This window comes from Moschus berezovskii, chromosome 11 (genome assembly GCF_049115385.1).
Source record: "Moschus berezovskii isolate FMDL1 chromosome 11, NW_MosBer_1.0, whole genome shotgun sequence".
NCBI classification, from domain to species: Eukaryota; Metazoa; Chordata; class Mammalia; order Artiodactyla; family Moschidae; genus Moschus; species Moschus berezovskii.
In genome coordinates, this window is record NC_142470.1 from 87,049,922 (window position 1) to 87,194,100 (window position 144,179).

The 144,179-nt window shown below is 39.0% G+C and overlaps 4 protein-coding genes and 1 pseudogene across 9 annotated transcripts in view; 2 read left to right on the top strand and 3 right to left on the bottom strand.

The window, feature by feature from the left end:
- Positions 1-17,369: 17,369 nt before the first annotated feature.
- MORN2 (MORN repeat containing 2) lies at positions 17,370-29,491 on the bottom strand. The gene is made up of 8 exons (XM_088841791.1): positions 29,448-29,491; positions 25,285-25,462; positions 25,079-25,192; positions 24,896-25,025; positions 20,597-20,647; positions 20,051-20,157; positions 19,186-19,322; positions 17,370-17,597 (listed from the first exon to the last, which is right to left on the bottom strand). The coding sequence occupies exons 1-8, from the start codon at positions 29,489-29,491 to the stop codon at positions 17,495-17,497; spliced, it is 864 nt and encodes a 287-aa protein (XP_088697917.1). The 3' UTR covers positions 17,370-17,494.
- Positions 25,071-88,484, top strand: DHX57 (DExH-box helicase 57). 3 transcript variants are annotated; one of them, XM_055399324.2, is made up of 24 exons: positions 25,071-25,111; positions 31,543-31,760; positions 37,972-38,130; positions 38,636-38,821; positions 39,507-40,345; positions 41,914-42,092; positions 43,541-43,662; positions 44,739-44,934; positions 45,484-45,608; positions 56,678-56,811; positions 57,689-57,743; positions 58,877-59,082; positions 62,636-62,752; positions 66,174-66,270; positions 67,299-67,472; positions 68,085-68,285; positions 69,422-69,698; positions 73,594-73,689; positions 73,775-73,858; positions 76,120-76,257; positions 76,874-76,948; positions 78,911-79,045; positions 82,453-82,653; positions 84,245-88,484. In XM_055399324.2, exons 2-24 carry the CDS (start codon positions 31,549-31,551, stop codon positions 84,386-84,388), a joined length of 4,152 nt encoding a protein of 1,383 aa, XP_055255299.1. In that variant the 5' UTR covers positions 25,071-25,111; positions 31,543-31,548; the 3' UTR covers positions 84,389-88,484. The 3 variants fall into 3 exon arrangements, with proteins under 3 accessions (XP_055255299.1, XP_055255297.1, XP_055255300.1); XM_055399322.2 differs by lacking the exon at positions 25,071-25,111 and adding an exon at positions 25,118-25,431; XM_055399325.2 differs by lacking the exon at positions 25,071-25,111 and adding an exon at positions 25,118-25,431 and having other exon boundaries at positions 38,639-38,821.
- A 5,715-nt stretch (positions 88,485-94,199) lies between these two features.
- Positions 94,200-103,606, bottom strand: GEMIN6 (gem nuclear organelle associated protein 6). 2 transcript variants are annotated; one of them, XM_055399326.2, is made up of 3 exons: positions 103,187-103,606; positions 102,829-102,972; positions 94,200-100,418 (listed from the first exon to the last, which is right to left on the bottom strand). In XM_055399326.2, the coding sequence occupies exons 2-3, from the start codon at positions 102,951-102,953 to the stop codon at positions 100,043-100,045; spliced, it is 501 nt and encodes a 166-aa protein (XP_055255301.1). In that variant the 5' UTR covers positions 102,954-102,972; positions 103,187-103,606; the 3' UTR covers positions 94,200-100,042. The 2 variants fall into 2 exon arrangements, with proteins under 2 accessions (XP_055255301.1, XP_088697656.1); XM_088841530.1 differs by having other exon boundaries at positions 94,200-100,463.
- A 16,597-nt stretch (positions 103,607-120,203) lies between these two features.
- On the bottom strand, positions 120,204-121,970 carry LOC129540064 (tetratricopeptide repeat protein 39B pseudogene; annotated as a pseudogene).
- A 20,913-nt stretch (positions 121,971-142,883) lies between these two features.
- The window catches only part of SRSF7 (serine and arginine rich splicing factor 7), a 5,408-nt gene continuing 4,112 nt past the window's right edge, over positions 142,884-144,179 (top strand). For all 3 annotated transcript variants that reach the window (XM_055399223.2, XM_055399224.2, XM_055399226.2), the window contains exons 1-2: positions 142,884-143,033; positions 144,070-144,179. The exon at positions 144,070-144,179 is cut by the window's right edge and continues 71 nt beyond it. In XM_055399223.2, coding sequence (XP_055255198.1) covers positions 143,006-143,033; positions 144,070-144,179 — 138 coding nt within the window. In that variant the 5' untranslated portion in view covers positions 142,884-143,005. The remainder of the gene's footprint in view (positions 143,034-144,069) is intronic.

A 144,179-nucleotide genomic window follows, 5' to 3' on the forward strand; every position in this document is an offset into this window, starting at 1 on the left:
ATCTTCATCAGGCTTCCTACCATAGAACTATGTAAAAATGTTCCCAAAAGAGTCAGGAGGAGAAGGCGATGGCACCCCACTCCAGTACTCTTGCCTGGAAAATCCCATGGACGGAGGACCCTGGTGGGCTGCAGTCCATGGAGTCGCTAAGAGTCGGACATGACTGAGCGACTTCACTTGCACGCATTGGAGAAGGAAATGGCAACCCACTCCCATGGTCTTGCTTGGAGAATCCCAGGGACAGGGGAACCTGGTGGGCTGCCGTCTATGGGGTCGCACAGAGTCAGACATGACTGAAGCGACTTAGCAGCAGCAAAGAGTCGGGAAGGTACACCCATTGACCAGCAGTGTTGGGGGAAGGAAGGAACACTGGACTGAGATCTGATCCTGACTTCTCATTCACTGTGTGGCCATGAAAAAGCCAGGAACCCTCTCCAGGCTTCCATTTCCTCACCTCTATTATTCAGAGGCTCTCAAAGTCCTTGCAGCTCTAAAATGCGAGGCTAAAATCTAGCAGGGCATCTCCAAATGTTACTCAGCAACGTGATGATATGGAAACCAGGGACCTTTCTTCCCAGCACCCAGAGTCTTTCATAACTGTCTTTTGTTCAGTTTAAAAATCAAAAACCAAAAGATGCATTGTACCCAAACTAAAGTGATGCTAAACAGTTCACAATCTCCTAATTTCTAGTTCTTCCACTATGCAGTTTTAGCTGTCTTTTCAGTATTCAGGTCTGTATTTCGAGAGAAGAAAACAAAACTGTCCTTCTGATCTTTTTTCTGCTAAATGAATATTCTTTTTATATATCTTGAACTTCTTTTCAATGAAAATTTCCACTTGGCCGTTCCAAGGTTACCTCAAATTCAAGCTGGTTAAATCACATTGGTCATCTTCAGCCTATCCAGGTACCCCCTTCAGGTTTCATTTCCCAGGCTCTGTCACAATTACCACTATTGACCCAGACTGAAGCCCTTGGAATGATTTTCCTCTCATCCTACGATCCACCGTAGTGAAATCTTTGAGTCTTCCTTTATATGATTTCTTACATTTTCTCCTTCCTTTCTATGTCACTTCTTTGATTCAGCCTGACTGCCTTGTTCCCAAACATCTATAGTAACATCCTCATTAGTGTATCAACACTCTATACTTCTACTAGATTATTTTTCTTTAAATATCACTTTGATTATCTCTTGCCCTTGTTCATGCTCTTGAATAGCTCTCTCCTTGTTAAAATAGACAGTGAATCTCAAGGTTTTCCAGTGTTCCAGACCTTCCTCTCCAACATTTTTTCTGATACGTAGGAGGTATTCCAGCCTCCTAACTCGTACTCATCACTTGAATTCCTATCTTGTCTCTTCTCTTCCCTGTAGCCTGGTCTGCCCTCCTCATCTTACCCCAGCTGTCAAATCCTTACTCATTCCCCAAAGTCTAACTCAGGCCCAATACCTTTCTGGGCTTTCACCTTCAGTCGAATAGGAAATTATCCCTTTCTTGGAAAATCTGTAGAACTCAACTGGAACCCAAACCATGATTTTCTGCTGTATATAACTTATGTATATAATCTCATCTTATAAATAAAATTCTTAAGTAAAGAGGCTAGTTTTTCCATCTCTTTGTATTCCTGTTTTATAGTCTTACATAGAATAGCAGCTCAATAAAAGTTTGTTGAGATTAAGATGATAAACCTGCTAAACATTGTCAATAGTATTTAGCACACAATCCTCCTGTAATTAATCAGGTGTTATTAATTATTAACAATTACTTGTTAAGTGTTCTCTTACCTAACAATCTGGTAATCAATAGTCATGGACATAAAGACCAAGGGAGAAAGAATTTGGTCACAGGAAACCCAGGCTGAGAGAGTAGAACAAGGGGATTTAATGTTCTATCTTAGTCTTAATGGGCATTTTCAGTGTGACGGAGTTAGAACAAGATGATCTGTAATGGATTAGCCTTTGTTACATACATTCGATTCAAATGTTTGGGATTTAGAGACCAAGTTAATCCTTTTCTTCCTCTGCTCATTTTGAGATGTACCTTAGAAACCTCACTTCCTGGGATTTGTCTACCTCTTTCCTCTTAAAACTCAAGGATCTGCTGTTGGTCTATTATGTCTACTACTCATCTTCTTGGGGATCTATGCTCCAGGTCTCCAAAACTAATATGAGATAGGCAGTGAATGAGCCAGTAGGTAGAAAATGAATCAAGAAAAAAAAAAAGGTACACCCATCCCTTTGAAAGCAGTATTTCTAGCCTACTCCTTGAATCTTTAACACCTCACACATCCTTAAGCTTAGGTTCTTCCTCTAAGCCTGTGGTTTATGAAGCTGAGGAAAGAAATACTCTAAATCTAGATGCAAAGTTTACATGCAAATCAAATTCCTGCTTCTTAAAAATCTTGTAAATTCAGTTTTAACAGCCTTTTGAACTTACTGTTAATACCGTAACCCTCATTGGCAAAAATTATACATATAACTAGATGTAGTACTTTTGAAAAGTCATTAAAATGTTAATATAAAATATTTAGAATCAGAGAAGCAAGAAAAGCTCATTTGTGAAAATCCTGGGGCCCACAGGATGTGAGTGTAAAGGCGAGGTTGAAACTCAAACTCACACACCTCCACCAGGGCCATTTTGTTCCTATCAGAATTTTGACAACTTCAAGGTCTGGTCAAATTTACAATATCCCATAATCATCCATTAAGAATAAAAAAGTTCTAAGGCTTCTGGTCTCTGTTTAAATGTCAACTCCCTGACCACACATGTAAGAACAGGTCACATTTTCAAAGCCTGTATCCTTTCCATTGCTTTAGTTTTTCCACAGCATTTACCATCAAACGACAATGCTGCCTGTTTATTTGTTTGCTCTTTGATCTTCTTGGCTCATCACCTCCACTTCATGAGGGCTTGGACATTTTTATGCACTCTGAACTCCTCAAGGTCTGAAATAGGGTCTAGCATAGCCCAGACCCCAAATACATAGGTGTGAAGTAAATGAATGGACCAGTATCATGGTTTAGAAAACTCAAACCAAACCATACCCAACCAGAACAACTTAATATAAATTAAGGGTTCAGCATGTGTGGTAAAGAAGGTCAGAACTAAAAGATGGCCCAGAGACCATCCAGCCAAACCCTGTAACTTCACAAAGAAAGTGAGATCATGATTAAGTGACTTAAGTCATAAGCTCTTGTTTTGACAGAAATAATAAAATGGTTCACTACAGTGTTCCAGTTTCTCATGCAAATATGGTAATTATATTATTTGATAATATCATTTTTATCTCAGTGAGGTGGACCTCATAAATAAGTGGAATAAAAAGACTGTCAGGTCAGGCCCTTGACCCAAATATACTAACCTTACTATCACCAACATTGTGACTTTATTCCTTTGGATCCTGAGAGATTTTTTTTGAAACATGCTTTATTTACTCTATTGTCAGTTACCACTTTCACTAGCTGAGAGCAATACTGAGAGCCAAGCTAGGTGCCAGTAGGGAATAGAGGTGGGGAATCTGAGCTTTGAAATATGGTGCTTCTGGACTCAAATCCTAGCTTGATGATTTAAATAGTTGATTGACCTTGAGAAAATTAGTTACCCTGAGAGTCTGATTAGCTCATCCTCTGGTATGTTTATTTCTAGTAGTGATTATCACTATCCTTTGCAGTTTTGCCTAGGACAAAGCTGGAGGTTTTCACCTAAAACTGATAGAGATGAAAGAAGCAGCAAACTTGGATCCTCCCAAGGAGTCTAGATTCATTGGTCTTTAAAGGTAGGGACTGCATGTTAAGCTTCTTCTGCAGTCCGGAGCACCTAGCTCACACAGGTAAGCACTGTGCAGGCTCCGGTGACCACTTCATGAGCCGCAGTTGAGAGCCTGATCCATGGCAGCAAACTGAGCCCAGCTGTGGAGAAGGAGGGAGTCCCCAGCGATCAATTGCTTGGCAATATCGGGCCAAAAATGGGCTTAGAGCTTTTAGATTCAGGAGTTATGCATGCACTTATCTCTCAGAAGCGCTGAAAGAGCCTGGAAGTGTGAAAGGGAGAAAACCATATCTATCAGGAATTCTCTCAGGAAAAATATCTTGTGTGAGTGAAAGGAATGCTTCTACCAGCACCCTGAGAATATGTATGTATGTGTCTATGTTTGGGGTGGGGGCGACGGCTTGAGTAGCAACAAGTTGTTGCTGAAAAGCCTTCTTAGAAGGGTGAGTCTGGTTTTCCTGTGGGATTTTGATTTTGCTAAGCAGTGTAGCCAATATGAGGCCAGAGCCGAACTGCTCTTCATCTTAGACAGGAGGTTGAGTACTGCCATTATACTCTACCTCCAGGGAGGAATCAGCCTCTTTTCTCTTCTGAAGTTGAATAATGGAAGAAAACCCATTTGACTGTCAGATTTTAAGCTGGCCGCATGTCTCTGGATCCAACTTTGCCTGTAGGACCTTAATTTTATGCCTGAGGGTTACTCCCAATGTGTCTCTGTAGCCAGTTAGACATTAGTTGGTGTGATTTTGCTACCTGTAACGGTTAATGACTGGACTGGCTGAACTAACTTGATTCATTTCTCTATTTCATAGTATTTCAAATAAAACTTTGTAGTAGTTATATATGATGCAGATGTATAGATGATCACAGTTCATGCATTTTATCAAACACTTGCCTGTGTATCTTTGTTCCTTCCATCTTCTATGCCTCAAATATCTTTCCTTACCTAATGAAATGCTTCTCATCCTTCAAGGCTCAGTTCAAGCCACTCCTTCTCTGTGAACCTGCCCTGGTCCTCCAAGCCATCACTAGTTATTCCCTTGTCTCCCTTGATGGCTCAGATGGTAAGCATCTGCCTACAATGCGGGAGACCTGGGTTTGATCCCTGGGTTGGGAAGATCCTCTGGAGAAGGAAATGGCACCCCACTTGAGTACTCTTGCCTGGAAAATCCCATGGATGGAGGGGCGTGGTAGCTTACAGTCCGTGGGATCGCAAAGAGTTGGACACGACTGAGCGACTTCACTTTCTTTACTTTCTTTCTTTCACTGCATTCTCATACCATGTTATTAGTGTCTCTTCCTGTTGGGATTTATAGGCAGCAGTCTCTGTTTCCACATGATACTATAAGCTCCGCCAGCACAGGGACTGTTTCTTATTCATAGCCATTGCACCTGGTGAGTATCTGGTTCCTACCAAACTAGAGTGCTAGACTGCAAGCCTCAGATAACATAGACGATCTCTTTATAGGAGCAATTTTTCTCAATGGTAAGCAATTTTTAAAATTATTATATATTTTTAAGTGTTCAGATGTTTCACAGAGAGGCAGGCAAAATTAGCTTGATTTTTAAAGATATGACATTTATGTCATTTGTTCATATTCCTCTGATATGAAAATTTGAGAACTTTTTGCAGTGGACACTCAAGTCAAATTTGAGTTTAATTTAATTATTAAATTCCAGAGGATGTTTATATAGTGATTGACTTCTTTCTCTAAAGAAAACAATAGGGAGAGGTTGGTAAAAGGGTACAAACTCTCAGTTATAAGTAAAATAAGGTCTGAGGATTTAATGCATAACATGGTGACTATAATTGATAAGGGGATTCCCAGGTGGCACTGGTGGTAAAAACCTGCCTGCCAATATAGGAGACATAGGAGACATGGGTTCAGTCCTTGGGTTGGGAAGATCCCCTGGAAGAGAGCATGGCAATCCACTGCAGTATTCTTGCCTGGAGAATCCCATGGACAGTGGAACCTGGCAGGCTATAGTCCATAGGGTCGCATAGAGTTGGACACAAATGAGGCGACTTAGCACACAGGCATGCCAGTGTAGGAGATTCAAGAAATATGGGTTCAACCCCTGGGTCAGGAAAATCCCCTGGAGTAGGGAATGGCTACCCACTCCAGTATTCTTGCCTGGAAAATTCCTCGGACAGAGGAACCTGGCAGGTTACTGTCCATGGGGCTGCAAAGAATTGGACACGACTGAGCAACTAAGCACTCACACTCATAGTTGATAAGACTGGACTGTATAACTGAAATTTACTAAAAGAATACAACTTAAATGTCCCCACCAATAAAGGAGGGGAATCCTTTCCCAATGTATAAATATATCAAATCATCATATTGCACACTTTAAGTATCTTACCATTTTATTTATCAATTATACCTCAACACAGCTGTGGAAAAGGAAGACAACACAGTAATTTATTTATTTTTATTAATAGCAAGGAGACAGTAAAAAAAAATGAGCTAGAAAGGCAGACTTGGAAAATCAATTTTATATCTATATACAATACATACCTAAATTGTAAATTTTGTTTTAACAAAAGTTCACTATCCATGCATGTAGACTGAGAAATCTTTCAGAGCACTACCCTCTGGCAAAGACCAAATGCTTCTTGTATTTTAAAACATTCTTATGATACATCATACACACAAAATAGCATATATAATACATGTACAAGTCTAGTCTTCAAAGCCTTTACAACATCTGATAAGTAATATTTTTAATGAATAATAAATATTTATCAGGTGAAATATCTTTGCAACTTTAGATTCTTACTTCAATTATGAAGCCACTGCCAAAAAGCAGGTGAGACTAATACTGGATATTGAGGTAGGTACATCAGGTGAAGTACAACCAAACAGAAACAAACGGGCTATGACACTGTTTGCAAGCCTGGCTTGCTACCACATTACTTTAAAACAAAATTACGGGGACTTCCTGCATGGTCTAGTGGTTAAGAATCTGCCTTGCAATGCAGGGGACACTGGTTCAATCCCTGGTCTGGAAAGATCCCACGTGCCTCAGAGTAACTAAGCCTGCGCAACACAACTAGAGAGCTCCTGCAACACAACAAAGACCTGTGCAGCTAAATACATAAATAACAAAATTTAAAAGGTAACTGTAAACGTGATACATACGCGGTGCTAAAAGAAATGGAAAACCTGGCCTATTGCACCCTCTTTCTCTTTCCTCCTCTTGGCAGTCAATAGAAAACCAAATGGCCCATCAGGAGTCACCGGAGGATAGTGGAGGACAGGAGGGCGTGAGAGACCAGGGATGACACAGAATCCCGAGGGACCGACACTTGGCTTGACTGTACATGGGATTCACTGCAGTGAGGGGGCAGATGGACTGCCCAATTTTTGAGTTTTATCTCACAAATACAGTCTCAGAGCTGTAGTTTCCCAATCTCCTTTGTAAAAACAGTGACCTTCAACTCAATTCCATTTGATTTTTACAACATATCTTTTCAATAGCACATTATTTCATCAACGATCCCTCAAGAAATCTGAATCAAGTGGTTTTATCTCTTTCTTAGAGCTTATTCTATCAACCACATGAGTATTCCCAGGATCATTTATTTAGTCATGCATTAATTGTAGGCTTCTAACCTACAATGATGAAATTCTTGTTCAGAATCCTCCATTGACTCCTAATATTCAAACATCCTAATACAACAGACAAACCCCTTCATGATCTGACCTCTATCTAGCTCTGCAAACTCATTTTTCATCCCTTTCATATACAAACTGGGCTCTTGACACAAAAACAATCTTGTGGTTCCCTGTCTTTTCTAGCTTGTAGGATCTGTAAGTGTTGTTTCCTCAGTGGACATCCTTCCCCTACTCTGGGCGAGCTGTCAAACTCCTTGTGTTCTTCAAGATTCTGTCCAGGTATCACTCTTCCCTTTCTTGACATGTCTCAGTAAAGTCCTTGCTTTTCTGTGCTGCCTTAGTGTCTTGTCCACACTTCTACTATAGTGTTTATCTATGTTAAATCACTAATTTAAGAATCTTGCTTCTACAAGATCAGGGGTCTGCATACTCTCAGAGTATCCATGAATCACCTGAATTATAAGCAAAATTTTATGCAAATCTATTTTCCTCTGGGGAGAAGGTTCAGAGCTCACATCAGACTTTCAAAAGAGTCCGTATTTACTCTCTCAAAATCAAATTAAGAATACTGCACTAGATGATGAGTCCCTAGAAAAGAGTGAGTTCTGTTTTTTGGGTCTCTATAGTTAGATAACAAAATGTTAGCTGAATGAGATTTGCAGTTATTATTTAAAGATAGATGTTCATACTAGTAAAGATATATGGTAAATTCAACTTCCTCTATTCTTTTATATTTTAAAGTAGATCAGAAGTGTGATACAATGAAAAGCACATAGGATAAAAAGAAAGAGATGGAAGGGTTTATACCAAACTACTAACAGTGGTTACTCTTGAAAAGAGCGATGGGTTAGGGCTGTCAGATGGGTGTCAGATGGACTTACACCTTTTACTTATACTCTTCTATCTTGAACAGGTGTTTGTTTTATAATGTGCACTTTTTAGATTTTAAATTTAAAAATAATACTTTGAACTATGGGACTTTAAGTGCATAAAACATCTTTAAGTGCATTAAACATTCAAATTCTAGCTGTTTCTTATTTAGCTTTGTGACCCTGGAACCTTACTAATGTTTATAAACCTATGTTTCTTCAACTGTAAAATCAGGATAAGACTTACTAATCCCACATAGTTATTATACCACAAAGCCTAGTAGAAAGTAGACAGTAAATTTAGCTGAATGTAAAGTTAAGCTTTTTTTGCACTCTTCAAAAACATCTAAAATAGAACTCAAAACATAGCCATTATCATCTCAACACTGGGAGTAAACATTACAGTGTGCTTAGTCACTCAGTCATGTCCAACTCTGTGACACTATGGACTGTAGCCCGCCAGGCTCCTCTGAACATGGGGATTCTCTAGGCAAGAATACTGGAGTGGGTTGCCATGGCCTCCTCCAGGGAATCTTCCCAACCCAGGGATCAAACCCAGGTCTCCCACATTGCAGGCAGATTCTCTACCATCTGAGCCATCAGGGAAGCCCATATTATTATCTCAATACTGTGAATAAACATTCATAAATGCAGTAAAAGTTTGATGTCATATGGCTGGTTTATGATGTGGCTATTATCTATGACTGCTAATTAATAAAGGAATCCCATAATATATTCATTTGTTTTTAAATAAAGAAGGGTTATAAAAATTTTCAAAACAATTTGTAATATTTATACTTCAAGAATGACGTACAAGCACTGGTTTAAACTAAGTAAAGTACAAGTATTTTAAACTAGGTTCTCAGTTTATCCATGTTCTTACTAATAACAAATTCTTTGCAGTTTCACTCACCTTGTGGCCTGTCTCCACCTGTAGACCTTACACCATATTTTGTGAAGCCTTCTTGATTTCTTTATAGGTTCTACAAAAAATAAAATGTCATTGATAATGACAGGTACCTTGTAATTTCTACCATCTTTTATCCTATAATTTCATAATAAAAGTTTTGTTACATATGCAATTGATTAAAATTTCTAATAGTTAAAAATACATAAATTAAATACAAAAGTCCTTGTTCCTCTTAGTCTTTTAATTTTCAAGTCACTTGGTGTTAAGGAGGCACAGTGACCTTGGTATTTGTCTCTGGAGTGACTAATAAAAATTAATTCTTATGTATTTAGAAATGTAGATGGAATACTCTGACATGGCTTAGGGAGCTTCGCTGAATCAAAAGAATTCAAAGCAGCTCATCTGACCTGAAAATAATGAAAGCCAAAAATCTAGAGATTTTCATTAAGTATCCCACATTAAATGAAATCACCTACATCAAGTGACAAGTGAAGTAGGTTTGTAATAGGTTTTACTGTAGGGGCTAAGCCAGGTGATCTACAGTCAAAAGTAGGTATAAATCCTTTTGGAGAACACTATGAATTGTATAGTTTTATGAGTAGGACAACAGATTCCAAGCCAGTTGTGTGCTTTATTTATTTTTCATTATCTGAAGCCTCTTGGGCAGTTTGGCCAAGTCTCTGAATCTTTGGACCTTCAGTTTCTTAATTGGTATAATTTTCACAGTAGTAATGATAGTCACCTCACAGTTCAGAAGTGAAGATTAAGGTGAGTGAAGGCTGAGGGGTCAGGGGCCAGGATATAGGAGTGGGTTTACTGAATCACCTTTGTCATTTTGTCAAGGTCCCTGTCCTTTATCCTAAGTGAATCTATGTCTATTCCCAGCTTGGCTTGCTCTTTCTTTCCCTTTAACCTCACAGAAAATTTTTCTTAAAAGATTCTTTTTTTTGTACAAATGCTGTTCTTTGTCCTAAAGGAATATGAGAGGCAATGGATGGCCTTACCGGCTCTGTCAGTCACTGCTAATTGCCACCCAGTAACCATGTTCCCTGTTTTCTAAGAAACCTGTTAAACAAAACAAAACTGTATTCCCCATTCTCCTTCACAGGTAGTTGTAACCATGGGGATAGATTCTACTCATGAGTTACAAGTAGAAATGGTGTGAGTGACTTCTGGGACGTCTCCTTAAAAGAGACAGCACATCTTTTTCTTCCCATTCCTCCTTCCTGATGGCTGAACACACAAATGAGACAGGTGGACTCCTAGCAACCTTCTGTACCAAGATGTAAGACACCAAGGACGGCAGAAGAGCAAGATGGAAGGAATCTTGGTCTTTCACACCAAGGAATTGATTGAATAGCTCTGATTGCCTATCTATGGACCTTCTTTTTTTAACATAAGAGAGAAATGAGCTTCTAGCTTATGTGCTGCTGCTGCTGCTGCTAAGTCACTTCAGTCGTGTCCGACTCTGTGTGACCCCATAGACGGCAGCCCACCAGGCTCCCCCGTCCCTGGGATTCTCCAGGCAAGAACACTGGAGTGGGTTGCCATTTCCTTCTCCAATGTGTGAAAGTGAAAGTCAAGTTGCTCAGTCGTGTCCGACCCTTAGCGACTCCATGGACTGCAGCCTACCAGGCTCCTCCGTCCATGGGATTTTCTAGGCAAGAGTACTGGAGTGGTTTGCCATTGCCTTCTCCGTCTAGCTTATGTAAGCCACTATTATTTAGGTTTGACCCGAACCTTACTTATATGCTGGTCCTTTAGGAAGTTGTCTTGAACCAAGAACCATTTTTAATTCTTAAAAGTGTCATTACATTTCCTTTGATCCTGTGTGCTTTCATATCAACAAATTTTCTACTATTCAAAAGCCTCTAGGGTATCCCTCCAGTTGTTTTTACCCTTTCTTTCTTGCATCACCCATATCTTGGATATTGTACATTCATTTGAGCTCCTCAGACAGGAACTTGGAAAATGGGGCCACTCTAGTGGGGAAGGAAAAAGGAATTTTAGCTAAAATTAAATTTTAGCTTTTTTGCATATTATAGGAAAAAACAGATTCACTTCAACTCAGAAAACTTTTATTTAGCCCATACTACATAAAAGGCATTGTGCCAGATCTTGGGAGGGAATATAAGGATGATACAGTTCTTCCTTCAGGGAGTTTACAGACTAGCAGGAAAGATGAGACATACATATAACTATAGCATATGATGGATTGGAAAAATGCAGTAAGAAAAGTATAAAGTACCTAAAACTTGTAGAGAAAAAAAAATGAGTTCTGGTCATGGGGATTAAAGAAAGTGTCATAAAGAAGATAGGTTATGAGGTTGACTGTGAACAGTATGTAGATATGGTACAAAGGGGATCAGTGAAGGGTCAGAGGTGGACAGTTGCAATGCATCAGAGGATTTAGGGGTTCCAGGGAGTATCATTGGTAGAGTAGAAGGTAAGGCTGAATAGGTGGATCAGAGACAGATAAAGGGCAGTGAATATCTTCTTGGGAGTCTCATCTGATGTGGAGAGAATAAGGAGTACCGAAAGCCTCTGAGCAAGGGAATAACCAGATCACATGTCCTCAGTAAGAAGATGACAATTTTGACTGCAGAGGAAAGACCGACTGCAGACAAAGATAGGCACCTTTAATAATCCAAGTAAAAGGCAATGATGGCCTGAATTAGGGAAGTGACTATTAGAATGGAAAGGAGGGCACAGACAGAAGCAATATTTCAAAGGTTACTGCATGAGCTAAATGTATGCTTTGCCCAGAAAAAAAGAGTTGGAAAAAGAGTAATTCACTGATCCAGAAGTGGAAAGAATTTTAAAAATTACTCTACACTCTCTTAAACTAGGAAACTAAAAGGAGGCTGCATATGCTGTAATAATGAATTTATTGGTTCTATAATTTTGACAAAGACTTAACCTTTCTTTTTCCCCAGATGGCAATTGGGGGTACTCTGATTGACCTCTCGGAGGTAAGGAAAGAATATTGAAGAGCATCTCAGGAAAAAATGCAACCAATCCTTCTATCCCATTGTTCATCCTTTGCCCAAGTGTTATAGTAAATAGCAGATGGCAGATGGAAGGTATTTTACAAGGTAAGGTTCTTCCACTTCTCCTTGGTTATTCCTTTGCCCATCCTTATGCACCATCTCCACCCAGCCTACCCATGCACACATTCCATAAGAAATCCAGAGAAAATTTAAGAGGAGGAGGAAGTTTTCTAAACAGCATTAAGAATTTCCTACTATTTGCCTCTTCATTGCTCACAAAAACCATGCCAGCATAGCTCCCCCAAAATGGAAAATGCTAGCATAGACCCATATAAGGGCATTGTATGCTCTAATAGCTTTCAGATAAATAACACTCCCCTCCCCCAAATCCTAAACAGTTACTTCTTCATTATCAGGAGATACATTTTAGAGATCTCCTCAAATGGACACATTTGAGCATTTAATCAGCTGCCATTTTCTCTTTTTATTTTCCTGATTATTGAGGAAGATTGAAATGGGTATTAAAACCTTCTAACCTCTTTTCTTAATAAGGGCAGGAGCAGACAACAAAATAACCATGAACCTACGAATCAGAAGCGTGTCCTGTATAATCTTTTGCAATGTATGGTTTAGTTCATCTTATGTGGGGCACTGAGAGCAATAAATGAAATAAAATAATGAGGATTTTTTTTCTTCCATGATTCCCAAGGTGATTCCTAGCACTCTCGAAAGCAGAAGTGATTAATCAAGTCAGTGGGGACAAGCAGCAGTAATGTGACTGTCAAAACTATAGATATCTGTTAAACCGTGTTTCACGCTCATGTAAGGTGTTTCTGTATGTTTGTTTGCGTGTGTGTGTGTGTGTGTGTGTGTGTGTGTTGGGAGCTAGTCAGTGGGAGAATCAACATCTTCAACACTGTCTCTGAGAAAAGATTAGCAGGAATTATTGATTTAAAAGATTCTTATTTTATAAAAACCCAGAAGCTAAGAAAATGTTGAGCAACTCATACTCTAGTCTTAAATTTCAAAATCAAAGGTCCTTAACTCAGGGTATCCACAGATTGTATTTTAGGCTATCTATAAGTCTTCTGAAATTACATGCAAAATTTGGTGCGATTTTACATTTCTTTGCAGACAGGGTGGGCTGGTTTCTAAAAATTCTTAGCATGATCCCTAACCCTCAAAAAGGTGAACTCCCTTCATTAAAGAAAAGAGGACAGAGGAGGAGAGAAGGAAAGAGAGAGAGGAAAGAGGGGAAATAAAGAGAATTCAGGAGTCTCATCAATTCTGTTCCAAACCAAATCAATCAAATGTATGTGAAATTTGTATAAGGCGCTTATCTATTAACCTTTATATTTGTATGAAAAGTTAGAAATAGTATGATCATCTTCCTTTCAGAAGCCTCTGAGGTTTCAGGATGGTTTCAATTGCATTTTGGAGCCCATGGTATTAGCAAAAATGTAGATGTTAATTCAATTCTTGGAAACTATTTAGAAGAAAGTGTGTCCAAAAAGTTCTTTCATATAAATTCTGATTGTTTATGCTAAATCCTTCAGAACTGCCTTTAAATGGCTACACCATTTGCAGCTGATAATTTTGTATTAAAAGGAGATATAAAAAAGACAAAATTTACACAAAGACAAATTTCTATATTTTTCATATTGTTTCAGCATATAAAAAACTAATTATAGTAGATTCCTATTCTTGCTTAAGAAAAGAAAGTTTTCAAGTGAAACCTAATTCTCCTTATCATGTTCCCCAAGCCCCTGCAAAGGCTTTAGAATTTTCACTAATGTTCCTATGTATTAGCACGTATTTTTCTGCACATAGAGGAGTAAACACTGATAGAATCCTCTATCCCTTTTCTATGTTACAAAAGGCATGAATTAACCTCCCTCCATTTCTAATCTTTTTCATTCTTCATTTTTAATCCTAAAGAGGCATACATATATTGGATTTATCTGCCTTGTAAAATAGGCAGTCCATCATCCTTTCTTTAAGATTGTTCTCAAATTTTAAGTCAACTTCAACTAAATATGTAAATAAGCAAACTCTTCAGTCCAAACATTTTTTAGTTTAGTTGAAAACCTGCAAAGGCAGATTATGACATCATATAAAAATTAAGCAAGAAGATGAATATTTTACAAATTGTTATAACTTTGAATAAATAGTAATATCTTTAAATGACTTCCTTAAATAAAAGCATATTCTGAACCTACATTAGTAAAGGTTTGTGAGATTTCTTCTCTTATGAAAATATTTGCCCTCTCAATGCCTCTCAAAGCATATAAAAGCACTACTTACCCCATGTTGCTTGCCGTGGTTATATCATCATCAGATCAAGGTGTATCTGGATTCTGAATTAACTTAAAGGTTATAAAAAGAAGCAGTAGAGGTTTGACTTCCCCGGAAACGAGACTGTCATATGCTAACTAGGCTTTTAAATGAGGAAAACTAGTGTCTCTTCTAATTATATAAGCTCCAGGTCAAATTCTAGCAACAACTAATCAAATAACTGAACTGCATTTAGTTTCAAGGAGTAAAAGAAAGAAAACTGTTTAAGATGAATGATTTTAGTATCTTTGAAAACTGGAGACTTGAGCATTGAAAGTTATTCTTATACCATTAAAATTAAATATTTTAAAAGCAAAGTATATATCTTGCTACCTTAAATAATTTGAAGAAAAGTATTAGGGAAATTTTAGTTTGCAGTAAAACAGTTATTTTTCTGTATTTTCCAGAAGTTCTGAATTTGCATTGTATGTCCTGGTCCCTGAAAACATCCTCTCAACTTATCTTAACTTGTCCAGTATTCATCTCCTTAAAAATTTCAATAAATAAAAATATTTAACTCTAAAATCATACCAAGTTAACACTAAGAAACATATCCAAAATTGCCTAATTTTTAAATGTATCTTTTGAACACTTAATAAATAGGGTCTTTTAAATTAAATACAAAGTTATTGTGATTTCTATAAAAATGCCATTTAATTTCAACATTTTAAAAGACATTTCAACCCAAATTTATAATAGTACAACTAAAAATAAAAAAGAATTTGGCAATGATTTATTGAGGAAATACAAATTTTCACAAGAAGTTGAGAAAAGAAGTATATTACGGAAGTTATCTGTTCCATACACCATTTTGGAGGAGTTAGTTTTACAGAAATAGTTTCAGCAAAAGCGCTAATCTTTTTTAAAATTTTTAGTGGAGTATAGTTGCTTTACAATGTTATATTAGTTTCTGCTGTACAGCAAAGTGAATTAGCTATACTTATACATATAGCCCCTCTTTTTTGGATAGCCTCCCCATTTAGGTCACCACAGAACACTGAGTAGAGTTCCCTGTGCTATACATAGTAAAGTCTTTATTGTAATTTTTAATAGGTAGCTGTCATGTACTGCTTTGGCAGTTTTAAAATTACTTTATCTAAAAGTAAAGAGACTATGTGAGCCCACACTGATCTACTTTTTTAAAAAATGAGATATAATTCACCTATGTCAAGGAGAAATACATTTTCCTCTACCCTTCTAGATTCTTCTGGCTGGTCTAAGAATTACAGTAAATTTGACATGAGCTAGATTAACAGGAGAAAATCAAAAGTTTAATAACATGGGAGAGAATCAGGAAAACAAAATAGCTCACTAAAATGGTCAAAGCTCTGACCTTAAAAACCACTTTCAGCTAAAGACAAAGGAGGATGTTAAGGGTAAAGGTTTGGGACTTCAAAGGAAGGCAATTCAAGTAAGTTGGAAAAGCAAATGTTTGGTAAACAACTGTTTGTTGGGCCAGGGAGAGACAATGGACAGAGTAGACTCTAAATGTCTGGACCTTGCTGAGTTTCCCCCACCACACCTAGCCTAAATTCTTTGCAAATCTCTCTGGTGACATCTCTATTCTGGCAATAGATGCTTTATCTAAATTCTTTAGGCAGTTAAGGGGAAGGTGAAAAGAAAGACTTTAGGACTTAAAAGAATGACTTTTAAGACTGTTACATAAAAATAAATCTCCCTAAATTAATACTCATGCCAAAGAGACACATTTTTGGGGGTGGCACATTTGGGGTGGCTTCCTTACCTACAACATACATAAAATTTGCCCTTTTAATATGAACAATTCAGGGTTTTTTTGCATTTGCAAGTTGTACAACTACTAATTCTAGAACATTTGCATCACCCCAAAGAGAAACCCAATGCCTCCCAATTCCTCCCTCCCTTGCAACTACTAATGTACTTCCTGTATCTATGAATTTGCCTATTCTGGATACTTCACATAAAACATAGTGTTATATGTGGCCTTTTGTGACTGGCTTCTTTCACTTAGTATGATGTTTTCAAGGCTGGTTTATGCTATATCATATGTCAGTACTTCATTCCTTTTTGTGGCTGAAAAATATCCCACTGTACAGATATATCACATTTACCCATTTATCAGTTGAGGGATGTCTGGGTTTTCAGTATTGGCTGATATGAATGATGTTGTTATAAACATCTGTATACAAGTCAATTCTCTTAATGTGCATACTTAGGAATTGCTGGAACATATGATAATTATCTATCAACTTTTTGAGAAACTGTTTTCCACAGTGCTGTACCATTTTTCATTCCCACCAGACCAATCTTTATTATTATGCTTTTTTAACATAGCCATCCTAGCGATTGAGAAATGGCATCTTATTTGGGGTTTGCTTTGTATTTCCCTAAAGAATAATGTTGAATATCTTTTTGTTTGTTTATCAGACATTTGTATATCTTCTTTGAAAAAATGTCCATTCAAATCCTTTGTCCGTGTTTAAATTGAGCTTTTTATTTATGTATATTTATATATGAGTTCTGTATATATTCTGAAAACTAAACCTTTATCAGATATATGATTTTCCAAGTATTTTCTCCCATTCTGTGAACTGTCTTTTCATTTCCTTGATAGTTTCCTTTAAGACATAGATATACCTTTTAAAGATGACAAAATTCCAGTACAGGATTGGAAACTGACTTTGTCAAGATCTGCATAGTTTATATTAAAATGAACAAACAAACTCTCAATTGAATCATATAATTTCTTTCTCTTTATCTTAGTTCCCTCACTAGGGATCAAACCTGCACCCCCTACAGTAGAAGCACGGAGTTTTAACCACTGGACTACCAGGGAAGTCCCCACATAATTTATTTTAAATTAATTATAAGATGATCAAAAGAAAGTTCAAAAAGGTGTAAATGAGTGATGGTTTTATTGGCAAAAGTAAATAGTGTATGAAGATGACAGATTTAGTTGTTTTCATTGTTTTCCTTACAAGTAAAAGCTGCAATTACCACATTAAAACTTTAATGCAGGCTATCTACATATGGAGCTTTAGCCTCAGGCCTGGAGCAGCTGTGAAATGAAAGTTACCACACCATTCTAGTCCTTGGATATCGGTATATTGTCCTTGACCTTCCACCCTGCAACAGTAAAAAATAAGTGTGTTCATTAACAAGACCAGAAATTTACAGTCCAGGTATAAGACTGTCTAGTATATTATATACTATGTCTGAAGAATTATATCATTCTGCTTTCAAACTTTGATTTAAAACCTGACATCCTATTTTTATATCCTAGAAAAAAAATACTACTATTCCAAACAAACATTGTCATTATACAAACTTTTATGTCTAAAATTTTAGGATTACATATGCTTAGTTTAGACAAAACCAGAACAGTCACAAAATGAAAAGTTTATATTGGTTCCGTTCGTTCCGTTCTGTCGCTCAGTAGTGTCCGACTCTTTGCGACCCCGTGGACTGTAGCCTACCAGGCTTCTCCGTCCATGGGATTCTCCAGGCAAGAATACTGGAGTGGGTTACCGTTTCCTTCTCCAGGGGATCTTCCCGACCCAGGGATCGAACCCGGGTCTCCCGCATTGGAGGCAGACGCTTTAACCTCTGAGCCACTCTGACTTAATTAGTCCATTTATTCAACAAATGTTTACTGATCTTCAACTATGTTTGAGATGCTATGCTCTATGCTGGTGTTTCCTGGACTATTTGGAGTGGTGAAAATGCACTTCACAGAACCAAACAGACCTTTATCCCATGGGTTAGAGTTTTGTCCCTTTATTAATATCAGTGGGAAAAGTTTATATACTGTCATCACAGACTTGGCAACAGAAGAGGTGAACACTTTGCTACCCTCCTCAATATGTATCAACCACTTCAAAACAATTAGGTTGCATTTTAAATTCTGGAAATAATAAGGGGGTAGTTATAAATAAACATGAAACCTCTGGATGACATAGTATTTGGTGTGAGGATTAAGTTTATAAAGATGTGTGAGGGTGGGGGTGGAGATTTGGATGAAGATGGTCAAAAGGTACAAATTTCCAGTTACAAGATGAATAAAGTATTAGGAATGTAATATACAAGATGATAAATATAATTAACACTTTTATATGTTATATATAAAAGTTGAGAGTAAATCCTTAGTCCTCATCACAAGAAAAAAATATTTTTCTTTTTTTATTACTTTATATCAATGTGAGATGATGAATGTTCACTAAATTTATTGTGGTAATCACTTCATGATATATGCAAATCAAATCATTATGCTGTATACCTTGAATTTATACAGTGCTGTACATGAATGACATCTCAAACTGGAAGAAAATATAAAATAAAATTTAAAACTATAAAGAAACCTTATCAAGATATTTCAAGCGAAAATAATTTTTGGACTAAATTTTCTCAATAATTGCAACAAACTTTCCATTTCCAATATGACTGCAAAAAGTTCCATAGGAAAAAAGGAGTCAAGAGGAAATAAATGAAAAATCTAATAGAATATCACTAGGAATGATATGTTTTGGAGGCTCGTGATGTCCTTAGCCTCTCTCATAACATTTTTCCCCAAAATGATAATCCAACAATTCTTCTAAAATATAAGTATATTTTAACTAAATACATTACAAAATAAATTTAGCATTAACTAAATTTTTAGGCAAATATGCCTGAAAAATATCTTTTAGACTACAGTGACTTTTTACTTTAAACTCACCTGTTTTCATTGAAATTTCCAGTGTACTTTGCCCCAGTTGGGAATGTATAAGTTCCCAGTCCATGAAACATATTGTCCTTAAAGTGTCCTTCATATATTGCTCCTGAAAAATGCTCAAGTCTTCCAAAACCATTCATCTGTTTGTAACAAAGGAAATGACCTCAGTAACTAATCTTCAGTTCCATTAGTCTATTTCTAAAAAGTATACACATATGTCTGTCATCCATTTAGTTATTAGTTAATCTAACATTGTATCACCCTTTATTTCCACAAAAATAAGACAACATTTTTATCATTGTCCTTTGTATGTCTGTCTCTGTGAAGCTGACAAAGTCAGTGTTTCTGATCTGGGGATCTTGAACATCTTGGAGGTCCATAATGATAATAACAGGGCTCCTCAAGATACCTTGAATATATAGAAAATCTTAAAGGCCAACCCATTTAGTTAGCCCAGAAATGGTACAAAGAAGTTGTTAAGAACAGAAATTAGCATTCAAGCAGACCCAAGAACATATTTTTGTTTCATTACTTACTAGCTAGGCAGGAAATCTGAGCCCAATTTCCCTCAATTGTAAAATAGCAATATTAATGATATCAAACTCATTAAGCTGCTATAAGGATTAAATGAGAAAATTATGTAATGAGTTTAGTTTGTTCAATGAATAGGAAATGAGAAAGATTATGACAATTAGCTCTCTGAATGAGTTTCATACTATCCCTTATACTCATATATATTAAATATAATAATTTGTTATTTTTATTGCATGGCCTACTCATACGTGTTTTTTGAAATGGCAAAATGCCAGGAATCATTTAACTAACAGAGTTACTTATCCACTGTCAATATTCAAAACAATAATAATACCTTGTCATCTTTCCAGCTTCCTGTGTAGACAATCCCATTAGGAGTGGTATGAATACCTATTCCATTTCTCTCAATGACTCCAGAAGATGTTCTTGTACAGTCCCCATCTAAGTAAGAGAGAAATACTGAAGATTATAAACGGGAACCCTGTTTGGCTAAATAATGAAGTATGTTTAGGCTTAATCAGAACTGCATCACAGTGGGTCTCTCTGCTTTCCTAGCACTAAAACTAGTGAGACCAGAGATGAGGCACTCCATGGACCTTTAAATCACTGAGACTGAAGGGCCTGGAATACTGACATATGGCTATGGCCCTCCCATAGGTTTCCAAGGCACACTGTCTATACTTAACTTTAGAGTTTAAGATTTAAAATCTGTTCCTCCATTAGTATCTTTTTTTCTCTCCATTAGTATTTCTGTGTGATTTTATTTAATGGAGTCAATATCTCAATAGTACTTTTATCAAGTGTGACAGTCTCAGTTTTGCACTCTTAAGCTATTTAATTTTAATCTATATAGAAAAAAGTAATTGAAATGTATGCTTACCATACTTGTCTCCATTTGGAAATATAAAGTTTATCTTAAATACTTCTGGAGCTGTTTTAAAAAATTTAAGAAAAATCCCATAAACATATTTTTAAAAGTTTTTTATTCTTTGATATGAACAATTTTTAAAGTCTTTATTGAATTTGGTCCAATATTGTTTCTGTTTTATGTTTTGGTTTTTTGGCTGCGAGGCATATGGGATCTTAGCTTCCCAACCAGGGATCAAACCCACACCCCCTGCACTGGAAGGTGAAGTCTTAATCAGTGGACCAAAAGGGAAGTCTCAAGCTTAAACATTTTTATGTTATAAGACCTATAACAAATTTGCTTTAAGAGCCAACCAAATAGACTCACTTTATATTCATGTTTATTTGGCATTTCCATAGTGGAGTGTAGGGTTCTGGGGAAATAATTTTGTCTAGATGATCTATTTTTATTTGTTTATTTTAACAGCTTTATTAATACATAATTCACATACCACAAAAATTACTCTTTAAAAGTGTACAAAATTCATTTGTTTTCACATACTCAAGTTGTATAACTGTCACCACAATCTAATTTTAGAATATTTTAGTCACCCTCAAAAGAAATCTTGTACATATTATCAGTTGCTCTCTATTACCCTCAAACCTACCCAACCACACCCCCAGACCCTGGAAAACAATAATCTATAATCTCTATGCATTGGTATAATCCAGACAGTTCATAGAAAGGAATCATACAATATGTGGTCCTTTGTGAGTAGCTTCTTTTACTCAGCTTCAAGTTTCATCCATGTTGCAGCATGTATTAGTATTTTATTACTTTTTATTGCTGAATAGTCCATGGTACAAAAATAACACATTCGGTTTATTTATCCATTCATCAGTTGATGGTCAGCTGAGTTGTCTCCAGTTTGGGCTGTTATGAGTAATGCTACTATAAACATTCATGTATAATTTTTTGTATGGGCATATGCTTTTATTTCTCTTGGGTATATATGATCTATTGATTATTTCACAGAGGTAAGGTAGAGTGAGGAATCTTAGAATTGGCAGTAGGAAGAAATAGACAAAAAAGATAGTAAGTGAGAAGAGGCAGGGGAAGGAGTGGGATCCAAACAGAATGAGATTGGAATGAAGACCAGATAAAAAATGAAAAAAGAAAACAACAGGACTGGGGGGCAGGGGGTGGAGTGGAATCTATGCCTCAGAACTCTGGGACATTTAGTGGATGAAAACATTAGAAACTAATTTTTTCCAATACTGAAGAAAACATATTGGAGATGATAACTATAACTTCTAGAACAACAGTCAATTAGAATGTTACTCAAAGTGTGGCCCATGCATTAGACTCATTTAGGATGCTTTACAAGTTCCTAGGCCCTACTCCACACCGCTGTTGCTGCTAAGTCACTTCAGTCGTGTCCGACTCTGTGAGACCCCACAGACGGCAGCCCACCAGGCTCCCCCGTCCCTGGGATTCTCCAGGCAAGAACACTGGAGTGCGTTGCCATTTCCTTCTCCAATGCATGAAAGTGAAAAGTGAAAGTGAAGTGGGTCAGTCATGTCCGACCCCATGGACTGCAGCCTACCAGGCTCCTCCATCCATGGGATTTTCCAGGCAAGAGTACTGGAGTGGGTTGCCATTGCTTTCTCCGCTACTCCACACTACTGAATCAGAATCTCTATGGGTGGGACAAGAGAACTGATCTTTTCAACTGGAATACTAACCTGAGTGCCAGTTACGAAAGGCTGGAAGCTCATCCCCTCTGAGAAAACAGAGTAAATAAACAAAACAGGCAGAAGACTTAAACATCATCAGAAAGGGAGAGCCCAGCAGCCTTCAGACAGGAGTAGACACTTATGAAAAATAATTAACAATTTAGGGAATGAATAATTTAACTGTGAAAAGAGAAGTAAAAAGCAAAGGAGAAAAGGAAAGATAGAACCCATTTGAATGCAGAGTTCCAAAGAAGAGCAAGGAGAGATAAGAAAGCCTTCCTCAGTGATCAGTGCAAAGAAATAGACGAAAACAACGAATGGGAATGACTTCAGATCTCTTCAAGAAAATTAGAGATACCAAGGGAACATTTCATGCAAAGATAGGCACAATAAAGGACAGAAATGGTATGAACCTAACAGAAGCAGAAGATATTAAGAAGTGGTGGCAAGAATACACAGAAGAACTGTACAAAGAAGATCTTCATGACCCAGATAATCACGATGGTGTGATCACTCTCCTAGAGCCAGACATCCTGGAATGAGAAGGCAAGTGGGCCTTAAGAAGCATCACTACGAACAAAGCTAGTGGAGGTGATGGAATTCCAGTTGAGCTATTTCAAATCCTGAAGGATGGATGCTGTGAAAGTGCTGCACTCAATATGCCAGCAAATTTGGAAAACTCAGCAGTGGCCACGGGACTGGAAAAGGTCAGTTTTCATTCCAATCCCAAGGAAAGGCAATGCCAAAGAATGCTCAAACTACCCCACAATTGCACTCATCTCACACGCTAGTAAAATCATGCTCAAAATTCTCCAAGCCAGGCTTCAGCAATATGTGAACCATGAACATCCAGATGTTCGAGCTGGTTTCAGAAAAGGCAGAGTCACCAGAGATCAAATTGCCAACATCTGCTGGATCATGGAAAAAGCAAGAAAGTTCCAGAAAAACATCTATTTCTGCTCTAGTGACTATGCCAAAGCCTTTGACTGTGTGGATCACAATAAACTGTGGAAAATTCTTCAAGAGATGGGCATACCAGACCACCTGACCTGCCGCTTGAGACACCTGTATGCAGGTCAGGAAGCAACAGTGAGAACTGGACATGGACAACAGACTGGTTCCAAATAGGAAAAGGAGTACATCAAGGCTGTATATTGTCACTCTGCTTATTTAACTTATATGCAGAGTACATCATGAGGAACGCTGGGCTGGATGATGCCTAAGCTGGAATCAAGATTGCCGGGAGAAATATCAAAAACCTCAGATATGCAGATGATACCAACGTTATGGCAGAAAGTGAAGAACTAAAGAGCCTCTTGATGAAAGTGAAAGAGGAGAGTGAAAAAGTTGGCTTAAAGCTCAACATTCAGAAAACTAATATCATGGCATCAGGTCCCATCACTTCATGGCAAATAGATGGGGAGACAGTGGAAACAGTGAGAGACTTTATTTTTCTGGGCTCCAAAATCACTGCAGATGGTGACTGCAGCCATGATATTAAAAGATGCTTACTCCTTGGAAGGAAAGTTATGACCAACCTAGACAGCATATTAAAAAGCAGACACATTACTTTGCCAATAAAGATCCAGCTAGTCAAGGCTAAGGTTTTTCCAGTAGTCATGTATGGATATGAGAGCTGGACTATACAGAAAGCTGAGCACCAAAGAATGGATGCTTTTGAACTGTGGTGTTGGAGAAGACTCTTGAGAGTCCCTTGGACTGCAAGGAGATCAAACCAGTCCATCCTAAAGGAGATGGACTGAGTGTTCACTGAAAGGACTGTTGTCAAAGCTGAAACTCCAATACTTTGGCCACCTGATGCGAAGAGCTGATTCATTTGAAAAGACCCTGATGCTGGGAAAGATTGAAGGCAGGAGGAGAAGGGGACAACAGAGGATGAGATGGTTGGATGGTATCACCAACTCAATGGACTTGATTTTGGGTAGATTCCGGGAGTTGGTGATGGACAGGGAGGCCTGGCGTGCTGCAGTCCATGGGGTCACAAAGAGTCAGACACGACTGAGCGACTGAACTAAACTGAACTGAACTGTTGAAATAAACTGCCTTAGAAGGGCTGAAGAGCAGTGACTACCGTTGAAAAGTGAATTAGTGAACTGGAATACAAGGCTGAACATTTTTCCCAGAAAGAGGCATAAAGGAAAACAGAGATATCACCTGACAAACCTTTCATATCTCCCCTCATCCCAGACTCTTCTAGGAGCCCCCACAACACTCTTGGTCTATCCCTACTGTAGTTTGTGTGCGTGTGTGGTCTATCCCTACTGTAGTGTGTCTGTGTGTGTTGATCTATCCCTAGGGCCCCCACAACACTCTTGGTCTATCCCTACCGTAGTAGGGATAACCTAAAGGAACCTAAGAGGTGCAGACTGGGAGTACGCAGGCACTGGCCTAATGTGTCACACCAGCGAATCGACGGCCGAATGAGAGCTAGAATTCAGGTCTCCAGATTCCCTCTCCTGGGGCTCTCCCTGTACCCCCAGCCCACCAGGAAATCTGTCTCATCCTCACTGGAGTTGCCAGGGGCCGGCTCACTGCGAGATCTACTTAAGAGACGTTGAGAGGATGGGGCACTCACTTGACACAGGGCTGCGGGAGAGATTTTCTGGACTCTGCGATTCTCCCCGGGCCGCCAGCTCCGTGGCCTGGAGGGAAGGAAGCCGAAGTTCAGCGCCGGGTGCGACATGGTTGCTAGGGCGACCAGGCACCTCTCACCCGGAAGCGAAGAGGTTGAGCCAATCAGAAAGCGCCAGGGCTGTACCGCTGTAGCGGGGCCGCTGCGGAGCCGCTCCAGGTAAGGTCCGGGTGGGTAGCAGCGCCCGTGCAGGGCTCTCCGCTGGGCGCCACGTCGGAACAGGTGGCCTGGGAAGTAGCGCTACAAACCCGGGACGGTCGCCCCTTTCGCGGACGAGGGATGTGTGTCCGTGTGCGTGGTCCGCGCGTCTCCCTGGTGGTCAGTGTGCGGACCTTTCCACCGTCAACCTCTCCCGCAGTGGGCAGGGTCTGAGGAGCCTCCCGGCCCGGTGGGATCCAGCCTGTGTGGCAGGGGCCGGTGAGTCTGGAGCAGCGGGATCCTAGGCCTGCGACCAGGCCTCGCCTGAGTGGACAGCTGAGGTTTGTACAGCTGAGGCCGGGGAGCTGAATTCTGCGAGATAAAGAGTTGAATTGGAGGGTCTCGGGCTTGTTTCCTGTATCTTAGCTCCATCTACAGTTGGTGGCTATTTAGGGAGAGGATTGGCTACGGTGTATGATGGAAGAAAGATACCAGGTCTGAGTGTCTGCAAGGAGCTGGATGTATGGGGTCAGTCAGAGATTTGCCTGGGAGGGGAATGGTTTGTGTTCAGTTTTCAGCGCCCAGCTTGGTGATTCTGTTCCTGGGGGCCAAATTTAGGTTCTCGTGTCCACGGTGAATAAAGATAGTTGAGATCTCCCCAGGCTAAATGGATTTCTGATGTTTTGGCGACTTAACGGGGCCTGCTTGACCAGGGAAAAACTGCCATTCCCAGGGCTAGCTAATTAACGATTAATCTGACAGCATGCCTTTCATATGCAAACCAACCAGTCCTGCCCACCTTACCTCCAACAACCTCCTTTGTCTAACTACCAAGCCTGTAGTTCACCTGCCCTAAATCCAAGTACCAGGCAACTAGGGACAAGCCCTAGACCTTCAAGCCTGTGCGAGTTACTCAAAGTAGCCATTCCTAAGCTGTTTTCCCTGCCTGGCCTCTTCTTTCCCATGGAAAAACCAAGAAAGGCTGTGGGGTGCCCTTCTCCTTACTCCTTTCTGCCTGCTCCTGACACAGGTGCCTCTCAGGTGCTTCCCTGGCATGGCCTACGAAGGCAAACAGACCTCTCCTTTTTAGGAGAGCTGTAAATTGAAAGTGAAGTCGCTCAGTCGTGTCCGACTCTTTGCGACCCTGTGGACTGTAGCCCACCAGGCTCCTCCATCCATGGGATTCTCCAGGCAAGAGTACTGGAGTGGGTTGCCATTTCCTTCTCCAGGGGATCTTCCTGACCCAGGAATCGAACCCAGCTCTCCCGCATTGGAGGCAGACGCTTTAACCTCTGAGCCACCAGGGAAGCCCCAACTTTTTCTTTTGATGGTATTAATCTCTCTGTGTCAGCACTCAGTCACCTTTCTAAATTAAGGCTCAGGCACAAATCAAAGCGGTGCTGGCTTAACATTAAATTTTGAATTGAAAATACAAAGTACGTGTTTGGGGGGTAAAAGGGAAATATGGGGGAAAGAATTTCAGCTTTGGAGTCAAATAGATTATTTAAGACCCTAGGTCTAGGCTTTGCTTCTATAGTAGTGACATTGGACAAGTCGTGTAATTTATCTGTACTCTAGTTTCCTCCTCTATAAAATACAGAAAATAATACTTGCCTTCTAGGAGTTTTACAGAATTAACTGAAATAATCTTAATGTTTCCCCTCTATGCAGACTTATATTTTCAACTATGTTCTACACATCTCCATTTGAATGTCTGGAGGCATCTCCAGTGTAACATCCATTCTGAACTTGTGACACTCCTGTATCTTTTCCTGTCCATTCCCTGGTGGCTCAGATGGTAAAGCGTTTGCCCACAGTGAGGGATACCCAGGTTCGATCCCTAGGTTGGGAAGATCCCCTGGAGAAGGAAATGGCAACCCACTCCAGTACTCTTGCCTAGAACATTTCATGGACGGAGGAGCCTGGTAGGCTACAGTCCACGGGGTCGCAAAGAGTTAGACATGACTGAGCGACTTCACTTCACATTCCCATTCTGATCACATGGCTGAGCACAGAACCCCTATTCACCTAGTTAAGCTAGGCCCTCAAATTTTACAGTAATTCTAGACACTTCTTATACCTTTCATCTAATTCATCTACCATTAAAATGCATTGGGACTCTATGGCCACTTTTCAACTCTACTTGTTCCCTCCATAGTCCAACTCACAGTTTAATTTTGTTTTTTATCTCCTACCTGAACAATTGCAGTAGTTTCCTAACTGGCCTCCTGGTTCTCCTCACCTCCCTACAGTCGTTTTATTCTTCACATAGCAACTGGAATCATTGTTTTAGAACTGAAGTCAGTCGTACCAAGCTTTTGCTTTTGCTCTCTATTGACTTTCTATTATATTTAGAGTAAAATTCAAAGTTCTTCCCAGGGCTTATATGGCCATCTCTGCTCTCTGACCTCATCTCCTTTGCTTACTAAGTTGCAGACCCACAAGACTCCTCATTGTTCAGCCCACTGTACTGAAGATGTTATTCTGGACTTGGACCCTTTTCACCTACTATTGCTTCTGCTTAGAGTGTTCTTTTTACAAATATTTCATGACTCATTTTCTGCATGTTCACATGTCTGCTCAAATATGATCTCAGAAAGATGATCACTCTTGCCTGACCACTCTATCTGAAAAAAGACTCAGTCTTTTTTCTTCTTAGTACTTAATTAATATTGTGTATTTGTTTATTGTCATCTTAGTCTCTAGAGGATGAGCTTCATGAGGCAAGATTTTGTTGTCTTTGCTGTTGTATCCCTAGAATCTAGCACTTAATAAGTGTTCAATAAATATTTGTGGAATGAATAAATAAATAAATGGCTCTCCATTCTCATATCAATCATTTATTCAACCCTCAGCCATTCCTCAAATACATATTGAATTCCTGTTATATGCTATACACTGTTAGAGGTCCAATGGTAATCAACATGGATATACTCCTTGCCTTCAGAGAACTTTCGGGGCGGGGAGATAAACATCACAGAAACAGTAAATACGTATAATTATAAAGGATTTTGAAGAAAGGAATATCAAGAGACCTAGTTCAGTTTCTACGTATTTGTGAGTTTTTTTCCCAGTTATTTCCCTGCTTTTGGTTTCAAATTTCATTTTAGTTTGGTTGCAAAACATACTTTATAAATTTATTAAGGTTTGTTTTATAGGCTAGTATATCGTCTATCCTGGAAAATTTTCCTTGTCCGCATACGAAAAATGTATTTTTTTTGTTGGGTAAAATGTTCTATAGATGTCTCTTAGGTCAAGTTGGTTTTTACTGTGTAATTGTTACCTCTTCCTCATGGATTGACTCTCTTATCTTTATGAAATGTTCTTCTTTATCACTAACAAGATTTTTTGCTTTAAACTCTATTTTGTTTGATATTAGCGTAGTTGCTGCAGCTTTCTTGTGGTTTCTGCTTGCATGATTTCTCTTTTTCCATCTTTTACTTTTCATTTATTTGTATCTTTGAATTTAAAGTGATAGACAGCATATACTTGGATCTTGTTTTTATTCACTAATAATTTGTCTTTTGATTGGATTGTTTAATCCATTCACATTTAATATGTTATTGGTATAGTGGGATTTATTTTTTCCGTTCTACTTTTAGTTGTCAATATGTCTCATGTCTATTTTGTTTCACTGTTCCTACTTTACTGTTTTCTTTTGCGTTAAATTATTCAATAAATATTTCCTAATGCAGTATTTTAATTTCTTTAGTGATTTTTTTTTATTACATTTTTTTTGAATTTTTGGTTTACTTTTTAGTGACTGCTCAAGGATTTGTCATATACCTCTTAGCATATCAGAGTCAACTTCACATTTATACTAACTCAATTTTGGTAAATATAGAAATGTTACTCTCATATAGCTGTATGCTTTTCCCCTCCTTTTTGCAGTAAATATTCCACATGTAAGCAATATCATATGATATTTGTCTTTGTCTGAGTTACTTCATTTAGTATGATAATCTCTAGGTCCATCCATATTGTTAATGGCATTATTGCATTCATTTTTATGACTTAGTAATATTCCATTGTGTATATATACCATGTTTTCTTTGTCCATTCATCTGTCAGTAAAACCTGAGGTTGCATCCCCAACTGTGTATTGTTATAGTTATTACTTTGCCATCTGTAGTCATTTTATTAACCCAGTCCGTCTATGCTCCCACCAACCTGCTTTGTTCTGTTACAGCAAATACATTACATTTTTGCGTATCACAAACCCACTATTATATCATATACATATTATTTTATACGGTTGCTTTTTAAATCAGTTATGTGAAGAAAGAAGAAAATATGGATATACACTGTTTGGTAGGTTTTGGAGGGGGTTGATTTTGTTTTGTATTTACATAGTTACCTTTGCTGGTGCTCCTTTTTGTGTGTGTGAGTTCGGATTACCATCTAGGATCACTTTCTTCAGCTTAAACAAATTCCTATAGTATTTTTTTGTAAAGCAGATCTTACTGGGTTTATGTCTGTAAGTGACAAGTTGTTTTTCTCTAAATGCTTTCAAGACTTCTTGTCTTTAACCTTTAGCATTTTTATGTATTGTGTCTATTTATGGATTTGTGGATCTCTGGGTTTATCCTATTTGAAGTCCTTAGAACTTCCTGTGTGTGTCGGTTATTGTCTTTCAATAAATTTGATAAGTCTTCTATCATTATTTCTTATATTTTTTCTGTTCTTTTCTTTCTCTTTCCTGTTCTTCTGGTATTCCTGTTATGCATACTACTAACTTTGGACTTAGTTTGGGTGTAGTTAGTTGACTTAGTTTGTGCTTAGTTTGTTCTTTTTTTCTGGTTCCTTAAGATGTAAATCTAGGTTGTTTATTTGAGATCATTTCTTTTTCTTAACATAGACATTTATTATGATAAACTTCCCTCTTAGAGAACTCCTTTTGCTGTATCCCATAATTTTTGGTATATTGTGTTTTCATTTTCAGTTGTTTGAGGATATTTTAAAATTTCCTTTTGATTTTGTCTTTGACCCACTGGTTGTTCAGAAGCATGTTATTTATTTTCCATACATTTATGAATTTTCCAGTTTTCCTTCTTTTATTGATTTCTAGTTTTATACCATTGTTATCAGAAAAGATGTTTGATTTGTTCTCACTCTTCTTAAATTTGTCAAGACTTGTTTTATGGCCTAACATACTGTCTATCCTGAAAAATATTTCATGTGGCTTTGAATGAAATGTTCTGTGTATATCTATTATAGCTCAAGTTGAATTTTTCTTTTACTGGATGATTATCTTTCTGGATGATCAGACCATTGTTGAAAGTGTGATATTAAAGTCTCCTATTATTGTTATATTGCTGGCTACTTCCTCTCAATTATGTTAATGCTTGCTTTATATATTTAGATGCTCTGATATTGGGAGCATAAATATTTATAATTGTTAGATTCTCTTGATACATTGACCCCTTTATCACTGTATAATGATTTTCTTTGTCTCTTGTCACAGTGTTTGACTTAAAGGCTATTTTGCCTGAGTATAGCTACCCCTGCTCTCTTTTCGTTTCCATGTGCATTTACAGTCTTTTATATCCCTTCACTTTCAGTCTGTGTGTCTTTGCAGCTGAAGCAATTCTCTTGCAGGCTGCATGTAGTTGAGTCTTATTTTTTTTTATCCATTCAACTATTTTATGTATTTTGATGGGAGAATTTAGTCCATTTACATTTAAAGTAATTATTGATAAGTAAGGACTTAATGCCATATTGTTGTTTCCTGAGCATTTTTAAGATCTTTTATTTCTTTCTCTCTTGATATCTTCCTTTATGATTTGATGATTTTCTATAGTGGTATGCTTTGATTTTTTTTTCCTCTTCATCTTTTGTGTATCTACTGTAGATTAAAAAATTTTTTTAATTCTATAATTTATTTCTTGCTATAGATTTTTAATGTGTAATTTGTTTTTTTTTTTACTGTGAGGCTAATGTAAGACATCTTATAACATTCTACTTTAAGCTGATAGCATCTTAACTTCAATCGCATTAAAGAGTTTTACACTTTTACTCCCCTCCAGGCACAATCTTTTAGCCAGAACTGTTTCTAAAAATATATATATGCAAATATAAATTTTATTTATCAAATCATATATTAAATACATGAAACATCTCTTTTAGAGTTTTTAAACCCTGTGCCAGACCTAACCAAATCAGAATGTAGCATGGGACCCTACATACCCCATGTGTGATTTAAAAACTTCTCCATGTGTTTCTGATGCACCTCCCGGTTAAGAAACTTGTGTCAGAGAAATTTATTAAATATTAGGGGAGATGTGCTTATAAATCTTTTGTGAAGCAGTTTGTTCATGCTTCTTCTAAATTGGTCCTTTGAGTGTGTTATCCTTTTTTTTCTTTAAAATAGGCTATATCCTTAACTTTGACAAATAAAGGATTATTATACTTATCTGGTTTTATAATGTCTGTATTACTTTTTTCTCTTGCAGGTGAAAATGAGTTCTTCAGTAAGAAGGAAAGGCAAGCCAGGGAAAGGAGGTGGAAAAGGGTCTTCCAGAGGAGGAAGAGGAAGCAGGAGCCATGCTAGTAAATCTCATGGGGGTGGCAGCAGTGGCGGTGGTATTGGTGGCAATAGAAAGGCATCAAGTAGAATCTGGGATGATGGCGATGACTTTTGTATCTTCAGTGAATCAAGGCATTCATCCAGGTTATTATACTCATTGAATGTTCAAATATGAAAACAGTATCAATTCCTGATGTATGGGACAAAAGATGGTTAAGACAAAGGGGGAAAATGCCAAATAATTCTGGCTAAGTTACTCTTTCTCTTATTTTAAAGTCTTGTAGTCCCCTGCTTTGTGAATTTTTTTAAAAGCATGATGGTAAATAACTCCTTTGGGAGAGGGGTGGGTGTTGAAATCTGAACTTAACTTTAACTTCCATATGACACTGTAAATTGAGTGTAATATTGTTATTGTAGTCAATATTACAGAAAAGTAAATATTGGAAATGGTGAGGGTAATTGAAAATTATCTTAAGTATTTCTCAGGCATTGTAGTTTGAAGGTCCCCAAATGAGATCTGGCTATATCCCTTCTGTTTAGTTGATGAATTATCTATTTTCCAGCCAATCAACCAAATATTTACTGAAGCTTAATGTGATGACCAGAGATAGATATCATGCCCAGACTTCTCTCATAGTCAACTTTTAATTAGTGAATGCTGTTTTTTGTTGTTCAGTCACTTAAGTCATGTCCAGCTCTTGGCAACCTCATGGACTGCAGCACGCCAGGCTCTTCTGTCCTCCACTATCTCCCAGGGTTTGCTCAAATCCACGTCCTTTGAGTCAGTGATGCTACCTAACCATCTCATCCTCTGCTGCCCCCTCTCCTTTTGCCTTCAGTCTTTCCCAGCATTGGTGTCTTTTCCAATAAGTCAGCTCTTCACATCAGGTGGCCAAGTTTTAGAGCTTCACCGTCAGTCCTTCTAATGAATATTCAAGGTTGATTTCCTTTAGGATTGACTGCTTTGGTCGCCTTACAGTCCAAAGGATTCTCAAGAGTTATCTCCAGCACCACATTTTGAAAGCATCAATTCTTTGACACTCAGCCTTCTTTATGATCCAAAGCTCACATCTGTACATGACCACCTTTTTCAGCAAAGTGATGTCTCTGCTTTTTAATACACTCTCTAGGTTTGTCGTAGCTTTCCTTCCAAGGAGCCCGTGTCTTTTACTTTCAGTCCTCTGTGATTATGGAGCCCAAGAAGATAAAATCTATCACTGCTTCCACTATTTCCCCTTCTATTTGCCATGAAGTGATGGGACCAGATGCCATGATCTTAGTTTTTTTAATGTTGAGTTTCAAGCCAGCTTTTTCATTCTCCTCTTTCACCCTCATCCAAAGGCTCTTTAGTTTCTCTTTGCTTTCTGCCATTAAGAGTGATATCATCAGCCTGTCTGAGGTTGTTGCTATTTCTCCTGGGAATCTTGATTTCAGATTATGATTATCCAGCCCAGCATTTCACATGATGTACTCTGCATAAATTCTGATAATTCTAATACATGTTTAATGAAAGTAAAGATTTTCTACTGCATGTTATGCAGTATAAATATAAAGTTCTCATTGTTTTTCAAATTGCACTTTAAGCTGTTTACTTAAATTTTTAAAGATAGACTTCTTTAGAGTTATGTATATATACACAGGCATACACACACTCTTCTGGGAATAATTACCAACTAAATATTGGTTAGAAATATAGGTGAGTGCTGAAGTTTAACTGCATCATACATGCTTTAATTTAAATGAGTTCAATTGTTGCCTTCAGGGAAAAAAAGAAAAAGAAGAACAAATGGTATTTAAGTAGTTAAACTTGCCACTAAATGAATCTGAACTCCATCATGAACAGGACAATGAGAGAGGAAGGTGCTCATTCCTGTCAGTCTCAGTGTCCAAGTGCTTTATATAGTTTAAGCTTCTTGATGCACTGAGTATGTGATATTAACGTGTATTTCTAAATACATATTTCTTATACATAGTCTCTACCATAACCAAATACTTCACTTGGTATGCACCCAGAGAATCTACATTTTTTTCCATTCTAAATGAAAAATGGTCATTTTTGGACATACTGAGAGATAATATATCAATTCAAACTAGATTCCTTTTTAAGAAATCTTCCAGAATAATTTAAAGCTATATTTTCACATTAGCTGCTGACCTAAGAACCTAACTGCTGAGTTAGATGTAGCTCCATTCTTTCTGAAAACACTTACTTTATAGGTTCTTAGGGTCTTAGATGTTCATTCACACAGGAAATACTGACTTAGTGCCTACTATGAGCCAGACAGTGTTTTAGGGACCAGGATTACAACAATGAATAAAATATTGTCTTGGTGTTCATACAAGGAGGTTTGAGATATAAAACCTGTAAACAAAGGTGTAATAATATATCAGGTGGTAAGTACTAGGGAGGAAAATAAAGGACAAAGGGATAGAAAATGCCAAACTGGATTGCTGGTGTTTTTAAATGGTTACTGTTTTCTGTGGAGTGATCAGAGAAGACTTCTCTCTTGATGTGTCATTTGATCCAGGACAAGAAAGAAGTGAAAGAGTAAGCCATGAATCTATCTGAGGGAAGAACATTTGAGACAGAACAGCAAGTGAACAGTTCCTGAGGCAGGAGTTTTAAGAAGATTTAGGGAATGACAAGGAAGTCATGTGGCTAGCATGGATGGGTAAGAAGTATTAGGCAGTTAGATTCGACAGGCTATGCTATATAGAATCTTATAGGCCAGTATAAGGATTTTGTTTTGTTTTTAAGTTTTAAAAATCATGTTTATTGAAGTGTAATTTACATTCAGTAAAACTCACCCTAAAATTTGACAAATGCAGTTATCTCTGTAACCAGCAGTTCTTCAAAATTCACCCATACCCTTTGCAATGAACTCCTCCCTGATCCTTAGGAATGCATTGATCTGTTTTCTGTCAACAGGATGCAATTTAGTTACTAAAATGATTTATTGTAGGAAAAATAAGCACATAAAACCAAGGGAGTTTTTTCTTTGTGTGTGGTTATTTGTTTAGTTGGTTTTTTGACCAAGCTGTGTGGCTTGCTCTGTGGCTTAGTTCCCTTACCAAAGATCAAACCTGGGCCCTCTGCAGTGAAAACACAGAGCTCTAACCACTGAACAGCCAGAGAATTCCCAAAATTCAAGTTTTTAAAAGGATACTTTGGAACATATAATCTTGAGAGTAATCAAAAGAATTGGGATTTTAACATAACCTTTGAAAATTAAAGCACAGTTGTTGACAAACAAATGTGTTGACAAAGTTGTCTTAAGATAGTTGCAGAATAGCTAGTCTAGTTACTGTGTCAGTCTTCAACCTGGGGCTGTTTGGTAGAAAAACTATTTTAAATAATGGAATTTAATTCTACAGAAATTCTCTATGGGGCAGATATATATTCTCACAGATATCTGACACCTTCTCAAAAGATCACCCCTGCTGCCACCATGAAAGGGACAAGGAAAGCAGAAACATCTGTTTATATCAGTCATCTCATGTTCAGATATACCTTGTTGTCTGGTCGCTAAGCATGTCCAGCTTTTTGTGCTGCATGGATTGCAGCATGCCAGACTACCCTGTCCTTCTCTATCTCCCGGAGTTTGCTCAAATTCATATCCATTGAGTCAGTGATGCCATCCAACCATCTTATCCTCTGTCATCCCCTTCTCCTCCTGCCTTCAATCTTTCCCAGCGTCAAGATCTTTTCCAATGAGTCAGCTCTTTGCATCAGTTGGCCAGAGTATTGAAGCTTCATCTTCAGCATCAGTCCTTCCAATGTATTCAGGACTGATTTTCTTTAGGATTGGCTGGTTTGATCTCCTTGCTGTCCAAGGGACTCTCAAGAGTCTTCTCCAACACCGCAGTTCAAAAGCATCAACTCCTCAGCGCTCAGCTTTCTTTATGGTCCAACTCTTAGGTCCATACATGACTACTGGAAAAACCATAACTTTGACTAGACAGACCTTTGTGGGCGAAGTAACATCTCTGCTTTTGAATATGCTGTCTAGGTTGGTCATAGCTTTTCTTCCAGGGAGCAAACATCTTTTAATTTCATGGCTGCAGTCACCATTTGCAGTGATTTGGAGCCCAAGAAAATAAAATCTGTCACTGTTTCCTTTGTTTCTCCATTTGTTTGCCATGTCATGATGATATCAATATAAAATTAAATGATATATTAGATGAGATCAGTATAAAATATTAATATCTTGTAAGTGATAATAGTATTATGGTTATATAAAAGTTTGTCTCTGTTCTTAGGAAATAACATGCAGAAGTATTTATGAGTGAATATGATGTCAGCAGCTTACATTCAGATAGTTTAGAACATGCATGTGTATATATGGCAGAGCATATATATATATGCATATACGTGTGCATACAGAGAGGAAATAAGAGAAGGGCGTAAATGTGTGTGTGCATATAAGTATGGCAGGTATTAACAGTTACTCAGTTCAGTTCAGTTATTCAGTTCAGTTCAGTCGCTCAGTCGTGTCCGACTCTTTGCGACCCCATGAATCACAGCACGCCAGGCCTCCCTGTCCATCACCAACTCCCGGAGTTCACTCAAACTCATGTCCATCGAGTCGGTGATGCCATCCAGCCATCTCATTCTCTGTTGTCCCCTTCTCCTGCCCCCAATCCCTCCCAGCATCAGGGTCTTTTCCAGTGAGTTAACTCGTCGCATGAGGTGGCCAAAGTATTGGAGCTTCAGCTTTAGCATCAGTCCTTCCAGTGAACACCCAGGATTGATCTCCTTTAGAATGGACTGGTTGGATCTCCTTTCAGTCCAAGGGACTCTCAAGAGTCTTCTCCAACACCACAGTTCAAAAGCATCAATTCTTCAGCGATCAGCTTTCTTCATAGTCCAACTCTCACATCCATACATGACCACTAGAAAAACCATAGCCTTGACTAGACGGACCTTTGTTGGCAAAGTAATGTCTCTGCTTTTTAATATGCTATCTAGGTTGGTCATACGGAGAAGGCAATGGCAAGCCACTCCAGTACTGTTGCCTAGAAAATCCCATGGATGGAGGAGCCTGGTAGGCTGCAGTCCATGGGGTTGCTAAGGGTCGGACACGACTGAGTGACTTCACTTTCACTTTTACACATTGGAGAAGGAAATGGCAACCCACTCCAGTGTTCTTGCCTGGAGAATCCCAGGGACGGGGGAGCCTGGTGGGCTGCCGTCTATAGGTTCGCACAGAGTCGGACACGACCGAAGTGACTTAGCAACAGGTTGGTCATAACTTTCTTTCCAAGGAGTAAGCATCTTTTAATTTCATGGCTGCAATCAGCATCTGCGGTGAATCTTAAATGCTATAAATTTTATATAGATTAAAATTTTTTTGAAACAAAAAGGGGAAATGATGAATTTTAGATAGCGTTTCTTTCAGAATTTGCAGTTATGTGGTTAAAAACCCCAGTCTCTTCTATTTTCTCCTTTGCTACCCAGTTGAGAGAGTGTAAATGTGTGGTTCTTTCCAAAGTCTCAGTAATGTGTTGGATTTTGAGTACAGAGAAGTTTCTATCATTTCCCTAGATTTGTGAAAATTTATAATGAAACATGCCCAGTGGAAAAATGAAAAGAAACTTAGTAAGGTAAACTTTAGAATTCATTATTTTTTTAAATATTAAAAAGTGTCCCTAAAAAAGTCTAAATTCCAAAAATGAGATTAGTGAAATAGTGAATAGTAAAATAAATTCTAGTCCCTCTGTGTTTAAAATTTTAAAAATTAAGTTGTAGGAAAATGTTAAATATGGGGGAAATGCCAGTTTGATTTTATTAAGGAAATAAAGCAAATTATAAAAAATTACATATGCTGGATAATTTTATAAAAAATGTATGTGAAAAGGAATGATATTAGTTAAGATGTTTTCTGTTTTTTGTTCTCTACTTTTCTACAATAAACATGTATTATTATATTTGTAATCAGGAAGTAAAAAATTTAAATATTTCAAAAAATAGGGCCTAATAGTCACAAGATACGACTCTTAGTTGTTTTCAGATTAAGTACTTCAAATAGAGTGAAATATATACTCTTTGTACATAGTATGTTTCTTGTGAAATTCCACTAGTGCAGGAGTCATCATAGCGTTGCTTTCCCTAGAAGATTCTTGAGTTAGTGAAGCAAAATTTAATGGTGAAGAATCTGATTAGGTTTTTTCCCAGCATTTAGAATATAATGAAGTTGAGTAAATACCATAGAAAATGGAGACTGTCTCCACATTCATGTCCCCTTTCATAAGATACATGACAATCCAGTCATATTGTGTATGTATGGAGACCCTGAGGAGAGTGTAAAAATTCTGATAATAAATAAGTGTAATTTTGTTCTTGTATCCTTTGCAGACCTAGTAACAGTAGCATGAGAAAAGGGGATGCACGCCCCAAATGGAAGCCTGAAGCCAAAGTGCCCCTGCAGACTCTACATATGACTTCTGAGAATCAAGAAAAAGTGAAAGCTCTTCTCCGAGACCTGCAGGAACAAGATGCGGATGCTGGATCTGAGTAAATTATTATATTTGGATAAATTATTATATTGAGGAAGATAAAATGTGAGGGTCCTGTGTGTCTTTGGAATACTGTGTCAGTACTAATCGTGTTGTGGCTGTGTAACTAGTTGAAAGTGAGCCAAGAGAAATACAAGAATAATTCAGCAACTAGTTGTTCTTTACGTTGTAACCTTTAGTTATTAATTGTCTCTTTAAGTTTTAGTTGATCATCTGGGAAAGAAAAAAAAAAAATGGAGATTCCAGTAGTATCTGGCTGGGTTGTTGTGAAGATTTCCAAAGAGATAGTACATATAAAACATTTAACTTAGTGCCTGGCAAGTAATATGTGCTATTAATTGCCAGTATTTAAGTTATTACGTCAATAAAGAATTAAATCAGTGACTCAGTAGTGGTCAGGATCCTATGTCCTTTGGTTCCATGAATTCTTAGACCCTTACCAAATTTTTCTTTGATGCAAGTAGAAATTAATATATGATATATGAAAATGTTACTTTTGCCAGAAGAGGTGTTTCTGGAGAAGAAGAAGATGATGAGCCTGATTATGACGACGAGCAGTACTGGTCACCTGGACGAGAAGCTTCCCTTGTTCCTGACTCTGATCCCTTGGAGTGCGCTGGCTCAGGCCTGGTGGAGCCTCATAACCCGGAATTTACAGTCTCAGCATTTGCAGTGCACAGACTTTCCAGGTTTGCTTTCATCACTTATGGGAGAATTGAAGGAAACGAAGTCATATTGTAAGCCCAACTGCCTCTTCCTGAGTACTTTCCTGTAGTATGGGTTCTAGCAGTTATACTTTCCTGTAGTGTGGGTCATAGTAGTACTTGATAGTCTCAGTGTCCTCTCTTTTAGGATAGGTAGATGAAGGAGGAGTTAGTATTATCAGGGAGACTTCTTTAGGATACAGACCCAGCCTCTCTATACTTATATCATCACATGTATGGTTTTCTGTTGTTTTTTAAATGGTTTTATTTATTTATTTCTGGCTGTGCTGGGTCTTCATTGCTCTGCGTGCTTTTCTCTAGTTGTGGCGAAGCAGAAGCTACTGTAGTTGCAGTGCATGGGCTTCTCACTGACGTGGCTTCTCTTGTCGTGGCGCATGGGCTCTAGGGCTCATGGGCTCAGTAGTTGCAGTTTCTGGGCTCTAAAGCACAGGCTCGATAGTTGTGGCACACGGGCTTAGTTGCTCCACAGCATGTGGGGTCTAACTGGATCAGGGATCGAACTCGTGTCTCCTGCATTGGCAGGTGGATTCTTTACCACTGAGCCACCGGGGAAGCCCCACATACGTGTATTTAAATGAATTTCTCTTCTGTGGTTTGATATTACTTTTTGATACTAGTCTTTTTTTTTGTCATGTTTCACATGTGGCAGGTATGGTTTCCACACTGAACACTGTCAGGCAGCCCTGAGGATTTGTGATGGAGACGTGGGGGCATCCTTGGAACACCTGCTCACCCAGTGCTTTTCAGAGACATTTGGAGAGAGGATGAAGGTATCTGAGGCAGCTGCGCACATGAGCTTGGATGAGTGTGTGGAACAGCGACAGGAAGAGGCGTTTGCTCTCAAGTCAATCTGTGGAGAAAAATTTATAGAAAGAATTCAAAACAGAGTCTGGACCATTGGATTAGAACTTGAGTATTTGACAAGTAAATTCTGCAAATTCAAGCAAAAGGAAAGTGCCAAAAATATACAGGAGGCTTCACTTGAAGTCTGCAAATTTTACCTCAAAGGAAATTGTAAATTTGGATCAAAGTGCAAATTTAAACATGAAGTGCCCCCAAATCAAATTGTCGGAAGAGTCGAAAGAAATGTAGATGATTCTCATCTGAATGCTAATGAAGATGCATCCTTTTTATATGAACTTGAAATTCGATTTTCTAAAGACCACAAATACCCCTACCAAGCTCCCCTTGTGGCATTTTATTCCACCAATGAGAATCTACCTCTGGCTTGTCGTTTACATATTTCTGAGTTCCTTTATGGCAAAGCCTTGACATTTGCAGAAGCTTCAGAACCTGTTGTATATTCTTTGATAACCCTTTTAGAGGAAGACTCAGAAATAAACAAGTTACTAACAAATACTCATCACAAGTACAGTGTACCTCCTGTGAACTTTCTGCCAGTATCACCTGGAACCAGACTAAATAATCCTGTCTGTCGTAAACCAGTGATTCCAAGTAATTCGATTTTTTTGAATCAAATTCCAGAAGGTACGTAAGGCACTGACCAGGTGGAGGGTGTTGTGGAGTGGGGCATTTGGAATGATGGATTAAAGAAATCAGGAGTTTTGAGGGCTGATCTGGGATCTCCAGTTATCTTAGGCAAGTCATTCTCCTCAGTTTAAGGGCAAAAAGGAATGAGAATCCCCGCAACTATGACCTGATTTTCATTGTAAGGCCCAGTTGTGTCACTGTATTCTGGCTCACTGAATCAATCAAAAGTTTATAGGGATGTATATAAGCTCATTTTAGCAGGTGAGGGCTGGAAGAACCTTAATGCATCCTTTCAGAAAATCTGCTTCATTTAATCCATCTGATTTCATGTGATTACTTCTGATACTGTCTATAGGATTACTTTCAAATGAGTTTTTAGAGATACTTCTCTTTCTGGACCACTGTCCATACCTTCCTGCTTTTAGCTTGGTAGACCTCCAAAATTCATCAGGGCAGGGCTCTCTTTATGAATCCCTAAATCCTCAAATAGAGAAATGTTTGTGCAAGCCTGTGGCTTTCTCCAGATCCAGATGTGCTGTACAGAAGTTACCCCCCTTTCAAAGTTCACCATAGGATTCAGAGAAACAAGTTTTTATTATTTCCCAAGAGTTCCTAGATATACATCAACAGGTAGAGAACAGTGAAACCACCAAGATGTGGATGCTGGACAGCTGACTGGGTTCACTCACCTGCCCCTTGACTCACTCCCAGCTTACAGCTAGTTCTGGCACGTGGGACTTGGATGTATTCCTCAAGAAATGACAAACTATGTGTCGTGGATTTTGGTGGGAGGATAACAGCTTTATTAATATATAATTTACATACCATGAAATTCACCCTTTTGAAGTGTGCAATTCAGTGATTTTTAGTATATCACAGAATTGTACATCCATGACCCCTGTTTAATTCTGGGACATTTTCATCACCCCATAAAGAAACTCCATACCTGTTAGCAAGTCACTCCTCATTGCTCCCTTTCCCCAAGCCCTGACAACCATGAGTCTACATTCTGTCTCTATGGATTTGCCTATTCTGGATATTTCATGGAAATGAAATCATACAGTAAATACATGGCTTTTTGTAATCAGTGTCTTTCACTTAGCATACATAATGTTTTCCAGGTTCATCCATGTTGTAGCATGTATCAATACTTCATTCCTTTTAATTACTGAATAATATTCCATTATATGGACATACCACATTTTATTTATTGATTAATCATTTGATAGTCATTTGGGTTATTTTGTGTCATGGAAATTTAGGGACACCTGCAAATATTTAATTCCTTAATTAACAAGGCATGCCATGATTTTCTTTTCTTTGTTCTTAATTTGGTTTAAGCAAAGCCATTTATACTTGATTATAAGTTTATTTGAAGATGCATTTTAAATTCTTTAGCAGTAGAAGTAGTAGTGTGGAAATGAATGAATTTGTATTATTCAAGCTTTAACTTTTTCTCTATTTTATGATTTTTGTTGTTGTTGTTACTTTGTTAGATAGTGACTTTCCCCCTTTGCTAAAGAAAGGGCTCCATATCGAAAACGTTTCCTTTTATCCCCTTCAAGTTGAAAAAGAATCAGAGCCTGAGGAGGAGACAGATGAGGATGAAGGTCCAGCACCAGTTATGGTGGAGAATGAAAGCTATGTCAACCTTAAGAAAAAGATTTCCAAAAGATATGACTGGCAGGCAAAATCAGTACATGCTGAAAATGTCAAAATCTGCAAGCAGTTCCGAATAAAACAGGTAGGGTATTCTAAGAGAATGGCTAGTATTGCCTCCCTAATGTATGGATGAAGGGATTAAAAATTAGGAAGCTTTGGCTACTTTCCATAGTATACTTTGAGTCTTTTACTCTGATTGGTCAAAGTTTCTGCATGCCACCAACAAACTTGGATGCATGTTCTAACTAATTTTGGAAAATCTGATGGCTGATGAAAATGAAACATGTATATACCAAATATTCTGAGAATCATGTGGCTTTAGTTCTGTGTTAGAAATCTGATAAGTGAAAGAAAAATTAGTACTGTGATTTACATTAGAAATACCAATATAGAAAAGGATAAGGAGGGACTCAACCCCATTTCAAGGCCTCACAGGATAAATCATTTATCCAGGGTCACATAGCCGCTAAGAGGCAACACAAGGTTGCAAGCTGATTCTGTTTCCAAAGTTCATATTGTTTTACCTCATTCACATGAAGATTATTTTAAAAGAATTCATTAAGTGAACTGTTACGGTAGAGTTGGATGTAGGATAAAGATGAGTTACTTAAACCAGTTTGGGGATTGGATTAGATGCTGTCTAAGAGCCCTTCCAACTTTAAATTTCTATGATTCTGATTTTTGACACAGTATTAACAAAGTATATATATGCTGCGACACCCATAGAGTGTCAAATTGAATTAAAAAATCATACCGTAAATAAGATGGTAGAAATTAAAAATTACACATTCAGTTTGAGTAGTGTGTTTACAGTGGTAAATTTATATGATTAAATTATGTACAGATAATGTCTATGTTAATATAAATTCCTTACATTAGTAAAAAATACATCAACAGTTTTGACCTACAGTACAACATTTGTAGCATTGGCCATTAGATGTCAAAGGGAGTTATATAGATGTGGTGACTGACTGAAAACCCTTTAGTGAGTGCTCTTAACTGTTGGTGATTTGGATAAAAATCTGATGCTGTGTAGAGCTGCACTCTTCTTTATGATAGCCTCTAGCCATGTGTAGCTATTTAAAGTTTAATTAAAATTAAATATAATAAAAATTTCAGTTCCTTGATGTTATTTGAATGCTCAATAGCCACATGTAGCCAGAGGTTGCTGTATTGGACAATGCAAATATAGAACATTACCATCAGCACAGAAAATTCTGTTGAATAGTGCTGGTGTAGAGATTGTTACAAAGAGCTGGATAGGTGCTAGGCAAGAGGGTTTTTTTTCTAAGATCATTCAGTTTATTTAGATGTAGGAAAGCCACACAGATTCCACAGCTTGTTCTGGAAGATTCTCTGAACAGCCTTCTGACCAGCGTCCCACCCCCAGCAAATCTTGACTTTCTATCCCTAAGCAAATTGATGAAGAAAGGACAGAGAAGGTATGTCTAAATTTGGGATTCCGCATTCAGAGCTTCATGAAAGGTTATTCAGAGTAACCAAACTGATGTCTTATTTTTGTTTTATTAGGCCTCCAGACAGTTCCAGTCAGTTCTACAAGAAAGACAGTCGCTCCCTGCTTGGGAAGAAAGAGAAAACATTCTTAAATTATTGAGCAAGCACCAAGTGCTTGTTATAAGTGGTATGACTGGGTAAGAATGTAATTTACTTGTAATGCAGCTTTCATTTGTGAATATGGTGTGTGCCCTGGCTACCACTACTAGCTCTTGTTTAAAAAAGAAAAAAACAGTAGCTGGTGTTATTTGTACTTTTTCCTGTCAAATATTAAATAATATCTCATAGAGGCAAACATGGTGGCAACTGTAACCAATTCAAAACAAAACTCAGAAATTTGGGGATTTATAGACCTTGTACACCTCTGCCTTGAGTCAGTTTAAGGCAAAATGCTTAGGCGAAGGCTTTTAACAAGACCCATTTTAAAATGTAAAGAATAGTTCCAGACCATTTAGCTTGAAACTCTTCATCTAAATATATTCTGAATTCTTTACAGCTCCTGTTTAAGAGCAGCTTAGGGTGTCTCACTGTTTCTGTTTCACTCTCTCCATACGTTGTCCAAACCTATTTATCAGGGACAAGCTGCAGGCTTAATTTAATTCTGTATTTGCTGGTTTAGTCACTAAGTTGTGTCCGACTCTTGCAACCCCATGGAATATAACCTGCCAGGCTCCTCTGTCCATGGGATTCTCCAGGCGAGAATGCTGGAGTGGGTTGCCGTTTCTGTGTTTAAGTGTTTTCAATTTAATTTGTGCCCAGACTCACAGATAGAGTAGTAACTTTATATCTTTCAGTTTCTTGTCTTTTTAACTTCAGTCAATTTATAGTCAGGCAATGCCACACCAACAGGAAAAACAAAGTATTTTAATAATCATAAGATAATACTCCTGTTTCTCTAGGATTCATATGTAGAGTTCACATTCCTGGAGGCATTTATAGACCTTAAGCTACTGTTTATTCAATGGTCCCAGTTTTACAAATAATAAGAAACTGTTATTTGATTGCTCTGTTAATCTCAGTGCAAATTCCTAGGAGTTATCAGCTGTAGGTAATAAGTCAGTAGGTAGGTTTGGAAGATAGATGAAGCTGAACAACTTTTATTCTGATTAGCTTTCTTAACTTTCCTCATTGCATATGATTGCTTCTTCAGTTAAGTAGCACTTGAAAACCCTCACTTTAGGACTTATTTGTACTACATCTTTTTGACATACAGATGTGGGAAAACCACACAGATTCCACAGTTTATTCTGGATGATTCTCTGAATGGACCACCTGAGAAGGTGGCTAACATCATCTGTACCCAACCCCGACGAATCTCTGCCATCTCTGTTGCTGAGCGTGTTGCTAAAGAAAGGGCAGAAAGAGTGGGTCTGACCGTGGGATACCAGATCCGGTTAGAAAGTGTCAAGGTTTGTATACTCTTCTTATTTCATGATGACAGAAGTTTAAGTTTTTCAAGTACAAAGAGCCATTGGTATCTGGATATTCACAGGCAAGTTGGTATATATACTTCAACAGGGCTGAAGTACTTTTAGACATATTTTGGTTTAAAATGTTATTGGGCTATACTTAATTTCCCCTATAAAGACCTTCTGTTCTTTATTGGCAGAAGTGATCTAGTAAGTGCTGCCTTATTCCTAAGACTGGGACTTAATCCATTTAATCAAATACAGAATGAATAAATTCAGAATTTGTTTCATCATTCACTGTTATCGTTATGTTTTATAATAATTTTTAAATGCTTTTCTATGAGTCCTAAAATTTTCATCTGAAGTGGGAAAGCTTTTGTTGTTATTGCCAGCAAGAATCTATGCATTTAATCTCTTGGTTTATATTAAATGGAACTGCTGGTGTGTTCAATATTCTTTATCCCTACCTATTAAAAATGGCTTTGCCAGGAAAGTGTTTCCTTTTTTCAAAAATTTCATTAACGTTTTCTGTGCACTTTTACGTGTAAGTCCTCAGCCACCAGATTGTTATACTGCACCACAGGAGTGCTGCTAAGAAGGCTGGAGGGAGACACAGCTCTGCAGGGAGTCACCCATATCATTGTTGATGAAGTTCATGAGAGGACAGAAGAAAGGTAAAACAGATTTTCCAAATGAGCACCCCCATACACAGAATGGAGACAAGGCTGAACGAATTCTGTTCTGCTTCCAGTTCAGTTCCTTAGGGCTAGTAATGGTAGTTACCATAGAGAAGGCCTCTGTTAAAGAAGAGGAACTGCTTTCTTGGTCTCCAGGGTCTGTGACATGGAAAATGCTAGGCAGCACATGCTCATCACTGGAAGAGTCATCCTGTTAGATGGACATCATCTAATAAGAGGCACCTTGCTGAGCTGGGCACTGTAGTTAGCAGGAGTGTTGTGTGTAATGCATGTTGCAGCTGATGGATTAGTCAGTATGTTCGTCCTTCTTTATTCATTTGGTCAGTCATTCAGTCCTGATGTGCTAAGTGCTAAGTTGCTTCAGTTGTTTCCGACCCTTTGCAACCCCATGCACTGTAGCCTGGCAGTCTCCTCTGTCCATGGAATTCTCCAGGCAAGAATACTGGAGTGGGTTGCCATGCCCTTTTCCAAGGGGATCTTCCCAACCCAGGGATCGAACCCATGTCTCTTACATCTCCTGCACTGGAAGCCAGATTCTTTACCACTAGCACCACCTGGGAAGCCCATTCAGTTCTGATATTCATTCATATATTTATTCAGCCTGTATTAAGTGCCAGGTGGCATATTAATTGCTGGAGATACTATAGTGAACAAACTCATGGTTCCCCTTCATCTCTTATGGTCTGCTAGGTAAAACAAATAATGAGAAGGTAAATAACTACAAATTGGAATAAGTACCATAAAGGAATAAACAGGAAGCTGTGTCTGGGGGGAGAGAGCCTTGAGATTGTAGAGATTATATCTCTGAATAAATTACATTTAAATTAAAAACAGAAGTCTGGAAAGGAGTCTCATGAGATATAAGAGGGCAAGACAGGCATTTGCAAAGACTTTGCAGTAGTAAAGGGCTTCATGAGTTTAAAAACTGGGGGAAAGCCAGTGAAGCTGAAAGCATTTAAGTAGTGAAATGAGAGGAAGGGTGACAGCTAAAAAAAAAAAAAAGGCAGGAAACTATGCACTGTAAATAATAAAGCATTTGGATTTTACTTTAATAGAATTAAGTCATTAAAACCTTGAAATATATAACAAAAATTCTCAATATTTTAAAAGGAAGGACCAGGTAAATAGATGGCATTAATCATAGTTTGTCACGTAGTTGTTTTTCAGTCACTAAGTTGTGTCCGACTCACTGCGACCCCATGTCCCTCACTGTCAGGCTCCCCTGTCCCTCACTGTCTCCTGGAGTTTGCTTAGATTCGTGTCCATTGAGTCAATGATGCTCTCCAGCCATCTCATCCTCTGCCGCCCTTTTATTTTGCCTTCAATCTTTCCCAGCATCAGGGTATTTTTTCAGTGAGTCAGCAGTTCTCAGGAGAAGGCAATGGCACCCCACTCCAGTACTTTTGCCTGGAGACTCCCAGGGATGGCAGAGCCTGGTGGGCTGCCATCTGTGGGGTTGCACAGAGTTGGACACGACTGAAGCGACTTAGCAGCAGCAGCTGTTCTCATCAGGTGGCCAAAGTATTAGAATTTCAGCTTCAGAATCAGTCCTTCCATTGAATTTTCGGGGTTGATTTCCTTTAGGAATGACTGGTTTGATCTCCTTGCAGTCCAAGGGACTCTCAAGAATCTTCTCCAGCAACACAAATCAAAGGCATCAATTCTTCAGTGCTCAGCCTTTTTTATGGTCCAACGGTCAAATCCATACATGACTTCTGGAAAAACCAAAACTTTGACTATATGGGCCTTTGTTGGCAAAGTGATGTCTTTCCTTTTTAACATGCTGTCTAGGTTTGTCATAGCTTTTCTTCCAAGGAGCAGGTGTCTATTAATTTCATCATTGCAGTCACCGTCTGCAATGATATTAGAGCCCAAGAAGAGGAAATCTGTCACTGCTTCCAATCTTTCCCCATGTATTTTCCATGAAGTGATGGGACCAGATGCCGTGATCTTAGTTTTTTGAATGTTGAGTTTTAAGCCATCTTTTTTATTCTCTTCAACCTCATTCAGACTTAATTGAAGAAAGTAGGGAAAACCACAAGACCATTCAGGTATGACCTAAATCAAATCCTTTACAATTACACTGTGGAAGTGACAAATAGATTCAAGGGATTAGATCTGATAGAGTGCCTGAAGAACTATGGATGGAGGTTTATGACATCGTACAGGAGGCTGTCAAGGCCATGCCCAAGAAAAGGAAATGCAAAAAAGGCAAAATGCTTGTCTGAGGAGGCCTTACAAATAGCTGAGAAAAGAAGAGAAGCGAAAGGCAAAGGGGAAAAGGAAAGACATACCCATTTGAATGCAGAGTGCCAAAGAATAGCAAGGAGAGATAAGAAAGACTTCCTCAGTGATCAGTGCAAAGAAATAGAGGAAAACAATGAATGGGAAAGACTAGAGATCTCTTCAAGAAAATTAGAGATACCAAGGGAACATTTCATGCAAAGATAGGCACAATAAAGGACAGAAATGGTATGAACCTAAGAGAAGCAGAAGATATTAAGAAGAGGTGGCGAGAATACACAGAACTATACAAAAAAGATCTTCATGATCCAGATAACCACAATGGTGTGATCACTCACCTAGAGCCAGACATCCTGGAATGTGAAATCAAGTGGGCCTTAAGAAGCATCACTACAAACAAAGCTAGGTGGTGATGGAATTCCAGTTGAGCTGTTTAAAATCCTAAAAGATGATGCTGTGAAAGTGCTGCACTCAATATGCCAGCAAATTTGGAAAACTCAGCAGTGGCCACAGGACTGGAAAAGGTCAGTTTTCATTCCAATCCCAAAGAAAGGCAATGCCAAAGAATGTTCAAAGTACCACACAATTGCACTCATCTCACACACTAGCAAAGTAATGCTCAAAATTCTCCAAGCCAGGCTTCAACAATATGTGAACTGTGAACTTCTAGATGTTCAAGCTGGACTTAGAAAAGGCAGAGGAACCAGAAATCAAATTGTCAACATCTATTGGATCATCATAAAAGCAAGAGGATTCCAGAAAAACATCTTCTTTATTGACTACACCAAAGCCTTTAACTGTGTAGATCACAACAAACTGTGGGAAGTTTTTCAAGAGACGGGAATACCAGACCACCTTACCTGCCTCCTGAGAAATCTCTATGCAGGTCAAGAAGCAACAGTTACAACTAGACATGGAACATCAGACTGGTTCCAAATTGGGAAAGGAGTACATCAAGGCTGTATATTGTCACCCTGATTATTTAACTTATATGCAGAAATGCATCATCAGAAACCCTGGGCTGGATGAAGCACAAGCTGGAATCAAGATTGCTGGGAGAAATTTCAATAACAGATATGCAGGTGACACCACCTTTATGACAGAAAGCAAAGAAGTAAAGAGCCTCTTGATAAAAGTGAAAGAGAGTGAAAAAGTTGGCTTAAAACTCAACATTCAGAAAACTAAGATCATGGCACCCGGTCCCATCACTTCATGGCAAATAGATGGGGAAACAATGGAAACAGTGAGAGACTTTATTTGGGGGGCTCCAACATCACTGCTATGGGGGGTCGCTATGGGTCGGACACGACTGAGTGACTTCACTTTCACTTTTCACTTTCACACATTGGAGAAGGAAATGGCAACCCACTCCAGTGTTCTTGCCTGGAGAATCCCAGGGATGGGGGTGCCTGGTGGGCTTCCGTCTATGGGGTCACACAGAGTCGGACACGACTGAAGTGACTTAGCAGTAGCAGCAGTAGCAACATCACTGCAGATGCTAACTGCAGCCATGAAATTAAGAGATGCTTGCTCCTTGGAAGAGAAACTATGACAAACCTAGACAGCATATTAAAAAGCAGAGACATTACTTTACCAACAGAGGTCCATCTAATCAAAGCTATGGTTTTTCCAGTAGTCATGTATGGATGTGAGAGTTGGGCCATAAGAAAAGCTGAGCGCCAAAGAATTGATGCTTTTTTTTTTTAATTGGAGGCTAATTATTTTACAATATTGGTTGGTTTTGCCATACATTGACATGAATCCACCCTGGGTGTACATGAGTTCCCCTTCCTGAGCCCCCCTCCCACCTAAATTGATGCTTTTGAACTGTAGTGTTGGGAAAGACTCTTGAGAGTCCCTCGGACTCCAAGATCCAACCAGTCGATCCTAAAGAAAATCAGTCCTGAATATTCCTTGGAAGGACTGATGCTGAAGCTGAAACTCCAAAACTTTGGCTACCTGATGCGAAGAAGTGACTCCTTGGGAAAGACCCTGATGCTGGGAAAGATTTAAGGCAGGAGGAGAAGATGACGACAGAGGATGAGAGGATTGGATGGCTTCACCAAGTTGATGGACATGAGTTTGAGCAAACTCTGGGAGTTGGTGATGGACAGGGAAGCCTGGCACGCTACAGTCCGTGGGGTCGCAAAGAGATGGACACAACTGAGCGACTGTACTGAACTGAACTGAAGAGGCTCTCTAGTTCCTCTTCAGTTTCTGTCATTAGAATGGTATCATCGCCATGTCTGAGGTTGTTGATATTTCTTCTGGCAATCTTGTCATGTGGATCATGCTCTAAAGCAGTAAAGTAGTGGTAAAAAGAGATGATCCTGTGAAAATAATGAGACTTTTGCCAAAAGGACTATACTATTATAAATATCTTGAGAAGAAGTAAAATCTAAGTAAAGTTGATGGGCTGACAGAGAAGCAGAAATAGATCATAGTAAAACTAAAAAGGAGAAAGAAACACATGTGAAAAGAGGTCCCAGCTACTGCTGATAAAAAGTTTTCAAGAACTGAACAGGGAAGACATGCAACCAGAAGACTGTTTGAAAAAATAAATAATACTGATCTAGTTATAAATAGGAAATATAAAGAAATTTGAAACTAAAGAAAAGGATTTTTATATAAAAAGAATAGACCAGGGAATTCCCTGGCGATCCAGTGGTTAGTACTCAGCACTTTCACTGCTGGGTCCCCAGTTTTGATCCCTGGTCAGCAGTCCATGGGGGTCACAAAGAGTCAGACACGACTGAACACACACATGCGCACACACGAGGGACTGAGATCCTGCAAGTCACATGGTGTAGCCAAAACATTGTTTTAAATAAAGAATAATAAATAAAAAGTTCCTAGAACAAAACAATAATAAATTTTAAGTAGCTGTATAGAAAGCACTGAAAATCTGTGTTTGAGGGGTAAATCATGTTTTTGTAGAGACTCAGAGAACAGTGGGGAAAAAGTAAATGGTAAATAGTGTCAGTTTGCAGCTAAATGGTAAAATGAACATTTGAAAAAAGAACTAAGAATCACTGAACAACTCTGAAGAAGAAATCAAAGCATTCTTCCAAAATATTAATATTTAAATGATCGTATCCTAAAAATAAATTTTTAAATTTTAGAGCAAGTTATTCTGAACATAAAAAGTAGCTCTGGGTTTTATAACATTTATGCTTCCACAAACTCAAAGATAACTGGAGGATAGCGCTTTATCTGGTTCCTGGCTTCAATGGTGTTCTCAGAAAAAGATTCTTATAAAAACTTAATGACATAAGGGGCTTCCCTAGTGGTTCAGCAGTAAAGAATCTGCCTGCAGTACAGGAGTTGGGGTTCAGTCCCTGGTCAGGAAGATCCCCTGGAGGAGGGCATGGCAGCCCACTCTAGTATTCTTGCCTGGAGACTCCCATGGACCAAGGAGCCTGGCAGGGCTACAGTTCTTAGGGTTGCAAAGAGTTGGACACAGCTGAAGCAACTTAGCACACACAGTGACATATAGAATATTAGCAGTTAAAAACTCAAAATATTTTCATATCTGAATAAAGATAAATAATACATTGGAGAAGGGAGATTTGAGAATTTACAAATACCAGTCTATGGGAATGGACTGTTCAAATTATAAGAAAAAGTAGGGGAATTATAACAAAAAGTAGGGAATAAGTGACTGAAAAAGGCAGAAAATAGAAAATTCTAGGAACTAAGATCAGTTAAGAAGATAAAAGGTTGAATAGAGAAAAATTATATTTTAAATGTTTAATAAATTTTTTGATCATAGAGACAACATTATTTTAACACATTTAGGCAATATTAAATGTCAAGAAAATCTTCCTTTATTGAATGGCTAATTACATGTTAGTATTGTAACATGTTAGTATATCTGGGAGTATATTGGGAGTTAGGAAAGAGATATGTGTCCATAAACACTATTGGGATTATATAGTGTATGCTATAGTATTTAGTATTTAATAGTATGAACTGTCTTTGAAATTATTATTAATAATTGCATGAGGAAATTCTAATGTATGGATATACCATAAATTATTGGGTTGGCCAAAAACCCAAATTAAGTTTTTGGCCAACCGAATACCTAACCACTTGCCTATTGTTATATTATTTTCCTATTCCCTAAAATAGAAACAGAAAAATCATAAATGTAATTAAAGTAGCTCATTAAAGAAAACTAAGTGGTCATACATGGATGTGAGAGTTGGACTGTGAAGAAGGCTGATCGCCGAAGAATCGATGCTTTTGAACTGTGGTGTTGGAGAAGACTCTTGAGAGTCCCTTATACCGCAAGGAGATCCAACCAGTCCATTCTAAAGGAGATCAATCCTGGATGTTCATTGGAGGGACTGATGCTAAAGCTGAAACTGCAATACTTTGGCCACCTCATGCGACGAGTTGACTCACTGGAAAAGACTCTGATGCTGGGAAAGGTTGGGGGCGGGAGGAGAAGGGGATGACGGAGAATGAGATGGCTGGATGGCATCACCGACTCTGTGGACATGAGTTTGAGTGTACTCCGGGGGTTGGTGATGGACAGGGAGGCCTGGCGTGCTGTGATTCATGGGGTCGCGGAGAGTCGGACACGACTGAGCGACTGAACTGAACTGAACTGAATTGAAGTAGTGTAAGGATAGACTCATGAAAAATTGAAACAATGTAGATAAAGCCAAAGTCCCCTGTAACACTCCTGATCCCTTCCCCAGAGATAACTACAGCAGTCAGATTGGTGATAAATATTAACATATATGCTTGTTTTGTCAGAAATAGGTACTTTTGTATCATGACCTTTTTTCTTTGACAAATTATATATTCATTTAGTAAATCAACAAGCATTTATTGAGCACCTGCTATATCCCAGGCATTGGCCTAGGTACTAAAGTAGTATCTTGTAGAACAAAATAACCAAAATCCCTGTCCTCATAGAGCTTGCATTCTAGTGAGAGAGCCCAACATTAAGCAAGATAAAGAAGTAAAATATAAAGTATGTTTGTTAAGTGCTAAGAAGAGAAAGGGTAATATGAAATGCAAGGGATGGGAGTATTTGCAATTTTAAATATGGTGGCCAGGGAAGGCCTTGGTGAAAAGGCACATTTTGAGTCAAGATATGAAGAAAGTGCTTGAGTAAGCTTACCTCTGTGAGTATCTGGGAGAAGCCCTTTCTAGGTACATTAATAACACATGCAAGGGACCTGAGGTCCATGTCTCAGAGACATCAAGGAGAACATTGATGAAGCCAAGTGAACAAGAGGAAGAGTGACAGGAAATGAGTAGTGGGGCTGAAGATTCTGGGGCCTCATCAGTAAGAACTTTGGTAAGTCATTTGAAGGATGTTGAGCAGAAGAGTGGAGCAGTCAGGTTTACATTTGAACAGAATTATTGGTCTGCCATATTGAGAATGAAAACAACACCCAGTTGTAAATGGGACTGGTGATGGAAGCAGGGTTCGATGCTGTAAAGAGCAGTATTGCATAGGAACCTGGAATGTTAGGTCCATGAATCAAGGCATATTGGAAGTGGTCAAACAGGAGATGACAAGAGTGAACATCGACATTCTAGGAATCAGTGAACGGGACGAGAATGGGTGAATTTAACTCAGATGACTATTATATAATCCCTTAGAAGAACTGAAATGCAGTACTTGGATGCAGTCTCAAAAATGAGAGAATGATCTCTGTTCATTTCCAAAGCAAACCATTCAATATCACGGTAATCCAAGTCTATGCCCCAACCAGTAACACTGAAGAAGCTGAAGTGGAACAGTTCTATGAAGACCTGCAGACCTTCTAGAACTAACACCCAAAAGAGATGTTCTTTTCATTATAGGGGACTGGAATGCAAAAGTAGGAAGTCAAGAAACACCTGGAGTAACAGGTAAATTTGACCTTGGAGTACAGAATGAAGCAGGGCAAAGGCTAATAGAGTTCTGCCAAGGGAACACCCTGGTCATAGCAAGCACCCTCTTCCAAAAACACAAGAGTCTACACATGGACATCACCAGATGGTCGACACTGAAATCAGATTGATTATATTCTTTGCAGTCAAAGATGGAGAAGCTCTATACAGTCAGCAAAAAAAAGACCAGGAGCTAACTGTGGCTCGGATCATGAACTTCTTATTGCCACATTCAGATTGAAATTGAAGAAAGTGGAGAAAACCACTAGACCATTCAGGTATGACCTAAATCAAATCCCTTATGACTATACAGTGGAAGTGAGAAATAGATTTAAGGGACTAGATCTGATAGAGTGCCTGATGAACTATGGATTGAGATTCGTGACATTGTACAGGAAACAGAAATCAAGACCATCCCCAAGAAAAAGAAACGCACAAAACCAAAATGGCTGTCTGGGGAGGCCTTACAAATAGCTATGAAAAGAAGGGAAGCAAAAAGCAAAGGGGAAAGGAAAGATATACCCATTTGAATGCAGAGTTCCAAAGAATAGCAACGAGAGATAAGAAAGCCTTCCTCAGCGATCAGTGCAAAGAAATGGAGGAAAACAATGAATGGGAAAGACTAGAGATCTCTTCAAGAATTAGAGATACCAAGGGAACATTTCATGCAAAGATGGGCACAATAAAGGACAGAAATGATAGGACCTAAGAGAAGCAGAAGATATTAAGAAGAGGTGGCGAGAATACACAGAAGAACTATACAAAAAAGATCTTCACGACCCAGATAATCAGGATGGTGTGATCACTCACCTAGAGCCAGACATCCTAGAATGTGAAGTCAAGTGGGCCTTAGGAAGCATCACTTCGAACAAAGCTAGTGGAGGTGATGGAATTCCAGTTGAGCTATTTCAAATCCTGAAAGATGATGCTGTGAAAGTGCTGCACTCAATATGCCAGCAAATTTGGAAAACTCAGCAGTGGTCACAGGACTGGAAAAGGTCAGTCTTCATTCCAATCCCAAAGAAACGCAATGCCAAAGAATGCCCAAACTTCCACACAATTGCACTCATCTCCCATGCTAGTAAAGTAATGCTTAAAATTCTCCAAGCCAGGCTTCAGCAATACATGAACCGTGAACGTCCAGATGTTCAAGCTGGTTTTAGAAAAGGCAGAGGAACCAGAGATCAAATTGCTAACATCCCCTGGATCATCGAAAAAGCAAAAAAGTTCCGGAAAAAACATCTATTTTTGCTTTATTGACTATGCCAAAGCCATTGACTGTGTGGATCACAATAAACTGTGGAAAATTCTTCAAGAGATGGGCATACCAGACCACCTGACCTGCCTCTTGAGAAATCTGTATGCAGGTCAGGAAGCAACAGTTAGAACTGGACATGAAACAACTGACTGGTTCCAAATAGGAAAAGGAGTACATCAAGGCTGTATATTGTCACCCTGTTTATTTAACTTCTATGCAGAGTACATCATGAGAAACGCTGGGCTGGATGATGCCTAAGCTGGAATCAAGATTGCCGGGAGAAATATCAATAACCTCAGATATGCAGATGACACCACCCTTATGGCAGAAAGTGAAGAACTAAAGAACCTCTTGATGAGAGTGAAAGAGGAGAGTGAAAAAGTTGGCTTAAAGCTCAATATTCAGAAAACTAAGATCATGGCCTCTGGTCCCATCACTTCATGGCAAATAGATGGGGTGACAGTGGAAACCATGGCTGACTTCATTTTGTGGGGGCTCCAAAATCACTGCAGATGGTGATTGCAGCCCTGAAATTAAAAGACGCTTGCTCATTGGAAAGTTATGACCAACCTAGACATCATATTGAAAAGCAGAGACGTTACTTTGCCAACAAAGGTACGTCTAGTCAAGGCTATGGTTTTTCCAGTGGTCATGTATGGATGTGAGAGTTGGACTGTAAGGAAAGCTGATTACCGAAGAATTGATGCTTTTGAACTGCGGTGTTGGGGAAAACTCTTGAGAGTCCCTTGGACTGCAAGGAGATCCAACCAGTCCATCCTAAAGATCAGTCTTGGGTGTTCATTGGAAGGACTGATGTTGAAGTTGAAACTGTAATACTTTGGCCACCTGATGTGAAGAGCTGATTCATTTGAAAAGACCCTGATGCTGGGAAAGATTGAGGGCAGGTGGAGAAGGGGACGACAGAGGATGAAATAGTTGGATGGCATCACCGACTCGATGGACATGGGTTTGGGTAGACTCCAAGAGTTGGTGATAGACAGGGAGGCCTGGTGTGTTACGGTTCACGGGGTTGCCAAGAGTTGGACACGACTGAGTGACTGAACTAAACTGAACTGATATTGAAAATAGATTTCAAGGGGTCAAGGGTTGGGGAAACCAATTAGGCCATTGCTGTTTTGTGGTACATAGTGTTGTACAGCGTGGGTTCTTTTTCCACTAACAGTATGTCTTAGAGATGTTTTCATGTCTGTATCTAGAGTTCTGCAGTTCTACTTTATTCCTTTTATCTGCCTCATGTTTTTCCTTAGAATGGATGATACTGTCTTAATTAACCATTCTTTGATTGATAGACATTTCAGTAGTTTCCATTGATTTACTATTACAAACTATTCTATATAGAAAATCATTGTGTATACCTCTTTATGTGCATATGGGTATCAAGAGGTAGAATTATCAAATGTAATGATAAATCCTATTGGTATTTTGATTGGTACTACACATATTTTAGTTTATTTGATGGGAAATTGATAGTATTAAGTCTTTACATCTAGAAACATGATACATCTTTCTCAGAGTGTTGTAAGTTTTTTTCACATAGGTATTATACTTACTTGAAATGTGTCAAAGTTTATTAATTTTCATATATTAAATTTGTTTGATCCTCAGGTGTTTCTTTTATTTCCTCTAGTGACTTCTTACTGCTAGTTTTGAAAGACATTGTGTTGCAGAGACCAACTCTTCAAGTTATTCTGATGAGTGCAACCTTAAACGCTGAGCTCTTTTCAGAATATTTTAATTCCTGCCCAGTTATCACTATACCAGGTGATTAAAATGCATCATTAAGTATTGTCCTAATAATCAAATACAATTATTTTAAAGTTCGTTTGAAATAAGTATTTATACCTCCTTCTAGAGAAGAATGTTTATAACAAAATCATAACCATGTAATAAAATTAATAAAGAGGTAATGTTATATTCATTTGCTGGGAGACTTTATATGTGCTTTAAAAAAAATCTAGGTGATTGGATTTCTAGCATTCTGTTGTGTTTAATATCAAAATGTGAATTTATAATGGTAACCTGTCATGAAGAGGAAAGTTGTATCTGTGTATAGCATATTTGTTCATTGATGAATTCTGCTAAATTTCTGGATATTGACCCACTCTGGGAGTAAGTGAAATTGGGTAGTCTGTGTCTTTTTTTGGTGCTTTCAGTCTCATTGTGGGATTAATTTATCACCTTGGGCTTTTGGTCTATCCTTCTGCAGTTGATTGCTAAAGGAACAGTTTGGAAACACTGATAATAGTACTACTTGTTCTAGTTATAGAGGATATCAACAGAGATTTCAAGATGAAATTATATTCTTGATCTGGAATACAATTTTTGACTGTTATAAGTTCTCCTGTGAGAAAGGAGGTAGGGGATGAAAAGGTACAACATTTTTTTAGAGAGGTAAAAAACGTCTTATTAGCAAATGATCATTTCTCCAACTATACACTTATTTTATTTATTAACAGGAATCTACTCCTTCCGATTTTTATCATCAAAAGTACTTTTTGGATACTTTTAAGACCACAGAACAAATAGTACCTTATTGTGCCAGGCTTCATTTTAAGAAAATTTTATATATACAAACAATTTCAAGATAGTTGAATGGGTATTCTGAGAGACTTACTTGTTCTGTCTTCTTGTTTTTTAGGTCGTACATTTCCTGTTGATCAGTTTTTTCTGGAAGATGCAATTGCTATGACAAGGTAAGGAAGATATTATTTATTAAGGTTTGATGAAAGTGCTTGAAAACAAAATCACTATTTTATCTCATTGTGCCCAGATACTGATAAATGTGTTATTTTTTCTTCTAATTTTTCAATTTTAGCATTGTGCTTTCCCCTTTCAACAAATATTTACTATTCAAATTGTTTGAATTCACAGGCAATATATTATGTATTAAGATTATATAATTATATGTCTGTGTTAGCTGTTATTATTCTACCTAAAGGAGTTCACAGTACATGTGGATGTTAAGATGTCTGTTAGGTTTGGTACTGTATAGAAGATGGTAGTGTCTGTTGGATGCCTGGAGGTTGCTGCTTTTTGAAAAACCTTGCTTTCTCTTCCTACTCCTTGACCATATGATTCCCAGAGTTTTGTCCTTGCACTGTTTCTTCCCAGACTGTGATTTCAGCTATTGCTGCTGCGCCAAGAACTCCCAGATCAGCGTCTTCATTCCTAACCACTGAACTCGAGAATGAAGACACATGTCACATCTGACACCTTAAACTCAACCCAGACTTTTTTTCTTCTCTCTGCTCTTTCTGTTTCTAATAAAGTGAAAGTGAACGTGAAGTCACTCAGTCGTGCCCAACTCTGCAATCCCATGAACTGTAGCCTACCAGGCTCCTCAGCCCATGGGATTTTCCAGGCAAGAATACTGGAGTGGGTTGCCATTTCCTTCTCCCCTCCTAATTCTTTATTTAATGATGCAATATCCTCAGGCTAACAACCCTAGATCAGTGATTCTCAAACATCATAGCAATAATCATACTTAGGGAGCTCATTAAAGTTGTGTTGTGAGCTGTATCCCATTTCCACTGAATGTGAACCTCTGGGGAAATCATCCTTTGTCTAGTTTCCCTGTCTTTTTTCTCTCACTTTTCCAAACTCACTACGCCCCAAATTATCTTAAAGCAGAGCCAAAAGCATTCCAATATGTTCTCCACCAGCAGTAGGGCATGCTGGAACCCCAGACTGGTGGAAGAATAGCTCGTGAATTGAGCAGAAGTAGAGCAACATTGTGCTGAATGAGATGTGAAACAGGTGAATGCTGTCATTCCTCACCAACAGACCCACATCCATATCCACACGTTCCTTTGCCGTCCTTGCTCAGGTATGTGTTGCAGGATGGGAGCCCCTACGCCCGCTCCATGAAACAGATGTCAAAGGAGAAGCTAAAGGCCAGGCGCAGCAGAACCGCATTTGAGGAGGTGGAGGAGGACCTGCGTCTCTCCCTGCACCTCCAGGATCAGGATTCTGTCAAAGATGCGGTACCAGATCAACAGTTGGATTTTAAACAGCTCCTTGCCCGCTATCAAGGTAATGTGCTTCCTGGGGAATTTTACAGTTATGCCAAAGGTAACCAGAAAAAGAAAAACGTAGCTCTTGTTTCATAGCTATCTTGTCTTTAATTCATCAGAATAATAGAAAAATAACAGTTTCAATACACATCATTATTATTTATATTTATTAGTGGGCTTTTTTCTGATTATAAAAGAAATGTGTTCATTATAGAAAAATGAGATGGTAAAACATAAATTATATTCTTGAGTATTTTGTAACTTTGTATATTGATGTGATTTCAAATTTAGAATTAAAAGTTTGCTGGACCGCGGTGAACTCTCCTATATCCTTTACCCTGATTCACCAGTTATTAACATTTTGCTTCATTTGCTCTGTGTTCACGTATATATATTTTTCCTGAATGTTTTGAGGGTAAATTGCAGATATGATGTTCCTTAACCCCTAATATTTCAGTATATATTTTCTATATATATAACAAGGACATCCTCTTACATAACAATAGGACATGGGAATTCCCTGGCAGTCCAGTGGTTAGGACTTAGCAGAACCACTTCCAGGGCTGGATTCGATCACTGGTCCTGGTTCCATGCCTGGTCAGGGAACTAAGATCCTGCAAGCCATGCGGTACGGCCAAAAGAAAAACCCCACAGTAGGACATGATCAAAATGAAAACATTTAACACAATACAGTACTTCTGTTTAATCCATAGTCCATATTCTCACTTTGTCAATTATTTCGATAATGTCGTTTATTGCTATTTTTTAAATGGTACAGTACCCAACCCAGGATTACATACTGCATTCAGTCATCATGTGTCTTTAGTTTCTTTTGATCTGGAAAAATTTGCCAGCCTTTATTTTTCTTTCATGATTTACATTTTTCAAGAGTGTGGGCCAAGTATTTTGTAGAATGTGCTTTCATTTGGATTTGTCTAGTGTTGCCCGATGGTTAATTTTAGGTTATGTGTTTTTGGTTAGAAAACCACAGAAATAATGTTGAACCTTGTTCTCAGTCCATCCTATCAGAAGGCATATGATGTTGGCTTGCCCCATTATTGGCAATGTTAACTTTGACCAACTGGTTAAGATGATGCCTGTGTTTCTTCTCTGTGTAGTTATTACTTATTCCCTTGGTAGTTGATGAGTCAGTTGTGGAGAGAGATTTGAAACTATTTAAATATCCTCAAAATTTCACCTACTAGTTTTAACATTACTCAGTGGGCCTGGAAAATGACCTAAAATGGGCCTGGAAAATCTTTTTTTAGGGTCCACCCTGTGCTGAGCGCTTTTACCTGTGTTGTGAGGTGCTCTCTCCTCCCATGCTAGATCCCACCCAACTTTGCTCCTAGATAGCCTCCCATACCTTCAGCTGGGCTGAATCCGTAGAAATCCTAAGATGACTACTTTTGCTTTCTTTTTAAAGCCTAGACGGGCCTCAGCTGCTTTTCCTGTTCTTTTCCCTGGATTGCCACCCCAACTCCTCTTGGTCCTTTAAAAAAAAAAAAAAAACTTTACCTTTCAAGGTGTAAGGGCCTCAGATCCTTGCTACTTCTGTAGAAAAAAAGGCAAGTGAGTTTTCCTTTTCCTCCTTCCACCAGAGACTCAGGCCTGTGTGGGAAATGGTGATCATAAAGGAACTAGGGCATTAGCCATTTGTTCTGCTGTTCAGGAAGATACATGTAGCTCCCAAACATTTCACTTCAAGGTTAAGAGCATAGACTTGTATCTTACAGAGCTGGACTTAACTCCCCAGGCTGTCATAAAAGCAGTTAGATGCAAGTTCTTCATCCTCTCTATTGCCAGTTTCCTTATCTATAAAATGTGGATATTTAGGAGATTAAATAAGACAATACACATCAACAGCATAGTGCCCAGTCAGTTAGTGCAGATTTGTGATTCTGATGAGAATGTCTGACTCAGATGTTTCTGTTCTTTCTGTACTCCATACCAGCTGACAGTTCCCATTTCCTTATTCTGTTAAATTATTTAACAGCAATCTCTTTGGTTTCTCTTTTGAAATTCCAGAGTTTTCTTTAAGAATTATGACTGGATCTAAGTCACAGTCCTTCTGATGTCCAGCACAGGGACACAGAAGTTCAGAAAGTGCCTCTGAGAAATCTTTTCTAAGGATTTGAGGTCAGGGAACCTGGCTCTGCTGCTGTTTTCTGTGTGATGCTGGGCCGATCTCTTAGCTTCTCTTAGTCTCCTTCTCCCTCTGAAACAATGACTTCTATCTAGATGATCTCAGTGCTTTCTTTCACCTTTCAGAAAATTAAATGTTGTTCCCTATCTCAATTTTTAAAACTTTTTCTAGTTGAAAGAGAATAATAAGTCTTTTAAAATATATAATGGATTAGTAAACCCTGCTGAACTTCTTTAATTAAAAAAAAATTTTTGTTTTCCTTTTTCTTTCAGTTAACTGGTTCTCCTTTTGGAAAAGTCTATTTTGAATCTTGGCAAATAAAAATTATTCCTGCTCTGCCTTCCACACCATCCACATCTTTGTTTGTGTAGCCTGTTTCTTCCTTTGTTTGATTTTTTACCGACATATGGTTCACTGTTAGAACAGCATTGTTTAAAAATGGCTTTTGCCTTTCTTCAAGCTTTTCAGCAAAATGTAGGAAGGGTCCCTTCCTTGATACCAATTACAGTTATTTTGCTGTGGTTAGATTCTGTTTCAGGTGATGGGTCATTAGAAACACCTAAAGGAAAGGATAGCTATTTTTGGAGAGTTAGTCTCCCCCAGTTTATGCTGTTCGTTTCTTTGGTTTGGGGACTTTGTTTTGTTGTAGTTGCTGCATGTAAACTTTTCTTAGTTATGGCATGTGGGGTGTAGTTCCCTGACCAGGGATGGAACCCAGGCTCCGTGCATTGGGAGCGCAAAGTCTTAGCCACTGGACCACGAGGGAAGTCCCTGCTGTTTGTTTTTAAAAGGAGCTGAGGCTTATAGTACAACATAAGGAACTATGTCTTTTACTAGGACTCATATGAATTAGAAGGCGATTGTAGACCCTTAACCTGAGGGTCTGTGGGTAGACTTCAGGGGTGTTGGTGAAGCCATTAAAATCACATGTATTTTTCAGGGAAGATTTGTAACTTTTATGATTTTCTCAAAGGAATCTAAAAGTTAAAAGTCACTGTTGTAAAAACGATGCTGAAAGCTGTGGTCTGTGTGCTTTGATTTTTAGTTACTGTTAGCTGGACTTTTGTCTGATATGACTCACAACTTGATTAAATCTGGAAAGGTTTTCTGAAATACATTTGACTTTGAATCTTGTTTCTAGAACTTAAATTGTCAATAGATGCATGACAGATAAAAGGGGAAGGAAGGAAGACAGTAAAAAGCTGCCTCTGGCCTTTTGAAGCAGGGCCAGGAGCCTGCTCTTCAGGTAACAAAGGGCTTCCAGTGAGCCTGTACTTCCTGAGAGACTGAAGGAAAAAAGTTCATTTCAGTGCATTCAGTGTGAACATCTGTGTTATTAAATCAAGATACACCTAGTTCCCAGGCATATTTTTTTCAATAAGGTATAAAACTATTAATATCTTTATTATTTTTACCTTTCTTGCAGGAGTTAGCAAATCAGTCATCAAAACAATGTCTATTATGGATTTTGAAAAGGTTAATCTTGAATTAATCGAGGCCTTGTTAGAGTGGATTGTGGATGGAAAGCACTCCTACCCTCCAGGTAACTGCTGCTTATCTTCACTTAAGTGTGAACCGGCCAAGGGCAGGGACCCTCCTTCCTGAGACAGTGGGGTTTGTGGGGACAGCCTGTCTTCCGGGAGCCCTCACCCCAGTTTTCTTCACCTTTTCATCCCCAGTTGTTTTAAAGCTCCTTATTAGGTTTTTCAGGGGGAGAACCTTTTACCCACTTGAGTAAAAGGACATTAACAATACGAAGTCCAAAGGGAAGAAGACTGCAAAGAAGGCCTAGGTTTCTATATATTCAACACTCATTTGCTTCCGTGCATGCCTGCTCAATCGCTCAGTCATGTCTGACTCTTTGCAACCCCTGAACTGAAGTCCACCAGGCTCCTCTGTCTGTGGAATTTTCCTGGCAAGAATACTGGAGTGGGTTGCCATTTCCTCCTCCAGGGGATCTTTCCAACCAAGGGATCAAACCCACATCTCTTGCATCGCCTTCATTGGCAGGCGGATTCTTTACCACTGCACCATCTGGGAGTCCATGGCTAAATGGGAATCTAGTAATGAGTCTTTGAGTCACATGAAGACACAGGACTGTGGGGTCAAGAGAACAGACTTTGGCGGATCTGTTAAACTTCCCTGTTGTCTACTCCTTAATCTTGCATGATAAAGCCCTTTTCTATGCCTCAGGCTCCTTGTGGTAAAACAAAGGCAATAATAAATCCTCTATTTTGAGGATTAAAAGAAGTCATATATAAAACACTTAGCACAGTGCCTGATATATAATTATGCTCAGTAGCTACTGCCCCTAACAGTATTAAAATTATGCTAGTCTGTTTATGATCGTTATTATTATGACTGTTATTACTGTCCTCCTCCTGTTAATAACACAGAGCAATCCCTACTGTCACTTTGCTCACTGTCTTCTTAGTGGCCTTCTTACTTCATTTGTAGCCCCTTATCCCCAGGATGAATGAATCCCCAGATCTCATAACTGGAGCCTTCACATCAGTCAGGTTTCCATCAAATGTCTTCTCTTCAGAGAAGTCTTCTCTGACCACCCTATCTGTTGTCTCTCCCCTCACTCTATCGTGATACCCAAAAATGGGTTTCATTTTTATTATAGTACTTTTAACACTATCCAAAATTGTAGTTCTGCTTACTAATGGTCTCCTTTAGTAGAATATAAACTCTTTAAGGATGAATAAGGATTTCTTAATTCTCTTCTAGGGTCTGAGGGATGTTCCTAAGACCCAGAACAGTACCAGGAATATTTAGGTATGGAATAAATATTTGTGGCATAAATAGCTGCAGTCATTGTTGAGTGATAATTAAGTGGAATCATAGGTCAGAAAATTTTATTATGTGCTCATTACACAGTGCTTAATGACTGCCCTCTTCTGCCTAGATTTTAATCATTACGTGGTATTTTGTAAAGAAACATGTGAAACACATAGAATTATTGAAGTGCCTTGTTTCTCACTCCTTGGCAAATAGCCAGTGTTGGTTAATGCATTGTCACTGGATTCAATATTTTATTTCATCCCAAAGGAAAAGACTATTATTGAAGAAAATTAAAGTATAGCAGTCAGAAAGAAATGTTGGAAAGTTATCTGAACTCAAAGTTGGTGTAGTGATTAGGCAGTTGGTGACATATTTGTGAATATTAAAGATAACCTTGATACTGATGGCCAAGCCATGAGTGCAGAACAGATCAAAGACACATAGAAATATACAGTTTTTTCCCATTCCATATAGGTCATTTTACCACTGTTAAATTTTGTGTTTTACCACTGTTAATTACTTAATAGAAATTAAGTAGTTTCTATTACTTTAATAGAGTGAACCACGGGGTATGTAATTGAAAGAGCATAGGTCTGGTGCCAGAAACCCCGTATTTGTGTTTGCACACCCTTCCTATTAAGCTCTGTTACTTGACCATGTGACTCGGTCACCTTAAAGGTACTAATACTCTTCTTAAGAGGTGGTTATGAGGATCAAATGGAGATAATCCATATGAACATTCTTTGTAAACTATGAAGTATTAGAATGAACACTGAAAGATGTCTTTTGTCCTCACATCAGAGTTCAATTTTTGTAATAATTTACAAAAATAGTTTCCTTATTTATTTTGTGGGGAGAATAAGTGTGATAAATAATTGGTCATGAGTTCCTTGTGGGCACATCTTTGTTTTACCTCCATTGTACCTAGCGCAGAGCTGACAAAGGTACCCAATAAGTATTTGTGAGATTAAAGGAGGAGTAGTTGAAGAGTGTCAGTTTCCTCTCTGAGTGAAGCACAAGAGGTGTCTATTGCTGAGTGACTGCTCTTAACACAGAAATACACTTTAATCAGTTATCACTGTTTATTATCTTTAATGTAAAATTTTAAAACCCATAAGCCATTATTATGGCATGGTTAGTTTCTGTATGGCCTCTTCAACACATATCTGAATTTAGATTACCAGATTGGTTGGCCAGTTATAGCTCCTTTTTCTCATTTCCAGTGAAATGTTTATGGATTTTACTTAGTAATGTAGAGAAGAGTCTTCCTGTCTTGTAAGATTAGAAGGATAACTCTTTCTATAGCAAGAGAATGTCAGAGCCAGTGCATTTAAGAAGTATGTTTAATGAGCTTTGCTAATGATTCTTATGTAATGTAAGGCATTATATTTTTCTACATATCATATTTTTCTGTTTTAGAAAGATACAATATCTCATTCATTTTTTAGTTATTAAGTCAGAACATATATTTTAAAAGTTTGTTTCCCACTTAATTCCCTGGGGACTTTACAAAGACATGGAGTAGGAAATGGCAACCCACTCCATTATTCTTGCCTGGAAAATTCCATGGACAGAGGAGCTTGGCGGGCTACAGTCCATGGGGTCACAAGAGTCGGACATGACTAAGTGACTTTCACTTTACAAAGAAGAGAAAGTTGATGGTGAAAAAGTCTCAGATTATTACATTTTTCATTTAAAATTATAATCTGGAATAGTTTTTTTTTTTGCATCTATCAGATTGATTCTTTTTATACATTGTTGTTCAGTCACTAAGTCATGTCTGGCTCTTTGCAACCCCATGGACTGCAGCAAGCCAGGCTTCCCTGTCCTTCACTATCTTCTGGAGTTTGCTCAAGTTCATGTCCATTGAGTCTGTGATGCTATCTAACCATCTCATCCTCTATTGTCCCCTTCTCCTTTTGCCTTCAATATTTCCCAACATCAGGTTCTTTTCCAATGAGTTGGCTCTTCTCATCAGGTGGCCAAATTATTGGCGTTTCAGTTTTAGCATCAGTCCTTCCAGTGAATGTTCAGGGTTGATTTCCTTTAGGATTGACTGGTTTGATCTCCTTACAGTCCAAAGGACTCTCGAGAGTCTTTTCCAGCACTACAATTCAAAAATATCAATTCTTCAGAGCTCAGCCTTTTTTATGGTCCAACTCTTTTTATATACCCAGGTGCTATACTTGTATTTTTACCGGGACTAGCAGAAATCAAAATGCTATATGAACAGCTCCAGTCTAATTCTCTTTTCAACAATAGACGTAGTAATCGGTAAGTAATTGCTTTTTATATTCTTAATCATCTGTTGCAGTTATATGTGAAAATGAATTACCAGAAAGATCTCCTTGACTGTCATCACCCTCTTTAGACCCTGGTGTCACTCCTCAAGAACATGTTTGTTTATGCCAGCTGGGAATAGACAAAGCAGTTTGTTCCAGGAAGTCAACTCGTATCTCTATTCCATTATATAAAAATGTTTCTCTTCACTTAGCGTAGTATCTCAACAAAATTGCATGTATAGTTAACCCTGGAACAATATGGGTTTCAACTGCACGGGTCCACCTATACATGGATTTTTTGTCAGTGGTAAATATTATAGCACTGCATGGTCTGAAGTTAGTTAAATCCATGGATGCAGAACCACATATACAGAGGAACCGCGTAACAAAGGACTGATTGTAAATTATACATGGGTTTTTGACTGCACAGAGGATTGGCTGTCCCCAGTCCCTGGATTGTTGAATGGTCAACTGCTATTTCAGTTGCCAAATACCAGGGATTAAAGAAGCCAGTGTTAATAACAACAAAGAAATGCTACCCCATTCTGAGAAAAAATGATTTTCAGTGGTTCCTCTTCCAGTAGCAGAAAACACTGAGTATATCTTCATATGTAAGGAGACAACTACTTGACTTAGAAGAATGAAGTTTCTTAGCATGCATCACTGTCTCTGTCTCTCTCTGGAATTAAGCATAGGGGAAAAACAAATTCTTGTTTGGTTAGTGTGCGCTGGGCTTGGGTTACTTGATATCAACTATTTATTCTTATTAATTATTTACTATTGAATTACTCTCCAGTTTTTCCCAAGTTGATGCCAGGTTTTTAGTTCATAGAACTCAGTAAGTACTTTGTAAGGGTCAGGAAAAGCCTTTTCACGTCAAAGACTTGGATCTTGAGGACAGGTTGTGGAGAAGCTGCTCATTTTGGGAGTCATATTGCTTAAATAGAAATCCACCCATTATAACTGATTTCAGTGTTTTGTGCTAGAACACTCAAAATGTTTTTGTTTTTATTTTTTTAGATGTGTTATTCACCCACTGCATTCATCTTTATCCAGTGAAGAGCAGCAGGCTGTGTTTGTAAAACCTCCTATCGGTGTAACTAAGATTATAATTTCCACCAACATTGCTGAGACATCCGTAACCATCGATGATGTTGTCTATGTCATCGATTCTGGGAAAATGAAAGAAAAGAGGTATCCTCTTTTGGTGATGTAAAAGAGGGGCTAAAGATGCCTCAATTGGAGCAACACAGCTGTTAAAGGCTAATGCCATTAAGCTATGTAGATTACTGTTTGAAAAAATCTTTATGCAAACTCTGTAGATATACGAGTGTTTCTATAGCTAGGGCCATGAATCTTACATTCCCCCCCAAACAGAGGTGAAAGTTTAAAATTTTACCTTAGAAATAATTATTTTTCTTTTTTCATTAATATGCTTTACTTGTACTTGAATGAAAAAGAATTGGTACGGGAGGTGATGGATATGTTTTTTACCAGAAGATTGGTAATCATTTCACGAAGTGTGCATATAACAAAATGTCCCATTGTACCCCTTAAATATATATAATTTTTATTTGTCAAAAATAAATGAAAAATAATTTTTTTTAAAGTTGAATAAAAAAACTGAATGTGGTACATACTAAAGAAGCCGTTTAAATTAACACTTAGCACTCAACTATCCCAGAACACACGGGACACTGTCCTTCAGCAGAAGTAGAGCGATTCATCTGATCTGTCCATGCCAAATAAAATCTTGGCCACATTTTTATAAAGTAACTCCTTTTTACCTTTTCCTTTACTTTATAGATATGATGCCAGCAAAGGGATGGAAAGTTTAGAGGATACTTTTGTCTCTCAAGCCAATGCCCTGCAAAGAAAAGGTCGAGCAGGTCGTGTAGCATCTGGGGTCTGCTTCCATTTATTCACCAGCCATCACTTCAGTTACCAACTTCTAAAGCAGCAGCTACCAGAAATACAAAGAGTGCCATTGGAACAGCTCTGTCTGAGGTACACGTTGTTCCTCGTGTCCTGCTTCCGAAAGGTCCCAGTGTTTCTCACCCTACATTCCATGTTTTCTTTTTTTTCATACAAGATGTTTTGCTAAACGTGCACTTGGATGAACTCATTTGCAAAGAGCTCTTCAGTGTTGCCTTTACCATATTGCTTCACATCAAGATCTCTTCCATTGCAGAGGATGGCCTTAAAATAGAGCTAAGAATGACACTTATAAGTCAAGAAAGTAATCTAACTTACCAAGAAATTTCTGCTAGGGCAGCACCAATATTAAATCATCACAGGGGAAAATCTGCACCCTCATTGTCAATTAGAGCAAAGTGAACAAATGCAACTTGCTGCTGCTGCTAAGTCTTACCTGGTGAACAAACAAGAACAAATATCATAAAATAGAGTGTAGTGAATGAATGATTAAACTCGATGTTACTGAAGCTGGAAAACCTTTGGTTCAGCCTTTCTGAAAATTTACATAGCGTTATATAAGAACTCTAAAGCTATCCATGCCCTTTGACCGAGTCATTATTTTAAGGGAGAATGCCCATAAAATGTTACCCCAAAGGGAAAAAAGTTCCTTGTACAAAGATATTATGCTCTTCTGTTATTCAGTTGGTATATTGTAATACCCTCTATTACATTAGTAAAATTGTAAAGGAATTGTAAGTGAAATAAACTTTTTACATATTAAATTTTTCCTTTGAAAATTACCTAAATTCATAATTAAAAACAGCTTTTCAAGAGCTGCCACAGGCAGGACACAATGCACATTAATTTCATAAACAATTGCTGTGCAATTTCAGATGTGAGAAAGAGAGTAGGTGGATCATTTCAATGTTATTTTGTGATTTGAATCCACTGTTACAGAGAGAAGTATTTTGGAAGTTTATAGAGAGAAATATATTCTGAATCTCAGTAAATTTCAGAATCTGAAAGTGTTTCTGCAATTTATTGCTAGGAGAAGTACAAGACATAAGAGGGTTTTTTTTTTTAATGTATTTAAACTGACATTGTTTGGTTTATAAAAGTATATATTTGGGAAATTATAAATTATTATTCATTCATGGCAGAAGCTTACTTCTCTGTGTCATCCCACCAGAAATAAAATTGACAATTGTTTTGTTTTCTTCTTTCAGAATTAAAATTTTAGAGATGTTTAGCACTCACAATCTCCAGTCTGTGTTCTCTCGGCTCATTGAACCCCCGCACACTGATTCTCTCCGTGCCTCCAAAATACGATTACGAGACTTGGGAGCATTAACTCCAGACGAAACACTGACCCCTCTAGGGTATCACTTGGCCTCTTTGCCTGTAGATGTGAGAATCGGCAAACTAATGCTGTTTGGGTCTATCTTCCGCTGTTTGGATCCTGCTCTCACCATTGCTGCCAGTTTAGCTTTTAAGTCTCCTTTTGTAAGTAAACAGCATTCATCTCAGCTGGAGTCCATAAGTGTCTAAGGGAACCATCGGGGTGCTTCAGGGTTATGTGAGCCCCTTAAAATTTTTCTTCTGAGTGTATTATATGTGACTCTTTCAAGGCACAATGTCTAAAACTTTTATCAGATCTTCAAAGAAATCCATGCCCCAAACAGATTAAGAACTAGAGATCCAGCTTATTTAAATCATCTAAATATGCTTTTTCTGTATCTCCTTTACTTGTCCATTATAGTAAAAGTAAAATAAAAAAAAAAAAAAGTGTCCCTGCATGGTTTTAAAAAACAATAAATACATTGGGCTACATTTTTATCAGCTTTATTGACATATAATTCAACCATTTAAAATGCACTGTAGTTTTTAATATTGTGCAGTCATCACCCTAGTCAATTTTAAAATATTTTTGTCACTTCATAAAAAACTTTATTTATCACTCTCCTATTTCCCTCCAATCTCCCCATCTCCTCCATCCCTAGGCAACCACCAGCTGGCTTTCTCTGTTCATAGATTTGCCTCTTCTGGACATCTCATATTAATGAAACAATGTAATAAATATATAGTGTTTTGTGATCAACTTCTTCACTTAGCATAATGGATTTGAGATTCATCTAGGTTATAGCATGCATCAGTACTTCATTCCTTTTATGGCCAAGTAATATTGCTTTGTATGGGCGTACCACATTTTGTTTTTCCATGCAGTACTTGAAGGACATTTGGGATTGTTTCCACCTTTGGCTATAAACTTCCATGTATGTGTTTTTATGTGAACATATGTTTTCATTTGTCTTAGGTATAAGACCTAGGAGTGAAATCATTTGGTCAGATACTAGCTGTTTATTTAACTTTCTGAGGAACTTCCAGACTCTTCTAGAGTAGCTGCATTTTACACTTCACCAGCATTTTATCAGGATTGTAATTTCTCCACATCCTTACTAACACTGTTATCTCACTGCTTTCTTTTAACTATTCTACATGCTGTGAATTTGTGGTCTTTGATCTGTATTTCTCTAATGGCTAATGATATTAAACATCTTTTCATTTTCTTCTTGTCCATTTGTATATCTGATAAGAAATGTCTATTCAGATAGTTTGCCCATTTTTTAATTGGGTTATTTGTCCTTTTATTATTGAGTTCTAACCATTCTTTATACATTCTGGATATAAGTTCCTTAACAGATTAGTGATGTGCAAATGTTTTCTCCTGTACTGTGGTTTGCCTTTTTCACTTTCTTGATCTGTTCTTTGAAATACAAGTTTTTATTTTTATGAATTCCAGTTTATTTAGTTTTTTGTTGCTCAAACTATTGCTGTAATGGTTAAGAATTCATTGCCAAATCCAAAGTAATGAAAATTTGTGTGTATATTTTTTCCTAAAAGTTTTATAATTTTAGCTCTTACATTATGGTTTTCACTCCATCTTGAGTTAGTTTTTGTATATAATGTGAAGTAAGAGTCCAACTTCATTCTTCTGCATGTGACTATCCAGTTGTCCCATCACCATTTGTTGAAAAGGCTATTCTTTCCCCATTGGATGGTCTTTGCATCTTATAAAAAATCAATTAACCATAAATATATGGTTTTATTTCTGGATTCTCAGTTCTATTCCATTGAATTATATGTTTACTTGTGTCAGTTTCACACTATCTTGATTCAAAATATAAAACTCAGATAATTTTGTAGTAAGTTTTGAAATCAGGAAGTGTGAGTCCTCCAACTTTGTTCTTTTTGTTAGTGTTTTGAGGATTTTTATATCATATTTATGAGAGATGCTGGTCTGTAGTATTCCTTCCTTGTGATGTCTTTATCTGGCTTTGGTATCGGAGTAATACTGGCCACATAATTTGGGAAGTGTTCTTGCCAACTTTTTTTGTTGTTGTTGAAGATTTTGTGAGGAATTAATTCTTTAAATGCTTGGTATAATTCAGTGGTGAATTCATTTGGGCTTTTCTTTGTGGTTCTTTTTTTTTAATAATTCACCTCTTCACTTGTTATAGATATATTCAGATTATGTTTCTTTTTGAGTCATTTGCATTTTTCTAGGAATATGTCTATTTCAGCTAAATTACCTAACTTATTAACATACAAACATTCATAGTATTTTATAGTTCTTTTTATTTCTGAGAGCTTGGTAGTAATGTCCCTCTTCATTTCTGAGTCTAGTAATTTGAGCCTTCAATCTTTTTTCTTGATCAGCTTGCCTAAAGGTTTGTTAATTTTGTTGATCTTTTCAGAGAACTGGCTTTTGATTTCATTGATTTTTCCCTACTGTTTCCTGTTCTCTATTTTATAAATTTCTGTGATTTATTTTCTTCTATTTGTTTCAGCTTTAGTTCATTTCCCAGTGTCTTAAAGTGAAAGGTTAGGTTATTGATTTGAGATCTTTCTTCTTTTTTAATATAGACATATACAGCTATAAATTTTCTTCTACGGACAGCTTTAGCTGCATCCCATAAGTTTTGGTATGTTGTGTCTTCATTTTCATTCATTTCAGGTATTTTCTAATTTCCCTTTTCAGTTCTTCTATGACTCATTGGTTATTTAGGCATGTGTTGTTTAATGTCCATGCATCTATGAGTTTCCCAATTTTTTCCTGTTATTGACTTCTCATTTCATTCTGTTGTGGTCAGAGAATATACTTTGTATTATTTTAGTCCTTTAAAACTATTGCAATTTTTGTTTTATGGCTAAGCATATGCTCTATCCTGGAAAGTATTCCATGTAGACTTGAGAATGAATATTCAGCTGTTATTGGGTAGAGTGTCACTCTGCCTTTATTTTCACCAGGGCTTATCTCAGATAGATAGGGGAATAGATAGGGGAATAGATAGATGTAATAATTTTCTTCAGTTTTAATGTTATACGTCATAGAATTGTAAACTCACAGATCTACAAAAAGATCTTAGTTCAGCCCCTTCATTTAACAACAATAACAAAACCAAGGACCAGACTAGGTGATGTAGCTTACTCAGCAACATACAGTCAGTATTGATGGGAGCAAGACCTCTACTGCCTATTCTCACATAATCTAAATAACCTCTCATTGGCTGTTTTCTTTTACTGGAATATAGAAATTGTTCATTAGAAATACTGGTGTCACCCTTAGCCAAAACTGAATACCTGTCCTTTGCTGGGTTCTGTAAGCATAATATTAATTCCCAGATGTAATCCTTTCCCCACTAGCCTTCCTAAAAGGGAATAAATTTTATTTTCAAGTAGAAATAAATAAAATTTTAATATTATTGTGTTAGTTTTAACAGTGTGCAGATATACAGATTTAGAAAGAAGCACCGTAGTTGGTTTAGATTGACTGTCAATGTGATACTAGGGCCTCAGTGTAACGTGCTGGTATCTTTAATACTGATACGTGTGTATTGTATTGATACACGTGTACCTTGTATTGATACATGTGTATATTACAGTGAAAGAAGGCAGTGAAAATTAAGTTCCCAGCTAATGTCACTAATTTCTAGGGAAAAGGAGAACCTGTATTTTTAAGAGGAAAAAGCATGAATTATGGGTATAGAAATAGGGGAGACTTAAGTATAAAAGATGAAAAAGAGTCTGTAAAATGAAGATATCACAGAGTTAACAGAATCTTGGATTTTAGATGTAGCTTTTAGAATGAGTGGCTCTTTGACATCTTGCCACTAGGAAGTAAAATACCCAAGAGAGGTTATTTTGAGTGGGCAGACGGATTCACACAATTAGGACTGTTGGCTTGGCACTTAACCACCATAATTACTTTTAACCAGTCACCCACTTTGTACTCTGACCCACACAACACACTTCCCAAGTACCTGACTTCAGCAGTAGCAAAGTGCCACTTGAAACCTTGGATATAATGTGTCCTTCAAACCTGGCTTTCTTCCTTTAGGTATCTCCCTGGGATAGAAAAGAGGAAGCTAACCAGAAAAAGCTAGAATTTGCATTTGCAAACAGTGATTATCTGGCCCTTCTGCGAGCATATAAGGTAAGTATATAAGGTAATAGCTGAGGTTTATTACCAGAGTTGGCACTAAAGACAGAATAACATTTTGATTTTCTCCAAAATTTAGGGATGGCAACTAAGTATGAAAGAAGGTATGCGTGCAAGTTATAATTACTGCAGACAAAACTTCTTGTCAGGAAGAGTTCTTCAGGTGAGTTGTTTCTGTGGAAATTTGTTTTTATTCATTTACTGTAGTAGTGCACCAGAGGGTGCTGCAACTTTATCTTGCTTGTCCTACCTTGACATTGAAAATATTATTTTTGGAATATGCGTGGCTTCACCAACTGTGTAAAACAGACTCCTGAACTATGACATCAGGCCTTCTGTGCTGAACCTTTCAATTCACCTGTTTTTCTTCTTCTCAGTGAATCTGTGTTTAACTTATGTGGAGGCTACGGGAATGTAGCTATTCTGAAGATTACTGCTTACTAGAAGGCACTTTTTTCAGTGATTATACCAAACATCCTTAACCTGGATCCATAACCCCCTGAAATTGTTTGCACAGTCACGCCCTTATACATATGTGCACTATTCTGGAGAAAGAACATAGCTTTCATCAAGTCTCAAAGGGATCTGTGACCATCCCCAAGCCCCTTAACTTCTCCCTAAAACCAAAGAACAAATAGTGAACCAGATTTTCTTTATTAATTCACAGTCCATCAGAAGCTACTCTGTCAATAACGAGTACACGAGAAAGGTTTATTATCTTCTGTGTAATAATAGACAGGGCTCTGTCTTCTGTTGTGACAATATTTTAGGCCCCTTTCCATAGTAGCATGAAAATCCAGAATAATAACAGTGTATATATTTATAGAGCCTCCATTTCACCCAAATTTTGAGGCTAGGGAGGTGGAAGGACTTTCTTTCCATATTAGATGATGTTTTGGAATAGAACACAAAACTAATGTTCATACCTGACAACTAGTTACCTCTCTACCCCATAAGGACTGTCAGAGCAGAGATTTTATGTTTGCTTAAGTTCTATATCCCCAGTGCCTAGAAGAGTACTTAGAACATAGTTGATGCCCAGTAAAATTCATTGAATGCATGAGTTTGTTCATTGACAGTGAAGTAAGAGACCTCAAAACCATCCCAGTATTCGCCTTCCTCCTTCTCTGCCTTTAGGTATACTACAAAGAGACATTTGGAGAAGACAGAGGTTCAAGCTTTAAGTATAACAAAAGCAATGATTTTCAATCATGGCCACACGTTAGATTCACCTGAGGAAGCTTTAAAAAAATGCAAAATGCCCAAATTCCACCCCAGGCCAGTTACATCTGGATCTCTAGGGGTAGGGCCTGAGCATCTGTTTATTCTCCTTGTTGTGAATTCAACAAGTCATTATCATATACTGCAAGGGTCGAGAACCACTGGTCTAAAGGTATTTTATATGTGAAGTACAATAATAAATATTTCCTTGAGTCCTTAAGACTTTTAAGTGTAAAAAATATCTTTTAAATTATATATATATATACACACTAAATTTAATCTTTTTCCTTAGGCTGTATTTAGATTTTTCAGTGATCTGTGAGGTTCATCCATTACCTCTTTTCACTAAATTCCGGCTTAGAGTGTAGAATTAGTTTTAATAAGATATCAATAAAAGCTTGTCATGAAATAGAACTCTGGGATATTTGAATCCCAGTTGTATTTTTGCCATGTTATCCATCTGTACTTGAGACAGTCCAAGAAAACACATAAATTGTCATCAGAGACAGAGTACCATTGCTTAGCTTTCCATTCCTTTGATTGGTGTCATCTGCTTCTCTGCTGTCTGATAGACAGCCAGTATTTGAACAGAAGCCAAAAACAGGTTTGTGCTTTTCATTCTCACACTTGTGCTCAGCTACAGAAAGAGTGTGTGAATCTAAACCACATAATAGTATTCCTGTTCCCAGGGGAAAATGTGAGCCAGCAAGTCCAGTGGGTAAGAGAAAGGGAACGTTTCTGAGGTGGGTATTCTGCATCCATTGAGAGAGAACACCAGCCACTTTAAGCTCAGAGAAGGCACTCTAAGGACCCCAGTAGAAAGGAAGTAGGAAAAATGAACAGGGTCACAGCACCTTGAGTTAGGGTTCCAAACACAGTAAACTACATTTCTGGCTGTCCTCAGCATTGCCAGGAAAAAATCAGACCTGTGCAAAATCCAGTTAATTTTTTTTTAAACATCATTTACAATTAAATGATCTTCGGGTTTTCTGACAATTGTGAATTTCTGTGTAACAGTTTTACTCTGTCTGCTGGTTTGTATAAGTGAAAACTGCCCTTCTGGGAATGAACAGACAAGATATTCTTCATACTTGTCTGGTAAATCCATGAGTCCACTGTCCAGTGAAGTAATTCAGTTTTGTAGTCATTCTTGCCTTTGATGTGTCAGTGTCTCTGCTTAAAGACTTTCTCCACTTGTTTCAGGAAATGGCAAGCCTGAAACGACAGTTCACTGAATTGTTATCAGACATAGGCTTTGTTAAGGAGGGACTCCGAGCAAGAGAAATTGAGAAAAGGGCCCAAGGAGGAGGAGATGGTATATTGGATGCCACAGGAGAAGAGGTAAAGTGTATGCAGTTAGCTGTTATTTCTCTTTAATGATCATATACTTAGTCTATTCCCTGAGGAATACCTGTAGGCCTTCTTCACTTAAGCCCTAGGAGCAATAGGTTAGTGGCATTCTTGATTTCCTTCTTTCCACAAATGTCAACTAACACTCATAAAAACAAGGGTTTTTCTGTTTCTTGTTGCTTTTGCTATTTTTATTTACATTGATTTTTGGTGAGTCCATCAGAGACAGAACAGACTTTCCAATAATGTCTTCTTAATCAGACCAGCCTTTTTCAAACCAAGGATAGTTTTATATTTAACTATAGGAAGAACAAGTCAAGATGAACTTGATGTCATACTTTCTGGAAATTGTGAGCATCTCACAAACCAGAATCTCTCTCTCCACTGGTCCTTAGGAACACTGGCTTTATAACTGCTTTGCAGACATCTTGAAAGTAATTGTGGGTTTCTTGGAATGGGTCCTGTGTGAATGTAGTCTAGTAGATTGCTTTCCTAGAAATAATTTTTCAGATGCTTTTAAGATAGAAGTCAAAAGAAATATAAATTCCAAGGCACAGATGGAAATAGGCACATTATTTATGAGATTAACGTTGTGTTTCTCTCACAGGCAAACTCAAATGCTGAGAACCCCAAGCTGATATCAGCAATGCTGTGTGCTGCTCTGTATCCAAATGTAGTGCAGGTAACAGAATGTTTTCCTGGTCCTCCCATTTCTTGTTTGTTTGATTTGTAGCCAAGAGAGGTAAGTTAAGACACTCACGTTAATCATGTAAAGATACATACACACACAGCCTTTTAAACTTAGTTTATATTTCCAATCCTTCAATTCCCCAAGTGTGTTTAGATGTAGAATCTTCAAGAACACATTCATTATATTGAATAAGGTGCCTTTTTAATCCTTCTGTCATGACATTCCAGAAATCAAAATGGGCATAAATGTCAGTCAGCCAGTCTGTGCATAACTAACCCAGGATTAGGTCGAAATTTGATTCTCCTACAACTCCCATTATGCCCTCTACTCTGGACTAAAATTAGGTAAGAACAAAATCAAGTCAGTGCTTTGCCATGGGCCATCTTTGATCTCTTCTGGAAACCATACCTGAATGGACTGTTGGACTTTTACTTGAGGTTTGATCATCTCATCCCTGTCAAACTTAGAGTGTGAATTTGTCAGAGCACTTCTCATTAACTTTTTGTTATATACTCAGTTGACATCTGTTGGTTAATTTATGGCTTAGTTCTGCTTAGTGCTTGCATGCTTTTGAAACCATTTGCAACTTCTCCAAATGATTTTTTTAAAGTAAAAGCAATGAAGACAATTAAAAAATCAGGGGTGGATGGGATAAATAAGCAGAATACAGAAGATTTTTCAGGGCAGTGAAAGTACTGTGCATGACACCCTAATTATAGATACATATCACACTTGCCCAAACCCTTGGCATATACAACAAAAGTGAACCCTAACGGAAACTGTGGGCTTTGGGTGATTGTGATTTGACAGTTTTTTTTAATGAACGTTTCTACTCTTGGTAAGAGTATAAATTGATACACCCTTTCTAGATAGCAGTTTTGTTTCTAAGGATTTATTATTAGAAAATAATTGCATATTTCTGTAAAGATACAGCTAGGAGAATGTTTGCAATTATAAACAGCACTAGAATGGATGATCTAAAACTCCAATAATAGGGAATTTATTGGTTAAATTATTACGTGTCATTGCAGTGAGGTGCTAATTTAGAATTATGTTTTAGAAAAATATAGAAAATGATCCTATATTAGTTGTGGTATGTATTTTATATCATTTGTTTGTCTCCATTTCCATATTATGAATATCTAATAGAAAACTAAAGTGTTTCTCAAATATTGTTATTTCTTAATCATGAGATTACAAGAGATTTTTCCTAGTATATGTATATTTTTTATTGAAGTATAGTTGATTAACAGTATTGTGTTAGGTTTAGGTATAGAACAGTGATTCAGTTATATATATTTTTTCAGACTATTTTCCATTATAGGTTATTAGAAGATATTGAATATTGTTCCCTGTGTTACACAGTACTGTTACTTTCTACAGTAAATATGGGGGTATGTGTGTGCACATAAGCTTTTTAGTTGTTTCAAGTGAAACAATCTATTCATTCATGCTGCTGCTGCTGCTGCTAAGTCACTTCAGTCGTGTCCGACTCTGTGTGACCCCACAGACGGAAGCCCACCAGGCTCCCCCGTCCCTGGGATTCTCCAGGCAAGAACACTGGAGTGGGTTGCCATTTCCTTCTCCAAGTGTTTTGGTTTTTTTACTGTTTTGAGAAATTCATTTGGAAGTATTGGACTGGTCTTGGAAGTGTCAGTGGATTCCTGGCCAGAGCTGCCAGCAGGATCTCTTTCCCCGATGCTCAGTGCACACCTGAAACATCAGCGTGGTTCCTCCCCGACGTGGCTGGTGTGTAGTAGAGTCACCCAGGACCACTGCATCCATACTGCTTCATGGTTAAAAAAAAGCAAGCAAGCATGCTTATTCTGCTTTCAAAAGGAACTGAGAGGGAAGACACAGCAAAGGCATTCAAACAAGATTGGTTTTGTGTTGGGATATACCCTACAATGGAAATACATATATATTTTTTTCTTATAACTATGTATTGTTTAGGTGAAAAACCCAGAGGGGAAATTTCAGAAGACCAGTACCGGAGCTGTCAGAATGCAGCCAAAATCAGATGAGTTGAAGTTTGTCACCAAGAACGATGGATACGTACACATTCACCCTTCATCGGTGAACTATCAGGTCAGGATGGCTGGGTAAACTTACAGTCAGGTTCCACATCCACAGATTCAGCCAACACAGATTGGGTAGTACTGTAGTATTAGCTACCGAAAAGATCTGAATCTAAGTGAACCCACATGGTTCAAAGCCTTTTTGTTCAAGAGTCAGCTGTTTTTACATGTGGCAGGTCCTGGGGTGAGAAACAGTCCCTTAATTCACCCAAACCGTGTTCTATCACTTGCTGTCCTTAGGTGCTAACTTGGGGAAGGTTGAATAAGCACAGATGTGCTAGAAATTGAACTATTAAACCTGCTTTCAGATACAAAATTGTTTCTTTGCAGAAGTGACTTAAGAGGTCGTGATGTAATCCTATGCCTCCATCTGTGCCTTAAGAGGCCTTGACTTATACTCCAATCCAGCCTTCTCAGCTCTCACTCTTCCTTCAGCCTCTTGCTGGGCGGCTTCTGCTCCCATCGCTCCACTAAATTCATCAGAAGTCGTGAATAACTTGCAAGTTGTCAAATCTTGGGAACAAATTTCCAGCTTCTCATCATTCTTGACTCATGTAGCATATGACACTGCTGACCTCCCTACCTCTTGACACTATCTTTAATGTTTTTTGCTTCTGAAATATCACTTCTGTCTCTCTGATCATCCCTGTCTAGCTCCTTTACTAGATTCTCCTCCCTTGCTCTGAAATGATGGTTCTGTCCCTGTCCTTATGTTCCTACTGCAGGGCACATAATCTTCCTGAACCACCAGAGGACACCATCGTAGTTCTGACTGCCACCTACCTGTTGACACAAACTCCAGAGCGCTCTCATCCTCGGTTTCTTTTCTGAGTTCTTGCTAGAAGTCACCACCTGGGTGCCTTCTTGTTGCCTCAAACTCAAAAGCTGAAAAACCAAACTCATCATCTCTGAATTCACTCCTCTCTGTTCCCTCTCTTGGTGAAATGGTACCAAATTGGAACCCTGCAGTCACATAAACCCTGCTGCTTTTCTCCTGATGCTAATCTGATTGGTCCCCACGTCCCAACAATTCCACCTTTTGACATTTCTCAGATTTGCCCACTGCTCTTGTCCGTGCTGCCGTTTCCCCGGTTCAGACCCCACACATCTGTCTCCTGCCTGAAGTCCTAATCTTCCTTCCGGTGCTTGCCCTCTGACCCTTTATCCTCCTGCTTCCAGCGTCTCCTTTACAAGGCACACCTCTCAGCATGTCGCTGGTCACTCAGCCATGTCCACCTCTTTGCAGCCTCTTAGACCACGGGCTCGTAGCCCACCAGGCTCCTCTGTCCATGGAATTCTCCAGGCAAGAATGCTGGAGTGGGCTGCCATTCCCTTCTCCAGGGGTCTTTTGAACCCCAGGTCTCCTGCACTGCAGGCAGATTCTTTACCGTCTGAGTCACCAGGGAAGCCCACCTTTACAAAACACACCTTTGTTCATGTCATACTGTTGTTTAAAGCTCTTCATCTGTGGAGTCTCTTTGTATGTGGAGTCTACTGTAAACTCTCCTGTAACCTTTCATATCTAGCTGCTGCTTAGACCATGTCCCCCCCCCCCAGCTCCCTCCTCTGTCATTCATTATGCTCCAGGCAACACCAGACTACTGACAGTATCTCCCAGTGCCATGACACAGGACGCACTGTTCTCCATGCCTGGAGTGGCACTCTCATTCCCCAGCAGGCTCCTACTTATCCTTCAAGCCCAGTGCTCCTCTCCAGGTTGCTCCTTACTCCTGTTCCACCACTGTATAGTATGCGTTTTTCTACCGTTGCATTTATCACATTCTTTTATGGTTTATGGTATGTCTCATTCATAGACTTTTGAAATTCCTGAAGACGGGAATTGAATTTTATTCATTTCCACATTCTCAATATCTAGCACAGTGTCTTGCCAGCATGAAGGCAGATGTTCAACAAAGCTTCATCTCGATAGAGAGATGGAGGAAAAGGGAATGAAGAGAGTTTGAAGTGTGAGGGCTGGTCAACCCCTGGAACTACTAAATGAAGCGTCAACAAAGCATGAAAAACATCTCTTTAAGCTCAGAAGAGTCTGAGGACTAGATCATCTGCCCTCTCCACTAGATGTGTACTTAGCAACCAGGGGCCCAAGTTATCTCCACTCCTCTCCTGGGTTTACCACGACATTTCTGCAGTAAATCTAAGTCACCCATTTATCCAGTTAGTACCTGCCACCACCTCTGTGCCAGGCACTGTTGTAGGCCATGGAGGACAGCAGATGAGTTAGGGAGACACGGTCTCTGCCCTCAGGGAGCTTACGTTCTAGAGGGAAAGACAGGCAAGAAATAAGGAAACAATCTCAGGTTAATGACAGATGTTAGAAAATAAAACCGTAAGAGATCGAGAGTAACAGGAGAAGGTTTTTTTTTTTTTAACTATAGTTGAAATTAACACAGTATTGTAAATCAGGTATATAGCTTCAGATTCATTTCTGTTATAGGTTACTACATATATTGACTATAGTTTCCTGTGCTATACAGTAAATCCTTGTTGTTCATCTTTTATATACAGTGGTATCTATTAATCTCATAGTCCTAATTTACCCCTCCCCGTCCCAAGAGGGACTGTTTTACACAGCGTGGTCAGGGAAGAACTCTGAGGAGAAACAACTGGACAGGTCCTAAATGAAGTAAAGGGCAAGTCATGCAGGTATCTAAAGAGAAAACCTTCCAAGCTGGGGAAGTAAGTGCAAAGACCATGAGGCGAGAGCACGTTTGGTGTGTTCCGGCAAATGTGAGAAGGCAGCTGGTGCAAAAGAGGGGAAGGCCAGGGCGGCGGTGACAGAGAGTTGGGGTAAGCAGGCAGGGATCAGGTCGTGTGGGACCTTGTAGTCCACAGTAAAGATCCAAGATTTTATCCTTGGGAAAGCTCTGGAGGGTTTTGAGCCCTAACTGGTTTTTAAAAGATCACTGTGGCCACCATATGGAAAAGAAACTGTGAGGATGCCAAGGGGCACGTACCTAGGAAGCCACTGCAGTGTCTGTATGAGATGATGGTTTGTTCTAGGTGGTAGCTGCAGATGTGGAGAGGCTCTGTCAGTTCACTGTGTATTTTGAAAATAGAACCATCAGGACTTAGTGATGATAGAGTGACAGAGAGAAAGCAATCAAGGATGCTTCTAAATTTGGGCCTTGAGCAACTAGGTGAGTGGGAGTCTCACTTACTGAGATAGTGAACCCGAAAAGCATGGGAAAACGGAGAGGTCCCTTGAACATCAGTCCAAGATACTTGTTAGCTGTCCAGGTGCAGACATCCAGTAGGCAGCTGCAAGTACAAGGCTGGCGCTCAGGGCAAGGTACAGGCTGAAGGTCATCTGGGGAGTCACTGGACAGGTGACAGGTAAATCCCTGGGACTGGTGGGATTCTGCATATGTCGCCAGTGACATCATTGTCATGTTCCAGGTCAGACACTTTGACAGTCCCTACCTGGTGTACCACGAGAAGATCAAAACAAGTCGCGTGTTCATCCGCGACTGCAGCATGGTGTCTGTGTACCCACTGGTCTTGTTTGGAGGAGGCCAAGTGAACGTGCAGCTCCAAAAGGGAGAGTTTGTTGTTTCCTTGGATGATGGTTGGATCCGCTTTGCAGCTGCTTCCCATCAGGTAAGGGACAAGGGGCTCCGATAATATGAAATACAGGGCATTCCTTCAGGGAACAAGGACAACGGAGCTGAGTTAGAGTGAATGACGCGTGTGCAGGGGACACTGAGCAAGACTGAGGCTGAAGTAAGGCCAGGGTGGAGCTGTAGTAAGAGCTGAAGAAGTGCACTGGGAGGGAGGGCCCAGGACAGCTGTGTGAAAGGACAGAAGCTGTGAGTGACGTATTGGAGCTTTCTGTTCTAGAAATATAGATTCAAAGAAAACATAGATGAGCAGAAGTAAAAATTACCCTGATTCCACAGCCACCGTTAAAAAAAAAATAAAGATAATGGGTCTAAATGTTTTTATTCTCAGGTATCAAATTATTCAGTATATGGAGTCTCTAGAAAACATTTAAGGGAGAGTATATTCAAGAAAAAATTTTAACATTTGCATCTGTTGGAAATCTTCTAATCTTCTATTGCAGGGGGCAGAAACACCAAACAACAGTGAAATAAACCAATAAATTCCCTTTAAAGTCTAAAGCAGCACTGTCTAGGAAAAATATACGTGGCACATACCTGAGAATTTTTCTAGTAGCCACATTTTAAAAAAGTAAATAGGTGAAATTAATTTTAATGTATTTTATATAGAATAAAATATTTAAAAGTTTAATTATATCATGTAATCAATATAAAAAATTGAGATTTTTATATTCTTTTTCATACTAAGTCTTTATAGTCACAGTACATCTCAGTTAAGACCAGGCACATTTCATGTGTCATGAGATTAGCCACATGGGACAGTACAGGTCAGGAGGGCCAGGCAGTGTTGGTTTGATTCAACTGCTTAACAACAAAAGCCTGGCTGGCCCCTGGTATAGGATGGCTGTAGCTCCTGCCTCATGTCCATGCAGCACATATGGCCCAAAAGTGGAGACAGAATGCTGCTTTCCTGAAAGCACACATCTTCTTCTAAACCGGTTCCTGTCGCTGAAGAATGTCTTGGCCTCTAAGGCCTGAATCCCCTGAACCATTCACTCTGATGCATGGCATGAGCCTGTTTGATTAGATCAGAGTGTCAACTCCAAGGCTGCCACACAGTGGAGGAAGAGCCAGACAGATGTTGGCAGGACGTCCACAGTGGCACTACATCAGCACAAGCAATGTGGTGCTATCTCCCACCCCACCTCCTCACCAACCAAAGCATAAAAACTCCAAAGTTAAAGAGATTTTTTGGTTTAATGGCTGTCATTTTTAATTCTCCATTTTCCTGCTTCTCCTCTCAGAGCTAACTGTAAAAGTTGACCAAGTTTTAACATGCAAAACACTGCATAAAAGCCACTTCTGGATTTAATCTTTTCTTTAAGTGAGATGTGACAGAGGAGCCTTTTTATAATGGTTCCCAATTAGTGCACTACAGAGCTGTATGTTCCTATAATTGCATCAAGAAACTGTAGCAGCGCTTTTAGAGGGGGGGAAAAAGTGTTTTGTTCTCCCCCCATAGAATTAATAGCAGAGCCTAGAACAATGGTCATCACAGCTGGAGAATTTCCTTTAACCACCTTTCCTCCCCTGGTGTCCAAGCACTGCTTACATTGCAACTTTCATTTTAGGTGGCTGAATTAGTAAAGGAACTTCGTTGTGAACTTGACCAGCTCCTCCAGGATAAGATAAAAAACCCAAGCATAGATCTGTGCACCTGTCCTCGAGGGTCACGGATCATCAGCATGATTGTGAAACTTGTCACCACACAGTAAGGACCTGTCGCGGAGAGTGCTCGCTCCTCGCCTGCTCGCTCAGCTGGGAACTGATGGCTGCACTGCTGCATCCAGCTGCAGCGTGTGGGGGCTGCCCTGGGGAAGGAGCCCAGGGCAGGCTCTGCCGAGTCAGCCGCAGCCACACACACCTTTAGGGACATTTTCCAGACTGAGTGTTGCTAACAAGAAGTGGGCACTCCTGGCACAGTTTAGAGTGTAAGTGTGAGACAGCTTAAAAACCAACCTGCCTGTTTTTTTTTCCTCTCTGACTGCCCTGGAATGAATGAAATTCATCTGATAACACAAAAGTGAATGTTTAATAGTTGTTTTAATCTCGGTTTTTTTCCTGCTTTTTATTAGAGTGAGATAAGGGGCATGAGGAGAAATACCAGTTGTTTTTTCTGTCATAAAAGCTCAACTGAGAGAAATCAGAACAGAGAAGGGAAAAAATCATGTGAGCAAGAAAAATTAAAACTTCATTTTCAGCCATAGGTCATTATGTAAACTTCATTTGTGAGGGATTTATATTTACTCATTAAAATTCAGCTTAAAAAAAGTTGAGTTCTTGTTATTAAAATATGAACTGGGTTTATCAGTAACACTCTTATTCTTAAAAGCAGAACCACCTGGGTGTTTTCATTCTCTTTTGGGTTTTCCATTTATGAGTCTTACACTGTCTTTTGAACGTACCGGGATCTAAGGGCCACATTTCACATTACCTGAAGGGGAATTTTAATGGTATTCTCAGAACATAGTTGGCATGGTTCAGGTTCATGGAGAAAGTTGCCATGCTAGTGTCAAATTTACAGCCATAAAAATACCTTCTATGCAAGTGTTTATTTTCAGTCACCACTTAGGTTAATGCGGCACTCGCATTTTGAAAAAAATATGAATATATTTACCTTGGCTAGATAGTTTTCAGTGTCCAAGAAGAATTCCAAAAAAAATGAGTGGAAGACGTATTCTTCTATGTGTAGCCCTCAGGTAGAGAGTTACAACAGGTTTCCCACTACAGATAGAATTCCCACTAACTCAACAAAAGCACCTCAGTGAAGGATGTTCACTTTTCAAGCTATTATTTTAAGTTTCCAGGAAGCCTCCTAAACTGTCCAAATGGTCACATATATCAGTGGTCCCCAGCCTTTTTGGCATTAAGGACCAGTTTGATGGAAGACAATTTTTCCACAGACTCGAGTAGGGGGGAATAGTTTGGGGATGATTCAGGCATATCACGGAGAAGGCAATGGCACCCCTCTCCAGTACTCTTGCCTGGAAAACCCCATGGACAGAGGAGCCTGGTAGGCTGCAGTTCATGGGGTCGCTGAGGGTCAGACACGACTGAGCGACTTCATTTTCACTTTTCACTTTCACGCACTGGAGGAGGAAATGGCAACCCACTCCAGTGTTCTTGCCTGGAGAATCCCAGGGATGGGAGAGCCTGGTGGGCTGCCATCTATGGGGTCGCACAGAGTTGGACACAACTGAAGTAACTTAGCAGCAGCAGCAAGCAACCCCACCTTAGATCATCAGGCATTAAGTCCCGGAGGTTGGCGGCCCCTGGCATATATGATATCACTTATGTATAATCTAAAGAAAAAATAAGTGATTCAAACAAATTTATTTACAAAACAGAAAGACTCACAGGCATAGAAAACTTATGGTTATCAAAGGGTATAGCAGGGTGGGAGGTAGAGAGATGGGAAAGAAATGAAGAGTTTGGGATTAATATGTACATACTACTGTGTATAAAACAGGTTAACGAGGACCTGCTGTACAGCGCAGGGAACTATATTCAATATCTTAATAAAAAGAATGAAAAAGTATATTCAATATATGTATAACTGAGTCACTTTGCTGTACATTTGAAACAACATTTTAAATTTTATCAATTAAAAAAAAAAACAAACCATAAATCCTATCGATCTCTAGATGTGCCAGACTGAAAAAGTTTGGAAAACCTTGACTGAGGGGCGGCGCAGGCGCGGGAGACGCCTGGCTCCGGCGCAACCGACCACGTGCAGAATCGTGGCTGAGATGAGCTACCCCGCGCCCAGGGTTAGGGCGGTGGCCGAGAGGAGCTGTACCACGTTCAGGAGGCGGTGGCTGCTTGGGCACCGGAGGGCCGAGAGCAGCTGATCTACATTCAAAGCAGGAGGCGCGGCCTTGAGGAGATACCCCTCGTCCAAGGTAAGGTACAGCGGCTGCGCCTTGCTGGAGCAGCTGGGAAGAGATACTCCACGACCAAGTGGAATATAAGAATCCAGTGTTCTGGGGAGGAAGGAACAAGATGGCGGAGGGATAAGATGGCAAGACCACTTTCTCCCCCACAAATTCATCAAAAGAACATTTGAACACGGAGTAAAGTCCACAAAACAACTTCTGAATACTGGCAGAGGACATTAGGCTCCCAGAAAAGCAGCCCATTGTCTTCTAAAGGAGAGAGAAGAAATCCAGCTCCACCCACCAGAACACCGACACATGCTTCCCTAACCAGGGAACCCGGATAAGTCACCCGTCCAACCCCACACACAGCGAAGAAACTACATAATAAAGAGAACTCCACAAACTGCAAGAAGAGGGAAAGGCCACCCCAAGCAAAGCAATATAAGCAAGATGAAGAGGCAGAGAAATACCCAGCAAGTAAAGGAACAAGATAATTGCCCACCAACACAAACAAAAGAAGAAGATATAGGGAATTTACCTGATAAAGAATTTCAAATTTTGATGGTGAAAATGATTCAAAATCTTGAAAGCAAAATGGAGTTACAGATAAATAACCTGGAGAAAAGGATTGAGAAGATGGAAGAAAGATTTAATAAGGACTTAGAAGAAATAAAAAAGAGTCAATATACAATGAATAATGCAATAGATGAGATCAGAAACACTCTGGAGGGAACAAACAGTAGAATAACAGAGGCAGAAGACAGGATAAGCGAACTAGAAGATAGAATTGTAGAAATAAACAGAAAGGAAAAAAGAAAAACGAATTAAAAGAAATGAGGACAATATTAGAGACCTCTGGGACAATGTTAAACGCTCCAACATTCGAATCATAGGAGTCCCAGAAGAAGAAGACAAAAAGAAAGACCATGAGAGAATACTTGAGGAGATAATAGTTGAAAACTTCCCTAAAATGGGGAAAGAAATAATCACCCAAGTCCAAGAAACCCAGAGAGTCCCCAACAGGATAAACCCAAGGCGAAATACTCCAAGACACATATTAATCAAATTAACAAAGATACACAAAGAACAAATATTAAAAGCAGCAAGGGAAAAGCAGCAAATAACACTTAAGGGGATTCCCATAAGGATAACAGCTGATCTTTCAACAGAAACTCTTCAGGCCAGAAGGGAGTGGCAAGACATACTTAAAGTGATGAAAGAAAATACCCTACAGCCCAGATTACCATACCCAGCAAGGATCTCATTCAAATATGAAGGAGAAATCAAAAGCTTTACAGACAAGCAAAAGCTGAGGGAATTCAGCATCACCAAACCAGCTCTCCAACAAATGCTAAAGGATCTTCTATAGACAGGATACACAGAAAGAGTGTATAAACTTGAACCCAAAGCAATAAAGAAAATGGCTACGGGATCGTACTTATCAATAATTACCTTAAACGTAAATGGGTTGAAATTTTCAAAAAGGCTAGGAAACAATTCTCATAGCCATCAATAGTTCAGTGTTGAGTTCATGAATAGTTTTTAAAGTTTGGGACAAACTGTAGTATTTGCTATTTGAAGTACTATTTGTAATTGGCATATTACGATGTAACATTGGTCTTCATTTCCATCTTAAAACGCCTAAAAATGCCTAACAGGTTTTTAGATATGTGAATTTTAGTTGAAATGTATTTTATGATGTTACTAAACCTGCAGAAATATTGAAATATTTCAGAGAACTTATTCACTGTACATTTATTTTATTTATAAAAGTTATGAACTGTAGAAAGTTTTACTTGTTGGGTCAAATGCTTGTTGCTTCAAATGCTTGTTGCATTTGAAGTGCTAGTTACAAGAAAATCAAATACCTTCAATGTATAAATGCTATTAAGTTTTTAAAGGACTCTGGAGTATAAGTAAGTTTGTTTAAAGAAATTTAGTCTGTTCAACTTGAAAAAAATAAAATTGGAAAAAAAAAAAAAAACCTTGACTGAAGGCATTCATAAGAAAATCCTCACCCCAAACTAAATTTCTTAAGCTCATCATTACAATTTTGAAATAAGAAATGAAATGGGATTCTTTCTTTGTGATTCAAGTCCAAGCACTAATAAGATGGTCAGCTTTTAATGTTAATTTTATGGAGAAGTCTGTAAATGATTTCTCAAATATTCGTCTTACAGGAATCTAGTTAGGGAACAATAGTAAATGAAGTTCTCGCTACATGTAACTGGGAAGTTCTACAGGAAATGAAAACAGTTCAGCACTTAGAGAGGTGGTCAGGTTGATAAAACATTAGCTTGGTCTTCCTTCTGGAGTTCCATATCTGAATGTTATAACTCAAACTCCCTGACAAGTAATGAACTTTAGTCTTTATCCTCCCCATTCTGTTATCTGAGCAGTTTACTATATCAGAGCACGCAGACTGTGGATCTGTAGGCATGAAAATTTTTTCTATTTCTAGGCAATGCTGTGAATGTGTCCCTGAGAGGGACCTTGTGAAAGTGAGCTAGGCTGGGGTCTGGGGCTCTTTGATGTAGTGCTTGCACCTAGGTACACATCTCCTGGAGCAACAAAGTAACAAATATATATATATATGTAAGGGACTAAAGATAACTGCATGAATGGCCAGTGGGGCAACTTATGAACAAGATACAAAAAGAGCAAAAACCCACAAAGCACTGCCAAGAATGTGGGCAGACCACCTACGCCATCCCTCTGGCCTAACCCCTGCATCCTCCCCTACCCTCACCCTATTTAAGGAACTTGCTCACCCCTCCTCAGGGAGTGAGCAAGGGAACCTACTTGTTTCTGTTCCCTCTGGCTGCAGTTCAGTCGCTCAGTCGTGTCCGACTCTTTCTGATCCCATGACTCACAGCACGCCAGGCCTCCCTGTCCATCACCAACTCCCGGAGTTCACCCAAACTCATGTCCATCGAGTCAGTGATGCCATCCAGCCATCTCATTGTCGTTCCCTTCTCTTCCTGCCCCCAATCCCTCACAGCATCAGAGTCTTTTACCAGTGAGTCAGCTCTTCGCATGAGGCGGCCAAAGTATTGGAGCTTCAGCTTCAGCATCAGTCCTTCCAATGAACACCCAGGACTGATCTCCTTTAGAATGGTAGGAGCCCCCAAAAGCCTTGCCCAAGTTTGGCCTCTTGTCAACTTCTACTGATTAAGGAGGCCAAGAACCCTAGTCAGTAACAAAAGAACTTCGTAAAATTAAAGTACAGCAAATGTAAGCAAATTGGGACTGAGGGCGTGGCTTTCAGATGCAGCCCAGGCTGGCTCTGAGGGGACAGCACTCTGTTGTGGTCTCAGTTGCTGGACTGAGAGCTGGTGGGCTTGGGCTTCACACTCTGAGGGTGTCTTGTGGGTGTCACTCACTTGCCACATGAATAATGTATTCCCGGGGGTTCCCAGGGACAGGAGAGTATGGTCACACTGCCATTATTATGCCTGAACAAGCCTAGGCAGAGGCTGCCTCTTTCCTCCTAAATCATGCGAGAATTAAACATAATTCCTAGGGTTTATTTTTCCCCCAAATGCAGGGAGATATTTGCTTAATATGTACAAGGTGAGCTGTATTGTTTTCAGAAATTAGAGCTTGATTGTGAATCTGTGTCAGTCAATATTTCAGTGCCACGGTACAGAGTGCCTTAAACAATGCATACAGTTTTTTATGACCGCAATAGTTTCAGTCCTTCTAGAGTGACAGGCTTCTTCCATGTCTAAAACGGCGAGAGTGTGAACAGTTAACCACAATGGGTCATTAACACGGAGAAACTTTTTCTTGCCATTTCTAAGTTACCACTCAAAAGGTGTATCAAAGACTGGTCTTAAATATGACTTGCAGCCAATCACTGATCCATAAGGTGCTTTAAAATCTCTGTTTTCATCATCTGTTGCACCAAAGAGCAGAAAAAGAGTTCTTCTGGGGAACTGAAGCTGTGTGTGTGAATCATTAGGAAAGAGTAGAATCAATGTTCCATAAATACACAGGACAGCAGCCCAAATGTGAACTTTTCCCCACAGTTTGGCCTCTTTGCCCCATCCATGCCCAACTTGAGCCACCCAGCCCTTCTCCTAAATCAGTTCTAACCAGCCACTTGGTAAACAAGTCAGAAAACAGCGCCCCAATGATAGCTGGGAAGAGGATGCCTTGGAATCAGTGGACTGGATTTTTTCACCTCTATTTCAGTGTTTTAGGAAAGAAATGGCAGCAAAAGCCACCATAGGAGGGGTTTGTTTGGAAAAGCAACTACTCAGGGGTGGCTTTGGAAATTCAGCCCAATCCCATAACTACCAACAATGCGCAGCAGTATTTAGGATAATAACCCTGACATGTTACAAATACAATATTGCTTAAAATGGTAAAGTATATAATAATTTTAATATTTTCAACAGAAGATTTCAAAATAGCAAAGTTTTAAAAAATTATTCCTTATGTAGAAAATGAAGTTATTGCTGCCTCCCTCCAACCTGTTACCAAAAATGACCTGAAGGAGTTAATTTTCCTTTTATGTTCAATGATTTTAATCAAGAGGCTATCCTTGCCTGTTTTTTCTACAACAATGAAAAGACAAGCTAACTTAACCAGAAAGACTCATTTACTTCATAAGACTCTGCTTTTAATAAGTTTTGTCTCATTCCATTCTTGGGTTTCAAATGTGTAATTTGAAAGGTTAACACACAAAAAATGAAAGGTTAAAAGATACTTCTGTTGTAAGACTTTATTTGTCCAGAGAGATTGATTAATTATAACAAATATATGCACAAAAAAGAAGTTTCCTCATGGAAGAAATAGTTCTTATTTTAAAATCTGTGGTTCTCAACTTGGGGCAATTTTGCTCACCAGGAGACACCTGGCAATATTTGGAGATGTCACATATGAAGGGGGAAAGAGTATCCTTGGCAACTAGTGGTTAGAAGCCAAGGATGCATGTCCTACATGCACAGGACACCCAAAAAAAATCACCCATTCAAATTGCCAGTGCCAAGGTAAAGAAAACTATTCTAAACAAAAGGAGATAGGTAACTGCTTATAAAGTCTATTAGTTATTAGATATAAAGTATGCCCATAGTTGTCTTTTAAAATATAAATATACTTGGACTAACCAAAAGCAAAATCTTTGCCAGATCAACTCTAATAAACATGCACTGTGACTAGGAGCTTAAGAGTATAGCATTTTATTAAAAATACACAGTACTTGAGAAATTGCGGTAAATGTATGTGAGAATAGCAAAGTCATGCACAGATAGGTAGGGATACTTTTCCTTTAAAAAGATGTTCTATCATAAAATTTTTAAGTCATTTATTTTGAAAATGTGAAAAATCAAGACATGCTTTTTGAAAATGTTATAGTTAATATAATTGTATGTGATACTAACACTGCTAACACTTTCCACTGCAAAAGTTAAGTTTTCATACTTAGGTCCATATTAAGGTGTTTAAAACACAAACACATGCACCCTTGCTGCTGCTGCTAAGTCGCTTCAGTTGTGTCCGACTCTGTGCGACTCCATAGATGGCAGCCGACCAGGCTCCGCCGTCCCTGGGATTCTCCAGGCAAGAACACTGGAGTGGGTTGCCATTTCCTTCTCCAATGTGTGAAAGTGAAAAGTGAAAGTGAAGTCGCTCAGTTGTGTCCGACTAGTAGCGACCCCATGGACTGCAGCCTACCAGGCTCCTCTGTCCATGTGATTTTCTAGGCAAGAGTACTGGAGTGGCTTGCCATTTATCTTTCTATTATTTGAACAGAGTCCAATCTAGTAGACTTTGGCCAATAAGCTAAAACACAGATTTGGTTAATAAAAGGGGGGATGGGAGTATACAGCACTGCAGGTGTATGATTGTAAAATGTTGAAATCTAACTTGAAGCCTAACCAGAACTATAATTCTGTGTTCAGTAATCCACCTCCCATAGTTTGAACCAGAAAAAAAAATCAGTTTTGTCTTAGGACTTGATTATTATTAGTAAGATGACCAGACTGAATGTGAAAAACATGTTGTTTACTTTAAAAGACAGATGTCTTTACAGTCAGAGGCTGTGCTATACCATGGGCACCAAGGGACTACCCATGTGAGGGAACTAATCCACTAATTATAGACCCAGCATAAAACAACTTGTAATTATAGACATTTCTCTTAATGCCACTCTTCTGTCTCTGAAATTCACCTGTGCTCTTTCCCATTTAAATTCCAGCTGTCTCCATTATTTCTAGCCCATAAATCTTTATACCATCCTTTTCTACAGTAAGCATGGCTAAGACTGGATTAATCGAAGCATGCAATCTGATTAGTTAACAAGGCCAATTGTCCACTTTATAACTAACATGTGCTACATGGCTAATTTGAAACCCATACTGGAACCCATACTGGAGTTAAGAAATTCCTCTCACGTTTATACTCATAATTTCAATATAACCAATTTATTTTAATCAGGTACTATGGAATGTAAAATGGTGCAGCCACATTGGAAAATAGTGTGACGGTTTCCTAAAATGTTAGTTGTCATGTAACCTGCAACTCCACTCCTAGGTATTTCACCCAAGAAATATGAAAATATATGCCCACACAAAGACTTGCCACAAATGTTCACAGCAACATTATTCATAATTGCCCCAAACTGGAAACAATCCAAGTATCCAATAAGCGAAATGTAAGTATATTCACAATGGAATATTATTCAGTAATAAAAAGAAGCCACTGATATATGCTACAACATGGAGATCAAATTCAAGATTTAGGGGAATATTTTAATAAGTTGTGGTTCATCAACACAATAGATGTAGTCTTAAATATTATACACGTGAGTAAAGTTATTTTTAAAAGATGTTTTATTTGGTTACCCCACGTCTTAGTTGTGGCATGCAGGATCTAGTTCTCTAACCAGAGTAAATTGAAATGGAGCCAGTTGGACACAGACTATATGTTGTATGATTAAATAAAGGAAATATACCCCCTAAAATCAAATCTATAGATACAGAAAGTAGATTAGTGATTGCCTGCGGTGGAGGGTGCAAATGGGAATCAGAGGGTCTTGTAGCGACAATGGAAATGTTTAAAAAATTAGATTGTGGTGATGGCTGCACAAGTCTGTAACACCAAAATAGAATCACTGAATCATGCCTTGAGGTGGATGAATTTTATATGTTAATATCTCAATGAAGCTTTTATAAATATGTATGAAGATGCCTTTGATTACAAAAGAGAAAAAGTGATTTTACAGTGGAAAAATCTGACAGACACCACCTTAACCAAGTAATCTCAGTTAACATCACAAACATGGGCCAAATCAGCACAGTATGCCTCCTGATGCACTGAGAAGAATACACTATCATCTCCAGGGTCTTCCCTTCCCAAAAATGCACACTGATATGGATCACTGGGAAAGAGACAAACCCAAACTGAGGGATATTGCACAAAATAACTGGCCAATATTCAAAGATGTCAATGTCATGAAAGTCAAAGAAAGATTGAGGAATTATTCCAGAGTAAAGGAAACTAAAGGGTCATGATCCAAATAAAAAGTCTTTTTTTGATACAGTGAACATTGAGCAATAGGCAAAATCTAGATAATTTCTGTATTATACTACTGTATGAATATTAGTTTTGATAACTGTACCATGGTTAAGAAAATGTTCTCACATTTCCATTGTACCCACAGTTTATTCTCAAACAGGAAGAAACATGAACACACATGCAGAGAAAATGCAAATGTGGTAAGATGTTAACATTTGCTGGATAAAGGATATAGGATAGTTCTTTGTCCTGTTCTTGCATATTTTCTCTAACTCTAAAATTATGTCAATAAGTTAGAAGCAATTCATGTACAATTAACAGTTGCTTATTAACATATTAATATATAGCCATGTGAGTAAAAATAAACACAAAGAAATAGTTAAGAACATGGGGGCAATAACTTTTTGAAAATGAAGATTTTTTTAAAAAAATTAAGATGATTCAAAGAGTACCCATACTGGAAACACATGGAGAAATGTTAATAAACACAAAGCAACTGTAAAACACCATCTTAGGTTCAGTCATAGAAATTAAATAAAATACTAATACTTTCTAAGGGTGTAATGAAATTTGTATACATACTATTCTTGTTGATGTCAAGTAGCACAAACTATTTAAAGAGTATTGTACTTTCATTTCTAAGCACTAGTTTTGGAGGTTTGTTTTTTTTAGCATTTGGCTGCCTCGGTCTTAGTTATGGCACATGGGATCTATTTCCCCAACCAGGGATCGAACCTGTGCCCCCTGCACTGGAAGCACAGACCAGTAGAGAAGCACTGGACCACCAGGAAGTTCCCTCTAAGCACTAGTTTTGATAACAGCAGTGAAGACATATGAAGACATTCTTTGCACCATAAACTATGATAGCAAAAAGAACAAATGTCAAAAGAAAATGTTTAATAAGTTTTAGTCCATCAACACAGTACAATGTTGTCTTCAAATCATGAAAACTACAGAAACAAAAAATATATACATTGTATGCAAAAGTAAAAAAGAATGTCTGAAATGGTATCAGTTCAGTCGCTCAGTCATGTCCGACTCTGCGACTCCATGAATCACAGCTGGAGAAGACTCTTGAGGGTCCCTTGGACTGCAAGGAGATAACGGTATAATTTTTAATAAAGAAATCCTTTAATGTCTGAAAAATGAAAACCAGTGGTATAATAATGAAGGCAGGAAAAGCTGGAGGTGATAGATGTGTTTATGGCATAGACTGTGGTGATGGTTTCATGGTTTTATATTCAACTCATCAAGCTGTATACACTAAATATGTAGGTTTTTTTTTGTATGTTATTCCTTCATCAAAGTAGTTTTTTTTTAAACCAATTGTATTTGGCAGTGAATGCAATTAAGTATGTGTAATTACAGCCCTTCACTGCTGACTTCTCCCAAAATTTATAGTAATCCTTAGCTTTGACTCTAGCATTCTACAATCTACTCCAAGAGGCATCATAAAAATTCTAGTTCTCAAAACAATTGTGAATGTTTTAAATTTCATTAATTTTATTGAAAACAGTTCATGTGGGGTGTATTTCAGCTGTAACATTTAGGAGGAGAGATTTAGGAAATCAAGTGAACAATGGATAACAAGATACAGGGCAGAGGTTGGAAAATTTGCTCCAAGACTAAAAGATACTCAAAGTCCTGAAAACCTTTTGTTCTGAAAAATATTCTTGACACCAGTTGGGTTCAAAGACTGCCCTGGAGCCAGCTTTGGGGAGGATCTCCCTCCGGGAATCTGGAACCAGGAGAGGGATGAGAAACAGGTAGGGTAAACTCTCAGGGGGAATTTGAGCTGAGGAACTGGCTGGCCCAACTCCCTAAGCAGGGAGATTTCCATGGCAGGGCCAAATCACATATCCTCAGGTTTGGCTCACAAGGCAAATTTTCAAACAAATCAGAGGACTCAGCTGTCAAGGAAGTCTGTCCCCTGCTCATTAGTCTGACAGCAAATAAGTCTACCAACACCAGCGCACCTGTCCCTGGGCCAAGGTTCACTCCTGACAAACACTGTGGATAATATCCTACATGTCTTTTTTCAGGACCTTCCTCATTTTGTCAGAATCCTTTCCTTTTAATTTGTTCTTATTCCCCTTCCCCTATCCAATGTCCACAGACATCTGAGGGTTTGAAGGGTAAAGGTTTGAAGGGTAAAGTGATAAATTTCACTTTTAGGATTCTGGAACTCTACAGTTGTGAGGGAAGGCTCTTCTGTTCCCCCAGGCTTCTAAACTGCTTTTGCAAGGGTAATCTGATCTGGGACAGGTAGCTACCATTATCTGGGAGTTTGTTAAAAATGCAAGCTCCTGGCCCCCTACTAAGTCAGAATCTGCTGGGCCCTACTCCCAAATGTGTTAGCAAGCCCTCCAGCTGATTCTGATGCTTGCAAAAGTCCAAAAAGCACTTGGTTAAACCTGTTAATATTAGACAACCAAGCAGGAAAGTAACTTAGTTATGTTATCAAAGTGCTTTCAAAGACCCCCTAAAACACAAATATTTTAAAGTACTTCTTCCAAAAGGCACAAGATTCCTTTTGTATGGATGAGACATAAGCCCTCCTTGACCCCTGGCAGACCATGCTAGTTCAAGGCTCTCCTAGGGCAAGCTTTTCTGTAAACAGCCATATTTTTCTGTAAATACAATCCATATCATTTCTGTTAACAGTTAACTCTGCCACTGTGGTTCAACAACAGCCACAGACAATACACAAAGCAGTGGGTATGGCTGTGTTCCAATAAAACTTTAATAGAGGCAGCAGGCCTGAAGTGTGCTAACCCATCCTCGGGTTCTAACCTGATGCAGGAACCCTGGGGTCACTGTAGACATTCCCCTGAAAAGTCCTAGTTGGGCTGCATCTACAGGCATGCAAGCCTTGTAGTTGCCGAGTCAGTCCAAAGGAGTCCGGAAACAGTGACACAGCTATCAGTGGTTTAATAGATGGGAGAGCTTACACACCTGAAGAAAAGTCCTGGAGCAACAACCCATCACATGTGGCAGACAAAGTGGCGAGCAGGACACAGTGGTGGCAGCAGTCTTCGCTTAGGGTGGGGGGAAGGGGGCAAGACTACCTTTTAACAGGTGGTTGGAGACTACCTTTTACAGGGGGAATTGACATCACATTGGCTCAGTTACCAGGGAAACCAGCAGCTGAGACCCATCCCTTACAGCCCCTCAGGTTAACAACCATCATGAGGGCAGATGTTTCCCTTTAATAAACTAGCAGGTGGAGCCATTCTGGCCCAAGGGTTAGAACACTCACTGGCTGGGGCAAGGGCGAGCACATTTGTTTCAACACAGTGTAGGCACAGCAGGGACTCATCAAGCAGAGGATGTAGAGAGAGCAAAAGAGCAGCCGTCTTGAGTGACCTGACCATATACTCCACAACCCTTACCCCCTTAAGTCTGCCCCTTTTATGTGATATTCCTGGGTTCAGATATGTAGAGGTGCACCACCACCCAATAAAACAAGTGCAATACAGACAACAGCAGCTGAAGAGTATCAAAAGTGTAAAACGTGGGTAAATTTGGAGCCAGGCACTTACTGGGTCCATTTTTCATGGAAGTCCCAAGGAGGACATCTTGCTGTAGACCCTGCAAAGAGGGCACTGATACCTCCCAATCTGTGAGCAGCTCCTTCTGCTCAGACGGGTGAAATGCAAAATGTTTAACAGGCACGATACAGGGGAGATCACGACCATTAGCCAAATATACCCTCATCCCATCCAGCTACCCTCAGTCCTCACAGACTGTGCCAAATACAGGCAAGGTGGCATAACAGATTATAAGGTTAATATAATAAATGGTGCCTTCCTCCAGTAAGGGCCTGAGACCTTAGTGGTCTCAGGTGGGGCAGGTATAAGACAGGTGATATCTGTCCCTTTCTAACCCTATTCCTCACAGGGGACTTACCCAAACCACAGGGGACTTACCTGCCAATTCCAGAGCCATTTCTTTTATAATATATTCCCGAAGGCAGAAATTGTGGCAAGCGCAAAAGTGAGTTATTGTCCTGACCGGTAGTCGACAACGGTCCCTTTGGGGGTAAACAGTTGAACTCGGATGGTGTGGACTAGTTGCTTCTGGGTTAACGTGGCATAAGCACTGGGACAGTTGTTCCTGGGATGTTCAGTTATAGTTCCTAGGCTGGAGTTAGCCTCCTGGGCCCGCAGGTAGAGAAATTTCCTATCTTGGTTGTTGAAGTAATCCACTCATCCTTTCAACTAACCTGGCAGCAGTGGGGTCACAGGGTGGGTAGAAATGCCAGTGTGTCATTTTCACTGGCTCATATCTTAACTTTATGGCCAGTGAAGTGGATTTCTTGGCCACTATTATGTCCACAGGGGTGCTGTATGTCATGCACAGGTGTTCTAGATCCTAACTAGTGGTTTTTGAACTGCTCAACAACTTGAGTAGGCCTTTTATAATGCCTCTCACCTGTTATAATACTTTGTAGACTACATATAATTGCTGTTAAAGCACACTGCATCACTGCTCTGTCCCTTTCCATAGCTGGGAACAGAAGCTCAAGGGTACTCCGATTATTTTGCCATTGCACAGACCTAAACCAAACTCTTCCAAGTAACTGGCCATGTCCAATTCCAATTCATGTCCTAAGTTAATATCCCTAAAGCTTGTAATTGTTCAGGGGGTTGGGTTAGGGGTGTGCTTGTCCTTTGTAGGTAGTTCAGATCCTTGTGATGTGTCAATGTTCACCAGCCATCCCCTGGCAGTCAGTCAGATGAGCCACGGGCATGGGGCTGCTATATAAACTGGTAAGAGATTGAGTTTAACAGGATATCATCAATGCAATAAAAGACAGAAACCATCTTTCATGGGTAGTCAACTGCCACAGGGCTCCACACACTAGTGGATGGCTACCCTGAGATTCCTCCCGACCCCTGACTTTTCATTCCCCGCCCTTACATTACAGTGGTCACAGGAGTACCCTTAGCCTCCTGGCTGTTTTGTGAATTGTTGGGCTACAAGCCTTGTGGATGACCAGCAACAAAGACATTAACAGCTTATTGGACACCGGGATCTTACATGTCCAAAGCAAGGTCTGAGAGCAACACCTCCAGCGTGTGTGGATAGTGGGCATAACCTGGTGGCAGCCCTCACCTACCTGGCAGGGAGGAGGCTACCATTTATTCAAGAATTGATGTCAGCTGCCTCATCATTACCAGGGAAACAGGCAGCTGAGACTAGTCCCTTACAAGCCCCTCAGCAGCCAGAATACTTGTCACACTTACCTTTTTCCTCAGATATATTAGCCAGTGTTCACTTTTAAGGCTTTGAGAGTTATAAGGCTTATGTGTTAAGATTTTACCAAAACTTTCAAGTTTCAACCAAAATGGCATATATTCTGATTCAAAAGCTGTTTCATCATTACACTAAAAAAATTTTTTTAATATTTAAAAAAAAGACACATCTAGGGACTTCCCTAGTGGTCCAGTGGTTAAGATTCCACACTTCCAATGCAGGGGGTGAGAGTTCAATTCCTGGTTGAGGAATTAAGATCCCACACGTCATGCAACTACCAAAAAAAAAAACACCTCTATGCCTGCGGTGACAGTTGCACAACACTGTAAATACATCAAAAGTCACTGAACTGTGCAAGGAAAGCTAGTGAATTGTACAGTATGTTAACTATAACTCAATAAAAAGACACATCTAGTTAGAATAAGCAGTGTTAACAAGACTGTGATTTTACCTTAGCATTTTATATCGAATCTAACATGTTGCATCTTTTCCAAATACATTTCTTGCCTAATAGAAATGGAGGTGTATTCCCATCAAAAGAGATTCCTGTAATTCTGTTGTCCCCAAGTTAATTTTGTTTGAGATGTCATCCTTGCCCAGTTCACTTATTAGTACCGATAATCCCCATCTTTGATTTTTACCTAAAACAACAAAGAACTTTCAAAAACATGAAATCGTATTTCAATCAGTGCATCCATAGTTCTTAGCCTCTCACTGGGAAGCTTCAAGATGTCCTTGAATAAGATGCTGAACACGGGACAAAATAATCTCATTAGAACTGTTGCAATTTTCTGGACCATACGGTGGGTCTATAGTCAAGACGCCAGCCACACAAAGAGTCTTTCGCGAATCTCTCTGTTCGGTGATGGGGATGTGATTCTTCTCCAACCATTTCTTCAGGCTGTTCTTCCTCTTTTCCAGATCCTCAGGGCTGTATGCTTTGCAGTCTCCAGACGTGAACAAATGTATCAGCTTCTCTCTCACGCTATGGTCCCCTTCACTCACAATTTCAACAGTCTGTACAGCATGTCCCATAATTCCAGTCACAGACATGCTGCCATCTTCAAGGAAGTTCACGAGGACAATACTTTGGAGGAAAAATAAGTTCAGAGCACAGTTGCAAAAGAAAAACCTAAAGCCCCATAAAACTAGGGAAGCAATGAAATGAGAGCATCAACCACAACAGGTCACTAGAACAACAGGGAATGTTCTCTCTGTTTTAAATTAATATTCTCACCACCAAATGTTTTCACTTGTTCAATGTGAATTCTCTGACGGTCCTAAACATCTAAACCTTTTTTCCAGCTAATCATTGTGGGATGTAGTTAAAGCATTACTTTAAAAGTTTTGAATGTTTTAATATGTATTAGGAAAGAAGAGAGGGTACAGATTTACTTTTAGAGTTAGGAAACAACTGAATTCCCCTTCAGAGCAGACCAAAGAAAATACAGCACAAAATTAATGAAACAGAAAACAAAAGAGTCAAGTCAGTAAGAGGATCATCAAAACCAAAAGCTGGATATTTGAAAAGGGTATATAAATTTCACAAAACTCAGGCAAGATTAATAAAAAGAGAAAGAAAGCACACATAAATAATATTAGGAATAAGGCAGCAAAAATTAAGAGTATAAAATATTAAAAACACATTTAAACCAGTAATTTTGACACTTAGAAAACTTCCTAGAAAATATGAATTTCTACTACTGACTCAAAAAGAGAGAGAGAGAATGTAAATAGTCCTATAACCTTTAAAGAAAAAAACCTGAAATAACCAGTTTAAAATCTTCCCATGGCAGGGGTGGAGATGGGGGCGGTGGGGCTGGCAGGGGTTGAGAGGGGGAAAGGCCCAGACAATTTTACCACAAAATTCTATAAAATGTTCAAGAATCAAACATTTCCAATCCAACCAATCCAATTCTCCTAAGGACTATAAAAGGGAGATTATGCCATAATTCATTTAACGAGGCTAATATAACCATGATACCAAAGCAGAGGACAGGATTAAAAAATAAAATTATAAGCTAATCTCACTTATCAATACAAATGCAAAAATCCTAACTAAAATACAATATGTATCATATGATAGGATGCAATGTGACATGATAGAATTTCATTTCTGTGGTACTGTCCCCAAAAACCTATAATCCTAGTCTATGAGAAAACATCATACAAACCCAAATTGAGAGATATTCTATTAATTACCTCACCAAAACTCTTTAAAAGTGTCAGGGTCAGGAAAAACACGTAAATTAAAAAAGGACTGAGAAACTGTCACATATCAGAGGAGACTAAGCAGACAGAGTGATTAAATGTAATGTGGGACCTTGGACTGAATTCTAGAACAGAAAATCCTTGGCTTGGAATCCATAAAAAGGCCATCAGTAGAAAAACTGGTAAAATCCAAATGATTATAGTTTTACTTAGTGAAAATTTTTAGTTCTGACAAATGTTTGATGGTTGTGTAAACTGTTAATATCAGGGGAAGTTAGATACACAGGTACTCTCTGTATTTTCCTTGCAATTTTTCTGTAAATCTAAAATCATCCCAAAATAAAGTGAGTGTATCACTACCTTTAAAGTAGCCTTGCAAAAAATAATTCTGATCCTAATCAAATCTCTAGATATGAATATCAGTTTATAAGAAATACAAACGATAAAAGAACATGTTAAACTACACCATGATAATGCAATGAACTAAACTGAGTGTGTTCAATTCGAAGACAAATGACTCCATTTCTTCATCAAAAAATAACATGGAAAACCAAAAAGAAAGTAGAGTTACATATTAAGATTCTTAAGAGACATATCAACAAGTTGATAGGCCAACATTAAAAAGATACTTTGGAAACAATCAGGAAAACCTGAACTCAAACTAGGAATTAGCTAATATTAAAGTTACTATTACTTTTGTTAGGTGGTTATAATGGTATGTGGTTACATTTATTAAAGAGTCCTAATCTGCTAAGAGATATATTTAAGGATTTATGAACAAAATTTAGCCAGTAATAGGCTTTAAAATATTTGGAAGGTGGAATAAGATGTTTATTACTCTCTTCACAATTGTGTATATTTGAAATTCTCCAATAAAATGTGATTAGAAGGAGTGTCCCATTTCTACAAACTCGGCTGGTCTGACAGAAATCTATAGTTTGACAGTATTTAGGTTCAAAGGAAATTAAGTACTTATATGAGAATAATCAGCCTTTCATTTATTTATCTGCTTTCTTAGTAATGGATAGGGCTTCATTGGTGGCTCAGACGGTAAAGCGTCTGCCTGCAATGAGGGAGACCTGGGTTCGATCCCTGGGTCGAGAAGATCCCGTGGAGAAGGAAATGGCAACCCACTCCAGTACTCTTGCCTGGAGAAGTCCATTGACTGAGGAGCCTCGTAGGCCCCAAAGAGTGACATGACTGAGTGACTTCACTTTTCTTTAGTATGGATAGAACATATGGGCAGTGCAAAGGGGTGATTTCACGGAAGCAGGACTCGTACTCACTTGGCAGAGACTGGGTCTGTGGTTAAAACCCATCCTTTATACTCCTTGTCACTGGCTGTTACGCTGACGGCTTTGTAAGTGTAATCTTGCCATTCTAAGGGGCCTTTCTTCATCCATTCATTCATGGCTGCCAGCTGGCTAGATCTAAAACAACCACCAGTTAGGATTAATATGTATGTTCCCCCCAAGGAAATGTCTTACCCCAAATCTCCATTCTAGAGGTAGAGCACACCAGCGATTTGCATCACGTCCGATATCAGAAAAAGTTAAATTTTACTCTTCAGTCTGAAACCCACGGGACCACGAGTTGCCGCGGGGACGCGTCGGGAGTAATTCATCTGGCACACTTGTAGCTCACCTCCCAATCTCAGTTCCAGACCGCCTTGACGCTGGCTTCGACCTCAAGTCCGCAGATGCTCAAACCCTTTAACTCAGCTCTCCTTCCATTCAAGGAGCTCACTCCACACCACTATTAACCAAAACTGAAAAAAGAAAACTCTGATATCCACCCAGTCCCTCTCAGTCCCTCTCGGTTTTCGCTGGATAGCGCCAGTGAGAGGCCCCCGGATCTGTAACAATTTCAACTTAAAATCTGCTCAGAGATGCGTAAACGAAGCGACAGCAGCCGAGACCCACAGCCGCATGACACTCAGAACTGTACTCAACCAGGTAATATTTAACGTATAATCCTCACAAATGAGAAAAATACCAGTTAAAACTCCTAGCAACACCCGACTGTCTGCAACCACGCTGGGAGGAAGGAACCGCTAGCGCTGAACCCGCCCGAGCCCAGCGTGCTTTGCTCCATGTCGTCACTTCCTTCCCCCAGAATTCTCTGTTTTGTAGTCCGTGGCCTTGTCACACCTGGAAGTCAGAGTCCGGAGACCCGGGATGATAAAACCAGGGTGCAGGGTGTGGGCAGGGGATAAGATTTTTTTTCTGTAATAACAATAAGCTTCTCTCTTCGCTAGGGTCCCCCCGCTCACGGCCATCACTGATGGACATTTTAAAATAAAAATTTTAAGAAGAAAGACTTGTGCCACCTCCTCCTCTGGAGTAGAAATGGAATTCCAATTTTGCCATGAGTCAGTCCTTCATGTAAATCCTAAAGCTCTAGAAGTGTGAGGTGACGTTGCCTTGGGGAAGAGATACAGAACCAATGTGTTTCTTGTTTGCCCTGTGGTAAGGCAGTTAAGATGCCTACTCTTGAGATGTGTCTTTGCTACAGTCCTGATGCCAAAGCCTTTGACTGTGTGGATCACAATAAACTGTGGGAAAATTTTCGAAATGGGAATACCAAACCACCTGACCTGCCTCTTGAGAAACCTGTATGCAGGTCAGGAAGCAACAGTTAAAACTGGACACGGAACAACAGACTAGTTCCAAATAGGAAAAGGAGTACGTCAAGGCTGTATATCGTCACCCTGCTTATTTAACTTATATGCAGAGTACATCATGAGAAATGCTGGGCTGGAAGAAGCACCAGCTGGAATCAAGATTGCCGGGAGAAATATCAATAACCTCAGATATGCAGATGACACCACCCTTATGGCAGAAAGTGAAGAAGAACTAAAGAGCCTCTTGATGAAAGTGAAAGAGGAGAGTTGGCTTAAAGCTCAACATTCAGAAAACTAAGATCATGGCATCCGGTCCCATCACTCCATGGCAAATAGATGGGGAAACAGCGGAAACCGTGGCTGCTTTTATTTTGGGGGGCTCCAAAATCACTGCAGATGGTGACTGCAGCCATGAAATTAAGACACTTGCTCCTTGGAAGGAAAGATATGACCAACCTAGACAGCATATTAAAAAGCAGAGACATTACTTTGCCAACAAAGTTCTGTCTAGTCAAGGCTACGGTTTTTCCAGTAGTCATGTATGGATGTGAGTTGGACTATAAAGAAAGCTGAGCACTGAAGAATTGATTCTTTTGAACTGTGGTGTTGGAGAAGACTCTTGAGAGTCCCTTGGACTGCAAGGAGATCCAACCAGTCCATCCTAAAGGAGATCAGTCCTGGGTGTTCATTGGGGGGACTGATGTTGAAGCTGAAACTTTGGCTACCTGATGGGAAGAGGTGACTCATTGGAAAAGACCCTGATGCTGGGAAAGATTGAGGGCAGGAGGAGACGGGGACGACAGAGGATGAGGTGGTTGGATGGCATCACCAACACAATGGACATGAGTTTGAGTGAACTCCGGGAGTTGGTGATGGACAGGGAGGCCTGGCATGCAGTGGTTCATGGGGTCGCAAAGAGTCGGACACGACTGAGTGACTGAACTGAACTGAGGGAGTACAGAAGCTGGAAAGAAAACCCAGGATAGGACTGAATTAATGCCCACATGGAAAAGTGCAAGGGACTTGCTTCCATCACAAATCTGTGGTCATGTACTTAGTTGGCTTCTGGAATGGTCCAGAATTTTTCCAGACTGTGATTCTGAAAAATGGTGCAAGGTGGTAAATTTTGAGTTCCTGCAAATCTGCAGATTTAAAAGAACTCAGTTAGAGGACTGTCAAACAATACAGGAAACACCAACAGTTAACCACTTTTTCCCTCACAACTTAGGATTTGAGTTCCACATCATCCTTGAAGTGTACTGTTTCTAATGTCATCATTTCAAGTAATCCTTAGGAAACCTTCACTCACTGAATGATTGGCTTATTGATATTAAGGTGGCTTTTGTAGATAAGATTTTGCCATCTAATCTACAAAATCTAATCTAACCTCTAAGTCCTCTATAGATCTACAAAGAACTAATATAAATAGCAATTATTATTGTTATTGTAATGTGAAGGAAAATATTTGAATTCATTAAACCTCAGCCCCAAAGAGATATTTGTGACAATGGGTCATTTGCATTTTAAGCCTATTGTTTATATTGCAGAATGAAAGTCTTTGGCCTCTGTTTTATATACATAAAATTCTACTAGTAGCTAGCCTCAAGCTTACCCCTCAAGTTAGCCTCTTTAAAGCCATGAGTGAGACAGGGCCACTTCCCTCCCTTCTCTCCCCTCTCCCTTTAGTCTCCTAACTAAAGGCTCATTACCAGATTTGCTGATACAAATCACTGACTTCTAGCAAACTGAACCCAGCCCATTATCTACACAAGTTCTCAGATAGGCCCTCTCCTGTATCTTGTCCTCACTGAGTTCAGAGGGGGTGGCCTTTCCTTTCCCTGGTCAACTCTTACCCTTGTTTCCCCTGAAGCCTCTCATCCCCAGTTGATATCCCTTCTCTCACATTCTCCGCTCCTTTGCCTGTGCCACGTGGCACATGGGATCTTACTTCCTTGGCCAGGGATTAAACCCATGCCCTCTGCACTGGAAACTTGGCAGTCGTAACCACTGGACCACCAGAGAGGTCCCTAAATTTTGTCTTTTAATTTGAAAGCCTTCAGATAGGTTTTCTCTTTTCTTTACAACCAGTTTCCACCACTTTTACAATTTTACACATTTGACTGATTCATATGTTTAACATTTCCTGCCTGATTCCTATAGGAAATTTGAGTTTTTGACTTTGGAATAGTCCCTACTGATAAATGAATAAATTAGCAGAGTAAATTATACCTTAATCTCTTGTGAGTTTGGTGAGAATCAGTCTCAATGTGTCTAGTCAATTGTTGGGCCAGTTAAAGGCCAGAACCAGGACTGTGGATAGCAATGTCAAGGAAATGCCAGTTGCAGGATTTCCAGTTGTATCTCCATACAGACTACTCCAGGTGATTTCAAGAGCTCATTGTTACCTTGCCCCCTTTTCAACTGTGCCCTCTGATAACATTTTATAGCTTGTTGTTATTCACATTTATATTTTGGCAGTTACTGTAGGTTGGTTCATTTAACAATCCTTTCCCACAACCTCCTAATGAGGCTTGAAAGCTAAAAATCTTCAGCTTCCCATGATGGTAAAAGTGACCACAGAAATACTTCTGGTCAGTAAGACTTACATGGACTTAACTAAGAAAGCTGTCCCTTCCAAAATAAAACGGAAAATTCTCCTAAGGAGGAGAAAACCTTTTTGATCCTTTAATCATTTCTCCTCCAGCCTGCCTGGATGTGCAGTAGCCATTTTGCACCGAGGAGATATACGTGAGAGCTACATGCCACACAGAAAGATAAAAGAAAGAAAAAGATCCACAGCAGACCTGAACTACCTACCTTTCTATTTATTTTATTTGGGACAAATAAACTCCTTTCTGTTTAAACAACTGTTTCAGGTGTTTCCACCCCAACAAAATCCTTTTCTAATTTATCTCCCTAATAAAATCCTCAAGAGAGCCTATTTTATCTTTATATTCTCAGTACCTTGTTCAATGCCTGTATATAACAGGCATTCAGCATAGATTTGTTTAGCCAATTAATAAATTTGCTGTTCTTTGGGGAAAGCTGGGGCAAAACAGAAAACCGTAATTTAAGCAAAGAGTTACTTACTTCATAAGGGACCAAGATAAACTAAGAACAGAAAAAGCAAATTGACAGGTCAAATTTTAAATTGGCAAAGCAGGTAACGTAGGGACCTTTGCATTTTTCAAGAAAGTAATTTAAATCCGCTGTACTGAAGACTACAGTGTATTACTATCCTTACTAACAGTAGCAGTAGTAATAATAAAAATTCTATTAACTCAATCTGAATGAACATATAAACCATTATCCTTATTTTACAGCCAATGAAACTGAGGCACAAAAGTCCAAGGCCACATAGCTGGTTAGTGACAGAGCTAGAATACAAATCCATGCAGTCAGGTCAAAGCCTGCCCTCTTAACCACTATATCATACTAATTAAATAATAGGGAATAACTCAAGTATAATTTGTCACCTAAAAGTCTATTTTTAGTTAGTGAGGAACATGCTTTTCAAAGTAAGTGCTCTAAAAGACCAGTTTTCCACTGTGCTCCAGTTGGTTGTCTGGACACCCAAAGTACTAAGTTAGTGTGTTTCACCCACATGTTCTAGCAAACTAAACTCTCCCAGCAAATTCTGCATCCCAGAGTAACTGCAAGAAGGATCAGTCAGTCAGTCAGTTCAGTCGCTCAGTCGTGTCCGACTCTTTGCGACCCCATGAATCACAGCACGCCAGGCCTCCCTGTCCATCACCAACTCCCGGAGTACACTCAAACTCATGTCCATCGAGTCAGTGATGCCATCCAGCCATCTCATTCTCTGTCGTCCCCGTCTCCTCCCACCCCCAATCCCTCCTAGCATCAGACTCTTTTCCAGTGAGTCAACTCGTCGCATGAGGTGGCCAAAGTATTGGAGTTTCAGCTTCAGCATCAGTCCTTCCAATGAACACCCAGGACTGATCTCCTCTAGAATGAACTGGTTGGATCTCCTTGCAGTTCAAGGGACTCTCAAGAGTCTTCTCCAACACCACAGTTCAAAAGCATCAATTCTTCGGCACTCAGCTTTCTTCACAGTCCAACTCTCACATCCATACATGACCACGGGAAAAACCATAGCCTTGACTAGATGAACCTTGGTTGGCAAAGTAATGTCTCTGCTTTTTAATATGCTATCTAGGTTGGTCATAACTTTCCTTCCAAGGAGTAAGCGTCTTTTAATTTCATGGCTGCAATCAGCATCTGAAGTGATTTTGGAGCCCAAAAATATAAAGTCTGACACTGTTTCCACTGTTTCCCCATCTATTTCCCATGAAGTGATGGGACCAGATGCCATGATCTTCGTTTTCTGAATGTTGAGCTTCAAGCCAAACTTTTCACTCTCCTCTTTCACTTTCATCAAGAGGCTTTTGAGTTCCTCTTCACTTTATGCCATAAGGGTGGTGTCATCTGCATATCTGAGGTTATTGATATTTCTCCCGGCAATCTTGATTCCAGCTGGTGCTTCTTCCAGCCCAGCATTCCTCATGATGTACTCTGCATATAAGTTAAATAAGCAGGGTGACCATATACAACCTTGATGTACTCCTTTTCCTATTTGGAACCAGTCTGTTGTTCCATGTCCAGTTCTAACTGTTGCTTCCTGACCTGCATACAGGTTTCTCAAGAGGCAGGTCAGGTGGTCTGCTATTCCCATCTCTTTCAGAATGTTCCACAGTTTACTGTGATCCACACAGTCAAAGGCTTTGGCATAGTCAATGAAGCAGAAATAGATGTTTTTCTGGAACTCTCTTGCTTTCTCCATGATCCAGAGGATGTTGGCTATTTGATCTCTGGTGCCTCTGCCTTTTCTAAAACCTGCTATACTCAGCAAATATAATATTTTGGAAGTGAGGATTTTATCCTTAAAGCAGGTAAAACCATAAGAAGTCCCATTCCTGCAGCTGCTGTTTACTCTCAGTGTAGCTCATGAACAGTGGCAACAGCGTAGATGCAAGTGGCTTAATGATGTGGAAAAGCTGATCTTCAGAGGAATTATACCTTATGGAGGGCAACTAAAGAGAGGCTATGCAGTAACTAAACTCTCCCTCAAACAACCTAGTCTTTTCTTTTTTTCTATCTAGTGAATTTATCCTCTTGTCCTCCTTCAATTATTTTCAGAAGGTTTATGTGTGTTTGGAAGGGAGGCCTCTTTCTTCCCTATTTTGTGGCAAATTACAGGCCCATATTCGAGTTTCCTAATGAAAAAGGATAAAATATAGCACTGATCACACAGGGGAAGATATCGTCTCTGGTATAAAAAACCAACAAAAAGAATTGTGTACAAGGGAAAACCATTCAAGAGTCTATGCTATTCAGTACATCATTGTTTTGAAATGTCAGTAAGATCTTAAAGTCTTTTTTCTTTCTTTATTAAATAAAAACATTTACAGGGCACTGGGATTCCTAGTATAGCTACTTCCCCTATTTTATTTGTGAGCTGTCTACATTATTCAGTGAGATGTTTAAAAAATATTTTTTTCCTTTCAAAAATGTCTAATTGGTAAATTCATTACATATAAGAGAGCCAGTATGTTTTAAATATTTTAAAATGTACATCGTGGAGTCAGAAGACGGTGGAGAAATAGGACAGGGAGACCACTTTCTCCCCCACAAATTCATCAAAAGATCATTTGAACACTGAGAAAATACCACAAAACAACTTCTGAACGCTGGCAGAGGACACCAGGCACCTAGAAAGGCAGCCCATTGTCTTCAAAAGGAGGTAGGACAAAATATAAAAGATAAAAAGAGAGACAAAAGAATTAGGGACGGATACCCGTCCTGGGGAGGGAGACTTAAAAGAGGAGAAGTTTCCAAACACCAGGAAACCCTCTCACCTGTGGGTCTGTGGGTAGTTTTGGAATCTCAGAGGGCAACATAACTGGGAGGGAAAAATAAATAAAACCCCCAGATTACGCACCTAACTGCAACTCCCAGTGGAGAAATAGCCCAGACGCTCACATCCCGCCACCAGCAAGCGAGGGCTGAACAGGGAGGCATGGGCTGCACTGCTTAGGACCAGGCCTGAATGCCTTGAGGGCAATCTGAGGGAGCTAATGTGAGATAGCCAGAAAGAGAGAGGGGGGAAAAAAAGAGGAAAGAGAGAGAACTCGCCTGCAAAAACTCTAACCTACGGCGCTGCCGGCTTGCTCACAGAACAAAGGACTGAGCGATACCAGAGGAGAGCTAGCCAGCGGCGGACGGGCCCATCCCCCGCCAGAGGCAGGGAGGCAGGAGGGTCACAGCCAGAGCCTGAAGGCAAGGGGCAAGCTCGGCCCCAGAGACAGCATCCCCTACCAAACTGTAGGCAGGCTCCCAGTTGCTAACCAAGTCTTCCTGGGATCCTGGAAGGCTGACATCCGCCAGGAAGGTTGCAGGCAGAGATCAGCTCTCCAGAGGAGACACACAGTACACCTGAGATGGTGCTCCCGCTGCACACCCAAGAAACCAAGCAGCCGGGACAGGGGAGGTGATAAGACGCACCACTCCACCTGGGGAGAGTGCACTCGCCAAGCACCTGGTCACCTGAGCTGCTCAGACGTGGGAAGGGCACAAAATGCAGGCCCAACTGATTCAGTGCCTTTGTGGAGTACCCAAGAACCTGAACCTGAGCGGCGTAGATCTGGGGAGTGCACACAATCCAGGGCCCTCTTTAGACAGTTCCTGCAGAGCAACCTGGAGCCTGAGCAGTGCAGACCAAGAAAGCACACACGCTGTGAGCGGGGGCAAACCCAGTGTGGCCCAGACACTGTGAGCACTCCCCACACGCACCAGTGACATTTGTTTGCAGTGTTCCTCCCTCCCCGCAGCACAACTGAACAAGTGAGCCTAAATAAATGACCACCTTTGCCCCCTTGTGTCAGGATGGAAGTTAGATACTGAAGAGACTTGCAAACAGAGGAAGCCAAAATAAACAAAGAAGAGGGAACAGCTTTGGAAGGGACAGGTGCAACAGATTAAAACCCTGTACTTAGCACTGGCTACATTGGAAGGGACCTACAGACCTTGAGAAGTATAAGGTGGAACAAGGAACTATCTGAAACCGAACTGACCACACAAACTGCCCTCAACAGCTCCAGAGAAATTCCTAGATATATTTTACTATTATAATTTTTTAATTTTTAAGTTCTTTATTACTCCTTTAATTTTCATTTTTAAAACCTACTATTACCTTGAAAAAAAAGACCGTATTTTTAAAGGAAATTTCATATTTTTTTATATAGCTTTTGCGATTGTTTTGTTTTTCAAATATTGTATTTTTGAGAGTCTAACCTCTAATCTAGATTTAAAATTTTTACTTTCTGGTATTTTTTATCAATTCTGTACCTTTAAGAATCCAATCTTCAGTATCCATTTTTACTTAGGAGTGTGATTACTGGCTTGATTGCTCTCTCCCCTTTGACTCTTCTTTTTCTCCCCCAGATCACCTCTATCTCCTCCCTCCCCCTTCTCTTCTCTACTTAACTCTGTGAATCTCTTTGGGTGTTCCGGGCTGTGGAGAAAACTTAGGGAACTGATCACAGGCTAGATTAGTCTCTCTCCTTTTGACTCCTCATCCTCTCCTCCTGGTCACCTCTATCTCCCTCCTCCCTCTTCTCCTCTCCATGTAACTCTGTGAACCTCTCTGGGTGTCCCTCACTGTAGAGAATCTTTTCACCATTAGCCTAGATGTTTTATCATCGGTGCTGTATGGATGGAGAAGTCTTGAGGCTACTGTAAGAGTAAGACTGAAAGAGGCAGGAGGTCTAAATCCCAAACTTAAGAACACCAGAAAACTCCTGACTCCAGGGACCAACAATTGACAAGAGTTCATCCAAAAGCTTCCATACCTACACTGAAACCAGTCTCCACCCAAGGGCCAACAGGTTTAAGAGCAAGACATACCAAGATAATTCTCCAACAAAGCAGGAACATAAACCTGAGCACAAAAATACAGACAGCCAAAAGTCACACCAAACCCATAGACACCTCAAAACTCACTACTGGACACTTCATTGCACTCCAGAGAGAAGAGATCCAGCTCCACCCACCAGAACACTGACACAAGCTTCCCTAACCATGAAACCTTGACAAGCCACTCGGCCAACCCCACCCACAAGGAGGAACATCCACAATAAAGAGGAACCACAAACTTCCAGCATACAGAAAGGCCACCCCAAACAAAGCAACCTAAACAAGATGAAAAGACAGAGAAATATTTAGCAGGTAAAGGAGCATGATAAAAGCCCACCAAACCAAACCAAAGAGAAGGAGATAGGGAGTCTACCTGACAAAGAATTCAGAATAATGATAGTAAAAATGATCCAAAAATTTGAAAACAAAATGGAGTTACAGATGAATAGATAAGAGACAAGGATTGAGAAGATGCAAGAAAAGTTTAACAAGGACCTAAAAGAAATAAAAGAGTCAATCAATAATGAATAATTCTATAACTGAGATCAAAAGCACTCTGGAGGGAAACAACAGTAGAATAACTGAGGCAGAAGACAAGATAAGTGAGATGGAAGATAGAATGGTGGAAATAAATGAAGCAGAGAGGAAAAAAGAAAAAAGAATTAAAAGAAATGAGGACAACCTCAGAGACCTCTGGGACAATGGTAAACACCCCAACATTCAAATCATAGGAGTCCCAGAAGAAGAAGACAAAAAGAAAGGCCATGAGAAAACACTTGAGGAGATAATAGTTGAAAACTTTCCTAAAATGGGGAAGGAAATAGCCACCCAAGTAAAAGAAACCCAGAGAGTCCCAAACAGGATAAACCCAAGGCAAAACACATATTAATCAAATTAACAAAGATCAAACACAAAGAACAAATGTTAAAAGCAGCAAGGGAAGAACAACAAATAACCCACAAGGGGATTCCCATAAGGATAACAGCTGATCTTTCAACAGTAACTCTTCAAGCCAGAAGGGAATGGCAGGATATACTTAAAGTGATGAAAGAGAAAAACCTACAACCCAGATTACTGTACCCAGTAAGGATCACATTCAAATATGAAGGAAAAATCAAAAGCTTTACAGAGAAGCAAAAGCTCAGAGAATTCAGCACCACCAAACCAGCTCTTCAACAAATGCTAAAGGATCTTCTCTAGACAGGAAACACAGACAAGGTTTATAAACTCAAACCCAAAACAACAAAGTAAATGGCAACAGGATCGTACTTATCAGTAATTACCTTAAATGTAAATGGGTTGAATGCCCCAACTAAAAGACAAAGACTGGCTGAATGGATACAAGAACAAGACCCCTATACATGCTGTCTACAAGAGACCCACTCAAACCTAGGGACACATACAGACTGAAAGTGAAGGGCTGGAAAAAGATATTTCATGCAAATGGAGACCAAAAGAAAGCAAGTGTAGCAATACTCACATCAGATAAAATAGACTTTGAAATAAAGGCCGTGAAAAGAGACAAAGAAGGACACTACATAATGATCAAAGGATCCATCTAAGAAGAAGATATAACAACTATAAATATATATGCACCCAACATAGGAGCACCACAATATGTAAGGCAAATGTTAACAAATATGAAAGGGGAAATTAACAGTAACACAATAACAGTGGGAGACTTTAATACCCCACTCACATCTATGGATAGATCAACCAAAAGGAAATTAGCCAGGAAACACTAACTTTAAATGATACAATGGACCAGTTAGACCTAATTGATATCTATAGGACATTTCACCCTAAAACAATGAATTTCACCTTTTTTCTCAAGTGCACACGGAACCTTTTCCAGGATAGATCACATCCTGGGCCATAAATCTAGCCTTGGTAAATTCAAAAAAATTGAAATCATCTCAAGCATCTTTTCTGATCACAATGCAATAAGATTAGATGTCAACTACAGGAAAAAAACTATTAAAAATACAAACATATGGAGGGTAAACAACACACTTCTGAATAACCAACAAATCACAGAAGAAATCAAAATATGCATAGAAATGAATGAAAATGAAAACACAACAACCCAAAACCTATGGGATTCAGTAAAAGCAGTGCTAAGGGAAAGGTTCATACCAATACAAACCTGCCTCAAGAAACAGGAGAGAAACCAAATAAATAATCTAACTATACATCTAAAGCAACTAGAAAAGGAAGAAATGAAGAACCCCAGGGTTAGTAGAAGGAAAGAAATCACAAAAATTAGGGCAGAAATAAATGCAAAAGAAACAAAAGAGACGGTAGCAAAAATCAACAAAGCTAAAAGCTGGTTCTTTGAGAAGATAAATAAAATAGACAAACCATTAGCCAGACTCATCAAGAAACAAAGGGAGAAGAATCAAATCAACAAAATTAGAAATGAAAATGGAGAAATCACAACAGACAACAAAGAAATACAAAGGATCATAAGAGACTACTATCAGCAAGTATAAGCCAATAAAATGGACAACTTGGAAGAAATGGACAAATTCTTAGAAAAGTATAACTTTCCAAAACTGAGCCAAGAAGAAATAGAAAATCTTAACAGACCCATCACAAGCACAGAAATCAAAACCATAATCAGAAATCTTCCAACAAACAAAAGCCCAGGACCAGATGGCTTCACAGCTGAATTCTACCAAAAATTTAGAGACGAGCTAACACCTATCTTACTCAAACTCTTCCAGAAAATTGCAGAGGACGGTAAACTGCCAAACTCATTCTATGAGGCCACCATCACCCTAATACCAAAACCAGACAAAGATGCCACAAAAAAAGAAAACTACAGGCCAATATCACTGATGAACATAGATGCAAAAATCCTCAACAAAATTCCAGCAAACAGAATCCAACAACACATTAAAAAGATCATACATCATGAACAAGTGGGCTTTATCCCAGGACTGCAAGGATGCTTCAATATTCGCAAATCAATCAATGTGACACACCACATTAACAAATTAAAAGATAAAAACCACATGATTGGAAAAATGAATATTGTGAAAATGAATATATTACCTAAAGTAATTTATAAGTTCAATGCAATCCCTATCAAGCTACCAACGGTGTTTTTCACAGAGCTACAACAAATAATTTCACAATTTGTATGGAAATATAAAAAGCCTCGCATAGCCAAAGCAATCTTGAGAAAGAAGAATGGAACTGGAGGAATCAACCTGCCAGACTTCAGGCTCTACTACAAAGCCACAGTCATCAAGAAAGTATGGTACTGGCATAAAGACAGAAATATAGATCAATGGAACAAAATAGAAAGCCCAGAGATAAATCCATGCACCTATGAACAACTTATCTTTGACAAGGGAGGCAAGAATATTCAATGGAGAAAAGACAATCTCTTTAACAAGTGGTGCTGGGAAAACTGGTCAACCACTTGTAAAAGAATGAAACTAGAACACTCCTTAACACCATACACAAAAATAAACTCAAAATGGATTAAAGATCTAAATGTAAGACCATAAACTATAAAACTCCTAGAGGAGAACATAGGCAAAACACTCTCCAACATAAGTCACAGCAGGATCCTCCATTACCCACCTCCCAGAATATTGGAAATAAAAGCAAAAATAAACAAATGGGACCTAATTAAAATTAAAAGCTTCTGCCCAGCAAAGGAAACTATAATCAAGGAGAAAAGGCAGCCTTCAGAATGGGAGAAAATAATAGCAAATGAAGCAACTGATAAAGGATTAATTTCAAAAATATACAAGCAACTCCTACAGCTCAATTCCAGAAAAATAAATGACCCAATCAAAATATCGGCTAAGGAACTAAACAAACATTTCTCCAAAGAAGACATACAGATGGGTAACAAACACATGAAAAGATGCTCAACATCACTCATAATTAGAGAAATGCAAATTAAAACCACAATGAGGTAACATTTCACGCCAGTCAGAATGGCTGCTATCCAAAAGTCTATAAGCAATAAATGCTGGAGAGGGTGTGGAGAAAAGGGAACCCTCTTACACAGTTGGTGGGAATGCAAACTAGTACAGCCACTATGGAGAACAGTGTGGAGATTCCTTAAAAAACTGGAAATAGAAGTGCCATATGACCCAGCAATCCCACTCCTGGGCATACACACTGAGGAAACCAGAATTGAAAGAGACACATGTACCCCAATGTTCATCGCAGCACTGTTTATAATAGCCAGGACATGGAAGCAACCTAGATGTCCATCCGCAGACGAATGGATAAGAAGCTGTGGTACATTTACACAATGGAGTACTACTCAGCGATTAAAAAGAATATATTTGAATTAGTTCTAATGAGGTGGACGAAACTGGAGCCTATTATACAAAGTGAAGTAAGCCAGAAACAAAAACACCAATATAGTATATTAACACATATATATGGAATATAGCAAGAGGATAACGATAAGCCTGTATATGAGACAACAGCAGAGACTTGGATGTGTGGAGCAGTCTTTTGGACTCTGTGGGAGAGGGCGAGGGTGGGATAATTTGGGAGAATGGATTGAAACATGTATATTATCATATGTGAAACGAATCTAACGTGGTTGGGGGTTCCCCACCTCAACACTCTGGATTTAAGAGGCCGTTCCTTCTGGAAGTGTATAAATTAGCCTGGGATAGAACCTGCACGCTGAATTTACTAATTAAGAAATGAGAAACCAGAACTATAAAGGTGGCATAGAAATACAAGAAACCATTCTTAAGTAATCTTTTAAAACTCTGAACAGAGTTACAGATTTTGCCATTTGTTATAAATTGGTATATGTAATTTAACCAGAACCATGAGAAAGTTGGTATTATGTGAATTCTGAGGCACTTTTGACATGTTATAGGAGTGATGTGGACTTTCTTGAGTTTTACACATTCATAAGTGAATGGTCTGTATCTCGTGCCTTTGTTGGTTTCCTGTGAGCTGTAGTTTCTGGGAAATGAGCAGCTCTCATTCCTGTAACTCTTGTAACCCAGTCATTCGTGTGCCTCCTTCATGAGGATTCAGTGCGGCTGTGGTGCTGTTATCCCTCTGATAGGAACTCTAACTCAGTGTAAAGCCCCAAAGATCTGTTACTTATTTTTATTTTATATTGTACTATATTTTATTTACAGTGTTGCATTTGTTTCAGGTGTATAGCAAAGTGATACAGTCATATATATATAATTAACAAAAGCAGTTCCCATCTTTTGATGGAGAGCCCGTGGTTTGTAATATAAATGGCATTATTTTGAGAGAGGGATAACTTAAGTATGGCATTGGGTTTTTTTTCTTTTTGCAGCTTGAGGCAGTTGTAAAATAACTTAATGTAGTTTTTTGCAACTGTGTATTCTATAGTATTTTTTTCATTTGGTGAAATTTTAACTGTTAATGTTTATGGCATTGTGCTTTGTACCATTTATTAAATAAAAATGAAAATAAAAAAACACAATTATCTCAATATATAAAGAGAAAGCCTTTGACAAAATTCAACATCCATTTATAATAAAAAAAAACCCTCTAGAAAGCAGGCATAGAAGGAACATACCTCAACATAATAAAAGCCATATATGATAAACCCACAGCAAACATTATCCTCAATGGTGAAAAACTGAAAATATTTCCCCTAAAGTCAGGAACAAGACAAGGATGCCCACTCTCACCACTACTATTCAACATAGTTTTGGAAGTTTTGGCCACAGCAATCAGAGCAGAAAAAGAAATAAAAGGAATCCAGATTGGAAAAGAAGAAGTAAAACTCTTACTGTTTGCAGATGACATGATCCTCTACCTAGAAAACTCTAAAGACTCCACCAGAAAATTATTAGAGCTAATCAATGACTACAGTAAATTTGCAGGATATAAAATTAACACACAGAAATCCCTTGCATTCTATATGCTAACAATGAGAAAACAGAAAGAGAAATTAAGGAAACAATTCCATTCACCATTGCAACAAAAAGAATAAAATACTTAGGAATAAATCTACCTAAAGAAACAAAAGACCTATATATAGAAAACTATAAAACACTGGTGAAAGAAATCAAAGATAACACAAATAGATGGAGAAATATACCATGTTCATGGATCAGAAGAATCAATATAGTGAAAATGAGTATACTACCTAAAGCAATCTATAGTTTCAATGCAATCCCTATCAAGTTACCAATGGTATTTTTCAGAGAACTAGAACAAATAATTTCACAATTTGTATGGAAATACAAAAAACCTCGAATAGCCAAAGCAATCTTGAGAAAGAAGAATGGAACTGGAGGAATCAACCTGCCTAACTTCAGGCTATACTACAAAGCCACAGTCATCAGGACAGTATGGTACTTGCACAAAGAGAGAAACATAGATCAATGGAACAAAACAGAAAGCCCAGAGATAAATCCACGCACCTATGGACACCCTTATCCTTGACAAAGGAGGCAAGAATATACAATGGAGAAAAGACAATCTCTTTAACAAGTGGTGCTGGGAAAACTTGTCAACCACTTGTAAAAGAATGAAACTAGAACACTTTCTAACACAATACACAAAAATAAACTCAAAATGGATTAAAGATCTAAATGTAAGACCAGAAACTATAAAACTCCTAGAGGAAAACATAGGCAAAACACTCTCTGACGTAAATCATAGCAGGATTCTCTATGACCCACCTCCCAGAGTAATGGAAATAAAAGCAAAAATAAACAAATGGGAGATAATTAAACTTAAAAGATTTTGCACAATGAAGGAAACTATAAGCCAGGTGAAAAGACAGCCTTCACAATGGGAGAAAATAATAGTAAATGAAGCAACTGACAAAGAATTAATCTCAAAAATATACAAGGAGCTCATGCAGCTGAATTCCAGAAAAATAAATGACCCAATCAAAAACTGGGCCAAAGAACTAAATAGACATTTCTCCAAAGAAGACACACAGATGGCTAACAAACACAAGAAAAGATGCTCAACATCACTCATTATCAGAGAAATGCAAATCAAAACCACAATGAGGTAACATTTCATGCTGGTCAGAATGGCTGCTATCAAAAACTCTACAAACAATAAATGCTGGAGAGGGTGTGGAGAAAAGGGAACCCTCTTACACTGTTGGTGGGAATGCAAACTAAACAGCCACTATGGAGAACAGTGTGAAGATTCCTTAAAAAACTGGAACTAGAACTGCTGTCATGTGACCCAGCAATCCCACTGCTGGGCATACACACTGAGGAAACCAGAATTGAAAGAGACACATGTACCCCAGTGTTCATCGCAGCACTGTTTACAATAGCTAGAACATGAAAGCAACCTAGATGTCCTTTGGCAGACAAATGGATAAGAAAGCTGTGGTACATATTCACAATGGAATATTACTCAGCTATTAAAAAGAACATATTGGGATCAGTTCTAATAAGGTGGATGAAACTGGAGCCTATTATACAGAGTGAAGTAAGTCAGAAAGAAAAACACCAATAGAGTATATTAATGCATATATATGAAATTTAGAAAGATGGTAACGATGACCATATATGTGAGACAGCAAAAGAGACACAGATGTAAAGAACAGACTTTTGGACTCCGTGGGAGAAGGAAAGGGTGGGATGATTTGAGAGAATAGCATTGAAACATGTACATTACCATATGTGAAACAGATTTCCAGTCTAGGTTCAATGCATGAGATGGGACACTCAGGGTTGGTACACTGGGATGACCCTGAGGGATGGGTTGGGGAGGGAGGTGGGAGGGGGCTACAGGATGGGGGACACATGTACACCCATGGCTGATTCATGTCAATGTATGGCAAAAACCACTATAATATTGTAAAGTAATTAGCCTCCAATTAAAATTTTTAAAAAATAAAATGTACGTCATTTACCTTTCCTTTTTCAATAATATACATCACTCCATTTGCCACTCTAAAACATTCCGTTTTATAGGTATGGAGGAGGGAAGAGGAAAAAGTAATGGCCAATTCCTCTCTTCCTTGTTACTGGTCAGATTCTTAGCAGTTGCCTCTTCTTGGATTTCTTCCACAAAGAAATTATATTTCTACTTGTTAATTACCAAGCTGATAGTAGACACTTCACTCATAAAAAAACAAAACCACACGTGTGTTTAAATCACTTTTTCTTTAGCTATTTGTTCAAGGGCTATGTGAGCCCTAAACTGTAATCGGGCTTCCATGGAATAGTCTTTGTAATTTTTTATGTTTTCTAGGGTTTTTGTTGCACTGGCATAATCTCCTTTTAGATAGTATAGAATTCCCAGTTCATAGTAAGAATACGGCACCAAATAGTGGTCATATTTTAACAATTTCTCCTGTTGAATGACATGACTAAAGTAGTACTCAGCCATTGAATATTTGCCTAAGTATTTCAGACACAGACCTTTCAGTAAATTTAATAAACTTATGTCATCTGTGACATACTCTTTATTTGAAGTTTCTTGTAAAAGTTCTTCTCCTTTGTCAATGATTGATAGCCAGGTTGAAATAAGCTCTAGTTTTTTGCTTATGACTCGGAAACCGCTTCAGGCATACATAAATTCCAGAATGGGCTGTGCTGTAAACCAGCCTGCAGTTGTCGCATAGCGCTGACCCTTCTCAGCAAAAAACTTTTCTACTGGCACAGAAGTTCCTAAAATTCTGATTCTCAGGCTATCCACGCTTAGGAAGAGAGAACTCATGTCCTCACTTACTGATTTCAGAAAATCAGGAGGAAGCACAGCCAGTAGGGAAGCTTTAGCGAAAGAATATATTGACTTGGACCACCTGCTGTTTTGAGCCAGCGCATGGGCATAGTGGTAAGCCTGCTTCCATTCCAGCAGAAAAATGTGACACCACATGAGTTCCCAGTAACAGAGGTGATGAACTTGCTTCCATTCATTCTGAATAAAAATGCACTCCTCTAACGTTAACTGGGCATGTTTAAAATATCCTTTCAGCATACTAAAACGTGCATGAAAAAATTTAAGTATGACAGAGTTTGGAAATTTTTGAAGGTAGATTAGGAAGAGATTCTCCACAGCAGAACTATGGTTCTTTTCAACACCAAAACCTATGGAGAGATAATTGTAATAAAACAGTAGAATCAAAACATTAAAGATATTATTTATATGGGATTCAGATGCACTCTCATGAAGCAAAGTCAAGCCTACCTCTCTATCGCCAGAATATCCAACAACATTGAGTAGTTTAAGTGTCCTTGGTGGCACAAGTGATAACAACAAGTTGAATATTCCAAGTCCAAATTTTATGCCTCCAACCAGGTGTCTGTAGGTTTTGCTTTGGTAATCAGGTATCTGTGTTAATATTTGTTGACAGTCTTTGTATATTTGGTAACTTAACCCAATGTTGATCCCGCTTTTAAGAAAACTAAGCATACTGTCATCCTGTATAAACGTTACAGTGGATTTCAAGATCAAACACTCAGCATAACAGACTTCTGCATGCAATTCCTCTTCTTTAATAGCCTTTACTCCCTGCTTGCTAACTAGACGAGAAAAACTTATCATCCTAGATTTTCTTCGGAAATTGTTACAGACTCTCAAAGCTTCCTTTGTGGCAGTCATCCCAATCTCTATATCCTGTGAATCAAAAGTCAAGAAGGCCTTGACAACCATAAGGATGCTATAGATTAGAGCATGGTATATGCTGTTTTTTGACCATGGATAAATGAGATGTATGGCATCAGAGAATCTGTTATTTAGAAATAAGTACAATCCCGTTGTGCATTCTTCCAAGGAAGATACTAGATCCATTGTTGCTGCTGCAGGGATAATTTCATAGGCGTCTTCAAACTTGTCCTCCTCCTTATTTTCTCCCTTACTAAATGATGTAAATCCATGCTCCATATCGTCTCTCTTATTCAGAGTAAGCGACATATTAGTTTCCTTACTTTAGAGATGTGAAGTATCTGAAGTAGAGAGATGTTGCTTCAATGAGAGTAGTTCCTGATCTCCTAACTGGGGTCACTTCTTCCACGGCCTGAAGTCTTGATGTTATAATGGAGGCAGACTTAGAGCTGTGAGGTTCAGTATCAAGATATTCTCATCTATGTCAGACAAAGGGGGGAAAAAAAGATAATTTTATTTACCTAGAAGATGAATTTCTGAAAAGTTAAAATCATTTGGAACATACTAAAGAAAACATGCTCTTTTAGAACACTGTGAAGCAAATCCTTTGTAAACTAAAGAGGTCCTTTGTGAACCATCCCTCTAGTCTATCATTTTCATAAGATCATTCTTCTGTGTATTTCTATCTGTTGTAGAAATGTACAATGACCGCTGAACAAAGATAATGTTTTGCTGGTTCAAAACAGTAGGTGGTCCAAGTCAATATAATCTTTCGCTAAATCTTCCCTACTGGCTGTGCTTCCTCCTGATTTTGCGAAATCAGTAAGTGAGGACATGAGCTCTCTCTTCCTTCTTCTGTAGGAAGACCTTGGGGGCAAGAATCTGACTGGAAAGAGAAATATATTTGTATATGTTTCTAGTTAAGACTAGAGGAAAGGGTAAGTTGTCCAAACCAAAGAATACAAATTATGAGAATTAAAAATCCAACACCTGTAATTCTTAGTACCATTGCTGTACTTGCATATATTTTCACAGAAAACTAGGTCTTGATAAAATATTATGGTTAGTTATATAAGATTTTGGAATGCAAAGTGCTATGTAAATCAGAAAGATTTCCTTGCATTGTTGAAATTAGGAAAAAAACTCAAATACAAGTTTTTATCACAACATTACTATAATATCTTGGTAGGAAGGTAGGGTGGATGTGGGCACAATGGAAAACCAGTTCCAAACAACAAGCTACTTAATATATTCATAATAATACAATAGGTATAATTAATCTATTCTTTAAAATAGAAACTAAAAAAAAAAGAAACTGCCAAAAAAAACCCTGCAAACAAAATGCTTCAATAATAATTTTCACAATGTTTTACAACAATTAGAAACATAGACTAAAATGTACTTTAATTTTGTATTTTTATATGTTAAATGACAGGAGAGGAAAATGAAACAGAGGAGAATAATCAAAGGAAAAGAAAGAGAAAAGCAGAAGGGATACAGATTTTTATATAGTGGGAAGATAAAACAGAGGGAAAATATGTTATATATTAAAAAAATAAATAAAGGGAGATGACAGCCTCAAAGATACTACTCTAATTAAATTGCTTGTTTTTAAACCTTAAGGTTTAGTTATGTTTCAGTATTAGCAACTATTATCACTATTCATTGGAAAGCTAAGTTAATTACACATTTATTAAAAGGCTCGGCTCTGAGCACATCTTTCATGTCTATCTTCATCACAGAGTACAATGCCTGCCTCTTACTCATTAAACTAAATGAATATCATAAGACTATGACAGTTTTTGATTTGCATCTACTAAGATAAATTCAGAATGAAATAATCAACTGCTGTTAAAACTGTGAGTCTTCACAGAAATAGAGAAAAGACTGTGGTTGCAAAGGAGAAGATGGGAAGTGGGGGGAATGGACTGGAAGTCTGGGATTTGCAGAGGAAAACTATTACCCATAGGATGGAGAAACAACAAGGTCCTACTGTATAGCACAGGGAACTATAATCAATATCCTGAGATAAACCATAATGGAAAAATATAAAAACTAATATAAATATGTATATATATGCATGTATGCATATATATATACATGCATACATACACCTATAGGCTTCCCAAGTGGTGCTGTTGGTAAAGAAACTGCCTGCCAATGCAGGAGACATAAGAGACTTGGGTTCAATCCCTGGGTCGGGAAGACTGCCTGGAGGAGAGCACAGCAACCCACTCCAGTATTCTTGCCTGGAGAATCCCATGGACGGAGGAGACTGACGGGTTACAAGCCATATATACATACATATATATAAACACACACACACATATATGCTGTGTGCATGCATGCTAAATTGCTTCAGTTGCATCCAACTCTGTGTGACCTTATGGACTGAATTCCTTTGGTACTTAACAGAAATTAACACAACACTGTAAATAATTCATTTTAAAACTTTTTTATAAAAAGAAAAAGCTAAACTTGCAGCAACAGAGAGTAGAATGGTGGTTATCAGAGGCTGGGAGATAGGTAAACTGGAGAAATGTCTAAGGGTATAAACTTGTAACTAGTAGATAAATAAATCCTGGAAATCTACTGCACAGCATAGTGATTATAGTCAACAATATTGTATTATAAACTTCTAAGAGTCTGAGAGACTAGATCTTAATTGTTCTCACCACAAAATAGAAATAATAATTATGTAACATGATAAGACATGTTAGCTAACTCTACAGTGGTAATCATACTACAATATCCCAATACATCAGATCAACTTGTTGTAAACCATAAACTTACACGATGTTTTATGTCAAGAATATATCAATTAAAAAAAACTATAAGAGTCTGAAAAATTTAAAAGTGAATACAAATAACTGAAGTTCTTAATACAGTAAGAATTGCCATGAATCAATTAGATAGAAGAAACACTCCAACAGAAAAATCAGCAAAGGACAGAAACAAATTGCCAGTGAGCACAATGTTCAATTTCATTGTAAATCAACAAAATACAAATGAAAAAAAATCCATAAAAAAACCAAACGTGGCAGGTTAAAAATATGATAACATCCAATCTTAATGAAAGTAGAGCATCAAATACCCTTGTAGGTTAATTAGGGAGGTGTATAAATGGCTATAACCCTTTTGGAGAGTTATTTGGCAACATGCTTTAAAACTTTTATATTTTTTAATACTCTGACTCTAATTTCTTTTTTGTTTTATTATTTTAATTGGACGCTAATTACATTATTGTATTGGTTTTGCCATACATTGATATGAATCTGCCCCGGGTACACACATGTTCCCCATCCCGAACCCCCCTCCCACCTCCCTCCCCATCCCATCCCTCTGGTTCATCCCAGTACACCAGCCCTGAGCATCTTGTATCATACATCGAACTTGGACTGGTGATTCTTTTCACATATGATAATATACATGTTTCAATGCCATTCTCCCAAATCATCCCACTCTCATCCTCTCCCACAGAGTCCAAAAGACTGTTCTACACATCTGTGTCTCTTTTGCTGTCTCGTATACAGGGTTATTGTTATCATCTTTCTAAATTCCATATATATGCGTTAATATACTGTATTGGTGTTTTTCTTTTATGGAATTATTCTAAAGAAATAGTCAGGAATGTGCATCTATTCAAGTTGTATACACTTCAGCATTATTTGCAATATGAAAGTGAAAATAATCTAAATTTCTTATAACAGAGGATACCCATACAATTGAAATCTATGCAAATACTATAAGATTATAGAATATTTAATGACTTGGAAAATTGTTTATGGTGTAATACACTATATTAGTTCTCCAGAAAAACAAATCCAATACCAGATACCTGGCAATAGCATAAACATATAAAGGCCATTATGACAAATCTAGAGCTAATATCATACATACTCCATGGTGAAAAGTTGAAAGCATTTACTCTAAGACCAGGAACAAGACAAAGATGCCTAGTCTCACCACTTTTAGTCAACATAGTTTTGGAAATCCTAGCCATAGCAATCAGAGAAGAAAAAGAAATAGCAGATGACATAATACTAGACATAGAAAATCTTAAAGATGCCACCAGAAAATTACCAAAGATCATCAATGAATTCAGTAAAGCTGAAGGATAAAAAATTATTATACAGAAATCTGCTGCATTTCTAAATGGTAACAATGAACTCCGGAGAAGGCAATGGCAAGCCACTCCAGTACTATTGCCTAGAAAATCCCATGGATGGAGGAGCCTGGTAGGCTGCAGTCCAGGGGTCACTAAGGGTCGGAAACGACTGAGCAACTTCACTTTCACTTTTCACTTTCCACTTTCACACATTGGAGAAGGAAATGGCAACCCACTCCAGTGTTCTTGCCTGGAGAATCCCAGGGACGGGGGAGCCTGGTGGGCATCCGTCTATGGGGTCACACAGAGTCGGACACGACTGAAGTGACTTAGCAGCAGCAGCAGCAGCAGCAGCACAACAATGAACTATCAGAAAGAGAAATTTTAAAAAATTCCCATTTACCATTGTATTAAAAAGAACAAAATACCTAGGAATAAATCTACCTAAGAAGGGTATATTTACATCTCTATAGTCAGAAAACTGTAAGACACTGATGAAAGAAATTGAAGATAACACAAACTGATGGAAAGATACGTTGTGTTCTTGGATTGGAAGAATTAACACTGCTAAAATGACCACACTACCCAAGGCAATCTATAGACTCAAGTACTATCCCTATCAAAATACTTAGGGCATTTTTCACAGAAATAGAATAAAAAAAATTTTTAGAACAAATAATTTTAAAATTTGAATGGAGACACAAAAGACTCCAAATGGCCAAAACAATCTTAAGAACAAAGCTGCAAGAATCACACCCCTGACTTCAGACTATACTACAAAGATACAGTCATCAAAACAGTATGGTATTGTACCTCCCTTGTGGCCCGGTGGTTAAGAATCTGCCTGCCAATGCAGGGGACATGCATTTGATCCCTGGTCCAGGAAGACTCCACCTGTTGTGGGGCAACTAAGCCCATGCACCACAACTACTAAGTCCATACTCTAGAGCCCATGCTCTGCAACAAGAGAAGCCACTGCAATGAAAAGCCCATGCACCACAAATTAGAGAGCAGCCCCTGCTCGTCACAACTAGAGAAAGTCCATGTGTAGCAATGAGCGCAGCCAAATATAAATAAATAAACAAATAATAAAATTTAAAAAGAAAACAGTACGGCACTGTCTCAAAAACAGAAACATAGCTCAATGGAGAATAGAATAGAGAACACAGAAATAAACCTGTGCACCTACTGTCAATTAATCTATGACAAAGGAGGAAGAATATACAAAGAAGAAAATGCAGTCTCTTCAATAAGTGGTGCTGGAAAAACTGGACAGCCACGTGTAAAAGAATGAAATTAGAATATTTTCTTACATCATATACAGAAATAAATTGAAAAAGGATTAAAGACCTAAATACCTAAATGCAATATCAGATACCATAAAACTCCTAGGAAACATAGGCAGAACACTCTCTGACATAAATTGTAGCAGTATTTTTTTGGAGTTATCTCCAAGAGCAAAGGAAATAAAAGCAAAAATAAACAAAAGGAACCTAATTAAATGTAAAAGCTTTTGCACAGCATAGGAAATCACTGACAATACTAAAAGACAACTTACTGAATGGCAGAAAATATTTGCAAGTGATATGACTGATAAGGGGTTAATATCCCACATATATAAACAGTTCATACAACATCAAAAAAAAAAAAAAACTCAAACAACCTAATTTTAAAAATGGACAGAAGATATGAATAGACATTTTTCCAGAGAGGATATGCAGATGGCCAACACACACACATGAAAATATGCTCAACATCATTAGCCATCAGGGAAATGCAAATCAAAACTACATTTGATTTGTCAGAATGTCTATCATCAAAAAGTACACAAATGAGAAATGTTGGCAAGGATGTAAAGAAAAGGGAACCCTGTTCAAGTTGATGGAGTAGAAGGACATGAACTCATCTTCTCCTGCAAGAGCACCAAAATCGCAACTAGCTATCAAATAACCATTGACAGAAGGGTGCTTGAACCCACCAAAAAAAGATACCCCATGTCCAAAGACAAAGAAGAAGCTTCAGTGAGATGATAGGAGGGACACAATCACCATAAAATCAAATTTCAAACCCACCAGGTGAGTGACCCACAAACTGGAGAACAATAGTACCAAAGAAATTCTTCCACTGTTGTGAAGGTTCTGAACCCCACGTCAGCCTTTCAGCCGAGGGACCCAAAAATGGGGCTGGGAATTCCCAAGGAATCTGACCTTGAAGGCCAACAGAATTTGATTATAGGACTTCCACAGGACTGGGGGAAAGAGAGACTCCAGCCTTGGAAGCCACAAACAAAATCTTGCCCACACCAAGACCCAGAGGAAAGGAGCAGTGACCTCACAGGAGACTGAAACAAAACTACCTGATAGTGTTGGAGGGTCTCCTGAGGAGGCATGAATTGGCAGGGGCTCATCACAGGGACAGGGGCACTGGTAGCAGCAGTCTGGAAATGTCCCCCTTGGCATAAGCCCTCTTGGAGGTGGCCACTAACCCTACCATAGAGCTCCTAGACCCCAGGGCTGGGTAGCCTCTGGCCAAACAACTAACAGGGAAAGAGTGTAACCTAACCCATCAGCAGATAACTGGATTAAAGCTATGTTCAAGCTGGTTTAAAAAAAGGCAGAGGAACCAGAGATCAAATTGCCAACATCCTCTAGATCATCGAAAAAACAAGAGAGTTCCAGAAAAACATCTATTTCTGCTTTAGTGACTATGCCAAAGCCTTTGACTGTGTGGATCACAATAAACTGTGGAACATTCTGAAAGAGATGGGCATACCAGACCACCTGACCTGCCTCTTGAGAAATCTGTATGCAGGTCAGGAAGCAACAGTTAGAACTGGACATAGAACAACAGACTGGTTCCAAATAGGAAAAGGAATACATCAAGGCTTTATATTGTCAACCTGCTTATTTAACTTACATGCAGAGTACTTCATGAGAAACGCTGGGCTAGAGGAAGCACAAGCTGAAATCAAGATTGCTGGGAGAAATATCAATATCAGATATGCAGATGACAAAACCCTTATGGCAGAAAGTGAAGAAGAACTAAAGAGCCTCTTGATGAAAGTGAAAAAGGAGAGTGAAAAAGTTGGCTTAAAGCTCAACTTTCAGAAAACTAAGATCATGGCATCCGGTCCCATCACTTCATGGCAAATAGATGGGGAAACAGTGGCTGACTTTATTTTTATGGTCTCCAAAATCACTGCAGATGGTGACTGCACCCATGAAATTAAAAGATGCTTTCTCCTTAGAAGGAAAGTTATGACCAACCTAGATAGCATATTAAAAAGCAGAGACATTACTTTGCCAACAAAGGTCCATCTAGTCAAGGCTATGGTTTTTCCAGTGGTCATGTGTGGATGTGAGAGTTGGACTGTGAAGAAAGCTGAGCACTGAAGAATTGATGCTTTTGAACTGTGATGCTGGAGAAGACTCTTGAGAGTCCCGTGGACTGCAAGGATATCCAACCAGTCCATCCTAAAGGATATCAGTCCTGGGTGTTCATTGGAAGGACTGATATTGAAGCTGAAACTCCAATACTTTGGCCACCTGATGAGAAGAGCTGACTCATTGGAAAAGACCCTGATGCTTGGAAAGACTGAGGGCAGGAGGAGAAGGGGACGACAGAGGATGAGATGGTTGAATGGCATCACTCAATTGACATGGGTTTGGGTGGACTCCGGGAGTTGGTGATGGACAGGGAGGCCTGGCGTGTTGTGGTTCATGGGGTTGCAAAGAGTTGGACACGACTGAGCAACTGAACTGAACTGAACTGAGCAAGGCCCTGCCCACCACAGCAAGACCCAGTTTTCCCGTCCGTCCGTAGCATCAGGAAGCTTACTCAAGTCTCTTAGCCTCCTCCATCAGAGGGCAGACAGAAAAAGCAAGAACCACAATGCCAAAGCGGCTAGAAGAAAAACCACATTACAGGAAGATAATCAAGATGAAAAAGCATAAAGTTATGTCCCACATGAAGGGACAAGACAAAAACGGCAGAAAAACAACTAAATGAAGGCAACCCTCCAGAAAAAGAATTCAGAATAATGATAGTGAAGATGATCCAGGATCTTGGGAAAACAACGGAGAAGATGCAATAAATTCTTATAAAAGACCTAGAAGAACTAAAGACTAAATAAACAGAGATGAATACTATACTAGAAGCAATCAATAGCAGAATAACTGAAGCAGAAGAATGGATAAATGACCTGGAGAACAGAGTGGTGGAAATCACTGCCACAGAACAGAACATAGGAAAAAGAACAACAAAAAAAATGAAGACAGCCTAAGAGACTTCTGGGACAACATTAAGCACACCAACATTCGCATTATAGGAGTCCCAGAAGGAGAGGAGAGTGAGAAAGGACCTGAGAAAATATTTGAAGAGATAATAGCTGAAAACTTCCCTCACATGGCAAAGGAAATAGTCAACCAAGTCCAAGAAGCACAGAGAGTCCCAGGCAGGATAAACCCAAGCAGGAACACACTGAAATACATAATAATCAAACTGACAAAAATTAAAGATAAAGATAAAATATTAAAAGCAACAAGGAAAAAATGACAACATACAAGGGAACTCCCATCAGGTTACCAGCTGATTTCTCAACAAACTACAAACCAGAAGGGAATGGCACAATATATTTAAAGTGATAAAAGGGAAGAACCTACAACCAAGAATACTCTACCCAGCAAGACTTGGCTGGGTAGAGTCTGGCTCTACTCTTTTTGTCTGGCTATTCTCCATTCAGATTTGATGGAGAAATCAAAAGCTTTCCAGACAATCAAAAATTAAGAGAATTCAGCACCACCCAACAAGCTTTACGACAAATGCTAAATCAGGAAGCACAAGAAAAGAAAAAGACCTACATAAAATAAACCCAATTAAAATAGTAATAGGATCACACATATCGATAACTACCTTAAATGTAAATGGATTAAATGCACCAACCAAAAGACACAGACTGGCTGGGTAGATGAAAACATGTGCATGTATGCACTTTCACATACCACATCACTCTGCTTGACCCCCCCAATTGTATATAATTACTTTATATTGTTAGGTTAACCATGCCCCCATTATGGCTTGCAATTATAATCATCCTTTTTGATTGTGAAAGCTGGTAAACATCATCCTATATCACCAAAACTACCATTTAATAGAAAAACTTGTAATCACTTTTTAAAATCCAGATGCATATCAGAATTATCTTTGAATTTTTTGAAAAATACAAATGCCCACGTATTGCTTTTTTTTTTTCCTCCAAAGCTCCAGATATATTTCTAGTGAGCAGCCATGTTTAAAAACAACTGGACTATATGATGATATTTTACTTTCATCTAGCTTCACTTTTTCTATTTCATATTCAGTGTTCCCATTTCATTTAAGTTTTCCAATTTCTCCATCTCTTCTTTTATTTGATGTTATTTCTCAAGACTTTATCAAGCACAGTAGAAAAATATTTGTATACATACATATATAAATAATATGTATAATATATATATTTTAGAAAACTTATGAATTTTTGCCTAAAAACTTTATGACATCTTAATTCCACTTGTTTGACTTAGTATGAATAAAATGATAAATTCTAATTAAAAAATAGATATGCAACAAGAAACAAAAGTTTAGTGTATAGCACAGGAAACTATGGTCAATATGTTATAATAACCTATAATGGAAAATAATTTGAAAAATAATGTGTGTATATGTACAACTGAATCACCATGCTGTGCACCTGAAATATTGTAAGTTAACTATATTCAATAAAATATATATGTTAAGAAAAAAAAGAAAAGGGAACCCTGGTGGGAAAGGAAATTAGTGCAGTCACTATGGAAAACAGCCTGGAGGTTTTCCAAAAAAACTAAAAATAGAACTACCATATGATCCAGCAATTCCATTCCAGGGTATACACTAGAAAAAAACAAAAGAACTAATTCAAAAAGATACATGCACCCCAATTTTCAAAGCAGTATTATTTATAATTGCCAAGATATAGAAGCAACATAAGTGTCCATCAATAGATGAATGGATAAAGAAGATGGCTCAGATGGTAAAGAATCTGCCTGCAATGTAGGAGACCTGGGTTTGATCCCTGGGTAGGAAAGATCCCTTGGAGTAGGAAATGGCAACCCACTCCAGTATTCTTGCCTTGAAAATTCCATGGACAGAGAAACCTGGTGGGCTACACACCATGGGGTCACAAAAAGTTGGACACAAATGAGCAACTGAGCATGCACGCATATGTATATACATATTGGAATACTACTAGCCATCAAAAAGAAAGAAATTTTGCATCTGCAGCAACATGGGTGGACTTGGAGGGCATAATGCTAAGTGAAATGTCAGACATGGAAAGACAAATACTGTATGCTATCACTTATATGTGGAGTCTAAAAAATACAACAAACTAGTGAATATAACAAACAAGAAGCAGATTCATAGATACTGAGAACAAACTAGTGGTTACCAGTGAGGAGAGAAAAGGCAGGGGGGCATTATAGGAGTAGGAGATTAAGAGTGTAAGTATAAACTATAAGGTATAAAATAAACTACAAGAATGTACTGTACAACATGGGAAATATACAATACAGTTTTACAACAACTATAAAAGAAGCTTAACCTTTAAAAATTGTGAATCATTACATTGCACACCTTTTCCCTATATAATATTGTATATCAACTATACTTCAATTTAAAAATGATTTAAAGAAAAGAACCATTCTAGAATATAGTAGAGTTTTTATTGTTGTTGCTTTAAATACCAACAGTGTCCCACAGGAAAATGGTAGTAATCTGCAGGTTTCACAGGCAGATTTTTATAATGTAAAATAAATGTTTCACTACGTCCATTCTAAAGGAGATCAATCCTGGGTGTTCATTGGAAGGACTGATGCTAAAGCTGAAACTGCAATAGTTTGGCCACCTCACGCGACGAGTTGACTCACTGGAAAAGACTCTGATGCTGGGAAAGGTTGGGGGCGGGAGGAGAAAGGGACGACAGAGAATGAGATGGCTGGATGGCATCACCAACTCTGTGGACATGAGTTTGAGTGAACTCCGGGAGTTGGTGATGGACAGGGAGGCCTGGAGTGCTGTGATTCATGGGGTCGCAGAGAGTCGGACACGACTGTGCGACTGAACTGAACTGAACTGAACTGAACAACTCTCAAAGAGTTGAGAAAAAACCAAAACAGGTTACTTCTAGGAAGGCAGTGTGGTGCAAAAGAAATTTCCATGGACTGAGAGAATCAGAGGTTCAGATTTGGAACCTAAATATCTATCTATGCAATGTGATAATGCAATGTGAAAGTCTCTCAGTCATGTCCAACTCTTTGCGACCCCATGGAATATACAGTCCATGGAATTCTCCAGGACAGAATACTGGAATGGGTAAGCCTTTCCCTTCTCCAGGGGATCTTCCCAACCCAGGGATCAAACCCAGGTCTCCCACATTGCAGGAGGATTCTTTACCAGCTGAGCCACAAGGGAAATGCTTTGTAAATATTAATTGAGCAACAACCATGTGAAATAGTTTCTTAGTAGAATAAATTAATTCTACAAATATTGAGAATGTAGTACTGTGCAAGCCAGGCACAATGCCAAACAATAGGAATGCATCAGGGAGTAAAAAAGTCCCTGCCCTTGTGGATCTCACACTGTGATAAACTCACACAGAGTAAATGAAGAGGTTAGAGGCAAGAAGAGCTATGAAGAAAGATAAAGTTGAGTAAATTGTGAAGAGATTGTGGGAGAAGGGCACATTATAATGTTGAAGCATTATTACAAAAGTACTATATTTGTTTATAAAAACACAAAACCTGCAAACAATACAGAAGACTTCACTCTACAGTTAAATGATGAAGGCCCTTTTCTATCTTCAACAAAATTTCACTTCCCAGAGGCAACCACAATTAACTGTGGGAGGTTACATACTAACACAAGAGTCTCCCTAGATTAACTATCCTGTTTAATTCCTCCATTATGACTTCCACTTAAAATATTTATATTTATTTATATTCTAGAAGCAATTCAGGTCGTAACAGAAAAAATTTTTTAAATAACCAAAAGCATGGGAACTACATTCATGATACCACTCACCCACAGACAGCATTATTAAAACCCATGTTTTCTTTTGCAAAATCTCAAACCTAGAATGACAAGTAGAATCACATGTTCCAACTAACACAACTACTAAACAGTGATTCTCAGTTCAAATTTGGAACTCCTTTGTCTCGAAGCCTCTCAATTTAAAAAGAAAAATTATAGGAAATTGTAAAATACAGACAAATAAAACAAGGAACCTTAAATTACTTTATTAATATATTTTTACAAAACCAGGATTATTCTGTGCATGCATATCATTTTGAAATCTGCTTTCTTACTTAATTACATACCATTAACATTTTTCTGACATTGAGGAATTCTACAATGTGGTTCTTAATGGTCATAATATATGTAACCAATTTATGTGCCATAACATTTAATCACCCCTTCATGGATCACAGCCTTGTTGTGGCAAACGAGCCATGCCATACAGGGCCACCCAAGATGGACGCGTCATAGTAGAGAGTTCCGACAAAACGTGGTCCACTGGGGAGGGGAATGGCAAACCACTTCAGTATTCTTGCCACTAAAACCCCGTGAACAGTATAAAGTGAAAGTGAAGTAGTTCAGTCATGTCCTGCTCTTTGCGACCCCATGGACTGTAGCCTGCCAGGCTCTTCTGTCCACAGGATTCTCCAGGCAAGAATACTGGAGTGGGTTGCCATTTCCTTCTCCAGAGGATCTTCCTGACCCAGGGATCGAACCCAGGTTCTCCTACATTGCAGGCAGAAGCTTTAACCTCTGAGCCACCAGGGTCCTTATGAACAGTATGATAAGGCAGAAAGATACGACACCAAAAGATGAGCCCTCAGATTGGAATGCGTCCCATATGCTACTAGGGAAGAGCAGAGGGCAATTACTAATAGTTTCAGAAAGAATGAAGCAACTGGGCCAAAGTGGATATGATGCTCAGTTGTGGATGTGTCTGGTAGTGAAAGTAAAGTACAATGCTGTCAAGAACAATACTGCACAGGAACCTGGAATGTTAGGTCTATGAATCAAGGTATATTGGACATGGTCAAGCAGGACACGGCAAGAGTGAAACACTGACATCTTAGGAATCAGTGAACTAAAATGGATGGGAATGGGAGAATTTAATACAGGTGACCATTGTATCTATTACTGTGAGCAAGAATCACTTAGAAGAAATGGAGTAGCCCTCATAGTCAACAAGTCTGAAATGCAGTACCTAGGTGCAATCTCAAAAACGACAGAATGATCTCTGTTCATTTCCAAGGCAAACCATAAATATCACAGTAATCCAAGTCTATGCCCCAACCACTAATGACGAAAAAACTGAAGTTGAACAGAGAAGCTGTTGCAATGAGAAGCCCGCACACAGAAACTAGAGAGTAGACTTCACTCATGGCAACTAGAGAAAGTCCTTGCACAGCAATGAAGACCTAGCACAGCCAATAAAGAAACACAAAAAAAACAGAAAGATTGCCAGGAGAAATATCAACAACCTCAGATATACAGATGATACCACTCTAATGGTAGCAGGTGAAAAGGAACTAAAGAATCTCTTGATGAAGATGAAAGAGGAGAGTGAAAAAGCTGACCTAAAACTCAACATTCAGAAAACTAAGATCATGGAATCCGGTCATATCCACTTCATAATAAACAGATGGGGAAAAAGTGGAAGCAGTGACAGATTTTATTTTCTTGGGCTCCAAAATCTCTGCAGACAGTGATGGCGACCATGAAATTAAAAGACACTTGCTCCTTGGAAGAAAAGCCATGATAAGTCTAGACAATGTATTATAAAAGCAAAGACATCACTTTGCTGACAAAGGTGCATCTAGTCAAAGTTATGGTTTTTCCAGCAGTCATGTATGGATGTGAGAGCTGGACCATAAAGAAGGCTGAGCGGTGAAGAATTGATGCTTTCAAACTGTGGTACTGGAGAAGACCCCTGAGAGTCCCTTGGACTGCAAGATTAAAGCAGTCAATCCTAAAGGAAATCAATCCTGAACATTCACTGGAAAGACTGATGCTGAAGCTCCAATATTTTGGCCACCTGATGCAAAGAGCTGACACACTGGCAAAGATCCAGATGCTGGGAAAGAACTGAAGGCAAAAGGAGAAGTGGGCAACAAAGGATGAGATGGTTAGATAGCATCACCAACTCAATGAACATGAGTCTGAGCACACTCTGGGAGATGGTTAAGGACAGGGAAGCCTGCCATCCTTGGGGTCACAAAGAGTCAGACAAGACTTAGCAACTGAACAACAACATTTAACCAATGCTTTATGTTTGATTTTAAAGTTATTTCCAACTTTTGAAAAGATAATATCTTACCAACATCTTTCCAGATAAATCTTTATGTGCATCTATGATTAATTCTAGGAAGTAAGATTACTAGTCCGAAATATACATGTAACTTAATAATTTTAAAACACATTGCCAAATTGACCCCCTCAAATGTATTATTTCACATTTCCATTAGTGTGTGTAAGTGGCAACTTCGCTGCACTCCTTATAGAAATAACATGCTGTTTTAATTTGCATTTTTATTAAGGACAGACATTTTTTCTGCTTTTACTTTGATTTCTTACTGTCTGATTTTTTTTCTCTATTTTTTATTGGGTCAAGTCATGCTTTGTTCTTTACTAGAGATTCTGGATCCTTGAATTTGGAGAACTAGATAGATCTGAAAAAATTGGGGGACAGAGAGGACACACTTTTTCTATCAAGAAGACACATGAGATTTTTTTTTTTTTTAAGTTCTTAGCATCTTTTCACTTTAAAAAATGATGGGAGGAATATTTTAACAGAAAAAAAAGACATAATAAATAAAGGATGGTTTTTCCCAGAAAGAGTGGTTGGCAATAGTTTATATTTTTCTGAGACTGGAGAAATTTTCATTCAAGCTCAGACAGATTGACTGTGTTTGTAGTAGGATTTGGGAACCACTGCACTCATCATGCTGCAATTCTAGGTTTAGTATCATATGAGAAATGAGGTGGTTAGACTAGTGATCTGGTAGTGAAGTCCTCTTATCTCTGAATTTCAAGGCATTTATTTCATACACAATCTTACTTTATTTTTATTTTTTTGGAGATATCTTTTTTAAATTTTATTTTATTTTTTAATTTTTTCAAAAACAATTTTAGGAATCTTTACTTAAAAACAACCTTATCTTAAAATGGAGTAACTTTGGTTTTACGAGCAGCAAGCAAAGTACAGAAGCAAAAATGCATTACAGGAGCATTAAGTTCTACATTAGGTCACAGTGTCTAATCTGAAATCACACCCATAATATCATTTTTCAGGATATCTGGGAAATAGTTATTTCCCAGGATGTCTGAACCATAGCTACTCTATTTTGAATTGTTAAAAAAAAATTTTTTTTTTATTAGCCAAAGCAGATTTCACCATTAATGACGTCAGTGTTTTTCTAGGTATGAGAAGATGCAAGAATTGGAACTCATAAAACCTTTTTCTGAAAAGATCTAACTATCTGAAGGCCTGTTCTGCCAGTTTTTTGGTTTTTTTTTTTCAGAGCACAGAGTGCCTCATTCCTGATTTTCACCCTGAACTTCTTTCAGGGGGTGTTGAAGGTCAGCAGCTTGCAATGGTCATGATGTAATCTTTGTAGAGGCAGCTGGCAAGTACCAACTTCCAGTCAGCAGGGTCCCTTCATAGCCACATATCTGACCATGTGACACCATTTCATGGCCATTGTGTCCCTCGGTGCTGGGAAGGCTCATTCCCAGGTCTAGGGAAGTGATGGGCCACTCAGTGTGCTAAAATTGGACCAGGCCTTGCAAGTAGCAAAAGTCTCTGGACCACTGTCTTACTAGCCTCCTGGTCCAGGAAAATATTTCTTCTTGTTGCTTTTTCCCATAACCAGAGTCACATTACTACAATTATTGATCTCATATGGAACTGTCAGTTCAGCATTATATCACAGGCTCAGTGAAACAAGTGACGTAGAAAATAATATAGCCATAGCTAGCAGTTATTAGTAAAATAAGAATTATAAGTCAAGAACTTTCATTAGATAAAGCCTGGTATACCCCAAGTCACCTGACTTCATTCGTTAAATGATTACAGTCTGGTGTTAATCTCCTGGTTGTACATTATGGAGCATCCAATCTTTATCTGAAGATTGGTTACTGAGATAAGCCTTAGAAACTAACCTAGAGTGTCCTTTTTAATAACTTAATTAAATCTTTTAGCAGTATCATGTAACAAGGAACTGTCTCAGCAGTGAGTCTTAGTAAACACTGCTGCTGCTGCTGCTGCTAAGTCACTTCAGTTGTGTCTGACTCTGTGTGACCCCACAGACGGAAGCCCACCAGGCTCCCCCGTCCCTGGGATTCTCCAGGCAAGAACACTGGAGTGGGTTGCCATTTCCTTCTCCAATGTGTGAAAGTGAAAAGTGAAAGTGAAGTTGCTCAGTCGTGTCTGAACCTTAGCGACCCCATGGACTACAGCCTACCAGGCTCCTCCATCCATGGGATTTTCTAGGCAAGAGTACTGGAGTGACAATCTTACTTTAATTATCTATTTGAGAGTTATACCATATGCATCCATTTGTCATAAGCTTTAAAATAGATTTTATCCATTTTAAAAAGTTAAAAAAAATTTATTTCACTGCACCTAGATGCAGCATGCAGGAACCTTTAATTGTGGCATCTGAACACTAAACTGAGGCAAGTGGGATCTAGTTCCCTGACCAGGGATCCAACTGGGCCCCCTGCAATGGGAGCAAGGAGTCTTAGCCACTGGAACACCAGGGAAGTCCCTAATTTTTTTTTTAATGTTTCACTTTTATGTTTTTGACTGTGCTGCTTGCAGGATCTTGGTTCCCCAATCAGGGATCGAACCCAGCGATGGAAGAGAAAGTCCTAACCACAGGACCACCAGATAATTCCCTACGTATTTTTTTAAGGTACCTAATCTCATAGAAATTAACCTTCAAGGCTAAATTTGGTAATAAAAGTGACAATTTCCACATTGCTCACAAACACCTATCTCCCCATTCCACAGGCAAATACCTTTGTATAGAACCTTTAAGAAGGTTTCAGGGTGTGATTTTGGGATTCCTGGGGATTTACTTTTCATGAAAAACCTTTCTTTTGAGTTTTTGCATGTTACATGTTCAGATGATTTTTCTCTATGTGCATTGAGTCAAAGAAGAAAAGTGACAACTGCTCTTCCCGCAGTCATTGACTGAAGAAAGACATCTTAGGAGTGGCCACTGAAGGATGGTCACCACCATGTTTCAGAGTTTTGTCCCCAGCTTTGCGGAAATTTCAATTTTGTCCAAGTGCCCAGATCATATCAATTTTTTAGATAGTGCTAAGTGCTAAACTCTAAGTCTAAGCTGCTGCTAAGTTGCTTCAGTCATGTCCGACTCTGTGTGACCCCATAGACGGCAGCCCACCAGGCTCCCCCGTTCCTGGGATTCTCGGCAAGAACACTGGAGTGGCAAGAACACTGGAGTGGGTTGCCATTGCCCTATCTCTAATTACAACATTAAGTTCATCAAGTCACGTCTATTAATAGTCTTACTTAAAGAAGGAACAACACAAGTGATTGGTTTAGGGCTTGATGACAGTTAATAGTTTCACATTTTTTAACACAAAAGGCATTCCTCAGAAAGCCTCACTCTTCCTGGATTGCTCCAGATGCCTAAACCATCCATTCAGGTAGTATTTGTGTCAGTGGGGCACTCTTGAATCACAACTTCCCTCTTTCGAGTTTACTCCTTCAGTTCAGTTCAGTTCAGTCGCTCAGTCGTGTCCGACTCTTTGTGACCCCATGAATCACAGCATGCCAGGCCTCCCTGTCCATCACCAACTCCCGGAGTTCACTCAAACTCATGTCCATTGAGTTGATGATGCCATCCAGCCATCTCATTCTCTGTTGTCCCCTTCTCCTCCCACCCCCAATCCCTCCTAGCATCAGAGTCTTTTCCAGTGAGTCAACTCTTCACATGAGGTGTCCAAAGTATTGGAGTTTCAGCTTTAGCATCAGTCCTTCCAATGAACACCCAGGATTGATCTCCTTTAGAATGGACTGGTTGGATCTCCTTGCAGTCCAAGGGACTCTCAAGAGTCTTCTCCAGCACCACAGTTCAAAAGCATCAATTCTTCGGTGATCAGCTTTCTTCACAGTCCAACTCTCACATCCATACATGACCACGGGAAAACCATAGCCTTGACTAGACGGACTTTTAGAGTTGGTCAAAGCATTTGTGGCTCTTTAACTGTTGTTCCCCTCTCCCTCCTATATACTTTAGTACTAACTGCAGTCCAGTACTTAGCTAATGAGAAGTTAATTTCTTTATACAGTATGAAAGACTTATAAACCTGCCTCTAATAATTGTTTCTTCCCAGAATTTTAAGATATTCCAGAGGGAATAGCAGAGTATGAAATGTTGAAAAAAGGAAGTTGTGGTTGAACACAGTTGTTTGGATTCATCTCAGGACGAACATACACAGAATATACATAAATATATATTAAATGACTAGCGTTGGGGAAATTCCCTGGAAGTCCAGTGGTTAGGACTTTGCCTTTTCACTGTTGAGGGCCCAGGTTCAATCCCTGGAGGGGGAACTAACATCCTGAAAGCCTTGAGGTGGGGGTGGGGGGGACACCACTGTTGGTAATACTATTCTAAAATAATCTCTTACTAAAAAGCAATACATGTAGCAAAAGGTCTAAAATTGTTTTTCTTGTTTTAAAGTTTTCACATCCAAGTAAAATGATGACAATGACTTAAAAGTGAAACTAAAAATAAAGTTAGATAAAAGGTGAATATTTCTTTTCTTTTGGTTAATTCCTTTGTTTTGTTTCATTTTATTATAGGCAGTCAACATTAAATCCTCTTTTTGTATTTCCTTCCATTAGAAAAGGGGAATATTTCTCTAATGTTTCTCTAGAAACACTGAATCTAGAGAATGTAGATACATTTTGAAAGCTGCAGCTTTCAAAAGAATTACCTCTCCTTTCATAAATTAATAATATTAATATTTAACAACAGAAACTTAAGATTTAAAAAAGTCATATAGGAAATATTAGAATATTTGTTGAATTGAATTAACTTTCACATTCAAAATGATACTGGGAATTTGACCTTAAATTTATACAGAATTCTAGAAGCAAAAATTTGTGTGAAACTGATTTAAAAACAATCAATAGGAATAAAAGAACTGTACAAAAAAAAATCTCCCTGATTGGACTGACATTTAGTGAAAAGAATTGCTTTTAAAGAGAAAGGTTTCAATATAACGGTACAAAAGTAGTAAACAGTACTATTATTTTTTCACGGCAGTGAGGTTAGCAAAGCCCAGCCTAGAACTGTCCCTCCTTTAATGAGAGAGACTTAGTTACAGAATCAGGCAAGCCAGTCCAGGTTTACCCCTCTCCCTTTAATGTGCTTAAAATCAGTTTGTCTTAAGTTGGACAGTTGCTTCTTTTCATACTGTTTACACTGTTATTTGCTCAAAAATTCTTTTGTACAGTAGACTTTGTATTCAGAGCCCCAAAAATACTTATTGAAATCTATGAGAAACTATGCAGTATAATAAGCACTATCTTTTAAAAATTACCTATGCTTTGTGCCTATGCTCTATTTAAAGTATATATAAATGAATATGTAAAGGATCATTGTTTAATCCTTTTAAGAAGAACTCTGTTAAGTAGATAACAAAAAAATAAGGAAGAACAAACATAACAAAAGATGAAACTTCTATTTTCTCACTAGAGATTTTGAGGTAGACCAATTCCTTCCATAATTTGAAAAGTTATGGAAATAATGTAAATTCTTAGCATTACTCTGAAAGAATTCATTTTTTATTTACCTGAATACATGCTAATTTAACTAAGTTCCCTATCTCCTGTACTGCATATCCCACATCTACACATACCAAGTGAAGTTACAGCAGATAAAAGAAAAAAAAATAGAAGTACCTAAGAATTTCCTCTTGTTTTGTGGAACATTTCCAACTCATGTATTCCAAGTATTTATAGTGCAATGCCTTTTTTAAAATGGATGGTAAAAAAGTGAAATCTGTATTTATAGAGCCTATGTCTGGCAAATACATTGTATAAAATTGAAACTGCATTTTTAATGGATTCTAACAAAGAAAAGATTTTCATTTATTTTATATACAGAATGACTGAGCAGCAAGGCTGCTTACTCAGAGACGACTTAACAAACTCCCTCCCCATCCTCAGGATACAGTATTAGTGGATGAGATGTGGTACTACAGTGCAAAGCAGACAGCATAGAAAGGAAGCACAGATATCATTTTGTGCATCAAACGCAAATGATTTCAGAATTGCCACTACCACAAATAATTTAAGGATTTAGGGTTATGTCACGATTTCAATAAAAGGAGGTGGGGGGAGACCCTCTACTCTTTTGTCCCCCTGACTCCGAGAACTTGGACCGTGTCGGGGAAAACTGGTGGCCGGTTCGGAAGGGGCAAAAGGGTTGGTTCAGGGCTGGCGGCCCCTTGGGGGCGTCACCCATTTTGAGGCCCATGGTGGTTTTGAGGACCACGTTGGCGAGTTCTCATCCTGGCCCAAGCTCCTGATTACCTCTGACGAGCCCCAGAGATCAATGAGTGGCAATCGAGGTCAGGTCCCTCAGCAGAAAGGTGGCGGCGGCAGCAACATCAGCGGTTAATTCTTACAGCCTTTCAGGAGGCCTGTCTAGTGCACCTGAAGGAAGATTACCACAGCTTAGGGTCCCTAGATGCGAGGGGGAGGTAAATGAAGGCGGGGGGGAGGAGGCTGAGGGAAGGAAAATGAGGAGGACACAGGGAAAAGGGGGAGGGGAGGGGGCGGGACACGTGGGGAAGGGCCCAGGGTTTACGGACTGGATCGCCGCGTTGCCATGGAAACGTATCCCTCCGCCCAGGGTTCGCGTTTCAAGCACATCAGTTCCCCCCACCCCGCTTCTCCGCTGTTTCCGCCCAGCTCCTTTGTGCCGCGCAGAACGTCGAGATGACGCATGCGCAACGAAACCCAGCCGCCGCATATATAAGCGCGAACCCAGGCGCTTCCTCGTAGTGCCGCCGGGACCGTTGGCGAGGGAGGCGGTTTGGTTGGTGTTGTGTTGATCGTTCTCTGGGCGCTGCGAGCTGAAAGAGCCCAGCTCGCAGGCCAGTCATTATGTCGCGCTACGGGCGGTACGGAGGAGGTAAGAGGCTGGGGGCCAGTAAGGAAGGTTGCTGTGGGTGCAGTGAGTATTTAGAGGTCGTGAGGTTGGCGCGGCGGTTGGGAGACGGTTATTCCGCGTGCGTAATGGCGGCTTCGGCGCACACCATACGAAGCTGGAGGCGGCGGCGGCGGGGTATCGCAGGAGGACGGCGGGTGCCTGGGGTAGGTCTCTGGCGGGTATCTTTCAGTTCCCGGGCATTTTAGTCTCCCGCCCAGCCCGAGCCAGGCCCTCTATCACTGTTTTTGTTGTTGCCCTTCTTCGAGCCGCCCGCCTGCCCGCCCGTCCCCCACCTCCCCCCCCGCCCTCGGCTGCCATTTTGCGCACATTGACGACCATGGTGGCGCATTTCTTTGGCGCTTTCCCGCCACTTTAGCTGACAGATGTGGTCGCAGCCGTAAAGGAAAGGATGAATTTAAGACTTAGAAAACTGGCAGCTTCGAGCTGCGCATTCTCGTCAAACGGTCTGATTGCTGAGTGGGAATGGAAGCGTGATCTTTAAGTCTGGTGGCTGGTTTTTCTCTTTTGGCTTTTTCGAGCGCGGTTTATGGCTTCTGGGGTGGGGAGCTGGAGTGACCGGCGAGCCTGCGCCTGGGGCGCTTGCTGCAGAGTACTGGACTCGGCGCAGCCCCGCTCCCGGTCCGCCTTCCGCTGAGGCCCGCTCATCGAGGACGCCGCTGCCGCCGCCGGCCCGCGCGTTCTCAGTGTGCCTGAGGCTGCCGGGACTCGGGGGCGGGGCCGGGGCGGACTCCGCCCCACGCCTCGGAGTATCCTACCAAGCTGCGGTGCTAGTATTTGGAGGTTTCCCGCGGGCCCCCCACCCCCCATTGAATGTTAAGAACTTGGTCGTACGCTTAGCTTTTCAGAAATGTACTAAGTTGGTTTTAAGACTAAAATTAGTCCTTGATAGAGTATTAAATATGTTTTGCACTGTTAAAGATGAATTCAAGCAAAGAAGTCACGCTTGGGTCAGATTATTTGCATAACGTGCGCTCTTTTCTTTGCGTTTTTTAAACAGAAACCAAGGTGTATGTTGGCAATCTGGGAACTGGTGCTGGCAAAGGAGAGTTAGAAAGGGCTTTCAGTTATTATGGGCCTTTGAGAACTGTGTGGATTGCCAGAAATCCT

What these genes read in the sequence shown, in the direction of transcription:
- DHX57 (XM_055399324.2), top strand. Translation starts at nt 31,549, where the DNA reads ATGAGTTCTTCAGTAAGAAGGAAAGGCAAGCCAGGGAAAGGAGGTGGA. An exon ending in GTTATAAGTGGTATGACTGG is followed by an intron (nt 43,663 to 44,738) that starts GTAAGAATGTAA and finishes TTTGACATACAG; the next exon opens with ATGTGGGAAAACCACACAGA. An exon ending in AAAGCACTCCTACCCTCCAG is followed by an intron (nt 62,753 to 66,173) that starts GTAACTGCTGCT and finishes TTATATACCCAG; the next exon opens with GTGCTATACTTGTATTTTTA.
- MORN2 (XM_088841791.1), bottom strand. Translation starts at nt 29,491, where the DNA reads ATGGTAATCCGAACTCACACACACAAAAAGGAGCACCAGCAAAG. An exon ending in AAAAAGGAGCACCAGCAAAG is followed by an intron (nt 25,463 to 29,447) that starts GTAACTATGTAA and finishes TTTATCTCGCAG; the next exon opens with AATTCAGCTCCCCGGCCTCA. An exon ending in TCCAAATGGAGACAAGTATG is followed by an intron (nt 20,158 to 20,596) that starts GTAAGCATACAT and finishes TCTCTTACTTAG; the next exon opens with ATGGGGACTGTACAAGAACA.
- GEMIN6 (XM_088841530.1), bottom strand. Translation starts at nt 102,953, where the DNA reads ATGAATGAATGGATGAAGAAAGGCCCCTTAGAATGGCAAGATTACACT. An exon ending in ACAGACCCAGTCTCTGCCAA is followed by an intron (nt 100,464 to 102,828) that starts GTGAGTACGAGT and finishes ATGGGGCTTTAG; the next exon opens with GTTTTTCTTTTGCAACTGTG.